The sequence below is a fragment of the Manihot esculenta genome, chromosome 16 (genome assembly GCF_001659605.2).
Source record: "Manihot esculenta cultivar AM560-2 chromosome 16, M.esculenta_v8, whole genome shotgun sequence".
In the NCBI taxonomy this organism is placed as follows: Eukaryota; Viridiplantae; Streptophyta; class Magnoliopsida; order Malpighiales; family Euphorbiaceae; genus Manihot; species Manihot esculenta.
Window position 1 is genome coordinate 18376277 of NC_035176.2, and position 144179 is coordinate 18520455.

A 144179-nucleotide genomic window follows, 5' to 3' on the forward strand; every position below is an offset into this window, starting at 1 on the left:
AGCAACACATTATTAACAAACACATCCGAATCATCACAGTCATTATTGCAATTATGAGTTCTTTGAGGTATTCTTGTAGAAGTGGACGCTGGTGAGACATTCTGCTCTTTACTCATCCTACCTTTAATCAACAAAGAACAAAGAGAACTAGCAAATATTGTGTTAGAAAAGAAAGAACTCAAGTGTTTGCACACTTACCACTCTTTTGCTGATTCTTCAATTGCACTTCAGAAACTAAGGTCAACCAACTAACCACAAGGTGCGTTTAATGAAACAAAAAAAGAAAACCTAAAGAAAGAACGAAGAGCGCAAAAACTAGAAAGAAGACACTGACAATTTGGAAAGTAACACACGAACTAGGTTTTGTGCTACTTGAAAATATCACCTAGAGTATAGACACAAGCAAATAATACTCCAGCAATGTCAAGGAAATAAAAACAAGCTTAAACCAAAAAGGAAACTTAGAATTCAAATAAAAACGAATCTGGAAAATTTTGAATTTAATTCACTTCAAAGTAAATTAAATATGGATCTATTAAAATCTACCCAAAAAGGCAAGTATCAAGACCCACAAATAGAGACAGAAAAAAAAATCAAATAAAATTCAATAGGCAGATTTCTTTTGTCTCTAATCTGGATTCAACCCAATTCAAATTTCAAATTTCCAAATTGATTCCCACAAACTACAGCAATCAATTGAGATAGGTACGGAAATATAGATACAATCACAATTTCTGCCAGAACAAGATAAGGCAAAGGGATTTTTTTTTTTTCGTTTTTTTTTTTTTTTTTTTTTTTTGTATTGCGATTTTTTTTTTTGTGATGCAAGAAGAAAAGGAAAACTCAGAAAAAAAAAACTCAGAAAAAAAGGAAAACTCAATAACGAAGGAAAGGAAACTCACAGAAATCAATAACGAAGAAAAGGAAAACTCAGAAAAAAAACTCTAGATCCTGAGATAAATAAGAATTTACCTCACTTTGGCTCTGATACCAACTGACGCGGAACCCTATGGCACAAGCCTCAAACCCACACGCACAAGTAGATATGGAATCCAAAGATTTGATAAACCCACCTCCTATGGCACCCCACACTTAGAGAAGCTGAAACACCAATGATTGAAGGATTTAGATGAGAATCTGACAAACGCCACAACAAATAGTTGATAAGTTAATCGAGATTCCTGGTGCAATTGATGAAAGCAAATCCTCACTCTCACTCAAAGCAATACACGCCAAAGGCATGAAAATAATTCTGATAATTTGATTTCAAAGCTGTCTCTTACAATTGTTTCTTATCCTTATATAGTAAGGAGAAGAACAATTAAAACCCTAAGACACTCTTCTTGGGCCTGACTTAAACACATAAGGCCCAAGCCCAATCTCATACTAAAATAACACATAAGTATTAAAACATAAGCCCACAACATGGCCCAACACTCTAAAACTTAAAAGATAAAATATGGCCAAAATACAAGCCCAAACAAAACTAAAATAAAACAAGTGTTTAAATAATAAAACTAGCAAGCCCATCATAACAAAGTTCAATCTTCACAAAAGCCTTACTTGATCTTCACTTTAGGCTTTCCTTTATGTAGTTTTAGCCCATAGGTTTGATTAGGCTCTCTCAACCTATGATTGCAAGTGTTGCACCAAATCTGTCCCATATGAATTAAAGCACGCCCCAAATATATATGGATTATATGAATATGATTTTGAACTACTCTTGGATCCATTGGAATGATATAAGTTTGCTCCACACCATTGTTAGAAATTTGTCCTATTGGATCCGTATCACTAACCCTACTGTTGAATTGCCTAGTTCTTTTTCTAAGTTATTGCAGGAGTTTGCAGATGTATTTCCTGAGGAGGTGCCATCTGGGTTGCCACCCATTAGGGGAATAGAACATCAAATCGATTTTGTTCCTGGAGCTCAGATTCCAAACCGTCCAGCTTACCGGAGTAATCCTGAGGAGACAAAGGAATTGCAAAGGCAAGTTGATGAGTTGCTAGCTAAGGGACATATTAGGGAAAGCCTTAGTCCATGCGCAGTACCTGTTTTGTTGGTTCCAAAAAAAGATGGAACAATGCGCATGTGTGTTGATTGTCGTGCGATCAACAAAATCACTGTAAAGTATCGCCATCCTATTCCTAGATTAGATGATATGCTTAAAGAATTATGTGGTGCTGTTTTCTTTACCAAAATTGATTTGAAAAGCGACTATCATCAAATTAGGATGAAGTTAGGTGATGAGTGGAAAACTGCCTTTAAGACAAAATATGGTTTATATGAATGGTTAGTAATGCCTTTTGGCTTAACTAATGCACCTAGCACATTTATGAGATTGATGAACCATGTTTTACATGATTACCTAGGTGAGTTTGTGGTTGTGTATTTTGATGACATATTGATTTATAGCCGAAACCTGGATGATCATATTAGGCATGTTGAACTCGTTCTACAGAAGTTGCGTGAACATGCATTGTATGCTAATATTAAGAAATGCACATTTTGTACTGATAGTGTCATATTCTTAGGATTTATTATTGGTTCACGTGGAGTGGAGGTAGATATTGAAAAGGTTAAGGCTATCCAAGAATGGCCTACACCTAAGAATGCTAATGAGGTGAGATCCTTTATGGATTAGCAAGCTTCTATAGGAGGTTTGTTAGAGATTTCAGCACTATTGCTGCACCTCTAAATGAGATTATTAAAAAGGCTGTTGGGTTTAAGTGGGGTAAAGAACAGGAACTTGCATTTAACACGTTAAAGGAAAAACTTACTACTGCTCCTGTTTTAAGGTTACCTGATTTTTCTAAAACCTTTGAAATTGAATGTGATGCTTCTGGGATTAGTATTGGTGCATTTCTTATGCAGGAAGGCCGACCCATAGCATATTTCATTGAGAAGCTAGGTGGCGCACATTTGAACTATTTCACCTATGACAAAGAGTTCTATGCACTGATTAGGGCTCTTGAAGTTTGGGAACACTACTTGCCGCCTAATGAGTTTGTGATTCCTACCGACAATCAGTCTCTCAAACACTTGAAGGGACAAGGAAAGTTGAACAAGCGGCATGGTAAGTGGGTTGAATATCTCGAAATGTTTCGTTATGTGATTAAATACAAGCTAGGTAAAGAGAACGTGGTTGCTGATGCATTAACAAGTTTTATTTGCATGATGGGTTTATTTTTAGGGGGAAACAAATATGCATACCCAAGTGTTCAGTGCGTGAGTTGCTTGTTAGAGAATCGCATTCAGCAGGGTTAATGGGACATTTTGGTGTGCAAAAGACTTTAGACATGTTGAACGAACACTTTTATTGGCCTAATATGCGAAAATATGTAGAGAAATTTTGTGCTCAATACTTTGCATGTAAACAGGCTAAATCTAAGTCCTTGCCACATAGGTTGTATACCCCTTTGCCTGTACCTACTGAACCTTGGACTGATATATCTATGGATTTTGTGATATGTTTACCTAGGACAAAAAGAGATAGAGATTCAGTGTTTGTTGTTGTAGATCGCTTTAGTAAGATGACACATTTTATTCCATGTCATAAAACTGATGATGCAACGAACATAGCTGATTTGTTTTTCAAGGAAGTAGTCCGTCTGCATGGTATACCTAGGACTATTGTTTCTGATAGAGATTCTAAGTTCCTTAGTCATTTCTGGCGTGTTTTGTGGGGGAAATTGGGTACTAAACTTTTATTTTCTACTACTTGTTATCCACAAACAGATGGCCAAACTGAAATTGTTAATAGGACTTTAGGAACTATGCTTCGTGCTATTGTGGGTAGGAACTTGAAAACTTGGGAAGAATGTTTGCCATATGTTGAATTTGCTTATAATCGCGCTGTCCATTCTTCTACTTATTATTCACCTTTTGAGATTGTGTATGGTTTTAATCCATCCACTGTATTAGATTTAATGCCTTTACATTTGAACGAGCTATCTAATTTAGATGGAAAAGCGAAGGCTGAAATGGTTAAATAAATACACTTGAAAGCGCATGAGCATATTGAGAAGCACAACAAAATGTATGAGAAACAGGCCAATAAGGGTCGCAAGAAAGTTGTATTTAGACCAGGTGATTGGGTTTGGATCCATATGCGAAAGGAGAGGTTTCCGAATCAAAGGAAATCAAAACTTGATGCACGAGGGGATGGACCATATCAAGTTGATACGAACCAGCAAACCCAATCACATGAGAATCAAGGAAGCAAGGATCCATTGGTGCTCCCTAGTGGTCCAGTGACAAGGAGCAAAGCTAAGAAGCTTGAAGCAGCTATGAACTTACGCATTCAAGAACAAGTAACACAAGAATTGACTGAGCTTGCCTTTGGCAAATGTCTCGTGAAGTTTGAAGACACACCTAAGCTACTCACCTTGCTTAAGGTGTGTAATGGAGATAGCGCTGTCTAATTTATTAAGCATTGATATGATGGGCTTGCTATATTTTTATGATTTAACACTTGTTTTATTTTATCTTTGTTTGGGCTTGTATTCTGGCCATATTTTATCTTTTAAGTTTTAGAGTGTTGGGCCATGTTTTGGGCTTATGTTTTAATACTTATGCGTTATTTTAGTGTGTGATTGGGCTTGGGCCTTAGGTATTTAAGTCAGACCCAAGAAGAGTGTTTAGGGATTTATTTGTTTTTCTCCTTACTATATAAGGATAAGAAACAATTGTAAGAGGCAGCTTTTAATCAAACTTTTCAGTATTTCTTTCATGCCTTTGGCGTGTATTGCTTTGAGTGAGAGTGCGGATTTGCTTTCATCAATTGCACCAGGAATCTTGGCTAACTTATCAACTATTCGTTGTGGCGTTTGTCGGATTCTCATCTAAATCCTTCGATCATTGGTGTTTCAGCTTCTCTAAGTTTGGGGTGCCATAGGAGGTGAGTTTATCAAATATTTGGATTCCGTATCTACTTGTGCGTGTGGGTTTGAGGCTTGTGCCATAGCGTTCCGCGTCAGTTGGTATCAGACCCAAAGTGAGGTAAATTCTTATTTATCTCAGGATCTAGAGTTATTTTTTTGAGTTTTCTTTTCTTCGTTATTGATTTCGGTGAAAGCTTTTGTATTCATGGCTGCACCTTCTTGATAAATTATCACATAATCTGTTTTGGAAGAAAATTCGACATCCAAAAAAAAAAAACGAAAAAAAAAATTGCCTTTGCCATATTAATCTTGATCTGGCCGAAATTGTGATATGCTTCCTTTTTCATCTATATTTCCTTACCTATCTCAATTGATTGCTGTAGTTTATGGGAATCAAGTTTGAATTTTGAATTGGGATGAATCCATATTAGGAGAAAAACAAATCTGCCTATTTTAGGCAACTGCATCTCAATCGATTTGGTTTCAAATCCATCTTTTAATGCCCATTTTCGTCCATGATGCAGCACTAAGTGAGATATATATATATATATATATATTTTAGTCTATTTGTGGGGTTTTGATACTTTCCTTTTTGGGTAGATTTAAATAGATCCGTATTTAAATAGATTCAAACTTTTGTCCAGATTCGTTTTTATTTACTTCCTTGACATTGCTGGAGTATTGTTTGCTTGTGTCTATACTCTAGGTGATATTTTTCAAGTAGCACAAAACCTAGTTCGTGTGTTACTTTCCAAATTGTCAGTGTCTTCTTTCTAGTTTTTGCCCGCTTCCTTCTTTCTTTAGGTTTTCTTCTTTGTTTCATTAAACGCACCTTGTGGTTGGTTGGTTGACCTTAGTTTCTGAAGTGCAATTGAAGAATCAGCAAAAGAGTGGTAAGTGTGCAGACACTTGAGTGCTTTCCTTTCTAACACAATAGTTGCTAGTTCTCTTTGTTCTTTGTTGATTTAAGGTAGAATGAGTAAAGACAAGAATGTGGTGGTTAGTACTGGTGAAAGTGAATCGGACATGGTGACGCGGAATCCTATGGCACAAGCCTCAAACTCACACGCACAAGTAGATACGGAATCCAAAGATCTGATAAACCCACCTCCTATGGCACTCCAAACTTAGAGAAGCTGAAACACCAATGATCGAAGGATTTAGATGAGAATCCGAGAAACGCCACAACGAATAGTTGATAAGTTAGCCAAGATTCCTGGTGCAATTGATGAAAGCAAATCCTCACTCTCACTCAAAGCAATACACGCCAAAGGCATGAAAGAAATTCTGAAAAGTTTGATTAAAAGCTGCCTCTTACAATTGTTTCTTATCCTTATATAGTAAGGAGAAAAACAAATAAAACCCTAAACACTCTTCTTGGGTCTAACTTAAACACCTAAGGCCCAAGCCCAATCACACACTAAAATAACGCTTCAAGCTTCTTAGCTTTGCTCCTTGTCACTGGTCCACTAGGGAGCACCAATGGATCCTTGCTTCCTTGATTCTCATGTGATTGGGTTTGCTGGTTCGTATCATTCCCTCCTTCCTCGAAAAGATTTGTCCTCAAATCTGGAACATAGTCAAAACGAGACAAGTCAGACACATTAAAGGTAGCACTAACCCCATACTCACCTGGCAAGTCTATTTTATAAGCATTGTCATTGATTCGCTCTAAGACTTAAAATGGACCATCACCACGAGCATCCAGCTTATTCTTCCTCTGATTTGGAAATCGTTCCTTTCGGAAGTGCACCCAAATCCAATCACCAGGAACAAACACCACTTTCTTCCGTCTCCTATTTGCCCTGTCAGCATACACCTTGTTCCTCTTTTCTATGTTAGACCTAGCCTTCTCATGTAAGGACTTCACCAATTCTGCCTTTTTAGCACCATCTAAACTAGCAAGCTCATGTAAAGGTAAAGGAACAAGATCAAGTACAGTTAGTGGGTTAAAACCATAAACAAGCTCAAATGGAGAAAACCCCGTAGAAGAATGTATGCTACTGTTATATGCAAACTCAATGAAAGGCAAGCAATATTCCCAAGTGTTCAAATTCTTACCCACTATAGCTCTGAGTAAGGTACCAAGAGTTCTATTCACCACCTCTGTTTGGCCATCTGTCTGTGGATGACAAGTAGTAGAATATAAGAGTTTAGTACCCAACTTACCCCACAATACTTTCCAAAAATGCGAAAGGTACTTTGTATCTCTATCTGACACAATTGTCCTTGGCACTCCATGAAGTTGAACCACTTCCCGGAAGAACAAGTCAGCGACATTGATGGCGTCATCAGTTTTATGGCAAGGAATGAAGTGAGCAATCTTGCTAAACCTGTCGACAACAACAAATATGCTATCTCTACCACGCCTAGTCCTAGGTAAGCCAAGCACAAAGTCCATAGAAATATCCATCCAAGGTGAACTAGGAATAGGTAAAGGCATATAAAGACCATGAGGCATAGACTTACACTTTGCCTGTCTACATGCAATACAAGAAGCACACACTTTCTCAACGTCTTTGCGTATTGAAGGCCAATAAAAATGCTCAAATAAGGTGTCATAAGTCTTATGTACTCCAAAATGCCCCATCAAACCACCGCAACAAGATTCAAGCACAAGCAAATCACGCATAGAGCATCTAGGTACACACAATTTCTTACCCTTAAACAAGTAACCATCATGCCTATAAAAAGAGTTAAAAGCTCCAATCTCACAAGCCACAAACACATTGTCGAAATCAACATCATTAATGTACAAGTCTTTAACATGCGCAAAACCAAGCAATTTAGAACTCACAGCATTAATTAAAGCATACCTCCTAGACAAAGCATCTGCAACCACATTGTCTTTCCCATGCTTATACTTAATCACATTTGGGAATTGTTCAATAAACTCAACCCACTTACCATGCCTCTTATTCAACTTGCCTTGTCCCTTCAAGTGTTTTAAGGACTCATGATCCGTATGTATCACGAACTCCTTGGGCAGGAGATAGTGTTGCCACACGTCCAGTGCTCTCACCAAGGCATACAACTCCTTTTCATAGGTTGAATAATTGAGATGTGCTCCGTTCAACTTCTCGCTGAAATAGGCTATTGGTTTCTTCTCTTGCATCAACACAGCCCCAATACCTACACCTGAAGCATGACACTCAATTTCAAAAGTTTTATCAAAGTTAGGTAAAGATAATATAGGAGCAGATATTAACTTCCCTTTTAAGCGGTCAAAAGCTTTCTATTGCTCCTCTCCCCATTTGAACCCAACTTCCTTCTTAATAATTCCTGTGAGTGGTGCTGCAATCGTAGAGAAATCGCGCACAAACCTCCTGTAAAAGCTTGCAAGGCCATGAAAGCTCCTCACATCTGAAATAGATTTAGGAATAGGCCACTCCTTTATAGCTTTCACCTTCTCTTCATCTACCTCAATGCCCTGTGCACTCACAACAAAACCAAGGAAAACAAGTCTATCTATACAAAATGTGCACTTCTTAAGTTTAGCATACAAGCTCTCTTGCCTCAAAACCTGCAGAACCAACCTAACATGCTCAATATGTTCGTCGAGAGACCTGCTATAGATCAAGATGTCATCAAAGTAAACAACTACAAATTTTCCTAAGTATGCACGCAACACATGATTCATTAGCCTCATAAACGTACTAGGTGCATTTGACTAACCAAAAGGCATAACTAACCATTCATACAAACCATACTTTGTCTTAAATTAAATGCAGTTTTCCATTCATCACCAGGTTTCATCCTAATCTGATGATATCCACTCATAAGATCAATTTTTGTAAAGTACCTGGCACCGTGAAGCTCATCCAACATGTCATCTAGCCGAGGTATAGGATGCCTATACTTCACTGTGATCTTGTTAACTGCTCTACAATCAACACACATTCGCCAAGTGCCATCCTTCTTTGGAACAAGCAGCACAGGAACAGCACATGGACTTAAACTTTCTCTCACCAATCCCTTCTCCATAAGCTCGTCAATTTGCCTTTGCATTTCCTTTGTTTCCATTGGATTGCTTCGGTAAGCTGGTCTATTTGGAATGCTAGAACCAGGTATGAAATCTATTTGATGCTCAATCCTCCTCAACGGTGGCAATCCACTAGGTAGCTCATCCGGAAAGACATCAGTGAACTCCTGCATCATAGACTTAAAACTAGAAGGCAAAGAAGAAAGGTTAATATCAGTGTCAGCAAATAAAATCTCCTTATATCTTATAAGCAACATGGGCTGCCATAAAGATATAGCATTCTTAGCCTCTCTCGCTCTCACATAAAATGTCTGTTTTGCCTTCCCCTCTTGCATCTTTTCTCTCACCAATGGGCCATTTATGGTCTTGATTCTTTTCCAGCCTCTTTACCCTCAGACTCACACTTTTCTCTCATTTTTACCGCAGAACACAAGCTCTCACTCCCCTTTGTAGCCAAGGCCGAAGCCTCCCTCTCCCTCTCTAGCATCTTTATTTGATCAGCATATACCTCTTGAGGTGATAAAGGAGCGAGTATAACCTTCTGTCCTTCATAAGTAAAGGAGTACTTGTTATTGAACCCATCATGTTGCACTTTTCTATCATATTGCCACGGCCTACCCAACAACATATGGCTTGCCTGCATAGGTACCACATCACACAAGATCTCATCCTTGTACCTACCAATAGAAAATGGTATAAGCACTTGGCGTGTAACCCTAACCTCACCACAGTCATTCAACCATTGCAATCTGTATGGCTTAGGGTGTTTAATAGAAGCCAAACCCAATTTCTCCACCATATACACACTAGCCACATTTGTGCAACTACCCCCATCAATAATGAGAGTACACACTTTTCCATTAAGCAAACACCTAGTGTGAAATATGTTTTCCCGTTGTTCTAGGCTTTCTTTCTTAACCTGGATATTCAAAGCACGCCTAGCAACAAGCATCTCACCACGTTCAGCAAGCAACACATTATCAACAAACACATCCGAATCATTTCAGTCATTATGAGCATCAATCAATTCAGTCATATTAGCATATATCTCATCATCACTATGGTCAGAATCAGACACTACACCCCCATTAGCAGTTGCTATCATAACTCTTTTATTAGGACATTGAGATGCAATATGTCCTTTTCCCAAACATTTAAAACATTTTATCTCTCTATTAGGGTTAGAAGAGTTAGAAGTACCTGACTGTTCCTTGTTATTCCCTTGAGAAGGTCCTTTGTTAGTGGGGACCGAATCTTTGCCCCCTTGGATTGGGCTTTTGTAATCTTTCTTTTCTCCACTTCTATAGCCTGGAAATCCACCACCACTATTTGAGGACTTGTATGTGAGTTTAAGATTATTTCTGCCCTTGTGTCGCCTTTCTATTTTCATTGCTTTATCTACCATATCCTCCATGGTATTGTATTGGTACATGTCAAGTTCTTCAGCAATGTAGTGGTTAAGACCACCTAGAAATCTGGACATCAACATTTGCTCATCCTCCTCAATATGAGCCCTAGCCATCATCATCTCCATCTCCTTGTGGTATTCTTCCACACTCTTTCCTCCTTGCACCAGTCTTGCCAACCTGGTGTACAAATCCCTATAATAGTGCGAAGGAATAAATCTTTGGCGCATCAACTCTTTCAAGTAGTCCCATGGTGGAACTGCCCTTAAGCCCTTATTCCTCCTAGTGGATTTCAATTGATCCCACCAGAAAGAGGCATAACCCGTGAACTCAACGGCGGCGATATGAGACTTCTTCTCCTCGGTATAGTTATGACACTCAAATATTTGCTCAGTTTTTCTCTCCCATTCAATGTATTCTTCAGCATTGTTATTCCCTTTAAATTCAGGAACTTTCATCTTTATGGAGCTCAAGTCACCATCAATTGTGTTGGTTTGGTATGTCTCGGTGTCATCATCATTTCTGCCAAGTCTAGCATCTCCACCTCTATTCCACCCTACGCTAGTTCTATTACCTCCATGAACTTCTCCTCTCCCCCTTCCTTGTCCGACAATATCTTCTGTATCATCAGCTTCACCTCGAACTTGAGGTTCTCGGACTTGTGGTCTATCGGGGTTAAGAATTCGATGGGCCATTCTTGTAGAAGTGGAAGCCTGTGAGACTTTCAAACTCTCCATACTTACGGTCATCCTCTCAAGAGCCCTACTGAGCCTTTGTAACTCACCACTGACTGATTTCTTAAAGATCTCAGAATCGTTACCCATGTCCGATTCACTTTCACCAGTACTATCCACCACATTCTTGTCTTTACTCATCCTACCTTAAATCAACAAAGAACAAAGAGAACTAGCAAATATTGTGTTAGAAAGGAAGGCACTCAAGTGTCTGCACACTTACCACTCTTTTGCTGATTCTTCAATTGCACTTCAGAAACTAAGGTCAACCAACCAACCACAATGTGCGTTTAATGAAACAAAGAAGAAAACCTAAAGAAAGAAGGAAGCGCACAAAAATTAGAAAGAAGACACTGACAATTTGGAAAGTAACACACAAACTAGATTTTGTGCTACTTGAAAAATATCTCCTAGAGTATAGACACAAGCAAAACAAACTCCAGCAATGTGAAGGAAATAAAGCAAGCTTAAACAAAAAACGAAACTTTGAATTCAAATAAAAACGAATCTGGACAAAAGTTTGAATTTAATTCGCTTCAACGCAAATTAAATACGGATCTATTTAAATTTACCCGAAAAGGCAAGTATCAAAACCCCACAAATAGACTAAAAAAATAAAAAAATCTCACTAAGTGCAGCATCATGGACGAAAATGGGCATTAAAAGATGGATTTGACACCAAATCGATTTAGATGCAGTTGCCTTAAATGTGCACCTTAAGAAATAGGCAGATTTCTTTTGTCTCCTAATCTGGATTCAACCCAATTCAAAATTCAAAATTGATTTCCATAAACTACATCAATCAATTGAGATAGGTAAGGAAATATGGATGAAAAGGAAGCATATCACAATTTCGGCCAGATCAAGGTAAATAAGGCAAAGGTGATTTTTTTTTTTTTGGATTTCGAATTTTCCTCCAAAAGAGATTATGTGACAATTTCTCAAGAAGGTGCAGCCATGAATACAAAAACTTTTACCGAAATCAATAGCGAAGAAAAGAAAACTCAAAAAAATAACTCTAGATCCTGAGATAAATAAGAATTTACCTCACTTTGGCTCTGATACCAACTGATGCGGAACCCTATGGCACAAGCCTCAAACTCACACGCACAAGTAGATACGGAATCCAAAGATCTGATCAACCCACCTCCTATGGCACCCCAAACTTAGAGAAGCTGAAACAACAATGATCGAAGGATTTAGATGAGAATCCGATAAACGCCACAACGAATAGTTGATAAGTTAGCCAAGATTCCTGGTGCAATTGATGAAAGCAAATCCTCACTCTCACTCAAAGCAATACACGCCAAAGGCATGAAAGAAATTCTGAAAAGTTTGATTAAAAGCTGCCTCTTACAATTGTTTCTTATCCTTATATAGTAAGGAGAAAAACAAATAAAACCCTAAACACTCTTCTTAGGTCTGACTTAAACACCTAAGGCCCAAGCCCAATCACACACTAAAATAACGCATAAGTATTAAAACATAAGCCCAAAACATGGCCCAACACTCTAAAACTTAAAAGATAAAATATGGCCAGAATACAAGCCCAAACAAAGCTAAAATAAAACAAGTGTTAAATCATAAAATATAGCAAGCCCATCATATCAATGCTGAATAAATTAGACAGCGCTATCTCCATTACACACCTTAAGCAAGGTGAGTAGCTTAGGTGTGTCTTCAAGCTTCACGAGACATTTGCCAAAGGCAAGCTCAGTCAATTCTTGTGTTACTTGTTCTTGAATGCGTAAGTTCATAGCTGCTTCAAGCTTCTTAGCTTTGCTCCTTGTCACTGGTCCACTAGGGAGCACCAATGGATCCTTGCTTCCTTGATTCTCATGTGATTGGGTTTGCTGGTTCGTATCATTCCCTCCTTCCTCGAAAAGATTTGTCCTCAAATCTGGAACATAGTCAAAACGAGACAAGTCAGACACATTAAAGGTAGCACTAACCCCATACTCACCTGGCAAGTCTATTTTATAAGCATTGTCATTGATTCGCTCTAAGACTTGAAATGGACCATCACCACGAGCATCTAGCTTATTCTTCCTCTGATTTGGAAATCGTTCCTTTCGGAAGTGCACCCAAACCCAATCACCAGGAACAAACACCACTTTCTTCCGTCTCCTATTTGCCCTGTCAGCATACACCTTGTTCCTCTTTCTGGTGGGATCAATTGAAATCCAATAGGAGGAATAAGGGCTTAAGGGCAGTTCCACCATGGGACTACTTGAAAGAGTTGATGCGCCAAAGATTTATTCCTTCGCACTATTATAGGGATTTGTACAACAGGTTGGCAAGACTGGTGCAACGAGGAAAGAGTGTGGAAGAATACCACAAGGAGATGGAGATGATGATGGCTAGGGCTTATATTGAGGAGGATGAGCAAATATTGATGTCCGGATTTCTAGGTGGTCTTAACCACTACATTGCTGAAGAACTTGACATGTACCAATACAATACCATGGAGGATATGGTAGATAAAGCAATGAAAATAGAAAGGCGACACAAGGGCAGAAATAATCTTAAACTCACATACAAGTCCTCAAATAGTGGTGGTGGATTTCCAGGCTATATAAGTGGAGAAAAGAAAGATTTCCAGTCCTCAAATAGTACTAGGTGCATTTGACAAACCAAAAGGCATAACTAACCATTCATACAAACCATACTTTGTCTTAAATGCAGTTTTCCATTCATCACCAGGTTTCATCCTAATCTGATGATATCCACTCATAAGATCAATTTTTGTAAAGTACCTGGCACCGTGAAGCTCATCCAACATGTCATGTAGTCGAGGTATAGGATGTCTATACTTCACTGTGATCTTGTTAACTGCTCTACAATCAACACACATTCGCCAAGTGCCATCCTTCTTTGGAACAAGCAGCACAGGAACGGCACATGGACTTAAACTTTCTCTCACCAATCCCTTCTCCTTATACTCGTCAATTTGCCTTTGCATTTCCTTTGTTTCCATTGGATTGCTTCGGTAAGCTGGTCTATTTGGAATGCTAGAACCAGGTGTGAAATCTATTTGATGCTCAATCCCCCTCAACGGTGGCAATCCACTAGGTAGCTCATCTGGAAAGACATCAGTGAATTCCTGCATCATAAACTTAAAACTAGAAGGCAAAGAAGAAAGGTTAATATCAGTGTCAGTAAATAAAATCTCCTTATATCTTATAAGCAACATGGGCTGCCCTAAAGATATAGCACTCTTAGCCTCTCTCGCTCTCACATAAAATGTCTGTTTTGCCTTCCCCTCTTGCATCTTTTCTCTCACCAATGGGCCATTTATTGGTCTTGATTCTTTTCCAGCCTCTTTACCCTCAGAGTCACACTTTTCTCTCATTTTTACCGTAGAACTCAAGCTCTCACTCCCCTTTGTAGCCAAGGCCGAAGCCTCCCTTTCCCTCTCCAGCATCTTTATTTGATCAGCATATACCTCTTGAGGTGATAAAGGAGCGAGTATAACCTTCTGTCCTTCATAAGTAAAGGAGTATTTGTTATTGAACCCATCATGTTGCACCTTTCTATCATATTGCCATGGCCTACCCAATAACATATGGCTTGCCTGCATAGGTACCACATCACACAAGATCTCATCCTTGTACCTACCAATAGAAAATGGTATAAGCACTTGGCGTGTAACCCTAACCTCTCCACAATCATTCAACCATTGCAATCTATATGGCTTAGGGTGTTTAATAGAGTACACACTTTTCCATTATCCAAACACCTAGTGTGAAATATGTTTTCCCGTTGTTCTAGGCTTTCTTCCTTAACCTGGATATTCAAAGCACGCCTAGCAACAAGCATCTCACCACGTTCAGCAAGCAACACATTATCAACAAACACATCCGAATCATCAGTCATTATGAGCATCAATCAATTCAGTCATATTAGCATATATCTCATCATCACTATGAATTGAATCAGACACTACACCCCCATCAGCAGTCGCTATCATAACTCTTTTATTAGGACATTGAGATGCAATATATCCTTTTCCCAAACATTTAAAACATTTTATCTCTCTATTGGGGTTAGAAGAGTTAGAAGTACCTGACTGTTCCTTGTTATTCCCTTGAGAAGGTCCTTTGTTAGTGGGGACCGAATCTTTGCCCCCTTGGATTGGGCTTTTGTAATCTTTCTTTTCTCCACTTCTATAGCCTGGAGATCCACCACCACTATTTGAGGACTTGTATGTGAGTTTAAGATTATTTCTGCCCTTGTGTCGCCTTTCTATTTTCATTGCTTTATCTACCATATCCTCCATGGTATTGTATTGGTACATGTCAAGTTCTTCAGCAATGTAGTGGTTAAGAACACCTAGAAATCTGGACATCAACATTTGCTCATCCTCCTCAATATGAGCCCTAGCCATCATCATCTCCATCTCCTTGTGGTATTCTTCCACACTCTTTCCTCCTTGCACCAGTCTTGCCAACCTGTTGTACAAATCCCTATAATAGTGCGAAGGAATAAATCTTTGGCGCATCAACTCTTTCAAGTAGTCCCATGGTGGAACTGCCCTTAAGCCCTTGTTCCTCCTAGTGGATTTCAATTGATCCCACCAGAAAGAGGCATAACCCGTGAACTCAACGGCGGCGATATGGGACTTCTTCTCCTCGGTATAGTTATGACACTCAAAGATTTGCTCAGTTTTCTCTCCCATTCAATGTATTCTTCAGCATTGTTATTCCCTTTAAATTCAGGAACTTTCATCTTTATGGAGCTCAAGTCACCATCAATTGTGTTGGTTTGGTATGTCTCGGTGTTTTGAGCTTCTTTCATGCCTTTGGCGTGTATTGCTTTGAGTGAGAGTGAGGATTTGCTTTCATCAATTGCACCAGGAATCTTGGCTAACTTATCAACTATTTGCTGTGGCGTTTGTCGGATTCTCATCTAAATCCTTCGATCATTGGTGTTTCAGCTTCTCTAAGTTTGGGGTGCCATAGGAGGTGCGTTTATCAAATCTTTGGATTCCGTATCTACTTGTGCGTGTGGGTTTGAGGCTTGTGCCATAGGGTTCTGACGCGGAACCCTATGGCACAAGCCTCAAACCCACACGCACAAGTAGATATGAAATCCAAAGATTTGATAAACCCACCTCCTATGGCACCCCAAACTTAGAGAAGCTGAAACACCAATGATCGAAGGATTTAGATGAGAATCCGACAAACGCCACAACGGATAGTTGATAAGTTAGCCAAGATTCTTGGTGCAATTGATGAAAGCAAATCCTCACTCTCACTCAAAGCAATACACGCCAAAGGCATGAAAAGAATTCTGAAACTTTGATTAAAAGCCGCCTCTTACAATTGTTTCTTATCCTTATATAGTAAGGAGAAAAACAAATAAAACCCTAAGACACTCTTCTTGGGCCTGACTTAAACACATAAGACCCAAGCCCAATCACACACTAAAATAACACATAAGTATTAAAATATAAGCCCACAACATGGCCCAACACTCTAAAACTTAAAAGATAAAATATGGCCAGAATACATGCCCAAACAAAACTAAAATAAAACAAGTGTTTAAATAATAAAACTAGCAAGTCCATCATAACAAAGTTGAATCTTCACAAAAGCCTTGCTTGATCTTCACTTTAGGCTCAATCAAACCTATGGGCTAAAACTACATAAAGGAAAGCCTAAAGTGAAGATCAAGCAAGACTTTTGTGAAGATTCAACTTTGTTATGATGGGCTTGCTAGTTTTATTATATAAACACTTGTTTTATTTTAGTTTTGTTTGGACTTGTATTCTGGCCATATTTTATCTTTTAAGTTTTAGAGTGTTGGGCCATGTTTTGGGCTTATGTTTTAATACTTATGCGTTATTTTAGTGTGTGATTGAGCTTGGGCCTTAGGTGTTTAAGTCAGACCCAAGAAGATTGTTTAGGGTTTTATTTGTTTTTCTCCTTACTATATAAGGATAAGAAACAATTGTAAGAGGCAGCTTCTAATCAAATTTTCAGAATTATTTTCATGCCTTTGGCGCGTATTGCTTTGAGTGAGAGTGAGGATTTGCTTTCATCAATTGCACCAGGAATCTTGGCTAACTTATCAACTATTCGTTGTGGCGTTTGTCGGATTCTCATCTAAATCCTTCAATCGTTGGTGTTTCAGCTTCTCTAAGTGTGGGGTGCCATAGGAGGTGGGTTTATCATATCTTTGGATTCCATATCTACTTGTGCGTGTGGGTTTGAGGCTTGTGCCATAGGGTTCCGCGTCAGTTGGTATCAGAGCCAAAGTGAGGTAAATTCTTATTTATCAGAGCCAATATGGAATCCAAAGATCTGATAAACCCACCTCCTATGGCACCCCAAACTTAGAGAAGCTGAAACACCAATGATCGAAGGATTTAGATGAGAATCCGACAAACGCCACAACGAATAGTTGATAAGTTAGCCAAGATTCCTGGTGCAATTGATGAAAGCAAATCCTCACTCTCACTCAAAGCAATACACGCCAAAGGCATGAAAGAAATTCTGAAAAGTTTGATTAAAAGCTCCCTCTTACAATTGTTTCTTATCCTTATATAGTAAGGAGAAAAACAAATAAAACCCTAAACACTCTTCTTGGGTCTGACTTAAACACCTAAGGCCCAAGCTCAATCACACACTAAAATAACGCATAAGTATTAAAACATAAGCCCAAAACATGGCCCAACACTCTAAAACTTAAAAGATAAAATATGGCCAGAATACAAGCCCAAACAAAACTAAAATAAAACAAGTGTTTAAATAATAAAACTAGCAAGCCCATCATAACAAAGTTGAATCTTCACAAAAGCCTTGCTTGATCTTCACTTTAGGCTTTCCTTTATGTAGTTTTAGCCCATAGGTTTGATTAGACTCCCTCAGCCTATGATTGCAAGTGTTGCACCAAATCTGTCTCATATGAGTTAAAGCATGCCCCAAATATATATGGATTATATGAATATGATTTTGAACTACTTCTGGATCCATTGGAATGATATAAGTTTGCTCCACACCATTGTTAGAAATTTGTCCTATTGGATCCGTAACAATAAGCTTCTGTCCTTCATGAGTGAAGGAGTACTTGTTATTGAGCCCATCATGTTGCACCTTTCTATCATTTTGCCACGGCCTACCCAACAATATATGGCTTGCCTGCATAGGTACCACATCGCACAAGATCTCATCCTTATACCTACCAATAGGAAATGGTATAACCACCTGGCGTGTAACTCTGACCTCACCACAATCGTTCAACCATTGCAATCTGTATGGCTTAGGGTGTTTAATCGAACCGAAGCCCAATTTCTCCACCATATACACACTAGCCACATTTGCACAACTACCTCCATCAATAATGACAGTACACACTTTTCCATTAACCAAACACCTAGTGTGAAATATGTTTTCCCGTTGTTCCAGGCTTTCTTCCTTAACCTGCATATTCAGAGCACGCCTAGCAACAAGCATCTCACAATGTGCAGTAAGCAACATATTATTAACAAACACATCCGAACCATCACAGTCATTATTGCAATTATGAGTTCTTTGATGTATTCTTGTAGAAGTGGACGCTGGTGAGACATTCTGATCTTTACTCATCCTACCTTAAATCAACAAAGAACAAAGAGAACTAGCAAATATTGTGTTAGAAAAGAAAGAACTCAAGTGTTTGCACACTTACCACTCTTTTGCTGATTCTTCAATTGCACTTCAGAAACTAAGGTCAACCAACTAACCACAAGGTGCGTTTAATGAAACAAAAAAAGAAAACCTAAAGAAAGAACGAAGCGCGCAAAAACTAGAAAGAAGACACTGACAATTTGGAAAGTAACACATGAACTAGGTTTTGTGCTACTTGAAAAATATTACCTAGAGTATAGACACAAGCAAACAATACTCCAGAAATGTCAAGGAAGTAAAAGCAAGCTTAAACCAAAAAGAAACTTTGAATTGAAATAAAGACGAATCTGGACAAAAGTTTGAATTTAATTCACTTCAATGCAAATTAAATATGGATCTACTTAAATCTACCCAAAAAGGCAAGTATCAAAACACCACAAATAGAATCAGAAAAAAAAAAATATATAAATTTCTCTCAGATCAGAAACATGGACGAAAATGGGCATTAAAAAAAAAGGATTTGACACCAAATCGATTTAGATCCAGTTGCCTTAAATGTGCACCTTAAGGAATTAGGCAGATTTCTTTTGTCTCCTAATTTGGGTTCAACCCAATTCAAAATTCAAAATTCAAAATTGATTCCCATAAAATACAGCAATCAATTGAGATAGGTAAGAAAATATAGATGAAAAAGGAAGGATATCACAATTTCGGCCAGATCAAGATAACTATAGCAAAGGCAATTCTTGTTCTTTTTGTTTTTGTTTTTGATTTTCGTTTTTTTTTATTTCAATTTTTTTTTATGACTAATAATCAAGATGGTGCAGCCATGGACACACAAGCTTTCACCGAAAATAACAAGAAAGACAAGAAAAACTCAAAAACCCCTAGATCCTAAGATAAATAAGAATTTACCTCACTTTGGCTCTGATACCAACTGAGGCGGAATCCTATGGCACAAGCCTCAAACCCACACGCACAAGTAGATATGGAATCCAAAGATCTGATAAACCCACCTCCTATGGCACCCCAAACTTAGAGAAGCTGAAACACCAATGATCGAAGGATTTAGATGAGAATCCGACAAACGCCACAACGGATAGTTGATAAGTTAGCCAAGATTCTTGGTGCAATTGATGAAAGCAAATCCTCACTCTCACTCAAAGCAATACACGCCAAAGGCATGAAAAGAATTCTGAAACTTTGATTAAAAGCCGCCTCTTACAATTGTTTCTTATCCTTATATAGTAAGGAGAAAAACAAATAAAACCCTAAGACACTCTTCTTGGGCCTGACTTAAACACATAAGACCCAAGCCCAATCACACACTAAAATAACACATAAGTATTAAAATATAAGCCCACAACATGGCCCAACACTCTAAAACTTAAAAGATAAAATATGGCCAGAATACAAGCCCAAACAAAACTAAAATAAAACAAGTGTTTAAATAATAAAACTAGCAAGTCCATCATAACAAAGTTGAATCTTCACAAAAGCCTTGCTTGATCTTCACTTTAGGCTTTCCTTTGTGTAGTTTTAGCCCATAGGTTTGATTAGACTCCCTCAGCCTATGATTGCAAGTGTTGCACCAAATCTGACCCATATGAGTTAAAGCTCGCCCCAAATATATATGGATTATATGAATATGATTTTGAACTACTCTTGGATCCATTGGAATGATATAAGTTTGCTCCACACCATTGTTAGAAATTTGTCCTATTGGATCCGTATCATTCCCTCTTTCTTTAGAAAAGATTCTTCCTCGAATCTTGTTGATATTTATGTCAAGAAGGAAAGCTTTAGGCACCCATGTATCTTCAAAGACCTCCTTTTGAATAGGTGGAAATAGTATAAAACTTTCATCATGGATGTTTTCATCAACAACCTGCACATCAAGAACAAATGAACTAGACATAAAAATATTAGTCATAGAAAGATCATGTGGATGTGACCCATTCTCCTCTATAACTTCCAAAACAGTCTTATTCACCTCCTCCACCTCATCAATCATGTGCTCCCCATGTCCACCATCATTCACAACCTCTTCTATAAGCTCATTAATGGAATTTTCAAGAACAACTACATTAGATGCATGCATTACAACTTCCTCTTCAATTTCAATCTCTATGGAAGTTGACATTGGAACTTTAGCCTCTTCTTTCTCCTTTTCTTTCTCCATCTTCCCTCCTTGAACTAGTCGTGATTCTTTTCCAGCCTCGTTACCCTCAAACTCACTCTTTTCTCTCATTTTTTCCACAGAACTCAAGCTCTCACTCTCCTTTGTAGCCAAGGCCGAAGCCTCCCTCTCCCTCTCCAGCATTTTTATGTGATCGGCATATACCTCTTGAGGTGATAAAGGAGCGAGTATAAGCTTCTGTCCTTCATGAGTGAAGGAGTACTTGTTATTGAGCCCATCATGTTGCACCTTTCTATCATTTTGCCACGGCCTACCCAACAATATATGGCTTGCCTGCATAGGTACCACATCGCACAAGATCTCATCCTTATACCTACCAATAGAAAATGGTATAACCACCTGGCGTGTAACTCTGACCTCACCACAATCGTTCAACCATTGCAATCTGTATGGCTTGGGGTGTTTAATCGAACCGAAGCCCAATTTCTCCACCATATACACACTAGCCACATTTGCACAACTACCTCCATCAATAATGACAGTACACACTTTTCCATTAACCAAACACCTAGTGTGACGCGGAACCCTATGGCACTTAGTCCTCAAACCCCGTCGCACCTCTGATATAGATTCCAAGAACGTGGATAAACCACCCTCTATAGCACCCTAAGCTTAGCGAAGCTAGAACACTAATAACGGAAGGATTTTGTAGAACGGATCAGAAGAACGCCACAATCGAAATTGATAAGTTGGTCTGATTCGTGATGCAATCAATGAAAGAAGCAAACTCTCACTCTCTCAAAGAAGTCCGAAATTTGCATAAAGCAAATCTGAATTAAATTTGTCAAAACAAAAAAAGTCCCTGATATAAGAATTTAAGGCCTTATTTATAGTGTAAGGCAAAAACCTAAACCTAGTTGGAAAAGGAAAACAAATACTAAGTCAGAATTCCTATCCCAACAGGGAAACAAGCTAAAATAACAAAAATAACTGCCAAGTCTTTAAAAACCAACCACATTCTCGTATGCCTCAATAGTTCCAGCAGAAACCACAACCTCAGGGACGAAACCACAACCTGCTTATGGTTCGGGCTGATTCTCCACTATCTTCCTCCATGATGTGCTCCAAAATTAACTTCCACAAAACACAAAAGTATCTTCGGCTAACTGAATGTCGCGAGCGCGACTTTGATAATGGTAGCGAGCGCTACAAATCTTCAATTTGCTTCTGCTTCATCCATGCATACACCCAGCAACGTAATCAGCTTCGAATGACCTTCAAGTTCCTTCTCGCACTTATCCCTAGCAATTTCAGTCATCTCTCTTGTAATAAATTCTTGAATATGCAATCCAAGAGTAACGCCGTACTTCCTTGCTTTATTCCTTGTCAATGGTCCTTGTTGTAGCTCCAAGGGATCCTTGCCTTGCTTCCCATGCTGGTTCACATCATTCTCCCCTTCTTTAAAAAGATTTGTCCTCAAATCTGCATCGTCATAAGGAGACAAATCAGAAACATTAAAAGTGGCACTAACACCATACTCACCAGGCAAGTCAATCTTATAAGCATTGTCATTGATCTTCTCCAAGACTTGAAATGGACCATCACCACGCGCATCCAGCTTATTCTTCCTTTGATTTGGAAACCTCTCCTTGCGAAAATGCACCCAAACCCACTCTCCAGGAGCAAACACCATCTTCTTGCGACCCCTATTCGCAATATCAGCATACGTCTTGGTCTTTTTCTCCATGTTAGCTCGTGCTTTCTCATGCAAAGCTTTCACCAAGTCAGCTTTCTTCTCTCCATCTAAACTTACAAGTTCATTAGAAGGTAATGGCAAAAGATCAAGAACAGTTAGTGGATTAAAGCCATAAACTAGCTCAAATGGCGAATAACCTGTAGAAGAATGAATAGAACGATTATAAGCAAATTCAATAAAAGGTAAACAATCTTCCCAAGTAGCCAAATTCTTACCCACTATAGATCGCAATAACGTACCAAGAGTACGATTCACAACTTCAGTTTGCCCATCTGTTTGTGGATGACAAGTAGTAGAGAATAAAAGCTTAGTTCCTAGTCTACTCCACAAAACACGCCAAAAATGGGACAAGAACTTTGTATCCCTATCAGAAACAATAGTCCGAGGCACTCCATGTAAGCGCACAACATTGCGAAAGAACAAATCAGCAACAACTTTCGCATCATCAGCTTTATGACATGCAATGAAATGTGCCATCTTACTAAACCTATCAACCACCACAAAAATACTATCTCTACCTCTCTTAGTTCTAGGCAAACCAAGCACAAAATCCATGCTAATATCAATCCAAGGAGAACTAGGTACAGGCAATGGCATATAAAGACCATGAGGCATAGACTTAGATTTCGCCTGTCTACATGCAATACAAGCAGAACATAACTTCCCAACATCCTTACGCATAGATGGCCAATAAAAATGCTCAAGCAGAATATCATAAGTCTTAGACACACCAAAATGCCCCATTAAACCACCACAATGAGATTCCAAAACAAGCAATTCACGCATGGAACATCTGGGCACACATAATTTATTTCCCTTAAATAAATATCCCTCATGCCTATAAAATGAATTAAAAGCTCCTTGTTCACATGCAACATAAACATTGCCAAAATCAACATCACCAACATACAAGTTATTAATATACTCAAATCCAAGCAACTTAGAACTCAAAACAGAAAGTAATGTATATCTCCTAGACAACGCATCAGCAACAACGTTATCTTTACCTTGCTTGTACTTAATCACATATGGAAATCTCTCAATTCGTTCGATCCACTTACCATGCCGTTTGTTCAACTTACCTTGGCCCTTCAAATGCTTGAGGGATTCATGGTCAGTATAAATCACGAACTCCTTTGGCAGCAAGTAATGCTCCCACACGTCCAACGCCCTCACCAAAGCATGTAACTCCTTGTCATATGTAGAATAACTCAGTTGTGCACCATTGAGTTTTTCACTAAAATATGCTATTGGCTTCTTCTCTTGCATCAGCACAGCCCCAATACCTACACCAGAAGCATCACATTCAATCTCAAAAATTGAATCAAAATTAGGCAAAGCTAAGACAGGTGCAGATGTCAACTTCCCTTTCAAATTCTCAAACGCCTTTTGCTGCTCTTCTCCCCACTGAAATCCAACCTCCTTTTTGATAATGCTAGTGAGTGGTGCTGCAATGGTAGAAAAATCCTTCACGAATCTTCTATAGAAACTTGCTAGCCCATGGAAGCTCCTCACTTCAGTCACGTTCTTAGGAACAGGCCATTCCTTTATAGCTTTCACTTTCTCTTCATCAACTTCTAATCCCTGTGCACTCACAACAAAGCCAAGAAAAACAAGCCTATCCATGCAAAATGTGCATTTCTTAAGCTTGGCATATAAGTTTTCTGTTCTCAAAGCTTCCAACACTATCCTAACATGCTCTAAATGCTCATCTAATGTCTTACTATAGATCAGAATGTCATCAAAATAAACAACAACAAATCTGCCCAAATAAGCTCTCAAAACATGGTTCATTAATCTCATAAATGTACTCGGTGCATTAGACAACCCAAAAGGCATTACTAACCACTCATATAGGCCATATTTTGTTTTAAAAGCTGTTTTCCACTCATCCCCAGGTTTCATACGAATTTGATGATATCCACTCATAAGATCAATTTTAGTAAAATACCTTGCACCATGTAACTCGTCCAACATGTCGTCAAGTCGTGGAATGGGATGTCGATACTTCACCGTGATCTTATTTACAGCCCTACAATCGACACACATCCTCCACGTGCCATCTTTCTTTGGTACCAGCAAAACAGGAACGGCACAAGGGCTTAAGCTCTCTCTAATCAAGCCTTTCTCCAACAGCTCCTCCACTTGTCGTTGCATCTCCTTGGTCTCCATTGGGTTACTTCGATATGCTGGTCTATTTGGAATCGTCGAACCAGGTATGAAGTCGATTTGGTGTTCAACTCCCCTTAATGGCGGTAAACCACTAGGCAGCTCCTCTGGAAACACATCTTGAAAATCCTGCAACATAGACACAAAACTAGAAGGCAAATGGTCAAGTGAAACATCAACATTAGTAAACAAAGTTTCTTTATATCTAATGAGCAATAACGGCTGCTCGTTAGATATTGCAAATTTAAGCTCTCTTGGTTTCGCATAAAAAGTTTGTTTCACCTTTCCTTGGTTTTCTCTCACCAATGGGCCATTTATTTGATTATTTTCTTTTCTGGCCTCCTTTCCCAATTTCTTCTCACATTCACTCTCCTTATCATGTTCTCTCGCACTTCCCTTAATTTTTAAAGTAGCACCCCTTTTGGTCGAATCTTGCTTTGCTTTTTCATGCATCTTCCGATGATCTTCATACACCTCCAACGGTGATAAGGGTACAAGAGTAACCAGCTTTCCTTCATAGGTAAATGTGTACCTATTTGAATACCCATCATGCTGCGCCTTCCTATCAAATTGCCATGGTCTTCCTAACAACATATGGCCAGCTTGCATAGGAACTACATCACACAACACTCCATCTTTATACCAGCCTATAGAGAATGGTATCTTCACTTGTTTAGTAACCTTCACCTCTCCACTATCATTAAACCATTGTAGTCTATATGGATGTGGATGTTTTAAACAAGTCAATTTCAGCTTCTCCACCATTGTCTCACTTGCAGCATTGGTGCAACTACCACTGTCAATGATGAGCATACAAACTTTACCTTCAACTAAACATCTAGTATAAAATATGTTATCTCGTTGCTCTAGACCTTCTTCTTTCACTTGCATATTCAAAGCACGCCTAGCAACTAACATATCACCACGTTCAGCAACCAACGCATTCTCAACTTCTTCTTCACACTCATCAACATCATCAAGCATATCATTCATATCATTATTATCACCATCACTATGGTCAGAATCAGAAACTAAACCCCCATCATCAGTAGCAATCATAACTCTCCTATTTGGACATTGAGATGCAATATGCCCATTTCCTAAACATTTGAAACACTTAATATTTCTACTAGGAGTAGTATTAGGAATACCTGACTGCTGCTTATTTGAACCTCCATTCATCCCTTTTCCACTTGTAGGTGGAGGATTGCTCCTTTGGAAGGAATTCTTGAAATCTCCACCTTTTGAGGGCAAATCATTTGAAGACCCCTTAAAGGTTGAACTACTTCCTCCCACATTCTGGAACTTCCCATATTTGGTGGAGCTCTTGTTCTTGATTTTCCTTTCAATCTTCATGGCTTTCTCAACTAACTCTTCCATGGAATTGTAATCATACATTTCCAGCTCACTTGCAATGTTGGAATTTAGACCTCCCAGAAATCTGGACATTAGCCTGTGTTCATCCTCCTCAATGTCAGCCCTGGCCATGGTCATCTCCATCTCCTTGTGGTATTCTTCAACACTCTTACCTCCTTGGACCAGTCTTGCCAACCTATTATACAAATCCCTATAGTAATGAGAAGGAACAAACCTTATTCTCATTAAGTCTTTCAAGGCCTCCCACTCCGGCACGGGTCGCAATCCTTTTCCTCTTCTACTAGACTTGAGTTGATCCCACCAGAATGTAGCATATCCCCTAAATTCCACGGCTGCGATATGGGACTTCTTTTCTTCTGAGTAATTATGACACTCAAAAATTTGTTCCACCTTTCGCTCCCATTCAATGTATTCTTCCGCATTGTTATTCCCTTTAAATTCGGGTACCTTCATCTTGATGGAACTAAGGTCATTGTCAGTCACAATTTGGTAGTTTTCAGCCACCTCTTCCTGATCACCTCGACCTCCTCTTGCTGCTCTCCTAATGACCTCCTCTTCGCCTCCCCTTGGTAAGATTCGTCGTGGTAATCTCACTGGAGGTGCGGGCTGTTGTACCCTCTCCCTCATCATTAGATTCATGTTCTCTTGTAGGGTGGCCATCATTCTTGCCATCTCTTCCATCTTCTCATTACTTTGCTGCATATATGTCTCAAAATTGCTAGAAATTGAAGCAACATCTTTACCATTCCCACTAGTCATGACCACAACAGAGAAACTCACAAGAAACAATTAGTAACTGAAAGAAAGAATTAACAAGTGTTTCGCTCTTACCTCACTATTGCCGATTCTTCGATTGCACTTCAGAACCAAGGTTCACTCACCAATCTGCCAAGTACGTTCAAAAAGGTAGGATCCTAATCCCTAGACACCTAGAAGACAACTTGACAAGTATCCGGAGGCGGCACAAGAACGTTTGCACTACACGATTGAAAACTAAGTATCGAAACAAACAAATGATACTCAGCAATGTAATGGAATTTCAACGCTAGCTCAAAAACAAAATAGAAACAAGAGGGCAATAAAATAGACAATTCTGGTCAGAATGTATCAAAACCAACTCGCTCTTGGTAAGCTGATTTATGGACCTAAATCTTCTACCCCAAACGCTGGTTTGAAGACACCCCAAGAATGCTACTATACTATGCAATTTGAAATAAAAGAACAGCAGCCCCTCAATGGTGGAAAAAAAAATCTGAAGCAAAATTTTCACTTAATTGTAACCCACCTAGAACTGATCCTTAATACTTAAATAGCAAGACTAAAAAGAAAAATTTTTTTGTTGGAGCAATTTTTTTTTTTTTTTTTTTTTTTTTTGTTATCCCCTTGCTTGGGTCTCAAACAACACCACACGAAATTCTTGAGTGTGTATCAAAAAAATTCACTAACAGATTCAGTTCGAAGGGAAATAATGGCTGCTAAAAGAAACCGAATTGCCAAATAACAAAATAGCAAGCAACACAATGATTTTGGATGGACAATCCAGGACCTAACAATTGGAATCGAATTGGACAGAAACGAATTGAAGACAATGAACCCTAACGAAATTCGAAACTAAGATACCAAAAAAACGAAAATATAACACAGCCCTAGAAAGACAGATAGATAAAGATTTACCTGTTGTTGGCTCTGATACCAAATGACGCGGAACCCTATGGCACTTAGTCCTCAAACCCCGTCGCACCTCTGATATAGATTCCAAGAACGTGGATAAACCACCCTCTATAGCACCCTAAGCTTAGCGAAGCTAGAACACTAATAACGGAAGGATTTTGTAGAACGGATCAGAAGAACGCCACAATCGAAATTGATAAGTTGGTCTGATTCGTGATGCAATCAATGAAAGAAGCAAACTCTCACTCTCTCAAAGAAGGCCGAAATTTGCATAAAGCAAATCTGAATTAAATTTGTCAAAACAAAAAAAGTCCCTGATATAAGAATTTAAGGCCTTATTTATAGTGTAAGGCAAAAACCTAAACCTAGTTGGAAAAGGAAAACAAATACTAAGTCAGAATTCCTATCCCAACAGGGAAACAAGCTAAAATAACAAAAATAACTGCCAAGTCTTTAAAAACCAACCACATTCTCGTATGCCTCAATAGTTCCAGCAGAAACCACAACCTCAGGGACGAAACCACAACCTGCTTATGGTTCGGGCTGATTCTCCACTATCTTCCTCCATGATGTGCTCCAAAAATTAACTTCCACAAAACACAAAAGTATCTTCGGCTAACTGAATGTCGCGAGCGCGACTTTGATAATGGTAGCGAGCGCTACAAATCTTCAATTTGCTTCTGCTTCATCCATGCATACACCCAGCAACGTAATCAGCTTCGAATGACCTTCAAGTTCCTTCTCGCACTTATCCCTAGCAATTTCAGTCATCTCTCTTGTAATAAATTCTTGAATATGCAATCCAAGAGTAACGCCGTACTTCCTTGCTTTATTCCTTGTCAATGGTCCTTGTTGTAGCTCCAAGGGATCCTTGCCTTGCTTCCCATGCTGGTTCACATCATAGTGTGAAATATGTTTTCCCGTTGTTCCAGGCTTTCTTCCTTAACCTGCATATTCAGAGCACGCCTTCAACAAGCATCTCACAATGTGCAGTAAGCAACATATTATTAACAAACACATCCGAACCATCACAGTCATTATTGCAATTATGAGTTCTTTGATGTATTCTTGTAGAAGTGGACGCTGGTGAGACATTCTGATCTTTACTCATCCTACCTTAAATCAACAAAGAACAAAGAGAACTAGCAAATATTGTGTTAGAAAAGAAAGAACTCAAGTGTTTGCATACTTACCACTCTTTTGCTGATTCTTCAATTGCACTTCAGAAACTAAGGTCAACCAACTAACCACAAGGTGCGTTTAATGAAACAAAAAAAGAAAACCTAAAGAAAGAACGAAGCGCGCAAAAACTAGAAAGAAGACACTGACAATTTGGAAAGTAACACATGAACTAGGTTTTGTGCTACTTGAAAAATATTACCTAGAGTATAGACACAAGCAAACAATACTCCAGAAATGTCAAGGAAGTAAAAGCAAGCTTAAACCAAAAAGAAACTTTGAATTGAAATAAAGACGAATCTGGACAAAAGTTTGAATTTAATTCACTTCAATGCAAATTAAATATGGATCTACTTAAATCTACCCAAAAAGGCAAGTATCAAAACACCACAAATAGAATCAGAAAAAAAAAATATAAATTTCTCTCAGATCAGAAACATGGACGAAAATGGGCATTAAAAAAAAAGGATTTGACACCAAATCGATTTAGATCCAGTTGCCTTAAATGTGCACCTTAAGGAATTAGGCAGATTTCTTTTGTCTCCTAATTTGGGTTCAACCCAATTCAAAATTCAAAATTCAAAATTGATTCCCATAAACTACAGCAATCAATTGAGATAGGTAAGAAAATATAGATGAAAAATGAAGGATATCACAATTTCGGCCAGATCAAGATAACTATAGCAAAGGCAATTCTTTTTCTTTTTGTTTTTGTTTTTGATTTTCGTTTTTTTTTTTATTTCGATTTTTTTTTTATGACTAATAATCAAGATGGTGCAGCCATGGACACACAAGCTTTCACCGAAAATAACAAGAAAGACAAGAAAAACTCAAAAACCCCTAGATCCTAAGATAAATAAGAATTTACCTCACTTTGGCTCTGATACCAACTGAGGCGGAATCCTATGGCACAAGCCTCAAACCCACACGCACAAGTAGATATGGAATCCAAAGATCTGATAAACCCACCTCCTATGGCACCCCAAACTTAGAGAAGCTGAAACACCAATGATCGAAGGATTTAGATGAGAATCTGACAAACGCCACAACGGATAGTTGATAAGTTAGCCAAGATTCTTGGTGCAATTGATGAAAGCAAATCCTCACTCTCACTCAAAGCAATACACGCCAAAGGCATGAAAAGAGTTCTGAAACTTTGATTAAAAGCCGCCTCTTACAATTGTTTCTTATTGACGCGGAACCCTATGGCACAAGCCTCAAACCCACACGCACAAGTAGATACGGAATCCAAAGATCTGATAAACCCACCTCCTATGGCACCCCAAACTTAGAGAAGCTGAAACACCAATGATCGAAGGATTTAGATGAGAATCCGACAAACGCCACAACGAATAGTTGATAAGTTAGCCAAGATTCCTGGTGCAATTGATGAAAGCAAATCCTCACTCTCACTCAAAGCAATACACGCCAAAGGCATGAAAGAAATTCTGAAAAGTTTGATTAAAAGCTGCCTCTTACAATTGTTTCTTATCCTTATATAGTAAGGAGAAAAACAAATAAAACCCTAAGACACTCTTCTTGGGCCTGACTTAAACACATAAGACCCAAGCCTAATCACACACTAAAATAACACATAGGTATTAAAATATAAGCCCACAACATGGCCCAACACTCTAAAACTTAAAAGATAAAATATGGCCAGAATACAAGCCCAAACAAAACTAAAATAAAACAAGTGTTTAAATAATAAAACTAGCAAGCCCATCCTAACAAAGTTGAATCTTCACAAAAGCCTTACTTGATCTTCACTTTAGGCTTTCCTTTATGTAGTTTTAGCCCATAGGTTTGATTAGGCTCCCTCAGCCTATGATTGCAAGTGTTGCACCAAATCTGTCCCATATGAATTAAAGCACGCCCCAAATATATATGGATTATATGAATATGATTTTGAACTACTCTTGGATCCATTGGAATGATATAAGTTTGCTCCACACCATTGTTAGAACTTTGTCCTATTGGATCCATATCATTCCCTCTTTCTTTAGAAAAGATTCGTCCTCGAATCTTGCTGATATTTATGTCAAGAAGGAAAGCGTTAGGCACCCATGTATCTTCAAACACCTCCTTTTGAATAGGTGGAAATAGTATAAAACTTTCATCATGGATGTTTTCATCAACAACCTGCACATCAAGAACAAATGAACTAGATATAAAAATATTAGTCATAGAAAGATCATGTGGATGTGACCCATTCTCCTCTACAACTTCCAAAACAGTCTTATTCACCTCCTCCACCTCATCAATCATGTGCTCCCCATGTCCACCATCATTCACAACCTCTTCTATAAGCTCATTAATGGAATTTTCAAGAACAACTACATTAGATGCATGCATTACAACTTCCTCTTCAAGTTGAATCTCTATGGAAGTTGACATTGGAACTTTAGCCTCTTCTTTCTCCTTTTCTTTCTCCATCTTCCCTCCTTGAACTAGTCTTGATTCTTTTCCAGCCTCGTTACCCTCAAACTCACTCTTTTCTCTCATTTTTCCCACAGAACTCAAGCTCTCACTCACCTTTGTAGCCAAGGCCGAAGCCTCCCTCTCCCTCTCCAGCATTTTTATGTGATCGGCATATACCTCTTGAGGTGATAAAGGAGCGAGTATAAGCTTCTGTCCTTCATGAGTGAAGGAGTACTTGTTATTGAGCCCATCATGTTGCACCTTTCTATCATATTGCCACGGCCTACCCAACAATATATGGCTTGCCTGCATAGGTACCACATCGCACAAGATCTCATCCTTATACCTACCAATAGAAAATGGTATAACCACCTGGCGTGTAACTCTGACCTCACCACAATCGTTCAACCATTGCAATCTGTATGGCTTAGGGTGTTTAATAGAAGCCAAGCCCAATTTCTCCACCATATACACACTAGCCACATTTGCACAACTACCTCCATCAATAATGACAGTACACACTTTTCCATTAACCAAACACCTAGTGTGAAATATGTTTTCCCGTTGTTCCAGGCTTTCTTCCTTAACCTGCATATTCAGAGCACGCCTAGCAACAAGCATCTCACAATGTGCAGCAAGCAACACATTATTAACAAACACATCCGAATCATCACAGTCATTATTGCAATTATGAGTTCTTTGAGGTATTCTTGTAGAAGTGGACGCTGGTGAGATATTCTGATCTTTACTCATCCTACCTTGAATCAACAAAGAACAAAGAGAACTAGCAAATATTGTGTTAGAAAAGAAAGAACTCAAGTGTTTGCACACTTACCACTCTTTTGCTGATTCTTCAATTGCACTTCAGAAACTAAGGTCAACCAACTAACCACAAGGTGCGTTTAATGAAACAAAAAGAAAGAAAACCTAAAGAAAGAACGAAGCGCGCAAAAACTAGAAAGAAGACACTGACAATTTGGAAAGTAACACATGAACTAGGTTTTGTGCTACTTGAAAAATATTACCTAGAGTATAGATATAAGCAAACAATACTCCAGCAATGTCAAGGAAGTAAAAGCAAGCTTAAACCAAAAAGAAACTTTGAATTGAAATAAAGACGAATCTGGACAAAAGTTTGAATTTAATTCACTTCAATGCAAATTAAATATGGATCTGCTTAAATCTACCCAAAAAGGCAAGTATCAAAACACCACAAATAGAATCAGAAAAAAAAATATAAATTTCTCTCAGATCAGAAACATGGACGAAAATTCTGGTGTTAAAAGAAGGATTTGACATCAAATCAATTTAGATGCACTTTCCTTAAATGTGCACTTTAGGAAATAGGCAGAATTTCTTTTATCTCATAATCTGGATTCAACCCAATTCAAAATTCAAAATTCAAAATTAATTCCTATAATTTACTGCAATCAATTGAAATAGGTAAGGCAATATGGACGAAAAAGGAAGTATATCACAATTTCGGCCAGATCAAGGTAAATAAGGCAAAGGCGATTTTTTTTTTTTTTTTTTTGGATTTCAATTTTTTTTTTTTTTAGATTAATAATCAAGAAGGTGCAGCCATTGATACACAAGCTTTCACCGGAAAGAACAAGGAAGAAAAGGAAAACTCAAAAAAAAAACTCTAGATCCTGAGATAAATAAGAATTTACCTCACTTTGGCTCTGATACCAACTGACGCGGAACCCTATGGCACAAGCCTCAAACCCACACGCACAAGTAGATACGGAATCCAAAGATCTGATAAACCCACCTCCTATGGCACCCCAAACTTAGAGAAGCTGAAACACCAATGATCGAAGGATTTAGATGAGAATCCGACAAACGCCACAACGAATAGTTGATAAGTTAGCCAAGATTCCTGGTGCAATTGATGAAAGCAAATCCTCACTCTCACTCAAAGCAATACACGCCAAAGGCATGAAAGAAATTCTGAAAAGTTTGATTAAAAGCTGCCTCTTACAATTGTTTCTTATCCTTATATAGTAAGGAGAAAAACAAATAAAACCCTAAGACACTCTTCTTGGGCCTGACTTAAACACATAAGACCCAAGCCTAATCACACACTAAAATAACACATAGGTATTAAAATATAAGCCCACAACATAGCCCAACACTCTAAAACTTAAAAGATAAAATATGGCCAGAATACAAGCCCAAACAAAACTAAAATAAAACAAGTGTTTAAATAATAAAACTAGCAAGCCCATCATAACAAAGTTGAATCTTCACAAAAGCCATTCTTGATCTTCACTTTAGGCTTTCCTTTATGTAGTTTTAGCCAATAGGTTTGATTAGGCTCCCTCAGCCTATGATTGCAAATGTTGCACCAAATCTGTCCCATATGAGTTAAAGCACGCCCTAAATATATATGGATTATATGAATATGATTTTGAACTACTCTTGGATCCATTGGAATGATATAAGTTTGCTCCACACCATTGTTAGAAATTTGTCCTATTGGATCCGTATCACTTATCCTTATATAGTAAGGAGAAAAACAAATAAAACCCTAAGACACTCTTCTTGGGCCTGACTTAAACACATAAGACCCAAGCCCAATCACACACTAAAATAACACATAAGTATTAAAATATAAGCCCACAACATGGCCCAACACTCTAAAACTTAAAAGATAAAATATGGCCAGAATACAAGCCCAAACAAAACTAAAATAAAACAAGTGTTTAAATAATAAAACTAGCAAGTCCATCATAACAAAGTTGAATCTTCACAAAAGCCTTGCTTGATCTTCACTTTAGGCTTTCCTTTGTGTAGTTTTAGCCCATAGGTTTGATTAGACTCCCTCAGCCTATGATTGCAAGTGTTGCACCAAATCTGTCCCATATGAGTTAAAGCTCGCCCCAAATATATATGGATTATATGAATATGATTTTGAACTACTCTTGGATCCATTGGAATGATATAAGTTTGCTCCACACCATTGTTAGAAATTTGTCCTATTGGATCCGTATCATTCCCTCTTTCTTTAGAAAAGATTCTTCCTCGAATCTTGTTGATATTTATGTCAAGAAGGAAAGCATTAGGCACCCATGTATCTTCAAAGACCTCCTTTTGAATAGGTGGAAATAGTATAAAACTTTCATCATGGATGTTTTCATCAACAACCTGCACATCAAGAACAAATGAACTAGACATAAAAATATTAGTCATAGAAAGATCATGTGGATGTGACCCATTCTCCTCTATAACTTCCAAAACAGTCTTATTCACCTCCTCCACCTCATCAATCATGTGCTCCCCATGTCCACCATCATTCACAACCTCTTCTATAAGCTCATTAATGGAATTTTCAAGAACAACTACATTAGATGCATGCATTACAACTTCCTCTTCAATTTCAATCTCTATGGAAGTTGACATTGGAACTTTAGCCTCTTCTTTCTCCTTTTCTTTCTCCATCTTCCCTCCTTGAACTAGTCGTGATTCTTTTCCAGCCTCGTTACCCTCAAACTCACTCTTTTCTCTCATTTTTTCCACAGAACTCAAGCTCTCACTCTCCTTTGTAGCCAAGGCCGAAGCCTCCCTCTCCCTCTCCAGCATTTTTATGTGATCGGCATATACCTCTTGAGGTGATAAAGGAGCGAGTATAAGCTTCTGTCCTTCATGAGTGAAGGAGTACTTGTTATTGAGCCCATCATGTTGCACCTTTCTATCATTTTGCCACGGCCTACCCAACAATATATGGCTTGCCTGCATAGGTACCACATCGCACAAGATCTCATCCTTATACCTACCAATAGAAAATGGTATAACCACCTGGCGTGTAACTCTGACCTCACCACAATCGTTCAACCATTGCAATCTGTATGGCTTGGGGTGTTTAATCGAACCGAAGCCCAATTTCTCCACCATATACACACTAGCCACATTTGCACAACTACCTCCATCAATAATGACAGTACACACTTTTCCATTAACCAAACACCTAGTGTGAAATATGTTTTCCCGTTGTTCCAGGCTTTCTTCCTTAACCTGCATATTCAGAGCACGCCTAGCAACAAGCATCTCACAATGTGCAGTAAGCAACATATTATTAACAAACACATCCGAACCATCACAGTCATTATTGCAATTATGAGTTCTTTGATGTATTCTTGTAGAAGTGGACGCTGGTGAGACATTCTGATCTTTACTCATCCTACCTTAAATCAACAAAGAACAAAGAGAACTAGCAAATATTGTGTTAGAAAAGAAAGAACTCAAGTGTTTGCACACTTACCACTCTTTTGCTGATTCTTCAATTGCACTTCAGAAACTAAGGTCAACCAACTAACCACAAGGTGCGTTTAATGAAACAAAAAAAGAAAACCTAAAGAAAGAACGAAGCGCGCAAAAACTAGAAAGAAGACACTGACAATTTGGAAAGTAACACATGAACTAGGTTTTGTGCTACTTGAAAAATATCACCTAGAGTATAGACACAAGCAAACAATACTCCAGAAATGTCAAGGAAGTAAAAGCAAGCTTAAACCAAAAAGAAACTTTGAATTGAAATAAAGACGAATCTGGACAAAAGTTTGAATTTAATTCACTTCAATGCAAATTAAATATGGATCTACTTAAATCTACCCAAAAAGGCAAGTATCAAAACACCACAAATAGAATCAGAAAAAAAAATATATATAAATTTCTCTCAGATCAGAAACATGGACGAAAATGGGCATTAAAAAAAAAGGATTTGACACCAAATCGATTTAGATCCAGTTGCCTTAAATGTGCACCTTAAGGAATTAGGCAGATTTCTTTTGTCTCCTAATTTGGGTTCAACCCAATTCAAAATTCAAAATTCAAAATTGATTCCCATAAAATACAGCAATCAATTGAGATAGGTAAGAAAATATAGATGAAAAAGGAAGGATATCACAATTTCGGCCAGATCAAGATAACTATAGAAAAGGCAATTCTTTTTCTTTTTGTTTTTGTTTTTGATTTTCGTTTTTTTTTTATTTCGATTTTTTTTTATGACTAATAATCAAGATGGTGCAGCCATGGACACACAAGCTTTCACCGAAAATAACAAGAAAGACAAGAAAAACTCAAAAACCCCTAGATCCTAAGATAAATAAGAATTTACCTCACTTTGGCTCTGATACCAACTGAGGCGGAATCCTATGGCACAAGCCTCAAACCCACACGCACAAGTAGATATGGAATCCAAAGATCTGATAAACCCACCTCCTATGGCACCCCAAACTTAGAGAAGCTGAAACACCAATGATCGAAGGATTTAGATGAGAATCCGACAAACGCCACAACGGATAGTTGATAAGTTAGCTAAGATTCTTGGTGCAATTGATGAAAGCAAATCCTCACTCTCACTCAAAGCAATACACGCCAAAGGCATGAAAAGAATTCTGAAACTTTGATTAAAAGCCGCCTCTTACAATTGTTTCTTATCCTTATATAGTAAGGAGAAAAACAAATAAAACCCTAAGACACTCTTCTTGGGCCTGACTTAAACACATAAGACCCAAGCCCAATCACACACTAAAATAACACATAAGTATTAAAATATAAGCCCACAACATGGCCCAACACTCTAAAACTTAAAAGATAAAATATGGCCAGAATACAAGCCCAAACAAAACTAAAATAAAACAAGTGTTTAAATAATAAAACTAGCAAGTCCATCATAACAAAGTTGAATCTTCACAAAAGCCTTGCTTGATCTTCACTTTAGGCTTTCCTTTGTGTAGTTTTAGCCCATAGGTTTGATTAGACTCCCTCAGCCTATGATTGCAAGTGTTGCACCAAATCTGTCCCATATGAGTTAAAGCTCGCCCCAAATATATATGGATTATATGAATATGATTTTGAACTACTCTTGGATCCATTGGAATGATATAAGTTTGCTCCACACCATTGTTAGAAATTTGTCCTATTGGATCCGTATCATTCCCTCTTTCTTTAGAAAAGATTCTTCTTCGAATCTTGTTGATATTTATGTCAAGAAGGAAAGCTTTAGGCACCCATGTATCTTCAAAGACCTCCTTTTGAATAGGTGGAAATAGTATAAAACTTTCATCATGGATGTTTTCATCAACAACCTGCACATCAAGAACAAATGAACTAGACATAAAAATATTAGTCATAGAAAGATCATGTGGATGTGACCCATTCTCCTCTATAACTTCCAAAACAGTCTTATTCACCTCCTCCACCATCATTCACAACCTCTTCTATAAGCTCATTAATGGAATTTTCAAGAACAACTACATTAGATGCATGCATTACAACTTCCTCTTCAATTTCAATCTCTATGGAAGTTGACATTGGAACTTTAGCCTCTTCTTTCTCCTTTTCTTTCTCCATCTTCCCTCCTTGAACTAGTCTTGATTCTTTTCCAGCCTCGTTACCCTCAAACTCACTCTTTTCTCTCATTTTTTCCACAGAACTCAAGCTCTCACTCTCCTTTGTAGCCAAGGCCGAAGCCTCCCTCTCCCTCTCCAGCATTTTTATGTGATCGGCATATACCTCTTGAGGTGATAAAGGAGCGAGTATAAGCTTCTGTCCTTATTGACAATTCAAATTTTGTATTTATAGTGGGTAGTTATTTAGTAGTTGGTAGTTATTTGGTAGTGGGTAGTTAAACAGTAGTGGGCAGTTATCTAGTAGTGGATAGTGGCATAGATCATGGGTCTATGCATAGTTGTGGGAAGTGGTAAAGATCATGGGTCCATGGATAGTAGTGAGAAGTGGCATAGATCATGGGTCCATATATAGTACTGGAAAGTGGCAAAGATCATGGGTCTTAATTTAGGTTATATAAAGCATCTCTTTTTCTATATTGTACACACATATTATCAATTATTCAATACAATTGCTTTATGCGATTCTTCTTTGAGAGCTTAAGAGAGATCTTGGTTCCTGACATTGCATCACGAATAAGGTTCGATACTAACTTGTATGTTTCTTATTCTTGCTGCTCTTAAAATCAATCCATTATAAGTGTTCTTAATTGCATATTAATTAAGGGTGCTTTAGATTGGGGAATTATTTTCTGAATTAAGTTCTTTTTACTAGGGTCTGTGTCGTTTCAGTCTCTAATAGGCTGGGGTTCCGCATCAGTGTGTCCTAGGGGGACTAGAAAAAGCATAGGGAGGCTCCTTATGTCCAAGGGGGAGAGACTAGATGTAAGCACGACCAACAACACCAAAAATGATGAGCTAGCATTGCCTCAAGGACCAATTACAAGGCTGAGATCCAAGACGTTGAAGGAAGCACTTCAAGAATTCATGAAGGAATATGTTGAAGCTTTGCAAGTTCATTTTGAAGTTGAAGAACAATCTGGCCATTCCAAGTAAATTAGGCCAAATGTATTCTTATTGACAATTCAAATTTTGTATTTATAGTGGGTAGATATTTAGTAGTTGGTAGTTAAACAGTAGTGGGTAGTTATCTAGTAGTGGATAGTGGCATAGATCATGGGTCCATGTATAGTTGTGGGAAGTGGCAAAGATCATGGGTCCATGTATAGTAGTGGGAAGTGGCAAAGATCATGGGTCTTAATTTAGGCTATATAAAGCATCTCTTTTTCTATATTGTACACACAAATTATCAATTATTCAATACAATTGCTTTATGCGATTCTTCTTTGAGAGCTTAAGAGAGATCTTGGTTCCTGACATTGCATCACGAATAAGGTTCGATACTAACTTGTATGTTTCTTATTCTTGCTGCTCTTAAAATCAATCCATTATAAGTGTTCTTAATTGCATATTAATTAAGGGTGCTTTAGATTGCGGAATTATTTTCTGAATTAAGTTCTTTTTACTAGGGTCTGTGTCGTTTCAGTCTCTAATAGGCTGGGGTTCCGCATCAGTGTGTCCTAGGGGGACTAGAAAAAGCATAGGGAGGCTCCTTATGTCCAAGGGGGAGAGACTAGATGTAAGCACGACCAACAACACCAAAAATGATGAGCTAGCATTGCCTCAAGGACCAATTACAAGACTGAGATCCAAGAGGTTGAAGGAAGCACTTCAAGGATTCATGAAGGAATATGTTGAAGCTTTGCAAGTTCATTTTGAAGTTGAAGAACAATCTGGCCATTCCAAGTCAATTAGGCCAAATGTATTCTTATTGACAATTCAAATTTTGTATTTATAGTGGGTAGATATTTAGTAGTTGGTAGTTAAACAGTAGTGGGTAGTTATCTAGTAGTGGATAGTGGCATAGATCATGGGTCCATGTATAGTTGTGGAAAGTGGCAAAGATCATGGGTCCGTGTATAGTAGTGGGAAGTGGCAAAGATCATGGGTCTTAATTTAGGCTATATAAAGCATCTCTTTTTCTATATTGTACACACAAATTATCAATTATTCAATACAATTGCTTTATGCGATTCTTCTTTGAGAGCTTAAGAGAGATCTTGGTTCCTGACATTGCATCACAAATAAGGTTCGATACTAACTTGTATGTTTCTTATTCTTGCTGCTCTTAAAATCAATCCATTATAAGTGTTCTTAATTGCATGTTAATTAAGGGTGCTTTAGATTGGGGAATTATTTTCTGAATTAAGTTCTTTTTACTAGGGTATGTGTCGTTTCAGTCTCTAATAGGCTGGGGTTCCGCATCATAACAGATGTAAATAAACATCAATAATATCTTGGGTTTATTTTTTAATACTTATGAGTTTGATGTGTTATTTTAGTGTATGATTCGGCTTGGGCCTTTTATGTGTTTCGGCCAGGCCTAAGAAGAGTGTTTTAGGGTTTTATTTGTTTTCTCCTTACTGTATAAGGATAAGAAGCACTTGTAAAACGAGCTTTAAATCTAAATTTTCAAAATTCTTTTCATGCCTTTGGCATGTATTGCGTTGAGTGTGAGTGAGGATTTGCTTTCATCAATTGCACCAAGAATCTTGGCTAACTTATCAACTACTCGTTGTGGCGTTTGTTGGATTCTCATCTAAATCCTTCGATCATTGGTGTTTCAGCTTCTCTAAGTGTGGGGTGCCATAGGAGGTGGGTTTATCAAATCTTTGGATTCCATATCTACTTGTGCGTGCGGATTTGAGACTTATGCCATAGGGTTTCACGTCACTCACAGAGAGCAATTGAAGAATTCACAATCCAAAGCCTTTAATGCTGATGCAAAGGTAATGATATGAATTAAACAGGGCAAATTCTCAACAATGATTGGAGCAATCTTATATCATTCAAATAGGTTTTAAAAGAGTTCAAAATCTTATTCATATGATCCAAATATATTTGGGGCATTCTTCAATTCATATGGGCAGATTTGGTGCAATACCAATTATAGGCTTAGGGAGTCTAATCAAATCTATGGATCAAAACTACACAAAGGAAAGTTTTTTTAAAAAATACATTAAGGGTAACTCGGTTTTAATATGAGAAGCTCCAAATCATGACAAATCAAGATATTATTGCTTAATTCAAGACTTACGAGATTATAACTATATTTGGAAAGTATGAGAAAATAAGAAAATAAGCGACATACTCTTCAACACATGTGAACGCGTAACACAATTTCAGATCGCATAAGGCATATACGACCGATTTGCACTTAGGCCAATTGTATTATTTTTAGTATTTTAGTATTTTATGAGATTTATTTTAAATTAATTTGACCCAAATTAGAAGTCAAATTCGTGCAGCCTATTTAGGAAACAGATTTCATTAAGACAATTTAGGAAAATGATGTTTAATGTAATTTAGATTTGACTATTTGACTAGATACTCTTCCTATATTGTAATTACACCTTCCTACAATAGAATTAGGGTTTGGAGGCTATAAAAACACCTTTAAACTGGCAGCTACAATTAGCCAATGAATAAAGATGATATTATGAACAATATGTAGTTATTCTCCATTATTTAGCCACTTATCAGGATTTAACCTTGTAGTGTTCTATTATGATATCCTCCATGCTTAGTTAACTTATCAAGAATTTCTTGTGGCGTTCTCAAAGTTGGAATCGTTTGATTATCTATGTTTCTAATCACATTGGTTAGTTAGGGGTATAGTAGAGCAATATTCGCTTGATTATCTATGTTTCCAATCAAATTGATTGATTAGAGTGTAGAAGAGCAACTTATGTTCAATTATCTATGTTTCTAATCACATTGGTTGATTAGAGGCATAGTAGAATAACACTCTGGAAAATATCTAAGCCTCGTTCTGTATCAAATTGTGTGCTCGGGGTTTTTGATCACGAGTTGATCATGGGTTCCGCATCAGTTGGTATCAGAGTCAAAGTGAGATAAATTCTGATTTATCTTAGATTCTAAATTTTTTGAGTTTTCTTCTTTCCTCTTCCTTATAGAATTTGGTTGAAATTTACTTTGTGGCCATTGCTACTTCTTTTAATTAATTTAAGTTTTACCTAAATCTATTTTGTTTTATTTCTTAGTTCGGTAGAAAATCTTTTCAATTGACATAATTTTCTGTTTGGCCGAAAATCATATTTGTTTGGCGCTCCTTTCCCAACTTGATTGGCCGAAATTTTCACTGCCTTAATTCTTGATGTTTGGCCAAAATTTATGCGATTTCTTCCTGATTTTTTCTTGGCCAAAATTTAAGATATTGATTAGCTGCCTTAAAATTTTCATTTATTGCTGGCTAAAATTATAGGAATTAAATTTGAAATTTGAATTGCTTTGAATTCAAATCGGGAAACAAAAGAAATTCTGCATATTTTCATAAATTGCTCAGTTAAGGCAATTGCACCTAAATTAATTTAATATTGGATCATTTTTTTAAGACCAGAAAATTCGTCCACAATGTTGAAGTTGAGTGAAATTTTTTTTTTTTTCTAATTCTATTTTTTGCGGTTTTGATACTTGCCCTTTAGAGTAGATTTAAATAGATCCATATTTAATTTACTTTAAAGTGAATTAAATTCAAACTTTTTGTCTAGATTCGTTTCCATTTGAATTCTAAGTTTCTGTTCTTGCTTTAACCTTGCTTTTGCTTCCTTGACATTGCTAGAGTATTGTTTGCTTGTAGCACAAAACCTTATCGTTACTTTCTAAATTGTCAAGTAGCACAAAACCTTATTCGTATGTTACTTTCTAAATTGTCAATGTCTCCTTTCTAATTTTTGTGTGCTTCCTTCTTTCTTTAGATTTTCTTCTTTATTTCTTTAATCGTACCTTATCGTTGGTTGGTTGACGTTAGTTTCTGAAGTGTGATTAAAGAATCAGCAAAAGTGTAGTAAGGGTGCAAACACTTGAGTGCTTTTATTTCTAATACCATATGTGCTAGTTCTCTTTTTTCTTTGTTGATTTGAGGTAGGATGAGTATAGACAATGACGCGGAACCCTATGGCACAAGCCTCAAACTCACACGCACAAGTAGATACGGAATCCAAAGATCTGATAAACTCACCTCCTATGGCACCCCAAACTTAGAGAAGCTGAAACACCAATGATCGAAGGATTTTAGATGAGAATCCGACAAACGCCACAACGAATAGTTGATAAGTTAGCCAAGATTCCTGGTGCAATTGATGAAAGCAAATCCTCACTCTCACTCAAAGCAATACACGCCAAAGGCATGAAAGAAATTCTGAAAAGTTTGATTAAAAGCTACCTCTTACAATTGTTTCTTATCCTTATATAGTAAGGAGAAAAACAAATAAAACCCTAAGACACTCTTCTTGGGCCTGACTTAAACACATAAGGCCCAAGCCCAATCACACACTAAAATAACACAAGTATTAAAACATAAGCCCAAAATATGGCCCAACACTCTAAAACTTAAAAGATAAAATATGGCCAGAATACAAGCCCAAACAAAGCTAAAATAAAATAAGTGTTCAAATAATAAAAATATATCAAGCCCATCATAACAAAGCTGAATCTTCACAAAAGCCTTGATCTTCACTTTAGGCTTCCCTCTATGTAGTTTTAGCCCATGGGTTTGATTAGGCTCCCTAAGCCTATGATTGCAAGTGTTGCACCAAATCTGTCCCATATGAGTTGAAGCATGCCCCAAATATATATGGATCATATGAATATGATTTTGAACTCCTTTTAGGTCCATTTGAATGACATAAGTTTGCTCCACACCATTGTCAGAAACTTGCCCTATTGGATCCGTATCAGACAAGAATGTAGTGGATAGTGATTATGAAAATTTAGATTCAAAGCTCCCTTTTACAAGTGTTTCTTATCCTTATATAGTAAGGAGAGAAAATAAAAGTCTAAGATACTCTTCTTAGGCCTGGCTAAACCACACACAAGACTCCCAATCACACACTAAAATAACACATCAAACACATAAGTTTTAAAACATAAGCCCAAAACATTCCCAACACTCTAAAACTTAAAAATTTAGATGAGAATCCCACACGAACAAGTAGATATGTAATCCAAAGATTTGATAAACCCACCTCCTAGGGCACCCCAAACATAGAGAAGCTAAAACCCAATGTTCGAAAAATTTAGATGAGAATCCGACCAATGCAACAATGAATAGTTGATAAGTTAGCCAAAATTCTTGGTGCAATTGATGTATCACAAACTCCTTGGGTAGGAGATAGTGTTGCCACACGTCCAGTGCTCTCACCAATGCATACAGCACCTTTTCAAAGGTTGAATAATTGAAATGTGCTCCGTTCCACTTCTCGCTGAAATATTTTATTGGTTTCTTCTCTTGCATCAACACAGCCGCAATACCTATGTCAGAAGCATCACACTCAATTTCAAAAGTTTTATCAAAGTTAGGTAAAGATAATATAGGAGCGAATGTTAACTTTCCTTTCAAGAAGTCAAAAGCTTTCTATTGCTCCTCTCCATACTTGAACCCAACTTCCTTATTAATAATTCTGCGAGTGGTGCTGCAATCGCAGAGAAATCCTGCACAAACCTCCAAACGTGGAACCCTATGACACAAGCCTCAAACCCACACGCACAAGTAGATATGGAATCCAAAGATTTGATAAACCAACCTCTTATGGCACCCCAAACTTAGAGAAGCTGAAACACCAATGATCAAAGGATTTAGATGAGAATCCGACAAACGCCACAATGAATAGTTGATAAGTTAGCCAAGATTTTTGGTGCAATTGATGAAAGAAAATCCTCACTCTCACTCAAAGCAATACACGCCAAAGGCATGAAAAGGATTCTGAAAATTTTGATTAAAAGATGTCTCTTACAATTGTTTCTTATCTTTATATAGTAAGGAGAAAAACAAATAAAACCCTAAGACAATCTTTTTTAGGTCTGGCCGAACTACACACAAGACCCAAGCCCAATCACACGCTAAAATAACACATCAAATACATAAGTATTAAAACATAGGCCCAATACTCTAAAACTTAACAGATAAAATATGGCCAGAATACAAGCCCAAACAAAGCTAAAATTAAACAAGTGTTTAAATAATAAAACATAGTAAGCCCATCATAACAAAACTGAATCTTCACAAAAGCCTTTCTTGATTTTCACTTTAGGGTTCCCTTTGTGTAGTTTTAGCCATATGTTTGATTAGGTTCCCTAAGCATTGCAAGTTTGCCACATATGAGTTGAAGCACGCCCCAAATATATATGGATCATATGAATATGATTTTGAACTCCTTTTAGATCGATTTGAATGATGATACGGATCCAATAGGGCAAATTTCTAACAATGGTGTGGAGCAAACTTATGTCATTCAAATGGATCTAAAAGGAGTTCAAAATCATATTCATATGATCCATATATATTTGGGGCGTGCTTCAACTCATATGGGACAGATTTGGTGCAACACTTGCAATCATAGACTTAGGGAGCCTAATCAAACCTATGGCCTAAAACTACACAAAGAGAAGCCTAAAGTGAAAATCAAGTAAGGCTTTTGTAAAGATTCAGCTTTGTTATGATGGGCTTGCTATATTTTTATTATTTAACACTTGTTTTATTTTAGCTTTGTTTGGACTTGTATTATGGCCATACTTTATCTTTTAAGTTTTAGAGTGTTGGGCCATGTTTTGGGCTCATGCTTTAATACTTATGTGTTATTTGAGTGTGTGATTGGGCTTGGGCCTTATGTGTTTAAGTCAGGTCCAAGAATAGCGTCTTAGGGTTTTATTTGTTTTTCTCCTTACTATATAAGGATAAGAAACAATTGTAAGACGCAGCTTTTAATCAAAATTTCAGAATTATTTTCATGCCTTTGGCGTGTATTGCTTTGAGTGAGAGTGATGATTTGCTTTCATCAATTGCACCAGGAATTTTGGCTAACTTATCAACTAATCGTTGTGGCGTTTGTCAGATTCTCATCTAAATCCTTCGATCATTGGTGTTTCAGCTTCTCTAAGTTTGGGGTGCCATAGGAGGTGGATTTATCAAATCTTTGGATTCCATATCTAATTGTGTGTGTGGATTTGAGGCTTGTGCCATAGGCTTGTGGCCCAGCCTATTAGAGACTGAAACGACACATACCCTAGTAAAAAGAACTTAATTCAGAAAATAATTCCCCAATCTAAAGCACCCTTAATTAACATGCAATTAAGGGTGCATGTTAAATGCAAGTTCCTGTTCTTTACCCCATTTAAATCCTACAGCCTTTTTAATGACCTCATTTAGAGGTGCAGCAATAGTGCTGAAATCTCTAACAAACCTCCTATAGAAGCTTGCTAATCAATGAAAGGATCTCACCTCATTAGCATTCTTAGGTGTAGGCAATTCTTGGATAGCCTTAACCTTTTCAGTATCTACCTCAACTCCACGTGAACTAATAATAAATCCTAGAAATATGATACTATCAGTACAAAATGTGCATTTCTTAAGATTAGCATATAGTTCATGTTCACGCAACTTCTGTAAAACAAGTTCAACATGCCTAATGTGGTCACCCATGTTTCGGCTATAAATCAATATATCATCAAAATACACAACCACAAACTTACCTAGGTAATCACACAAAACATGGTTCATCAATCTCATAAATGTGCTAGGTGCATTAGTTAAGCCAAAAGGCATGACTAACCATTCATATAAACCATATTTTGTCTTAAAGGCAGTTTTCCACTCATCACCTAACTTCATCCTAATTTGATGATAACCGCTTTTCAAATCAATTTTTGTAAAGAAAACAGCACCACATAATTCTTCAAGTAGATCATCTAATCTAGGACTAGGATGGCGATACTTTACAGTGATTTTGTTGATCGCACGACAATCAACACACATGCGCATTGTTCCATCTTTCTTTGGAACCAACAAAACAGGTACTGCGCATGGACTAAGGCTCTCCCTGATATGTCCCTTAGCTAGCAACTCATCAACTTGCTTTTGCAATTCCTTCGTCTCCTCAGGATTGCTACGGTAAGCTGGACGGTTTGGAATCTGAGCTCTAGGAACAAAATCGATTTGATGTTCTATTCCCCTGATGGGTGGCAACCCAAATGGCACCTCCTCAGGAAACACATCCGCAAACTCCTGCAATAACTTAGAAAAAGAACTAGGCAATTCAATAGTAGGGTTAGTCTCAATCATAAAATTGGAACTAAAACGCAATATAATCAAAGCTCTCTTCCCTAAGTATGCTTTCTTCAGCTCTCTCTCTTTACAATAAAAGGAAGACTTGCTGAATTCTTCACTCTTCTCACTCAGCTCTCCTTTTACCTCCACACTCACTAACGTTTTCTCTCCTGCACATCTCTCATTTTTATCCTTTCCTGTGCAGTCACTCTCCTTTGGGCCATTAGAAACTTTCTTTTTACTACTGGCCTCTTTTCCCTCATTCTTTTTACTTGTCTCACGCCCCAAAACACTGGAAATACTATTCTAAGAGTATTAGAATAGCAGCATATGAATTAGGGCAGAAAGCATAAACCAAATCACTAAATATAGTAATTCCGCCTAAACAAGAATTTAGGGTAAATTTTGATTTGAACAGCAACCAAACAATGTATTCGATTCTAATGTATCCCAAACCAGATTTCCAAAGTGATATATTCAGCCAATAATGGACAAAATTGAATGCAAAGACGCAAAGGATAGTTAAGAAATTATTACTAAGCGTAGCTCTGATACCAATTGATGCGGAACCCCAGCCTATTAGAGACTGAAACGACACATACCCTAGTAAAAAGAACTTAATTCAGAAAATAATTCCCCAATCTAAAGCACCCTTAATTAACATGCAATTAAGAACACTTATAATGGATTGATTTTAAGAGCAGCAAGAATAAGAAACATACAAGTTAGTATCGAACCTTATTCGTGATGCCATATCAAGAACCAAGATCTCTCTTAAGCTCTCAAAGAAGAATCGCATAAAGCAATTGTATTGAATAATTGATAATCTGTGTACAATATAGAAAAAGAGATGCTTTATATAGCCTAAATTAGGACCCATGATCTTTGCCACTTCCCACTACTATACATGGACCCATGATCTTTGCCACTTCCCACTACTATACATGGACCCATGATCTATGCCACTATCCACTACTAGATAACTACCCACTACTGTTTAACTACCCACTACCAAATAACTACCCACTACCGGTTAACTACCAACTACTAAATAACTACCCACTATAAAAACAAAATTTGAATTGTCAATAAGGACACATTTGGCCTAATTGACTTGGAATGGCAAGATTGTTCTTCAACTTCAAAATGAACTTGCAAAGCTTCAACGTATTCTTTCATGAATCCTTGAAGTGCTTCCTTCAACCTCTTGGATCTCAACCTTGTAATTGGTCCTTGAGGCAATGCTAGCTCATCATTTTTGGTGTTGTTGGTCGTGCTTACATCAAAGTGAGTGCTTGAAAATTAAACACGTGAGTTGAGAGAATTGTGAATTTTTTCTATAATGTCTGGGCATAATACTGGTGACACTTCTCACCCTACATTTGATCTTAAAGATATGTATAAAGCTTTTATGGATAGCTTTCAGAAGCTAAATTCGAGAATGGATAACCTTGAGGACAACCTTAGATCTTCAAAGGGCAAGTCCATTCAGAGGGATGATGATACACACGATCCATCCTATGATTAGGAAAATGAGGCACAATCAGCCCCTGTCCGAGCCAGAAGGTTCAATGATTGTATATCATATGTAGATAAACAGTATGAACTCCATAAAGATGAAGATTCCAAGCTTCAATCGTAAGGCTGATGTTGATGCCTATTTAGAGTGGAAGCGTAAAGTGGAGATGGTTTTTAACTGTCAAAACTATTCCGACGATAAAAAGGTAAAACTTGTTGCCCTTGAGTTTTCAGATTATGCACTAATATGGTGGGATGAGCTTGTGAAATCTAGGAGAAGGAATGGAGAGTTACCCATTGCTAATTGGGACGAGATGAAGCGAATCATGAGGAAGAAATATGTGCCTACTTATTACCATAGATGATACGGATCCAATAGGACAAATTTCTAACAATGGTGTGGAGCAAACTTATATCATTCCAATGGATCCAAGAGTAGTTCAAAATCATATTCATATAATCCATATATATTTGGGGCGTGCTTTAATTCATATGGGACAGATTTGGTGCAACACTTGCAATCATAGGTTGAGAGAGCCTAATCAAACCTATGGGCTAAAACTACATAAAGGAAAGCCTAAAGTGAAGATCAAGTAAGGCTTTTGTGAAGATTGAACTTTGTTATGATGGGCTTGCTAGTTTTATTATTTAAACACTTGTTTTATTTTAGTTTTGTTTGGGCTTGTATTTTGGCCATATTTTATCTTTTAAGTTTTAGAGTGTTGGGCCATGTTGTGGGCTTATGTTTTAATACTTATGTGTTATTTTAGTATGAGATTGGGCTTGGGCCTTATGTGTTTAAGTCAGGCCCAAGAAGAGTGTCTTAGGGTTTTAATTGTTCTTCTCCTTACTATATAAGGATAAGAAACAATTGTAAGAGACAGCTTTGAAATCAAATTATCAGAATTATTTTCATGCCTTTGGCGTGTATTGCTTTGAGTGAGAGTGAGGATTTGCTTTCATCAATTGCACCAGGAATCTCGATTAACTTATCAACTATTTGTTGTGGCGTTTGTCAGATTCTCATCTAAATCCTTCAATCATTGGTGTTTCAGCTTCTCTAAGTGTGGGGTGCCATAGGAGGTGGGTTTATCAGATCTTTGGATTCCATATCTACTTGTGCGTGTGGGTTTGAGGCTTGTGCCATAGGGTTCCGCGTTCAGTTGGTATCAGAGCCAAAGTGAGGTAAATTCTTATTTATCTCAGGATCTAGAGTTTTTTTTTCTGAGTTTTCCTTTTCTTCGTTATTGATTTCTGTGAGTTTCCTTTCCTTCGTTATTGAGTTTTCCTTTTTTTCTGAGTTTTTTTTTCTGAGTTTTCCTTTTCTTCTTGCATCACAAAAAAAAAAAAAATCGCAATACAAAAAAAAAAAAAAAAAAACGAAAAAAAAAAAAAAAAATCCCTTTGCCTTATCTTGTTCTGGCAGAAATTGTGATTGTATCTATATTTCCGTACCTATCTCAATTGATTGCTGTAGTTTGTGGGAATCAATTTGGAAATTTGAAATTTGAATTGGGTTGAATCCAGATTAGAGACAAAAGAAATCTGCCTATTGAATTTTATTTGATTTTTTTTTCTGTCTCTATTTGTGGGTCTTGATACTTGCCTTTTTGGGTAGATTTTAATAGATCCATATTTAATTTACTTTGAAGTGAATTAAATTCAAAATTTTCCAGATTCGTTTTTATTTGAATTCTAAGTTTCCTTTTTGGTTTAAGCTTGTTTTTATTTCCTTGACATTGCTGGAGTATTATTTGCTTGTGTCTATACTCTAGGTGATATTTTCAAGTAGCACAAAACCTAGTTCGTGTGTTACTTTCCAAATTGTCAGTGTCTTCTTTCTAGTTTTTGCGCTCTTCGTTCTTTCTTTAGGTTTTCTTTTTTTTGTTTCATTAAACGCACCTTGTGGTTAGTTGGTTGACCTTAGTTTCTGAAGTGCAATTGAAGAATCAGCAAAAGAGTGGTAGGATGAGTAAAGAGCAGAATGTCTCACCAGCGTCCACTTCTACAAGAATACCTCAAAGAACTCATAATTGCAATAATGACTGTGATGATTCGGATGTGTTTGTTAATAATGTGTTGCTTGCTGCACATTGTGAGATGCTTGTTGCTAGGCGTGCTCTGAATATGCAGGTTAAGGAAGAAAGCCTGAAACAGCGGGAAAACATATTTCACACTAGGTGTTTGGTTAATGGAAAAGTGTGTACTGTCATTATTGATGGAGGTAGTTGTGCAAATGTGGCTAGTGTGTATATGGTGGAGAAATTGGGCTTGGCTTCTATTAAACACCCTAAGCCATACAGATTGCAATGGTTGAACGATTGTGGTGAGGTCAGAGTTACACGCCAGGTGGTTATACCATTTTCTATTGGTAGGTATAAGGATGAGATCTTGTGCGATGTGGTACCTATGCAGGCAAGCCATATATTGTTGGGTAGGCCGTGGCAATATGATAGAAAGGTGCAACATGATGGGCTCAATAACAAGTACTCCTTCACTCATGAAGGACAGAAGCTTATACTCGCTCCTTTATCACCTCAAGAGGTATATGCCGATCACATAAAAATGCTGGAGAGGGAGAGGGAGGCTTCGGCCTTGGCTACAAAGGTGAGTGAGAGCTTGAGTTCTGTGGAAAAAATGAGAGAAAAGAGTGAGTTTGAGGGTAACGAGGCTGGAAAAGAATCAAGACTAGTTCAAGGAGGGAAGATGGAGAAAGAAAAGGAGAAAGAAGAGGCTAAAGTTGCAATGTCAACTTCCATACAGATTCAAATTGAAGAGGAAGTTGTAATGCAATCATCTAATGTAGTTGTTCTTGAAAATTCCATTAATGAGCTTATAGAAGAGGTTGTGAATGATGGTGGACATGGGGAGCACATGATTGATGAGGTGGAGGAGGTGAATAAGACTGTTTTGGAAGTTGTAGAGGAGAATGGGTCACATCCACATGATATTTCTATGACTAATATTTTTATGTCTAGTTCATTTGTTCTTGATGTGCAGGTTGTTGATGAAAACATCCATGATGAAAGTTTTATACTATTTCCACCTATTCAAAAGGAGGTCTTTGAAGATACATGGGTGCCTAAAGCTTTCCTTCTTGACATAAATATCAGCAAGATTCGAGGACGAATCTTTTCTAAAGAAAGAGGGAATGATACGGATCCAATAGGACAAATTTCTAACAATGGTGTGGAGCAAACTTATATCATTCCAATGGATCCAAGAGTAGTTCAAAATCATATTCATATAATCCATATATATTTGGGGCGTGCTTTAATTCATATGGGACAGATTTGGTGCAACACTTGCAATCATAGGTTGAGAGAGCCTAATCAAACCTATGGGCTAAAACTACATAAAGGAAAGCCTAAATATATATGGATTGTGCTAGTACTATTTTAGTAGGTGGTAAAGTCTGTAGCATGATAATAGATTCGGGTACTCAAGTTAATTGTGCTAGTACTATTTTAGTTGATAAATTAGGACTAGAAACTATTAAACACCCTAATCCTTAAAGACTTCAGTGGTTGAATGATAGTGGCGAAGCAAAGGTAACCAAGCAATGTAAAGTGTCATTTTCTATTGGCAAATATGTAGATGAGGTTACTTGTGATATTGTACCCATGCAGGCTGGACACATTTTGTTAGGTAGACCATGGCAATTTGATAGGCGTGTCATTCATGATGGGTATAGTAATAGGTTTTTTTTTACGTTCCTCGGTGTAAAACATATACTTGTACCATTATCTCCTAAAGATGTATATGCAGATCAAGTGAAATTACAACAATCTGCTAAATTGGGTAAGGGAGGTGAGACAAGTAAAAAGAATGAGGGAAAAGGGGCCAGTAGTAAAATGAAAGTTTCGAATGGCCCAAAGGAGAGTGACTGCACGGGAAAGGATAAAAATGAGAGATGTGCAGGAGAGAAAACGTTAGTGAGTGTGGAGGTAAAAGGAGAGCTGAGTGAGAAGAGTGAAGAATTCAGCAAGTCTTCCTTTTATTGTAAAGAGAGAGAGCTGAAGAAAGCATACTTAGGGAAGAGAGCTTTGATTATATTGCGTTTTAGTTCCAATTTTATGATTGAGACTAACCCTACTGTTGAATTGCCTAGTTCTTTTTCTAAGTTATTGCAGGAGTTTGCGGATGTATTTCCTGAGGAGGTGCCATCTGGGTTGCCACCCATTAGGGGAATAGAACATCAAATCGATTTTGTTCCTGGAGCTCAGATTCCAAACCGTCCAGCTTACCGTAGCAATCCTGAGGAGACGAAGGAATTGCAAAAGCAAGTTGATGAGTTGCTAGCTAAGGGACATATCAGGGAGAGCCTTAGTCCATGCGCAGTACCTGTTTTGTTGGTTCCAAAGAAAGATGGAACAATGCGCATGTGTGTTGATTGTCGTGCGATCAACAAAATCACTGTAAAGTATCGCCATCCTATTCCTAGATTAGATGATATGCTTGAAGAATTATGTGGTGCTGTTTTCTTTACAAAAATTGATTTGAAAAGCGGTTATCATCAAATTAGGATGAAGTTAGGTGATGAGTGGAAAACTGCCTTTAAGACAAAATATGGTTTATATGAATGGTTAGTCATGCCTTTTGGCTTAACTAATGCACCTAGCACATTTATGAGATTGATGAACCATGTTTTGCGTGATTACCTAGGTAAGTTTGTGGTTGTGTATTTTGATGATATATTGATTTATAGCCGAAACATGGATGACCACATTAGGCATGTTGAACTTGTTTTACAGAAGTTGCATGAACATGAACTGTATGCTAATCTTAAGAAATGCACATTTTGTACTGATAGTGTCATATTCCTAGGATTTATTATTAGTTCACGTGGAGTTGAGGTAGATACTGAAAAGGTTAAGGCTATCCAAGAATGGCCTACACCTAAGAATGCTAATGAGGTGAGATCCTTTCATGGATTAGCAAGCTTCTATAGGAGGTTTGTTAGAGATTTCAGCACTATTGCTGCACCTCTAAATGAGATTATTAAAAAGGCTGTTGGGTTTAAGTGGGGTAAAGAACAAGAACTTGCATTTAACACATTGAAAGAAAAACTTACTACCGCTCCTGTTTTAAGGTTACCTGATTTTTCTAAAACCTTTGAAATTGAATGTGATGCTTCTGGGATTGGTATTGGTGCTGTTCTTATGCAGGAAGGCCGACCCATAGCATATTTTAGTGAGAAGTTAGTTGGCGCACAATTGAACTATTCAACCTATGACAAAGAGTTCTATGCACTGATTAGGGCTTGATACGGATTCAATAGGGCAAATTTCTAACAATGGTGTGGAGCAAACTTATGTCATTCAAATGGATCTAAAAGGAGTTCAATATCATATTCATATGATCCATATATATTTGGGGCGTGCTTCAATTCATATGGGACAGGTTTGGTGCAACACTTGTAATCATAGGCTTAGGGAGCCTAATCAAACCTATGGGCTAAAACTACACAAAGGGAAGCCTAAAGTGAAGATCAACAATGATACGGATTCAATAAGGCAAATTTCTAACAATGGTGTGGAGCAAACTTATGTCATTCAAATGGATCTAAAAGGAGTTCAATATCATATTCATATGATCCATATATATTTGGGGCGTGCTTCAACTCATATGGGACAGGTTTGGTGCAACACTTGCAATCATAGGCTTAGAGAGCCTAATCAAACCTATGGGCTAAAACTACACAAAGAGAAGCCTAAAGTGAAGATCAAGTAAGGTTTTTGTGAAGATTCAGCTTTGTTATGATGGGCTTGCTATGTTTTATTATTTGAACACTTATTTTATTTTAGCTTTGTTTGGGCTTGTATTCTGGCCATATTTTATCTTTTAAGTTTTAGAGTGTTGGGCCATGTTTTGGGCTTATGTTTTAATACTTATGTGTTATTTTAGTGTGTGATTGGGCTTGGGCCTTATGTGTTTAAGTCAGGCCCAAGAAGAGTATCTTAGGGTTTTATTTGTTTTTCTCCTTACTATATAAGGATAAGAAACAATTGTAAGAGGTAGCTTTTAATCAAAATTTCAGAATTATTTTCATGCCTTTGGCGTGTATTGCTTTGAGTGAGAGTGAGGATTTGCTTTCATCAATTGCACCAGAAATCTTGGCTTACTTATCAACTATTCGTTGTGGCGTTTGTCAAATTCTCATCTAAATCCTTCGATCATTGGTGTTTCAGCTTCTCTAAGTTTGGGGTGCCATAGGAGGTGGGTTTATCAGATCTTTGGATTCCGTATCTACTTGAGCGTGTGGGTTTGAGGCTTGTGCCATAGGGTTCCGCGTCAGTTGGTATCAGAGCCAAAGTGAGGTAAATTCTTATTTATCTCAGGATCTAGCGTGTGGGTTTGAGTTTTCTTTTCTTCGTTATCTCAGGCTTGTGCCATAGAGATTCAGTGTTTATTGTTGTAGATCGCTTTAGCAAGATGGCACATTTTATTCCATGTCATAAAACTGATGATGCAACGAACATAGCTGATTTGTTTTTCAGGGAAGTAGTCCGTTTGCATGGTATACCTAGGACTATTGTTTCTGATAGAGATTCTAAGTTCCTTAGTCATTTCTGGCGTGTTTTGTGGGGGAAATTGGGTACTAAACTTTTATTTTCTACTACTTGTCATCCACAAACAGATGGCCAAACTGAAGTTGTTAATAGGACTTTAGGAACTATGCTTCGTGCTATTGTGGGTAGGAACTTGAAAACTTGGGAAGAATGTTTGCCATATGTTGAATTTGCTTATAATCGAGCAGTCCATTCTTCTACTGGTTATTCACCTTTTGAGGTTGTGTATGGTTTTAATCCATTAACTGTGCTATATTTAATGCCTTTACCTTTGAACGAGTTGTCTAATTTAGATGGAAAAGCGAAGGCTGAAATGGTTAAATCAATACACGTGAAAGCGCGTGAGCATATTGAGAAGCGTAACAGCATATATGAGAAACAGGCCAATAAGGGTCGCAAGAAAGTTGCATTCAAACCAGGTGATTGGGTTTGGATCCATATGCGAAAGGAAAGGTTTCCAACTCAAAGGAAATCAAAACTTGATGCACGAGGGGATGGACCATATCAAGTGCTGAAACGGATCAATGACAATGCATACATAATTGATCTGCCAGGTGAGTTTGGTGTAAGTGCTACCTTTAATGTTTCTGATTTGTCTCCTTTTGATTTTGGTACAGATTCGAGGACGAATCCTTTTCAAGAGGGAGGGGATGATGTAAGCACGACCAACAACACAAAAAATGATGAGCTAGCATTGCCTCAAGGACCAATTACAAGGCTGAGATCCAAGAGGTTGAAGGAAGCACTTCAAGGATTCATGAAGGAATATGTTGAAGCTTTGCAAGTTCATTTTGAAGTTGAAGAACAATCTGGTCATTCCAAGTCAATTAGGCCAAATGTGTCCTTATTGACAATTCAAATTCTGTATTTATAGTGGGTAGTCATTTAGTAGTTGGTAGTTAACCAGTAGTGGGTAGTTATTTGGTAGTGGGTAGTTAAACAGTAGTGGGTAGTTACCTAGTAGTGTGATACGGATCCAATAGGACAAATTTCTAACAATGGTGTGGAACAAACTTATATCATTCCAATGGATCCAAGAGTAGTTCAAAATCATATTCATATAATCCATATATATTTGGGGCGTGCTTTAACTCATATGGGACAGATTTGGTGCAACACTTGCAATCATAGGCTGAGGGAGCCTAATCAAACCTATGGGCTAAAACTACATAAAGGAAAGCCTAAAGTGAAGATCAAGTAAGGCTTTTGTGAAGATTCAACTTTGTTATGATGGGTTTGCTAGTTTTATTATTTAAACACTTGTTTTATTTTAGTTTTGTTTGGGCTTGTATTCTGGCCATATTTTATCTTTTAAGTTTTAGAGTGTTGGGCCATGTTGTGGGCTTATATTTTAATACTTATGTGTTATTTTAGTGTGTGATTGGGCTTGGGCCTTAGGTGTTTAAGTCAGACCCAAGAAGAGTGTTTAGGGTTTTATTTGTTTTTCTCCTTACTATATAAGGATAAGAAACGATTGTAAGAGGCAGCTTTTAATCAAACTTTCCAGAATTTCTTTCATGCCTTTGGCGTGTATTGCTTTGAGTGAGAGTGAGGATTTGCTTTCATCAATTGCACCAGGAATCTTGGCTAACTTATCAACTATTCGTTGTGGCGTTTGTCAGATTCTCATCTAAATCCTTCGATCATTGGTGTTTCAGCTTCTCTAAGTGTGGGGTGCCATAGGAGGTGGGTTTATCAAATCTTTGGATTCCATATCTACTTGTGCGTGTGGGTTTGAGGCTTATGCCATAGGGTTCCGCGTCAGTTGGTATCAGAGCCAAAGTGAGGTAAATTCTTATTTATCTCAGGATCTAGAGTTATTTTTTTGAGTTTTCCTTTTCTTTCCTGTTCTTTTCGGTGAAAGCTTGTGTGTCCTTGGCTGCACCTTCTTGATTATTAGTTATAAAAAAAAAAACCGAAATCCTTAAAAAAAAAAATCAAAAATCAAAAATCGCCTTTACCTTATTTATCTTGATCTGGCCGATATTGTGGTATATTTCCTTTTTCGTCCATATTGCCTTACCTATCTCAATTGATTGCTGTAATTTGTGGGAATCAATTTTGAATTTTGAATTTGGTTGAATCCAGATTAGGAGATAAAAGAATTTCTGCCTATTTCCTAAAGTGCACATTTAAGGCAATTGGATCTAAATCGATTTGGTGTCAAATCCTTTTTTTTAATGCCCATTTTCGTCCATATTTATGATCTGAGAGAAATTTATATATATATATTTTTTATTCTATTTGTGGTGTTTTGATACTTGCCTTTTTGGGTAGATTTAAATAGATCCATATTTAATTTGCATTGAAGTGAATTAAATTCAAACTTTTGTCCAGATTCGTCTTTATTTCAATTCAAAGTTTCTTTTTGGTTTAAGCTTGCTTTTACTTCCTTGACATTGCTGGAGTATTGTTTGCTTGTGGCTATACTCTAGGTAATATTTTTCAAGTAGCACAAAACCTAGTTCATGTGTTACTTTTCAAATTGTCAGTGTCTTCTTTCTAGTTTTTGCGCGCTTCATTCTTTCTTTAGGTTTTCTTTTTTTTGTTTCATTAAACGCACCTTGTGGTTGGTTGGTTGACCTTAGTTTCTGAAGTGCAATTGAAGAATCAGCAAAAGAGTGGTAAGTGTGCAGACACTTGAGTGCTTTCCTTTCTAACACAATATTTGCTAGTTCTCTTTGTTCTTTGTTGATTCAAGGTAGGATGAGTAAAGATCAGAATATCTCACCAGCGTCCGCTTCTACAAGAATACCTCAAAGAACTCATAATTGCGATAATGACTGTGATGATTCGGATGTGTCTGTTAATAATGTGTTGCTTGCTGCACATTGTGAGATGCTTGTTGAAGGCGTGCTCTGAATATGCAGGTTAAGGAAGAAAGCCTGGAACAACGGGAAAACATATTTCACACTAGGTGTTTGGTTAATGGAAAAGTGTGTACTGTCATTATTGATGGAGGTAGTTGTGCAAATGTGGCTAGTGTGTATATGGTGGAGAAATTGGGCTTGGCTTCTATTAAACACGCTAAGCCATACAGATTGCAATGGTTGAACGAATGTGGTGAGATCAGAGTTACACGCCAGGTGGTTATACCATTTTCTATTGGTAGGTATAAGGATGAGATCTTGTGCGATGTGGTACCTATGCAGGCAAGCCATATATTGTTGGGTAGGCCGTGGCAATATGATAGAAAGGTGCAACATGATGGGCTCAATAATAAGTACTCATTCACTCATGAAGGACAGAAGCTTATACTCGCTCCTTTATCACCTCAAGAGGTATATGCCGATCACATAAAAATGCTGGAGAGGGAGAGGGAGGCTTTGGCCTTGGCTACAAAGGAGAGTGAGAGCTTGAGTTCTGTGGAAAAAATGAGAGAAAAGAGTGAGTTTGAGGGTAACGAGGCTGGAAAAGAATCAATACTAGTTCAAGGAGGAAAGATGGAGAAAGAAAAGGAGAAAGAAGAGGCTAACGTTCCAATGTCAACTTCCATAGAGATTGAAATTGAAGAGGAAGTTGTAATGCATGCATCTAATGTAGTTGTTCTTGAAAATTCCATTAATGAGCTTATAGAAGAGGTTGTGAATGATGGTGGACATGGGGAGCACATGATTGATGAGGTGGAGGAGGTGAATAACACTGTTTTGGAAGTTGTAGAGGAGAATGGGTCACATCCACATGATCTCTCTATGACTAATATTTTTATGTCTAGTTCATTTGTTCTTGATGTGCAGGTTGTTGATGAAAACATCCATGATGAAAGTTTTATTCTATTTCCACCTATTCAAAAGGAGGTCTTTGAAGATACATGGGTGCCTAAAGCTTTCCTTCTTGACATAAATATCAGCAAGATTCGAGGACGAATCTTTTCTAAAGAAAGAGGGAATGATACGGATCCAATAGGACAAATTTCTAACAATGGTGTGGAACAAACTTATATCATTCCAATGGATCCAAGAGTAGTTCAAAATCATATTCATATAATCCATATATATTTGGGGCGTGCTTTAACTCATATGGGACAGATTTGGTGCAACACTTGCAATCATAGGCTGAGGGAGCCTAATCAAACCTATGGGCTAAAACTACATAAAGGAAAGCCTAAAGTGAAGATCAAGTAAGGCTTTTGTGAAGATTCAACTTTGTTATGATGGGTTTGCTAGTTTTATTATTTAAACACTTGTTTTATTTTAGTTTTGTTTGGGCTTGTATTCTGGCCATATTTTATCTTTTAAGTTTTAGAGTGTTGGGCCATGTTGTGGGCTTATATTTTAATACTTATGTGTTATTTTAGTGTGTGATTGGGCTTGGGCCTTAGGTGTTTAAGTCAGACCCAAGAAGAGTGTTTAGGGTTTTATTTGTTTTTCTCCTTACTATATAAGGATAAGAAACGATTGTAAGAGGCAGCTTTTAATCAAACTTTCCAGAATTTCTTTCATGCCTTTGGCGTGTATTGCTTTGAGTGAGAGTGAGGATTTGCTTTCATCAATTGCACCAGGAATCTTGGCTAACTTATCAACTATTCGTTGTGGCGTTTGTCAGATTCTCATCTAAATCCTTCGATCATTGGTGTTTCAGCTTCTCTAAGTGTGGGGTGCCATAGGAGGTGGGTTTATCAAATCTTTGGATTCCATATCTACTTGTGCGTGTGGGTTTGAGGCTTATGCCATAGGGTTCCGCGTCATAGTGGATAGTGGCATAGATCATGGGTCCATGAATAGTTGTGGGTAGTGGCAAAGATCATGGGTCCATGTATAGTAGTGCGAAGTGGCAAAGATCATGGGTCTTAATTTAGGCTATATAAAGCATCTCTTTTTCTATTGTAGACACAGATTATCAATTATTCAATACAATTGCTTTATGCGATTCTTCTTTGAGAGCTTAAGAGAGATCTTGGTTCTTGACATTGCATCACGAATAAGGTTTGATACTAACTTGTATGTTTCTTATTCTTGCTGCTCTTAAAATCAATCCATTATAAGTGTTCTTAATTGCATGTTAATTAAGGGTGCTTTAGATTGGGGAATTATTTTCTGAATTAAGTTCTTTTTACTAGGGTATGTGTCGTTTCAGTCTCTAATAGGCTGGGGTTCCGCATCAATACCTAATTTTTTCAGTGCGTGAGTTGCTTGTTAGAGAATCACATTCAGGAGGATTAATGGGACATTTTGGTGTGCAAAAGACTTTAGACATGTTGAATGAACACTTTTATTGGCCTAACATGCGAAAATATATAGAGAAAAATTGTGCTCAATGCTTTGCATGTAAACAGGCTAAATCTAATGACGCGGAACCCTATGGCACAAGCCTCAAACCCACACGCACAAGTAGATATGGAATCCAAAGATTTGATAAACCCACCTCCTATGGCACCCCAAACTTAGAGAAGCTGAAACACCAATGATCGAAGGATTTAGATGAGAATCCGACAAACGCCACAACGAATAGTTGATAAGTTAGCCAAGATTCTTGGTGCAATTGATGAAAGCAAATCCTCACTCTCACTCAAAGCATTACACGCTCAAGGCATGAAAGAAATTCTGAAAAGTTTGATTAAAAGCTTCCTCTTACAATTGTTTCTTATCCTTATATAGTAAGGAGAAAAAGAAATAAAACCCTAAGACACTCTTCTTGGGCCTGACTTAAACACATAAGACCCAAGCCCAATCACACACTAAAATAACATATAAGTATTAAAATATAAGCCCACAACATGACCCAACACTCTAAAACTTAAAAGATAAAATATGGCCAGAATACAAGCCCAAACAAAACTAAAATAAAACAAGTGTTTAAATAATAAAACTAGCAAGCCCATCATAACAAAGTTGAATCTTCACAAAAGCCTTACTTGATCTTCACTTTAGGCTTTCCTTTATGTAGTTTTAGCCCATAGGTTTGATTAGGCTCCCTCAGCCTATGATTGCAAATGTTGCACCAAATCTGTCCCATATGAGTTAAAGCACGCCCTAAATATATATGGATTATATGAATATGATTTTGAACTACTCTTGGATCCATTGGAATGATATAAGTTTGCTCCACACCATTGTTAGAAATTTGTCCTATTGGATCCGTATCATCTAAGTCCTTGCCACATGGGTTGTATACTCCTTTGCCTGTACCTACTGAACCTTGGACTGATATATCTATGGATTTTGTGATAGGTTTACCTAGGACAAAAAGAGGTAGAGATTCAGTGTTTGTTGTTGTAGATCGCTTTAGCAATATGGCACATTTTATTCCATGTCATAAAACTGATGATGCAACGAACATAGCTGATTTGTTTTTCAGGGAAGTAGTCTGTTTGCATGGTATACCTAGGACTATTGTTTCTGATAGAGATTCAAAGTTCCTTGGTCATTTCTGGCGTGTTTTGTGGGGGAAGTTGGGTACTAAACTTTTATTTTCTACTACTTGTCATCCACAAACAGATGGCCAAACTGAAGTTGTTAATAGGACTTTAGGTACTATGCTTCGTGCTATTGTGGGTGGGAACTTGAAAACTTGGGAAGAATGTTTGCCATATGTTGAATTTGCTTATAATCGAGCAGTCCATTCTTCTACTGGTTATTCACCTTTTGAACGAGTTGTCTAATTTAGATGGAAAAGCGAAGGCTGAAATGGTTAAATCAATACACGTGAAAGCGCGTGAGCATATTGAGAAGCGTAACAGCATATATGAGAAACAGGCCAATAAGGGTCGCAAGAAAGTTGTATTTAGACCAGGTGATTGGGTTTGCATCCATATGCGAAAGGAGAGGTTTCCGAATCAAAGGAAATCAAAACTTGATGCACGAGGGGATGGACCATATCAAGTGCTGAAACGGATCAATGATAACGCATACATAATTGATCTGCCAGGTGAGTTTGGTGTAAGTGCTAACTTTAATGTTTCTGATTTGTCTCCTTTTGATTTTAGTACAGATTCGAGGACGAATCCTTTTCAAGAGAGAGGGGATGATGTAAGCACGACCAACAACACCAAAAATGATGAGCTAGCATTGCCTCAAGGACCAATTACAAGGCTGAGATCCAAGAGGTTGAAGGAAGCACTTCAAGGATTCATGAAGGAATATGTTGAAGCTTTGCAAGTTCATTTTGAAGTTGAAGAACAATCTGGCCATTCCAAGTCACTTAGGCCAAATGTGTCCTTATTGACAATTCAAATTTTGTATTTATAGTGGGTAGTTGTTTAGTATTGGTAGTTAACCAGTAGTGGGTAGTTAAACAGTATTGGATAGTTATCTAGTAGTGGATAGTGGCATAGATCATGGGTCCATGCATAGTTGTGGGAAGTGGCAAAGATCATGGGTCCATGTATAGTAGTGGGAAGTGGCAAAGATCATGGGTCTTAATTTAGGCTATATAAAGCATCTCTTTTCCTATATTGTACACATCAATTATTCAATACAATTGCTTTATGTGATTCTTCTTTGAGAGCTTAAAAGAGATCTTGGTTCTTGGCATTGCATCACGTATAAGGTTTGATACTAACTTGTATGTTTCTTATTCTTGCTGCTCTTAAAATCAATCCATTATAAGTGTTCTTAATTGCATGTTAATTAAGGGTGCTTTAGATTGGGGAATTATTTTCTGAATTAAGTTCCTTTTACTAGGGTATGTGTCGTTTCAGTCTCTAATTGGCTGGGGTTCCGCATCAGAAGACCTAGGGCAACATCTTAAATCCTTTATAATCCTCCCAGAGGCTGCCGCACAAGCTTGGTCCATCCTTCTCCCAATTGGCGCACAAGGCTCCACCAATAGGGCAAATTTCAAACAATGGTGTGGAGCAAACTTATGTCATTCAAATGGATCTAAAAGGAGTTCAAAATCATATTCATATGATTGGGCTTGGGCCTTAGGGTTTTATTCGTTTTTCTCCTTACTATATAAGGATAAGAAACAATTGTAAGAGGCAGCTTTTAATCAAAATTTCAGAATTCTTCTCATGCCTTTGGCGTGTATTGCTTTGAGTGAGAGTGAGGATTTGCTTTCATCAATTGCACCAGAAATCTTGACTTACTTATCAACTATTCGTTGTGGCGTTTGTCAGATTCTCATCTAAATCCTTCGATTATTGGTGTTTCAGCTTCTCTAAGTTTGGGGTGCCATAGGAGGTGGGTTTATCAAATCTTTGAATTCCATATCTACTTGTGCGTGTGGGTTTGAGACTTGTGCCATAGGGTTCTGCGTCACACTTGGGCAGCACTTTGGGCAGCAGCTAGGGCATCACAAGAACCTTATTTAAAGGCTCCTTAACCTGCCGTACAGTGCCAGGAACTTCAACCCCCATTCGGCCAAGAAGGGCCAATCAGCCGGCGCTCTCTAAGGCTCCACAATTCGGTTTTTCTTCATCTTCTTCTCTTCTTTTCTTTTATTTTCTGTTTTGGTTCAGCCATGAGAGGCTGAAACCTTTTATTCTAGTTGAAGTTTGGTTGAAACTTTGGTTGTTTTATGGATTGTGAGATCTGAACATAAGTTGTTTGTCTTTGGTTTATTCAATATTCATACAATTTCATGCTTGATTCCATTATTGCTTTGTTAATTTGATCAATGTGGCCAATTGATTCTTGATTGCAAGGTAATATATTGTTAGTTTGGATAATTTTAAGTTCGTAATTGCTTGGATTGTTCAAACATAAGAACACTTGGTGTAAAAACTAAGGAAATTGTATGATCTAGCAACATCTCATGTGTTTGGGTAACTAGGATTGGAGATCTCTTTTCCTTAATGCAATTGATAGTTGTTTGTTGCCTGAGGTCCAAGGACGTTCCTTGGCAACTTGTTGATTAATGATTAATTAGAGGACGTTCCCTAATTGGTTTAATCTTAAGGAGAGACAAGGTGGTGAGAAGCATCTTCCATCTCCATAAATGATCTATTGAAACAATCAAAGAAACATAGTGTCAATGATCAATCCTAACAACTGAAGTGAATCTGATTCTTCAAACATAGTCTTCTCATTATTAATTTTTTTATTTTAATTATTTGTCTTCTTTTATTGCCTTCAGTTTTAGATCTCTTGAATCAATCTCAAACCCCCCTTTTTACTTTTATTGCCAGTTTATTTTTCTTTCAGATTATTTGCTTTCAGTTTATCTCGTTTCAGTTTATTTCTCTTTTAGTTTATTTTTGTTTCAGTTAATTCTCTTGGTCTTGATAAGAAATATAGGTAAGTTTCCAATTCTCTGTAGATTCGATCCTTTACCACTATCTGCAGTAGTAATATTGTTGATAACCGGAAAGGTTATTTTTGACCGGTTTCGACAACCGCGAGTCATCTACCATTTTCTATTAGTAGGTACAAAGATGAGATATTGTGTGATGTGATAGAAAAGTGTAACATAATGGGTTAAATAACAAACACTCTTTCACTTATGAAGGAAAGAAAGTTATACTTGCTCCTTTATTACCTCACGAGATATATGCTGATCAAATAAAGATATTGAAGAGGGAGAGGGAGGCTGCGGCCTTTGCTACAAAAGGGACTGAGAGTTCAAGTTGTGTACGAAAAAATGAGAAAAAAGATCAATTCTGAGATTAAAGAGGTCGGAAAAGAATCAAAATAAATAAATGGCCCATTGGTGAGAGAAAAGACGCAAGAGAGGAGGGAAAACAGACATTTTATGTGATAGCGAGAGAGGTTAAGTGTGCTATTTTCTTAGGGCAGCCTGCGTTGCTCATTATAAGGTATAAGGAGATCTTACTTGTTGACACCGATATTAACCTTTCATCTTTTCCTTCTAGCTTTGTGTCTATGTTATAGGAATTCACTGATGTCTTTCCAGATAAGCTACCTAGTGGATTGCCATCATTGAGAGGAATTGAGCCTCAAATAGTTTTCTTGCTTGGTTCTACCATGTCAAATGGACCAGCTTACTGAAACAATACAATGTAAACAAAGGAGATGCAAAGGCAAGTTGATGAGCTTATGGAGAAGGGCAACTGTGAGACAGAGTTTAAGTCCATGTGTTGTTCCCAATAAGGATGGCACTTGACCAATGTGTGTTGATTGCAGAGCAGTTAACAAGATCACAGTGAAGTACAAACATCCTATACCTTGGCTGCATGACATGTTGGATGAGCTTCATGGTTTCAGGTACTTAACTAAAATTGATCTGATGAGTAGATATCATCAGATTAGAATGAATTGAAAACTGCATTTAAGACTAAGTATGATTTGTATGAATAGTTAGATATGCCTTTTGGTTTGTCGAATGCACGTAGTACGTTTATGAGGCTGATGAACCATGTGTTGTTGATGCGGAACCCTAGCCTATTAAAGACTGAAACGACACATACCCTAGTAAAAAGAACTTAGTTCAGAAAAATAATTCCCCAATCTAGAGCACCTTTAATTAACATGCAATTACGAAAACTTATAACTGATTGATTTTAAGAGCAGCAAGAATAAGAACCATACTAGTATCAAACCTTATTTGTGATGCAATGTCAAGAACCAAGATCTCTCTTAAGCTCTCAAAGAAGAATCGTGTAAAGAAATTGTACTGAATAATTGATAATCTATGTGTATAATATGGAAAAAGAGATGCTTTATATACCCTAGGGCAGCCTAGCTTAATTAAAAAAATAATAATCATAAGTAAAAACCTAAATAAAGACCCATGGTCTTTGCTACTTCCCACTACTATGCATGGACCCATGATCTATGCCACTACCCACTACTATGCATGGACCCATGATCTATGCCACTACCCACTACTATGCATGGACCCATGATCTATGCCACTACCCACTACTATGCATGAACCCATGATCTATGCTACTATCCACTTCTAGATAACTACCCACTACTGGTTAACTACCAACTGCTGAATAACTACCCATTACTGAATTAGTGATGGGGAATGTGTTAATGCAAATACAAAATTTGAATCGTCAATAAGGACACATTCGGCCTAATGGACTTGAAATGACCAAATTGTTCTTCAACTTCAAAATGAACTTGCAAAGCTTCAACAAATCCCTTCATGAATCCTTGAAGTGCTTCCTTCAACCTCTTGGATCTAAACCTTGTAATTGGTTTCTTGAGGCAATGCCATATCATCATTTTTGGTGTTGTTGGTTGTGCTTAAATCAATCCCTCGTTCTTGAAAAGGATTCGTTCTTGAAAAGGATTCGTCCTCGAATCTGTACCAAAATCAAACGGAGACAAATCAGAAACATTAAAGGTAGCACTTACACCAAACTCACCTGGCAGATCAATTATGTACGCGTTGTCATTGATTTGTTTCAGCACTTTATATGGTCTATCCCCTCGTGCATTTTGATTTCCTCTTATTTGGAAACCTCTCCTTTCGCATATGGATCCAAACCCCATCACCTGGTCTGAATACAACTTTCTTGCAACCCTTATTGACTTGTTTCTCATACATTTTGTTATGCTTCTCAATAAGCTCACGCGCTTTCATGTGTATTGATTTAACCATTTCAGCCTTCAATTTTCCATCTAAATTAAATCTAATACAGTTAATGGATTAAAACCATATACAATATCAAAAGGTATATAACCATTAGAAGAATTGACAGCGCAATTATAAGCAAATTCAACATATGATAAACATTCTTCCCAAGTTTTTAAGTTCGTTCCCACAATACCTGAAACATAGTTCCTAAAGTCCTATTAACAACTTCAGTTTGGCCATCTGTTTGTAGGTGACAAGTAGTAGAAAATAAAAATTTAGTACCCAATTTTCCCCACAAAACACGCCAGAAATGACTAACGAACTTAGAATCTCTATCAGAAACAATAGTCCTAGGTATACCATGCAAACGAACTACTTCTCTGAAAAAAAAATCAGCTATGTTCGTTGCATCATCAGTTTTATGACATGGAATAAAATATGCCATCTTACTAAAGCGATCTACAACAACAAACACTGAATCTCTATCCTTTTTTTGTCTTAGGTAAACCTATCACTAAATCCATAAATATATCAGTCCAAGGTTCAGTAAGTACAGGCAAAGGAGTATACAACCCATGTGGCAAGGACTTAGATTTAGCCTGTTTACATGCAAAGCATTGAACACAAATTTTTCTCTACATATTTTCGCATATTAGAATAATCAAAGTGTTCATTGAACATGTCTAAAGTCTTTTGCACACTAAAATATCCCATTAACCCTCCTGAATGCGATTCTCTAACAAGCAACTCACGCACTGAACAATTGGATATGCATATTTATTTCCCCCTGAAAAGAAACCCATCATGCAAATAAAACTTGTTAAACGCCCCATGTTCACATGCATTAAATACATCAGAAAAATCAGTATCATTCTCATACATATCTTTCAAATGCTCAAACTCTAACAACTTAGAACTAAGCAGGGAAGTCAATGCGTAACGTCTAGATAATGCATCAGCAACCACATTCTCTTTACCTTGCTTGTATTTTAATCATATAAGGAAAAATTTCGAGATACTCAACCAACTTACCATGCCGCTTGTTCAACTTACCTTGTCCCTTCAAGTGGTTGAGAGACTGATGGTCGGTATGAATCACGAACTTATTAGGCAGCAAGTAGTGTTCCCAAACTTCAAGAGCCCTAATTAGTGGGTAGAACTCTTTGTCATAGGTGGAATAGTTCAAATGTGCGCACCTAACTTCTCACTGAAATATGCTATGGGTCGTCCTTCTTGCAAAAAAACAGCACCAATACCAATCCCAGAAGCATCATATTCGATTTTAAAGGTTTTAGAAAAATCAGGTAACCTCAAAACAGGAGCAGTAGTAAGTTTTTCTTTTCATGTGTTAAATGCAAGTTCCTGTTTTTTATCCCATTTAAACCCTACAGCCTTTTTAATGATCTCATTTAGAGGTGCAGCAATAGTGCTGAAATCTCTAACAAACCTCCATAGAAGCTTGCTAATCCATGAAAGGATCTCACCTCATTAGCATTCTTAGGTGTAGGCTATTCTTGGATAGTCATAACCTTTTCAGTATCTACCTCAACTCCACGTGAACTAATAATAAATCCTAGGAATATGATACTATCAGTACAAAGTGTACATTTCTTAATATTAGCATACAATTCATGTTCACGCAACTTCTGTAGAACAAGTTCAACATGCCTAATATGATCATCCAAGTTTCGGCTATGAATCAATATATCATCAAAATACACAACCACAAACTTACCTAGGTAATCACGCAAAACATGGTTCATTATTCTCATAAATGTGCTATGTGCATTAGTTAAGCCAAAAGGCATCACTAACCATTCATATAAACCATATTTAGTCTTAAAAGCACTTTACCACTCATCACCTAACTTCATCCTAATTTGATGATAACCGGTTTTCAAATCAATTTTGGTAAAGAAAAAAGCACCACATAATTCTTCAAGCATATCATCTAATCTAGGAATAGGATGACGATACTTTGCAGTGATTTTATTGATCGCACGACAGTCAACACACATGCGCATTGTTCTATCTTTCTTTGGAACCAACAAAACAGGTACTGCGCATGGACTAATGCTCTCCCTGATATTCCCCTTAGCTAGCAACTTATCAACTTCCTTTTGCAATTCCTTCGTCTCCTCAAGATTACTCTGGTAAGCTGGACGGTTTGGAATATGAGCTCCATGAACAAAGTCGATCTGATATTCTATTCCCCTAATGGGTGGCAACCCAAATGGCATCTCCTCAGGAAATACATCCGCCAAATCCTGCAGTAACTTAGAAAATGAACTAGGGAATTAATCAATAGGGTTAGTGTCACTCACATGTTTAACTTTCAAGCACTCACTTGGTATCTCAAAAGTGTACTTCAAAATAAAGACTTGATGCGGAACCCCAGCCTATTAGAGACTGAAACGACACATAATTAACATGCAATTAAGAACACTTATAATGGATTGATTTTAAGAGCAGCAAGAATAAGAAACATACAAGTTAGTATCGAACCTTATTCGTGATGCAATGTCAAGAACCAAGATCTCTCTTAAGCTCTCAAAGAAGAATCGCATAAAGCAATTGTATTGAATAATTGATAATCTGTGTGTACAATATTGAAAAAGAGATGCTTTATATGGCCTAAATTAAGACCCATGATCTTTGCCACTTCCCACTACTATACATGGACCTATGATCTTTGCCACTTCCCACAACTATGCATGGACCCATGATCTATGCCACTATCCACTACTAGATAACTACCCACTACTGTTTAACTATCCACTACCAAATAACTAGCCACTACTGGTTAACTACCAACTACTAAACAACTACCCACTATAAATACAAAATTTGAATTGTCAATAAGGACACATTTGGCCTAATTGACTTGGAATGGCCAGATTGTTCTTCAACTTCAAAATGAACTTGCAAAGCTTCAACATATTCCTTCATGAATCCTTGAAGTGCTTCCTTCAACCTCTTGGATTTCAGCCTTGTAATTGGTCCTTGAGGCAATGCTAGCTCATCATTTTTGGTGTTGTTGGTCGTGCTTACATCAAGACTCAATAAGCCAAACTTGTATGATTCAAATAATAAGGAAAGCAAGGAAAAACCTAACAAGAAAAGATAGGAAACAACACTAGATGCAAACTGATCAAAATGAACAAACGGATTGATTTAGCACACAAAAGTGAAATTTTGCGTACTAAGTGTAATTAGATGTTCAACAATATGCAATTTGTCAAACTAAGTGTAAGGAACCAACAGACAGAAAGACACCAAATTGACAAATTAAGAATAAAAAATTAACAAGACGAATGTGCTTAACACGATGTTTTTCATAAGCATGCGATCCTAGGTTAATTGATGTTAATATTGACTCAACAAAAACAATCCAAAGCAAGCAAACAAAATAGACACTTAAAACAGCAAGTATTAAGTACAACTATTTTGTGAAAATACTATCCAACTTTGCCCTAAAACTACCCCAAACATGTATTTTGAATCCCAAGCCCAGAAGTATGTTCAAGGTATATGAAATATGATTTATATCAGTAGGTATCAATAGCAAAATGATGTTTGAACAATTGACCACAAGTTGCAGAAATTCTTTTTCTTTTTTTTATCTTCTTTTTGGCATTTTTTTTATACGCACAGAAGTAAAACACTAGAAATACTATTTTAAGAGTATTAGAATAGGAGCATACGAATTAGAGAAGAAAGCACAAACCAACTCACTAAAGATAGTAATTCCGCCTAAACAAGTATTCAGGGTAAAATTCGATTTGAACAGCAACTAAACAATGGATTCGACTCTAATAGGTATCCCAAATGGAAAGATCAGGAAAAATGAAAGAAAATACACCAAATAACCAAAGTGATATTTTCAACCAATAATGAACAAAATTGAATACAAAGAAATAAAGAATAGTTAAAAAATTATTACTAAGTCTAGCTCTGATACAAATTGATGCGGAACCCCAGCCTATTAGAGACTGAAACGACACATACCCTAGTAAAAAGAACTTAGTTCAGAAAAATAATTCCCCAATCAAAAGCACCCTTAATTAACATGCAATTAAGAACATTTATAACTGATTGATTTCAAGAGCAGCAAAAATAAGAACCATAGTGTTAGTATCAAACCTTATTTGTGATGCAATGTCAATAACCAAGATCCCTCTTAAACTCTCAAAGAAGAATCGCGTAAAGAAATTGATGCAGAACCTAGGATCAACATGTGATCAAAAACCTCGTCACACAACTTGACAAAGAACAAGAAAATGATATCTTCCAGAAGGTTGCTCTACTACACCCCTAATCAATGAATGTGATTAGAAACATAGATAATGAAGCGAAGGTTGCTCCACCACACCCCTAACCAACCAATGTGATTAGATACATAGATAATCAAGCGAAGGTTGCTCTACTATACCCCTAATGATACGGATCCAATAGGGCAAATTTCTAACAATGGTGTGGAGCAAACTTATATCATTCAAATGGATCTAAAAGGAGTTCAAAATCATATTCATATGATCCATATATATTTGGGGCGTGCTTCAACTCATATGGGACAGATTTGGTGCAACACTTGCAATCATAGGCTTAGGGAGCCTAATCAAACCTATGGGCTAAAACTACACAAAGGGAAGCCTAAAGTGAAGATCAAGTAAGGGTTTTGTGAAGATTCAGCTTTGTTATGATGGGCTTGCTATATTTTTATTATTTAACATTTGTTTTATTTTAGTTTTGTTTGGGCTTGTATTCTGGCCATGCTTTATCTTTTAAGTTTTAGAGTGTTGAGCCATGTTTTGGCCTTATGTTTTAATACTTATGTGTTATTTTAGTGTGTGATTGGGCTTGGGCCTTAGGTGTTTAAGTCAGACCCAAGAAGAGTGTCTTAGGGTTTTATTTGTTTTTCTCCTTGCTATATAAGGATAAGAAACAATTGTAAGAGGCAGCTTTTAATCAAAATTTCAGAATTCTTTTCATGCCTTTGGCGTGTATTGCTTTGAGTGAGAGTGAGGATTTGTTTTCATCAATTGCACCAGGAATCTTGGCTAACTTATCAACTATTCGTTGTGGCGTTTGTCAGATTCTCATCTAAATCCTTCGATCATTGGTGTTTCAGCTTCTCTAAGTGTGGGGTGCCATAGGAGGTGGGTTTATCAAATCTTTGGATTCCATATCTACTTGTGCGTGTGGGTTTGAGGCTTGTGCCATAGGGTTCCGCGTCAGTTGGTATCAAAGCCAAAGTGAGGTAAATTCTGATTTATCTTAGGATCTAGGGTTTTTGAGTTTTCATTTTCTTCCTTGTTGTTTTCGGTGAAAGCTTGTGTGTCCATGGCTGCATCTTCTTGATTATTAATCATAAAAAAAAAAATTCGAAATCCAAAAAAAAAAAATCGCCTTTGCCTTATTTATCTTGATCTGGCCGAAATTGTGATATGCTTCCTTTTTCATCTATATTGCCTTACCTATCTCAATTAATTACAGTAATTTATGGGAATCAATTTGAATTTTGAATTTTGAATTTGGTCGAATCCAGATTAGGAGATAAAAGAAATTCTGCCTATTTCCTAAAGTGCACATTTAGGGCAATTACATCTAAATTGATTTGATGTCAAATCCTTCTTTTAACACCAGAATTTTCGTCTATGTTTCTGATCTGAGAGAAATTTACATTTTTCTTTTCTGATTCTATTTGTGGGGTTTTGATATTTTCCTTTTTGGGTAGATTTAAGTAGATCCAAATTTAATTTGCGTTGAAGTGAATTAAATGCAATATTTTTTGTTCAGGTTCGTTTTTATTTGATTTCTAAGTTTCTTTTTTGGTTTAAGCTTGCTTTTGCTTCCTTTACATTGCTGGAGTATTGTTTGCTTGTGTCTATACTCTAGGTGATATTTTTCAAGTAGCACAAAACCTAGTTCATGTGTTACTTTCCAAATTGTCAGTGTCTTCTTTCTAGTTTTTGCGCGCTTCCTTCTTTCTTTAGGATTTCTTCTTTGTTTCATTAAACGCACCTTGTGGTTAGTTGGTTGACCTTAGTTTCTGAAGTGCAATTGAAGAATCAGAAAAAGAATGGTAAGGGTGCAAACACTTGAGTACTTTCTTTTTTAACACAATATTTGCTAGTCCTTTTTGTTCTTTGTTGATTTAAGGTAGGATGATTAAAGACAAGAATGTGGTGTATCGTACTGATGGAAGTGAATCGAATATGGGTAACGATTATAAGCTCTTTAAGAAGTCAGTCAGTGGTGAGTTACAAAGGCTCAATAAGACTCTTGAGAGGTTAACTGAAACTATGGAGAGTTTGAATGTCTCACAAGCTTCCACTTGTACAAGAATACCTCAAAGAACTCTTAATTGCAATAATAACTGTGATGATCCGAATGTGTTGGTTAATAATGTGTTGCTTGCTGCACATTTATGTTTGTTGCTAACCGTGCTCTGAATATGCAGGTTAAGAAAGAAAGCCTAGAACAACGGAAAAACATATTTCACACTAGGTGTTTGGTTAATGGAAAAGTGTGTACTCTCATTATTGATGGAGGTAGTTGCACAAATGTGGCTAGTGTGTATATGATGGAAAAATTGGGCTTGACTTCTATTAAACACCCTAAGCCATATAGATTGCAATTGTTGAATGATTGTGGTGAGGTTAGGGTTACACGCCAGGTGGTTATACCATTTTCTATTGGTAGGTACAAGATGAGATCTTGTGTGATGTGGTACCTATGCAGACAAGCCATATGTTGTTGGGTAGCCCGTGGCAACATGATAGAAAGGTGCAGCATGATGGGTTCAATAACAAGTACTCCTTCACTCATGAATGACAGAAGCTTAGTCTCGCTCCTTTATCACCTCAAGAGGTATATGTTGATCAAATAAAGATGCTAGAGAGGGAGAGGGAGGCTTCGGCCTTGGCCACAAAGGGGAGTGAGAGCTTAAATTCTGTGGAAAAGATGAGAGAAAAGAGTGAGTTTGAGGGTAAAGAGGCTGGAAAAGAATTAAGACTAGTTCAAGGAGGAAAGGTGGAGAAAGAAAAGGAGAAAGAAGAGGCTAAAGTTCCAATCTCAACTTCCATAGAGATTGAAATTGAAGAGGTAGTTGTAATGCATGAATCTAACATGATATGCAGGTTGTTAATGAAAACATTCATGACGAAAGTTTTATCCTATTTCCACCTATTCTAAAGGAGGTCTTTGAAGATACATGGGTTCCTAAAGCTTCCCATTTTGATATAAATATCAGCAAGATTCGAGGACGAATCTTTTCTAAAGAAGGAGAGAATGATACGGATCCAATAGGGTAAATTTCTAACAATGGTGTGGAGCAAACTTATGTCATTCAAATGGATCTAAAAGGAGTTCAAAATCATATTCATAGGATCCATTTGGGGCGTGCTTCAACTCATAAGGGACAGATTTGGTGCAACACTTGCAATCGTAGACTTTTGCTTTCAGTTTTGACTCTTTTTGGCTTCCTTCATCTATTTGGCTAGCCTCCCTGCAAAAATCATTGTTTAGCATATCATCTTGATTCATATAAAAAAACTTCTTGCCTCAAACAATCATTGATATCTAAACCATCAACAGGTTCTGTTTGACCAGTTTGTTTGGACAAATAGTTTTCTGGTTGTTTTTTTTCAGCAGCCTGTTCTTGTACTTGTGAACTTCCATCATCAGCCTTTACATCTTGAAGCTCTTCCTCACTTCTTCACATGATTGCACTTACTGAGGTGGTTATTTTATCCATCTGCTGTTGGAGGCTTTGCATAGAATTTGCCAATGATTTCACCATCTCCTCAAGGTGCATATTGGAACTTGGAGGTGCTGCTTGAGCTTGATTTCTTTGATAATTTTGGTAGTTGTTAGCCCTTGCATAACTGAAGTTCAGATGGTCTCCCCAACCTAGATTGTATGTGTTAGAGTATGGATCATGTCTAGGCTGGCTATTGAATCCTCCAAATGCATGTACTTGCTGGTCATCCTGATGAAGTATAGGACATTGATTAGTAGGGTGTCCTATATGTGCGCAAATCCGACATAGCCGAGATTGCTGAAGTTGTTGAGCTTGACCTATGACATAACTTTTTCTAGCAAAGGTTAGTTCAAAAATTTGAGCAGTCAGAATAGATGTACTTATCTTAGCCTTGAATCAATTCTGCGATGGCAGGCTCTTCAGAGGCAGATTTGGTGGTGACTTGCTTCCCAAGTCGTCGGATTGTGCGCTCAATTTCTGGATCGTAAGGCAGAGTTTCCTTGCATCCATATCTGGTCATTAAAGAAAAATAAATTAGTTAAATCAATTCCACGACAACGGCGCCAATTTTTGACCGTGCGATTGTCGAAACCAGTTAAAAATAAATTTTTCAGTTATCAACAATCTTACAACTGCAGATAGTGGTGAAAGAATCGAATCCACAGGTAATTGATACTTAGGTTCCTTTGTTTGATTCAATAAATTAGTTATGGAAATGGAAGACGATTCTCACCACCATATCTCTCCTTGAGCATAAATTAATTAGGGAACGTCCTCTAACCAATCACTAATCAACAAGTTGCCAAGGAACGTCCATGGGCCTTAAGCATCTAACAATTGCCAATTGCATTAAGAAATAGAGAGACCTAATTCTAGCAACAATGGAATTAAGAATAGTGATATCGCAAGATCATGCAATTTCCTTAGTTTTTACACCAAGAGTTACTTATATTTGAGCAATCCAAGCAATTATGGACTTAAAACTATCCAAACTAACAATTTATTACCTTGCAATCAAGAATCAATTGGCCATATTGATCAAAATAACAAAGCAACAATGAAATTAAGCATGAGATTGCATGAATATTGAAAAACAAAAGTTAAACAATGTGTGTTCAAATCTCCCAATCCATAAAACAACTAAAGCATCAAGCAATCTTCAACTAGAAAAAAGGTTTCAGTCACTCATGGCTGAAATAAACTCAAAAAGAAAAGAAAGAAGAAGAGAAGAAGGCGGCCGAATTGAAGAGAAGGGAGAGAGTGGTGCGGCTGGCTTTAGTGCTCTTTATATAGTCTTTATGTGCTGCCCTAGGTCTTTTACTTGCTGCCCAAGTTGGTCTTCCTTGCTGCCCAAGTACATTGATGAGGTGGAGCTTCTTTTTTGAATTTTGAATGTGCAAGACTTGGGGGGCAAGTATGTCTTGTTTGGCTTCCTTAACAAGCTGAGTTTTGAATTTTGAATGCTCTTGGAGATTTCAAATTTGAATTTCAAATTACTTTCATTATTTATCTCCTCTTCTGTTGCAACTTGGCATGCTTGCTCTCCTTTGTTCCATTTTAGGCAGTTTTAAGGGCATTTTCTCCAAATTACCTTTTTATACCATTTTCTGTAGAATAAAATCAAAATCACAAAATTAGGCAGACAAAGTGTAAAGTAACATCAATAACATAATGATAAAATGGTCTAAATTTGGACTGATCAGTATCAAAATCTGTTGATGAGTATCATAAGGAGATGGAGTTGCTCCTGATCAAAGCAAACATAGTGGAGGAGGAAGACCAGACTATGGCTCGTTTCTTTGATGGAGTATCATACGGATCCAATAGGGCAAATTTCTAACAATGGTGTGGAGCAAACTTATGTCATTAAAATGGATGTAAAAGGAGTTCAAAATCATATTCATATTATCCTTATATATTTGGGGCGTCCTTCAACTCATATGGGACTGATTTGGTGCAATACTTGCAATCATAGGCTTAGGAAGACTAATCGAACCTATAGGCTAAAACTACACAAAGGGAAGCCTAAAGTGAAGATCAAGTAAGGCTTTTGTGAAGATTCAGTCATTAATGCAATTAGGAGTTTTTTGAGGTATTCTTGTAGAAGTGGAAGCTTGTGAGATATTCAAACTCTCCATAGTTTCAGTCAACCTCTCAAGAGTCTTATTGAGCCTTTGTAACTCACCACTGACTGACTTCTTAAAGAGCTTATAATCGTTACCCATGTCCGATTCACTTTCAAAAATACTATCCACCACATTCTTGTCTTTACTCATCCTACCTTAAATCAACAAAGAACAAAGAGAACTAGCAAATATTGTGTTAGAAAGGAAAGCACTCAAGTGTCTGCACACTTACCACTCTTTTGCTGATTCTTCAATTGCACTTCAGAAACTAAGGTCAACCAACCAACCACAAGGTGCGTTTAATGAAACAAAGAAGAAAACCTAAAGAAAGAAGGAAGCGCGCAAAAACTAGAAAGAAGACACTGACAATTTGGAAAGTAACACACAAACTAGATTTTGTGCTACTTGAAAAATATCACCTAGAGTATAGACACAAGCAAACAATACTCCAGCAATGTGAAGGAAATAAAGCAAGCTTACCAAAAACGAAACTTTGAATTCAAATAAAAACGAATCTGGACAAAAGTTTGAATTTAATTCGCTACAACGCAAATTAAATACGGATCTATTTAAATTTACCCAAAAAGGCAAGTATCAAAACCCCACAAATAGACTAAAAAAAAAATCTCACTAAGTGCAGCATCATGGTCGAAAATGGGCATTAAAAGATGGATTTGACACCAAATCGATTTAGATGCAGTTGCCTTAAATGTGCACCTTAAGAAATAGGCAGATTTCTTTTGTCTCCTAATCTGGATTCAACCCAATTCAAAATTCAAAATTGATTTCCATAAACTACAGCAATCAATTGACATAGGTAAGGAAATATGGATGAAAAGGAAGCATATCACAATTTCGGCCAGATCAAGGTAAATAAGGCAAAGGTGAATTTTTTTTTTTCGTTTTTTTTTTTTTTTTTGGATTTCGAATTTTCTTCCAAAAGAGATTATGTGCCAATTTATCAAGAAGGTGCAGCCATGAATACAAAAGCTTTCACCGAAATCAATAACGAAGAAAAGAAAACTCAAAAAAATAACTCTAGATCCTGAGATAAATAAGAATTTACCTCACTTTGGCTCTGATACCAACTGACGCGGAACCCTATGGCACAAGCCTCAAACCCACACGCACAAGTAGATACGGAATCCAAAGATCTGATAAACCCACCTCCTATGGCACCCCAAACTTAGAGAAGCTGAAACACCAATGATCGAAGGATTTAGATGAGAATCCGACAAACGCCACAACGAATAGTTGATAAGTTAGCCAAGATTCCTGGTGCAATTGATGAAAGCAAATCCTCACTCTCACTCAAAGCAATACACGCCAAAGGCATGAAAGAAATTCTGAAAAGTTTGATTAAAAGCTACCTCTTACAATTGTTTCTTATCCTTATATAGTAAGGAGAAAAACAAATAAAACCCTAAGACACTCTTCTTGGGCCTGACTTAAACACATAAGGCCCAAGCCCAATCACACACTAAAATAACACAAGTATTAAAACATAAGCCCAAAATATGGCCCAACACTCTAAAACTTAAAAGATAAAATATGGCCAGAATACAAGCCCAAACAAAGCTAAAATAAAATAAGTGTTCAAATAATAAAAATATATCAAGCCCATCATAACAAAGCTGAATCTTCACAAAAGCCTTGATCTTCACTTTAGGCTTCCCTCTGTGTAGTTTTAGCCCATGGGTTTGATTAGGCTCCCTAAGCCTATGATTGCAAGTGTTGCACCAAATCTGTCCCATATGAGTTGAAGCATGCCCCAAATATATATGGATCATATGAATATGATTTTGAACTCCTTTTAGGTCCATTTGAATGACATAAGTTTGCTCCACACCATTGTCAGAAACTTGCCCTATTGGATCCGTATCATTCTCTCCTTCTTTAGAAAAGATTCGTCCTCGAATCTTGCTGATATTTATGTCAAAAAGGAAAGCTTTAGGAACCCATGTATCTTCAAAGACCTCCTTTTGAATAGGTGGAAATAGGATAAAACTTTCGTCATGAATGTTTTCATTAACAACCTGCACATCAAGAACAAATGAACTAGGCATACAAATATTAGTCATAGAAACATCCTGTGGATGTGACCCATTCTCCTCTACAACTTCCAAAACAGTCTCATTCGCCTCCTCCACCTCATCAATCACGTGCTCCCCATGTCCCTCATCATTCGCAATCTCTTCTATAAGTTCATTGATGGAATTCTCAACAACAACTACATTAGATTCATGCATTAGAACTTCCTCTTCAATTTCAATCTCTATGGAAGTTGAGATTGGAATTTTAGCCTCTTCTTTCTCCTTTTCTTTCTCCACCTTCCCTCCTTGAACTAGTCTTGATTCTTTTCCAGCCTCTTTACCCTCAGACTCACACTTTTCTCTCATTTTTACCGCAGAACTCAAGCTCTCACTCCCCATTGTAGCCAAGGCCGAAGCCTCCCTCTCCCTCTCCAGCATCTTTATTTGATCAGCATATACCTCTTGAGGTGATAAAGGAGCGAGTATAACCTTCTGTCCTTCATAAGTAAAGAAATACTTGTTATCGAACCCATCATGTTGCACCTTTCTATCATGTTGCCACGGCCTACCCAACAACATATGGCTTGCCTGCATAGGTACCACATCACACAATATCTCATCCTTGTACCTACCAATAGAAAATGGTATAACCACCTGGCGTGTAACCCTAACCTCACCACAATCATTCAACCATTGCAATCTGTATGGCTTAGGGTGTTCAATAGAAGCCAAGCCCAATTTCTCCACCATATACACACTAGCCACATTTGTGCAACTACCTCCATCAATAATGAGAGTACACACTTTTCCATTAACCAAACACCTAGTGTGAAATATGTTTTCCCGTTGTTCTAGGCTTTCTTTCTTAACCTGCATATTCAGAGCACGCCTAGCAACAAGCATCTCACAATGTGCAGCAAGCAACACATTATTAACCAACACATCCGAATCATCACAGTCATTAATGCAATTAGGAGTTTTTTGAGGTATTCTTGTAGATGTGGAAGCTTGTGAGATATTCAAACTCTCCATAGTTTCAGTCAACCTCTCAAGAGTCTTATTGAGCCTTTGTAACTCACCACTGACTGACTTCTTAAAAAGCTTATAATCGTTACCCATGTCCGATTCACTTTCAAAAATACTATCCACCACATTCTTGTCTTTACTCATCCTACCTTAAATCAACAAAGAACAAAGAGAACTAGCAAATATTGTGTTAGAAAGGAAAGCACTCAAGTGTCTGCACACTTACCACTCTTTTGCTGATTCTTCAATTGCACTTCAGAAACTAAGGTCAACCAACCAACCACAAGGTGCGTTTAATGAAACAAAGAAGAAAACCTAAAGAAAGAAGGAAGCGCGCAAAAACTAGAAAGAAGACACTGACAATTTGGAAAGTAACACACAAACTAGATTTTGTGCTACTTGAAAAATATCACCTAGAGTATAGACACAAGCAAACAATACTCCAGCAATGTGAAGGAAATAAAGCAAGCTTACCAAAAACGAAACTTTGAATTCAAATAAAAACGAATCTGGACAAAAGTTTGAATTTAATTCGCTTCAACGCAAATTAAATACGGATCTAATCAAACCTATGGGCTAAAACTACATAAAGGAAAGCCTAAGTTTGGGGTTTCAGCTTGCAACACTTGGTGTTTCAGCTTGGTGTTTCAGCTTCTCTAAGTTTGGGGTGCCATAGGAGGTGGGTTTATCAGATCTTTGGATTCCGTATCTACTTGTGCGTGTGAGTTTGAGGCTTGTGCCATAGGGTTCCGCGTCAGTTGGTATCAGAGCCAAAGTGAGGTAAATTCTTATTTATCTCAGGATCTAGAGTTATTTTTTTTTTAGTTTTCCTTTTCTTTCCTGTTCTTTTCGGTGAAAGCTTGTGTGTCCATGGCTGCACCTTCTTGATTATTAGTTATAAAAAAAAAAAAAAAAACCGAAATCCTTAAAAAAAAATCAAAAATCAATTGATTGCTGTAATTTGTGGGAATCAATTTTGAATTTTGAATTTGGTTGAATCCAGATTAGGAGATAAAAGAATTTCTGCCTATTTCCTAAAGTGCACATTTAAGGCAATTGGATCTAAATCGATTTGGTGTCAAATCCTTTTTTTTTAATGCCCATTTTCGTCCATATTTATGATCTGAGAGAAATTTGTATATATATATTTTTATTCTATTTGTGGTGTTTTGATACTTGCCTTTTTTGGGTAGATTTAAATAGATCCATATTTAATTTGCATTGAAGTGAATTAAATTCAAACTTTTGTCCAGATTCGTCTTTATTTCAATTCAAAGTTTCTTTTTGGTTTAAGCTTGCTTTTACTTCCTTGACATTGCTGGAGTATTGTTTGCTTGTGGCTATACTCTAGGTAATATTTTTCAAGTAGCACAAAACCTAGTTCATGTGTTACTTTTCAAATTGTCAGTGTCTTCTTTCTAGTTTTTGCGCGCTTCATTCTTTGTTTAGGTTTTCTTTTTTTTTGTTTCATTAAACGCACCTTGTGGTTGGTTGGTTGACCTTAGTTTCTGAAGTGCAATTGAAGAATCAGCAAAAGAGTGGTAAGTGTGCCACACATCCAGTGGTCTCACCAAGGCATACAGCTCCTTTTCATAGGTTGAATAATTGAGATGTGCTCCGTTCAACTTCTCACTGAAATAGGCTATTGGTTTCTTCTCTTGCATAGCATCACACTCAATTTCAAAAATTTTATCAAAGTTAGGTAAAAATAATATAGGAGCGGATGTTAACTTCCCTTTTAAGCAGTCAAAAGCTTTCTGTTGCTCCTCTCCCCACTTGAACCCAACTTCCTTCTTAATAATTCATGAGAGTGGTGCTGCAATTGTAGAGAAATAGCGCACAAACCTCCTGTAAAAGCTTGCAAGGCCATGAAAGCTCCTCACATCTGAAATAGATTTAGGAATAGGCCACTCCTTTATAGCTTTCACCTTCTTTTCATCTACCTCAATTCCCTGTGCACTCAACAACAAAACCAAGGAAAACAAGTCTATCTATACAAAATGTGCACTTCTTAAGCTTAGCATACAAGCTCTCTTGCCTCAAAATTTGCAGGACCAACCTAACATGCTCAATATGTTCGTCGAAAGACCTGCTATAGATCAATATATCATCAAAATAAACAACTATAAATTTTCTCAAGTATGCACACAACACATGGTTCATCAGCCTCATAAACGTATTAGGTGTATTTGACAAACCAAAAGGCATAACTAACCATTCATACAAACCATACTTTGTCTTAAATGCAGTTTTCCATTCATCACCAGGTTTCATCCTAATCTGATGATATCTACTCATAAGATCAATTTTTGTAAAGTACCTGGCACCATGAAGCTCATCCAACATGTCATCTAGCCGAGGTATAGGATGTCTGTACTTCACTATGATCTTGTTAACTGCTCTACAATCAACACATATTCGCCAAGTGTCATCCTTCTTTGGAACAAGCAGCACAGGAACAGCACATGGACTTAAACTCTCCTTCACCAATCCCTTTGGTAAGCTGGTCTATTTGGGATGCTAGAACCAGGTATGAAATCTATCTGATATTCAATCCCTCTCAACGGTGGCAATCCACTAGGTAGCTCATCTGGAAAGACATCAGTGAATTCCTGCATCATAGACTTAAAACTAGAAGGCAAAGAAGAAAGGTTAATATCAGTGTCAGCAAATAAAATCTCCTTATATCTCATAAGCAACACGGGCTGGCCTAAAGAAATAGCACTCTTAACCTCTCTCGCTCTCACATAAAATGTCTGTTTTGCCCTCCCCTCTTGCATCTTTTCTCTCACCAATGGCCCATTTATTGGTCTTGATTCTTTTCCAGCCTCTTTACCCTCAAACTCACTCTTTTATCTCATTTTTTCCGCAGAACTCAAGCTCTCACTCCCCTTTGTAGCCAAGGCCAAAGCCTCCCTCTCCCTATCTGATACGGATCCAATAGGGCAAATTTCTAACAATGGTGTGGAGCAAACTTATGTCATTCAAATGGATCTAAAAGGAGTTCAAAATCATATTCATATGATCCATAAATATTTGGGGCGTGCTTCAACTCAAATGGGACAGATTTGGTGTAACACTTGCAATCATAGGCTTAGGGCGCCTAATCAAACCTATGGGCTAAAACTACACAAAGGGAAGCCTAAATAAGCTCTTTAAGAAGTCAGTAAGTGGTGAGTTACAAAGGCTGAAACTATGGAGAGTTTGACTGAAACTATGGAGAGTTTGAATGTCTCACAAGCTTCCACTTCTACAAGAATACCTCAAAAAACTCCTAATTGCAATAATGACTGTGATGATTCGGATGTGTTGGTTAATAATGTGTTGCTTGCTGCACATTGTGAGATGCTTGTTGCTAGGCGTACTCTGAATATGCAGGTTAAGGAAGAAAGCCTAGAACAACGGGAAAACATATTTCACACTAGGTGTTTGGTTAATGGAAAAGTGTGTACTCTCATTATTGATGGAGGTAGTTGCACAAATGTGGCTAGTGTGTATATGGTGGAAAAACTGGGCTTGACTTCTATTAAACACCCTAAGCCATATAGATTGCAATGGTTGAATGATTGTGGAGAGGTTAGGGTTACACGCCAGGTGGTTATACCATTTTCTATTGGTAGGTACAAGGATGAGATCTCATGTGATGTGGTACCTATGCAGGCAAGCCATATGTTGTTGGGTAGACCGTGGCAACATGATAGAAAGGTGCAACATGATGGGTTCAATAACAAGTACTCCTTCACTCATGAAGGACAGAAGGTTATACTCGCTCCTTTATCACCTCAAGAGGTATATGTTGATCAAATAAAGATGCTGGAGAGGGAGAGGGAGGCTTCGGCCTTGGCCACAAATGAGGGTGAGAGCTTGAATTCTGCGGAAAAGATGAGAGAAAAGAGTGAGTTTGAGGGTAAAGAGGTTGGAAAAGAATCAAGACTAGTTCAAGGAGGGAAGGTGGAGAAAGAAAAGGAGAAAGAAGAGGCTAAAGTTCCAATCTCAACTTCTATAGAGATTGAAATTGAAGAGGAAGTTGTAATGTATGAATCTAATGTAGTTGTTGTTGAGAATTCCATCAATGAACTTATAGAAGAGGTTGTGAATGATGAGGGACATGGGGAGCACGTGATTGATGAGGTGGAGGAGGTGAATGAGAGTGTTTTGGAAGTTGTAGAGGAGAATGGGTCATATCCACAGGATCTTTCTATGACTAATATTTATATGCCTAGTTCATTTGTTCTTGATGTGCAGATTGTTGATGAAAACATTCATGACGAAAGTTTTATCCTATTTCCACTTATTCAAAAGGAGGTCTTTGAAGATACATGAGTTCCTAAAGCTTCCCTTTTTGACATAAATATCAGCAAGATTCGAGGACGAATCTTTTCTAAAGAAAGAGAGAATGATACGGATCCAATATGGCAAATTTCTAACAATGGTGTGGAGCAAACTTATGATGCGGAACCCCAGCCTATTAGAGACTGAAACGACACATACCCTAGTAAAAAGAACTTAATTCAGAAAATAATTCCCCAATCTAAAGCACCCTTAATTAACATGCAATTAAGAACACTTATAATGGATTGATTTCAAGAGCAGCAAGAATAAGAAACATACAAGTTAGTATCAAACCTTATTCGTGATGCAATGTCAAGAACCAAGATCTCTCTTAAGCTCTCAAAGAAGAATCGCATAAAGCAATTGTATTGAATAATTGATAATCTGTCTCTACAATAGAAAAATGGATGCTTTATATAGCCTAAATTAAGACCCATGATCTTTGCCACTTCCCACTACTATACATGGACCCATGATCTTTGCCACTACCCACAACTATGCATGGACCCATGATCTATGCCACTATCCACTACTAGGTAACCACCCACTACTGTTTAACTACCCACTACCAAATAACTACCCACTACTGGTTAACTACCAACTACTAAATGACTACCCACTATAAATACAGAATTTGAATTGTCAATAAGGACACATTTGGCCTAATTGACTTGGAATGGCCAGATTGTTCTTCAACTTCAAAATGAACTTGCAAAGCTTCAACATATTCCTTCATGAATCCTTGAAGTGCTTCCTTCAACCTCTTGGATCTCAGCCTTGTAATTGGTCCTTGAGGCAATGCTAGCTCATCATTTTTGGTGTTGTTGGTCGTGCTTACATCATCCCCTCCCTCTTGAAAAGGATTCGTCCTCGAATCTGTACCAAAATCAAAAGGAGACAAATCAGAAACATTAAAGGTAGCACTTACACCAAACTCACCTGGCAGATCAATTATGTATGCATTGTCATTGATCCGTTTCAGCACTTGATATGGTCCATCCCCTCGTGCATCGAGTTTTGATTTCCTTTGAGTTGGAAACCTTTCCTTTCGCATATGGATCCAAACCCAATCACCTGGTTTGAATACAACTTTCTTGCGACCCTTATTGGCCTGTTTCTCATATATGCTGTTACGCTTCTCAATATGCTCACGCGCTTTCACGTGTATTGATTTAACCATTTCAGCCTTCGCTTTTCCATCTAAATTAGACAACTCATTCAAAGGTAAAGGCATTAAATCTAGTACAGTTAATGGATTAAAACCATACACAACCTCAAAAGGTGAATAACCAGTAGAAGAATGGACTGCTCGATTATAAGCAAATTCAACATATGGCAAACATTCTTCCCAAGTTTTCAAGTTCCTACCCACAATAGCACGAAGCATAGTTCCTAAAGTCCTATTAACAACTTCAGTTTGGCCATCTGTTTGTGGATGACAAGTAGTAGAAAATAAAAGTTTAGTACCCAATTTCCCCCACAAAACACGCCAGAAATGACTAAGGAACTTAAAATCTCTATCAGAAACAATAGTCCTAGGTATACCATGCAAACGGACTACTTCCCTGAAAAACAAATCAGCTATGTTCGTTGCATCATCAGTTTTATGACATGGAATAAAATGTGCCATCTTGCTAAAGCGATCTACAACAACAAACACTGAATCTCTACCTCTTTTTGTCCTAGGTAAACCTATCATAAAATCCATAGATATATCAGTCCAAGGTTCAGTAGGTACAGGCAAAGGGGTATACAACCCATGTGGCAAGGACTTAGATTTAGCCTGTTTACATGCAAAGCATTGAGCACAAATTTTCTCTACATATTTTCGCATGTTAGGCCAATAAAAGTGTTCATTCAACATGTCTAAAGTCTTTTGCACACCAAAATGTCCCATTAATCCTCCTGAATGTGATTCTCTAACAAGCAACTCACGCACTGAACAATTAGGTATGCATATTTGTTTCCCCCTAAAAAGAAACCCATCATGCAAATAAAACGTTTTAAATGCCCCATGTTCACATGCCTTAAATACATCAGAAAAATCAGTATCATTCTCATACATATCTTTCAAATGCTCAAATCCTAACAACTTAGAACTAAGCATGGAAGTCAATGCATAACGTCTAGATAATGCATCGGCAATCACATTCTCTTTACCTTGCTTGTATTTAATCACATAAGGAAAGATTTCGAGATATTCAACCCACTTACCATGCCGCTTGTTCAACTTCCCTTGTCCCTTCAAGTGTTTGAGAGACTGATGGTCGGTATGAATCACAAACTCATTAGGCAGCAAGTAGTGTTCCCAAACTTCAAGAGCCCTAATCAGTGCATAGAACTCTTTGTCATAGGTGGAATAGTTCAATTGTGCGCCACCTAACTTCTCACTAAAATATGCTATGGGTCGGCCTTCCTGCATAAGAACAGCACCAATACCAATCCCAGAAGCATCACATTCAATTTCAAAGGTTTTAGAAAAATCAGGTAACCTTAAAACAGGAGCGGTAGTAAGTTTTTCTTTCAATGTGTTAAATGCAAGTTCCTGTTCTTTACCCCACTTAAACCCAACAGCCTTTTTAATAATCTCATTTAGAGGTGCAGCAATAGTGCTGAAATCTCTAACAAACCTCCTATAGAAGCTTGCCAATCCATGAAAGGATCTCACCTCATTAGCATTCTTAGGTGTAGGCCATTCTTGGATAGCCTTAACCTTTTCAGTATCTACCTCAACTCCACGTGAACTAATAATAAATCCTAGGAATATGACACTATCAGTACAAAATGTGCATTTCTTAAGATTAGCATACAGTTCATGTTCACGCAACTTCTGTAAAACAAGTTCAACATGCCTAATGTGGTCATCCATGTTTCGGCTATAAATCAATATATCATCAAAATACACAACCACAAACTTACCTAGGTAATCACGCAAAACATGGTTCATCAATCTCATAAATGTGCTAGGTGCATTAGTTAAGCCAAAAGGCATGACTAACCATTCATATAAACCATATTTTGTCTTAAAGGCAGTTTTCCACTCATCATCTAACTTCATCCTAATTTGATGATAACCGCTTTTCAAATCAATTTTTGTAAAGAAAACAGCACCACATAATTCTTCAAGCATATCATCTAATCTAGGAATAGGATGGCGATACTTTACAGTGATTTTGTTGATCGCACGACAATCAACACACATGCGCATTGTTCCATCTTTCTTTGGAACCAACAAAACAGGTACTGCGCATGGACTAAGGCTCTCCCTGATATGTCCCTTAGCCAGCAACTCATCAACTTGCTTTTGCAATTCCTTCGTGTCCTCAGGATTGCTACGGTAAGCTGGACGGTTTGGAATCTGAGCTCCAGGAACAAAATCGATTTGATGTTCTATTCCCCTAATGGGTGGCAACCCAGATGGCACCTCCTCAGGAAATACATCCGCAAACTCCTGCAATAACTTAGAAAAAGAACTAGGCAATTCAACAGTAGGGTTAGTCTCAATCATAAAATTGGAACTAAAACGCAATATAATCAAAGCTCTCTTCCCTAAGTATGCTTTCTTCAGCTCTCTCTCTTTACAATAAAAGGAAGACTTGCTGAATTCTTCACTCTTCTCACTCAGCTCTCCTTTTACCTCCACACTCACTAACGTTTTCTCTCCTGCACATCTCTCATTTTTATCCTTTCCCGTGCAGTCACTCTCCTTTGGGCCATTCGAAACTTTCATTTTACTGCTGGTCTCTTTTCCCTCATTCTTTTTACTTGTCTCACCTCCCTTACCCAATTTAGCAGATTGTTGTAATTTCACTTGATCTGCATATACATCTTTAGGAGATAATGGTACAAGTATATGTTTTACACCGAGGAACGTAAAAGAAAACCTATTACTATACCCATCATGAATGACACGCCTATCAAATTGCCATGGTCTACCTAACAAAATGTGTCCAGCCTGCATGGGTACAATATCACAAGTAACCTCATCTACATATTTGCCAATAGAAAATGACACTTTACATTGCTTGGTTACCTTTGCCTCGCCGCTATCATTCAACCACTGAAGTCTGTAAGGATTAGGGTGTTTAATAGTTTCTAGTCCTAATTTATCAACTAAAATAGTACTAGCACAATTAACTTGACTACCCGAATCTATTATCATGCTACAGACTTTACCACCAACCAAACAACGAGTGTGAAAGATGTTTTCACGCTGTTCAAGTCCCTCTTCTTTAATAGAAACATTTAAAGTACGCAATATCACTAAGGACTCTCCTTGAACAGGATACTCTTCTATCTCTACATCAGAACAATCTTCTAAAGGTGGTACTTCATCAGAATCAGAATTACTTTCGGAGACTATCTCATCTCCCCTCACTACCATAGCACGTTTATTAGCACACTCATTGGCATAATGCCCACGCCCTTTACATTTAAAGCACTGAATATCTCTAGTTCTATTTGATTTAGGGGCTGATTCATTTTTACCATGAGAGTTGGATGTTTCTTTGGAAGGTAACATGCCTTTTTGAGTTGAAGACTTTTCAAACCTTTTAGGATCAGGCTTGGTGTTCCATTTGGAAACCCATTTGCTGTTGGAGTTTTGAGCAGCCCTGTTGCTCCCCCATCTATTTCGGCCTCTTTGTCTTTCCACCTTAATTGCAATGTTCACCAAGTCTTCCAAATCAACATATGGTTGCAAATCAACCACATCAGCAATCTCCTTGTTTAGACCACGAAAGAAACGAGCCATAGTCTGGTCTTCCTCCTCCACTATGTTTGCTTTGATCAGGAGCAACTCCATCTCCTTATGATACTCATCAACAGACTTTGATCCCTGAGTTAATCTTTGCAATTGATGATGGAGATCTCCATGGTAATAAGTAGGCACATATTTCTTCCTCATGATTCGCTTCATCTCATCCCAACTAGCAATGGGTAACTCTCCATTCCTTCTCCTAGATTTCACAAGCTCATCCCACCATATTAGTGCATAATCTGAAAACTCAAGGGCAGCAAGTTTTACCTTTTTATCATCGGAATAGTTTTGACAGTTAAAAACCATCTCCACTTTACGCTCCCACTCTAAATAGGCATCAACATCAGCCTTACCATTGAAGCTTGGAATCTTCATCTTTATGGAGTTCATACTGTTATCTACATATGGTACACGATCATTGAACCTTCTGGCTCGGACAGGGGCTGATTGTGCCTCATTTTCCTCATCATAGGATGGATCGTGTGTATCATCATCCCTCTGAATGGACTTGCCCTTTGAAGATCTAAGGTTGTCCTCAAGGTTATCCATTCTCGAATTTAGCTTCTGAAAGCTATCCATGAATGCTTTATATATATCTTTAAGATCAAATGTAGGGTCAGAAGTATCACCAGTATTATGCCCAGACATTATAGAAAAAAAATTCACAATTCTCTCAACTCACGTGTTTAATTTTCAAGCACTCACTTGGTATCTCAAAAGTGCACTTCAGAATAAGGACTCAATAAGCCAAGCTTGTATGATTCAAATAATAAGGAAAGCAAGGAAAGACCTAAGAAGAAAAGATAGGAAACAACACTAGATGCAAACTGACCAAAATGAACAAATAGATTGATTTAGCACACAAAAGTTAAATTTCATGTACTAAGTGTAATTAGATGTTCAACAATGTGCAATTTGTCAAACTAAATGTAAGGAACCAACAGACAGGAAGACACCAAATTGACAAACTAAGAATCAAAAATTGACAAGACGGATGTGCTTAACACGAAGTTTTCCCTAAGCATGCAATCCTAGATTAACTGATATTAATATTGACTCAACAAAATTAATTCAAAGCAAGCAAACAAAATAGACACTTAAAACAGCAAGTATTAAGTACAACTGTTTTGTGAAAATACTACCCAAATTTGTCCTAAACCTACCCCAAATATGTATTTCGAATTCCAAGCCCAGAAATATGTTCAAGGTATATGAAATATGATTTATATCAGTAGATATCAATCAGGATGAAGTTTGAACAAATGAACCAAAGTGGCAGAAATTCTTTTTTTTTTCCTTTTTTTTTTCTTCTTGTTTTGATTTTTTTTTTTTATGGACAGAAGTAAAACACTGGAAATACTATTCTAAGAGTATTAGAATGACAGCATATGAATTAGGGCAGAAAGCATAAACCAAATCAGTAAAGATAGTAATTCAGCCTAAACAAGAATTTAGGGTAAAATTTGATTTGAACAACAACCAAACAATGTATTCGGCTCTAATAGGTATCCCAAACCAGATTTCCAAAGTGATATATTCAGCCAATAATGGACAAAATTGAATGCAAAGACGCAAAGGATAGTTAAGAAATTATTACTAAGCCTAGCTCTGATACCAATTGATGCGGAACCCCAGCCTATTAGAGACTGAAACGACACATACCCTAGTAAAAAGAACTTAATTCAGAAAATAATTCCCCAATCTAAAGCACCCTTAATTAACATGCAATTAAGAACACTTATAATGGATTGATTTCAAGAGCAGCAAGAATAAGAAACATACAAGTTAGTATCAAACCTTATTCGTGATGCAATGTCAAGAACCAAGATCTCTCTTAAGCTCTCAAAGAAGAATCGCATAAAGCAATTGTATTGAATAATTGATAATCTGTCTCTACAATAGAAAAATGGATGCTTTATATAGCCTAAATTAAGACCCATGATCTTTGCCACTTCCCACTACTATACATGGACCCATGATCTTTGCCACTACCCACAACTATGCATGGACCCATGATCTATGCCACTATCCACTACTAGGTAACCACCCACTACTGTTTAACTACCCACTACCAAATAACTACCCACTACTGGTTAACTACCAACTACTAAATGACTACCCACTATAAATACAGAATTTGAATTGTCAATAAGGACACATTTGGCCTAATTGACTTGGAATGGCCAGATTGTTCTTCAACTTCAAAATGAACTTGCAAAGCTTCAACATATTCCTTCATGAATCCTTGAAGTGCTTCCTTCAACCTCTTGGATCTCAGCCTTGTAATTGGTCCTTGAGGCAATGCTAGCTCATCATTTTTGGTGTTGTTGGTCGTGCTTACATCAACTTATGTCATTCAAATGGATCTAAAAGGAGTTCAAAATCATATTCATATGATCCATAAATATTTGGGGCGTGCTTCAACTCATATGGGACAGATTTGGTGTAACACTTGCAATCATAGGCTTAGGGCGCCTAATCAAACCTATGGGCTAAAACTACACAAAGGGAAGCCTAAAGTGAAGATCAAGTAAGGCTTTTGTGAAGATTCAGCTTTGTCATGGTGGGCTTGCTATATTGTTATTATTTAAACACTTGTTTTATTTTAGCTTTGTTTGGGCTTGTATTCTGGCCATATTTTATCTTTTAAGTTTTAGAGTGTTTGGCCATGTTTTGGGCTTATGTTTTAATACTTATGTGTTATGTTAGTGTGTGATTGGGCTTGGGCCTTATGTGTTTAAGTCAGGTCCAAGAAGAGTGTTTTAGGGTTTTATTTGTTTTCTCCTTACTATATAAGGATAAGAAATAATTGTAAGAGGCAACTTTTAACCAAAAATTCAGAATTCTTCTCATGCCTTTGGCGTGTATTGCTTTGAGTGAGAGTGAGGATTTGCTTTCATCAATTGCACCAGGAATCTTGGCTTACTTATCAACTATTCGTTGTGGCGTTTGTCACATTCTCATCTAAATCCTTCGATCATTGGTGTTTCAACTTCTCTAAGTGTGGGGTGCCATAGGAGGTGGGTTTATCAAATCTTTGGATTCCATATCTACTTGTGCGTGTGGGTTTGAGGCTTGTGCCATAGGGTTCCGCGTCACTATCCAGCATCTTTATTTTATCAGTATATACCTCTTGAGGTGACAAAGGAGTGAGTATAACCTTTTGTCCTTCATGAGTGAAGGAGTACTTGTTATTGAACCCATCATATTGCCACGGCCTACCAAACAATATATGGCTTGCCTGCATAGGTACCACATCACACAAGAACTCATCTTTGTACCTACCAATAGAAAATGGTATAACCACCTGGCGTGTAACCCTAATTTCACCACAATCGTTCAGCCATTACAATCTATATGGCTTAGGGTGTTTAATAGAAGCCAAGCCCAATTTCTCCACCATATACACACTAGCTACATTTGTGCAACTACCTTCATCAATAATAAGAGTACACACTTTTCCATTAACCAAACACCTAATGTGAAATATATTTTCCCGTTGTTCTAGGCTTTCTTCCTTAACATGGATATTCAGAGCATGCCTAGCAACAAGCATCTCACCATGTTCAGCAAGCAACACTGACTCGCGGGTGTCGAGGCCGGTAAAAAATAACCTTTCTGGTAATCAACAATCTTACAACTGTAGATAGTGGTGAAAGGATCGAATCCACAGGGAATTGATAACTTACCTATCTTCCTTATCAAGACCAAGAAAATAAACTGAAAGCGAAATAAACTGACAATAAAAGTAAAAGGGGGGTTTTGAGATTGATTCAATTAAACTACTACTGAAAGCAATAAAGTAAAGCAAACAATAAAATAAAGGGATTCAAATATGAGAAAAGATCTAGTTGAAGAATTGGATTCACTTCAGTTGTTGGGATTGATCATTGATACTTAGGCTCCTTTGTTTGATTCAATAAATTAGTTATGGAGATGGAAGACGCTTCTCACCACCATGTCTCTCCTTAAGCATAAATTAATTAGGGAACGTCCTCTAACAAATCACTAATCAACAAGTTGTCAAGAAACGTCCTTGGACCTTAGGCATCAAAACAACTGTCAATTGCATTAAGAAATAGAGATATCTAATTCTAGCTACCCAAACACATAGAGGTATCGCTAGATCATGCAATTTCCTTAGTTTTTACACCAAGTGTCCTTGTGTTTGAATAATCCAAGCAATTACGGACTTAAAACTATTCAAACTAATAATATATCACCTTCCAATCAAGAATGAACTGGCCCCATTGCTCAAAATAACAAAGCAATAATGGAATCAAGCATGAAATTGCATAAATATTGAATAAGCAAAAGTTAAACAAGGTATGTTCAGATCTCCCAATCCATAAAACAACTAAAGTTTCAACCAATCTTCAACTAGAAAAAAAAGGTTTCAGCCACTCATGGCTGAAACAAAACCAAAAATAAAGAAAGAGATGAAGAAGAGATGTGGCCACTTGCAATCCCGTATGTATGTCCAAGGGGGTGTAGAAAAAGCATGGGGAGGCTCCTTATGTGTCTTTTTATAGTTGAAAGTGTTGCCCTAGGTCTCTTTGCTGTCCAAGTTGGTCTTCCTTGCTACCCAAGTTGCTGCCCAAGTGTACATTAATGAGGTGGAGCCTCCTTTTGAATTTTGAATTTTGAATGTGCATCTTCTTGAGATTTGGCTTCCTCAATAAGGAAAGGGATTATTGAAGATTTGAAATTTGAATTTCAAATTGTTCTACTGACTGCACTTTCCTTATTTGCCACTTTCCTTATTTAGCACTTTCCTTAATAGGCTGAATCTTGAATTTGAATTTTGAATTCTCTTAAGACTTTGAAATTTGAATTTCAAATTACTTTCCTTATTTGGCTCCTTTTCAAGCTGCACTTGGCATGCTTGCTCTACTTTACTCCATTTTAGGCAGTTTTAGGGGCATTTTCACCAAATTATCTCTTGACACCATTTTCTGCACACAAAATTAGGCAGAAAAAGTGTAAATTAACATCAATATCATCATGATAAAGTGGTCTAAATTATGCTCTATCAAACACATTATCAACAAACACATCCGAATCATCACAGTCATTATGAGCATCAATCAATTTAGTCATATTAGGATATATCTCATCATCACTATGATCAGAATCTGACGCTATACCCTCATCAGCAGTTGCTATCATAACTCTCTTATTAGGACATTGAGATTCATTATGTCCTTTCCCCAAGCATTTAAAACATTGTATATCTCTACTAGGGTTAGAAGATTTTGAATTACCTGACTGTTGCTTGTCATTCCCTTGAGAAGGTCCTTTAATAGTGGAGACCAAATCTTTGCCCCCTTGGATTGGGCTTTCGTAATCTGTCTTTTCTCCACTTCTATAGCCTGGACATCAACATTTGCTCATCCTCCTCAATATGAGCCCGAGCCATCATGACGCGGAACCCTATGGCACAAGCCTCAAACCCACACGCACAAGTAGATACGGAATCCAAAGATCTGATAAACCCACCTCCTATGGCACCCCAAACTTAGAGAAGCTGAAACACTAATGATCGAAGGATTTAGATGAGAATCCGACAAACGCCACAACGAATAGTTGATAAGTTAGCCAAGATTCCTGGTGCAATTGATGAAAGCAAATCCTCACTCTCACTCAAAGCAATACACGCCAAAGGCATGAAAGAAATTCTGAAAAGTTTGTTTAAATGCTGCCTCTTACAATTGTTTCCTATCCTTATATAGTAAGGAGAAAAAAAATAAAACCCTAAGACACTCTTCTTGGACTTGACTTAAACACATAAAGCCCAAACTCAATCACACACTAAAATAACATATATGTATTAAAACATAAGCCCAAAACATGGCCCAACACTCTAAAACTTAAAAGATAAAGTATGGCCAGAATACAAGCCCAAATAAAACTAAACTAAAACAAGTGTTGAATAATAAAAATATAGCAAGCCCATCATAACAAAGCTGAATCTTCACAAAAGTCTTACTTGATCTTCACTCTAGGCTTCCCTTTGTGTAGTTTTAGCCGATAGGTTTGATTAGGCTCCCTAAGCCTATGATTGCAAGTGTTGCACCAAATCTGTCCCATATGAGTTGAAGCACGCCCCAAATATATATAGATCATATGAATATGATTTTGAACTCCTTTTAGATCCATTTGAATGACATAAGTTTGCTCCACACTATTGTTAGAAATTTGCCCTATTAGATCCGTATCATTCTCTCTTTCTTTAGAAAAGATTCGTCCTCGAATCTTGCTGATATTTATGTCAAAAAGAGAAGATTTAGGAACCCATGTATCTTCAAAGACCTCCTTTTGAATAGGTGGAAATAGAATAAATTTTTGTCATGAATGTTTTCATCAACAACCTGCACATCAAGAAGAAATGAACTAGGCATAAAAATATTAGTCACAGAAAGATCCAGTGGATGTGACCCATTCTCTCTACAACTTCCAAAACAGTCTCATTCGCCTCCTCCACCTCATCAATCACGTGCTTCCCATGTCCCTCATCATTCAAAACCTCTTCTATAAGTTCATTGATGGAATTCTCAACAACAACAATATAAGATTCATGTATTACAACTTCCTCTTCAATTTCAATCTCTATGGAAGTTGAGATTGGAACTTTAGCCTCTTCTTTCTCCTTTTCTTTCTCTACCTTCCCTCCTTGAACTAGTCTTGATTCTTTTCCAGCCTCTTTACCCTCAAACTGACGCGGAACCCTATGGCACAAGCCTCAAACCCACACGCACAAGTAGATATGGAATCCAAAGATCTGATAAACCCACCTCCTATGGCACCCCACACTTAGAGAAGCTGAAACACCAATGATTGAAGGATTTAGATGAGAATCTGACAAACGCCACAACAAATAGTTGATAAGTTAATCGAGATTCCTGGTGCAATTGATGAAAGCAAATCCTCACTCTCACTCAAAGCAATACACGCCAAAGGCATGAAAATAATTCTGATAATTTGATTTCAAAGTTGTCTCTTACAATTGTTTCTTATCCTTATATAGTAAGGAGAAAAACAATTAAAACCCTAAGACACTCTTCTTGGGCCTGACTTAAACACATAAGGCCCAAGCCCAATCATATACTAAAATAACACATAAGTATTAAAACATAAGCCCAAAACATGGCCCAACACTCTAAAACTTAAAAGATAAAATATGGGCAGAATACAAGCCCAAACAAAACTAAAATAAAACAAGTGTTTAAATAATAAAACTAGCAAGCCCATCCTAACAAAGTTGAATCTTCACAAAAGCCTTACTTGATCTTCACTTTAGGCTTTCCTTTATGTAGTTTTAGCCCATAGGTTTCATTAGGCTCCCTCAGCCTATGATTGCAAGTGTTGCACCAAATCTGTCCCATATGAATTAAAGCACGCCCCAAATATATATGGATTATATGAATATGATTTTGAACTACTCTTGGATCCATTGGAATGATATAAGTTTGCTCCACACCATAGTTAGAAATTTGTCCTATTGGATCCGTATCATTTGAGATAGGTACGGAAATATAGATACAATCACAATTTCTGCCAGAACAAGATAAGGCAAAGGGAATTTATTTTTTTTCGTTTTTTTTTTTTTATTTTTTTTTATTGCGATTTTTTTTTTTTGTGATGCAAGAAGAAAAGGAAAACTCAGAAAAAAAAAAACTCAGAAAAAAAGGAAAACTCAGTAACGAAGGAAAGGAAACTCACAGAAATCAATAACGAAGAAAAGGAAAACCCAGAAAAAAAAACTCTAGATCCTGAGATAAATAAGAATTTACCTCACTTTGGCTCTGATACCAACTGACGCGGAACCCTATGGCACAAGCCTCAAACCCACACGCACAAGTAGATATGGAATCCAAAGATCTGATAAACCCACCTCCTATGGCACCCCACACTTAGAGAAGCTGAAACACCAATGATTGAAGGATTTAGATGAGAATCTGACAAACGCCACAACAAATAGTTGATAAGTTAATCGAGATTCCTGGTGCAATTGATGAAAGCAAATCCTCACTCTCACTCAAAGCAATACACGCCAAAGGCATGAAAATAATTCTGATAATTTGATTTCAAAGTTGTCTCTTACAATTGTTTCTTATCCTTATATAGTAAGGAGAAAAACAATTAAAACCCTAAGACACTCTTCTTGGGCCTGACTTAAACACATAAGGCCCAAGCCCAATCATATACTAAAATAACACATAAGTATTAAAACATAAGCCCAAAACATGGCCCAACACTCTAAAACTTAAAAGATAAAATATGGGCAGAATACAAGCCCAAACAAAACTAAAATAAAACAAGTGTTTAAATAATAAAACTAGCAAGCCCATCCTAACAAAGTTGAATCTTCACAAAAGCCTTACTTGATCTTCACTTTAGGCTTTCCTTTATGTAGTTTTAGCCCATAGGTTTGATTAGGCTCCCTCAGCCTATGATTGCAAGTGTTGCACCAAATCTGTCCCATATGAATTAAAGCACGCCCCAAATATATATGGATTATATGAATATGATTTTGAACTACTCTTGGATCCATTGGAATGATATAAGTTTGCTCCACACCATAGTTAGAAATTTGTCCTATTGGATCCGTATCACAAACTCACTCTTTTCTCTCATCTTTTCCGCAGAATTCAAGCTCTCACTCCCCTTTGTGGCCAAGGCCGAAGCCTCCCTCTCCCTCTCCAGCATCTTTATTTGATCAACATATACCTCTTGAGGTGATAAAGGAGCGAGTATAAGCTTCTGTCCTTCATGAGTGAAGGAGTACTTGTTATTGAACCCATCATGTTGCACCTTTCTATCATGTTGCCACGGCCTACCCAACAACATATGGCTTGCCTGCATAGGTACCACATCACACAAGATCTCATCCTTGTACCTACCAATAGAAAATGGTATAATCACCTGGCGTGTAACCCTAAGCTCACCACAATCATTCAACCATTGCAATCTATATGGCTTAGGGTGTTTAATAGAAGTCAAGCCCAATTTTTCCACCATACACACTGACGCGGAACCCTATGGCACTTAGTCCTCAAACCCCGTCGCACCTCTGATATAGATTCCAAGAACGTGGATAAACCACCCTCTATAGCACCCTAAGCTTAGCGAAGCTAGAACACTAATAACGGAAGGATTTTGTAGAACGGATCAGAAGAACGCCACAATCGAAATTGATAAGTTGGTCTGATTCGTGATGCAATCAATGAAAGAAGCAAACTCTCACTCTCTCAAAGAAGGCCGAAATTTGCATAAAGCAAATCTGAATTAAATTTGTCAAAACAAAAAAAAGTGTCTGATATAAGAATTTAAGGCCTTATTTATAGTGTAAGGCAAAAACCTAAACCTAGTTGGAAAAGGAAAACAAATACTAAGTCAGAATTCCTATCCCAACAGGGAAACAAGCTAAAATAACAAAAATAACTGCCAAGTCTTTAAAAACCAACCACATTCTCGTATGCCTCAATAGTTCCAGCAGAAACCACAACCTCAGGGACGAAACCACAACCTGCTTATGGTTCGGGCTGATTCTCCACTATCTTCCTCCATGATGTGCTCCAAAATTAACTTCCACAAAACACAAAAGTATCTTCGGCTAACTGAATGTCGCGAGCGCGACTTTGATAATGGTAGCGAGCGCTACAAATCTTCAATTTGCTTCTGCTTCATCCATGCATACACCCAGCAACGTAATCAGCTTCGAATGACCTTCAAGTTCCTTCTCGCACTTATCCCTAGCAATTTCAGTCATCTCTCTTGTAATAAATTCTTGAATATGCAATCCAAGAGTAACGTCGTACTTCCTTGCTTTATTCCTTGTCAATGGTCCTTGTTGTAGCTCCAAGGGATCCTTGCCTTGCTTCCCATGCTGGTTCACATCACACACACTAGCCACATTTGTGCAACTACCTCCATCAATAATGAGAGTACACACTTTTCCATTAACCAAACACCTAGTGTGAAATATGTTTTCCCGTTGTTCTAGGCTTTCTTCCTTAACTTGCATATTCAGAGTACGCCTAGCAACAAGCATCTCACAATGTGCAGCAAGCAACACATTATTAACCAACACATCCGAATCATCACAGTCATTATTGCAATTAAGGGTTTTTTTGAGGTATTTTTGTAGAAGTGGAAGCTTGTAAGACATTCAAACTCTCCATAGTTTCAGTCAACCTCTCAAGAGTCTTATTGAGCATTTGTAACTCACCACTGACTGACTTCTTAAAGAGCTTATAATCGTTACCCATATTCGATTCACTTCCATCAGTACGATCCACCACATTCTTGTATTTACTCATCCTACCTTAAATCAACAAAGAACAAAAAGAACTAGCAAATATTGTGTTAAAAGAAATACTCAAGTGTTTGCACTCTTACCATTCTTTTGCTGATTCTTCAATTGCACTTCAGAAACTAATGTCAACCAACCAACCATAAGGTGCGTTTAATGAAACAAAGAATAAAACCTAAAGAAAGAAGGAAGCGCGCAAAAACTAGAAAGAAGACACTGACAATTTGGAATGTAACACATGAACTAGGTTTTGTGCTACTTAAAAAATATCACCTAGAGTATAGACACAAGCAAACAATACTCCAGCAATGTAAAGGAAGCAAAAGCAAGCTTAAACCAAAAAAAGAAACTTAGAAATCAAATAAAAACGAACCTGGACAAAAAAATTAGCATTTAATTCACTTCAACGCAAATTAAATATGGATCTACTTAAATCTACCCAAAAAGAAAAGTATCAAAAACCCACAAATAGAATCAGAAAGGAAAAATGTAAATTTCACTCAGATCAGAAACATGGACGAAAATTCTGGTGTTAAAAGAAGGATTTGACATCAAATCAATTTAGATGCAATTGCCCTAAATGTGCACTTTAGGAAATAGGCATAATTTCTTTTATTTCCTAATCTGGATTCGACCCAATTCAAAATACAAAATTCAAATTGATTCCCATAAATTACTGTAATTAAACGAGATAGGTAAGGCAATATAGATGAAAAAGGAAGCATATCACAATTTCGGCCAGATCAAGGTAAATAAGGCAAAGGCGAATTTTTTTTTTTGAATTTCGATTTTTTTTTATGATTAATAATCAAGAAGGTGAAGCCATGAACACACAAGCTTTCACTGAAAACAACAAGGAAGAAAATGAAAGCTCAAAAACCCTAGATCCTAAGATAAATCAGAATTTACCTCACTTTGGCTCTGATACCAACTAATGCGGAACCCAGGACCAACTTATGATCAAAAACCCCGTCACACAACTTGATAAAGAACAAGACAAAGATATCTTCCAGAAGGTTGCTCTACCACACCCCTAACCAACGAATGTGATTAGAAACATGGATAATCAAGCGAATATTGCTCTACCACACCCCTAACCAACCATGTGATTAGAAACATAGATAATCAAGCAATTCCAGCTTCGAGAACGCCACAAGAAATTCTTGATAAGTTAACTAAGCATGGAGGAAATCCATATTAGAACGCCACAAGGTTAAACCTTGATAAGTTACCAAATAATGGAGAAGAACCAAATATTGTTCAAAAAATCATTTTTGTGCCATAGGGCTCTGATACCAACTGACGCGGAACCCTATGGCACAAGCCTCAAACCCACACGCACAAATAGATACGGAATCTAAAGATCTGATAAACCCACCTCCTATGGCACCCCAAACTTAGAGAAGCTGAAACACCAATGATCAAAGGATTTAGATGAGAATCCGACAAACGCCACAACGAATAGTTGATAAGTTAGCCAAGATTCCTGGTGCAATTGATGAAAGCAAATCCTCACTCTCACTCAAAGCAATACACGCCAAAGGCATGAAAGAAATTCTGAAAAGTTTGTTTAAAAGCTGCCTCTTACAATTGTTTCCTATCCTTATATAGTAAGGAGAAAAACAAATAAAACCCTAAGACACTCTTCTTGGACTTGACTTAAACACATAAGGCCCAAACTCAATCACACACTAAAATAACATATAAGTATTAAAACATAAGCCCAAAACATGGCCCAACACACTAAAACTTAAAAGATAAAGTATGGCCAGAATACAAGCCCAAATAAAACTAAACTAAAACAAGTGTTGAATAATAAAAATATAGCAAGCCCATCATAACAAAGCTGAATCTTCACAAAAGTCTTACTTGATCTTCACTTTAGGCTTCCCTTTGTGTAGTTTTAGCCGATAGGTTTGATTAGGCTCCCTAAGCCTATGATTGCAAGTGTTGCACCAAATTTGTCCCATATGAGTTGAAGCACGCCCCAAATATATATGGATCATATGAATGTGATTTTGAACTCCTTTTAGATCCATTTGAATGACATAAGTTTGCTCCACACCATTGTTAGAAATTTGCCCTATTGGATCCGTATCACATCATCTCCATCTCCTTGTGGTATTCTTCCACACTCCTTCCTCCTTGCACCAGTCTTGTCAACCTGTTGTACAAATCCCTATAATAGTGGGAAGGAATAAATCTTTGGTGCATCAACTCTTTCAAGTATTCCCAAGGTAGAACTACCCTTAAGCCCTTATTCCTCCTAGTGGATTTCGATTGATCCCACCAGAAAGAGGCATAACCCGTGAACTCAACGGCAGCAATATGAGACTTCTTCTCCTCAGTATAGTTATGACACTCAAATATCTGCTCAGTTTTTCTCTCCCATTCAATATATTCTTCAGCATTGTTATTCCCTTTAAATTCAGGAACTTTCATCTTTATGGAGCTCAAGTCACCGTCAATGGTGTTGATTTGGTATGTCTCGATGTCATCATCATTTCTGCCAAGTCTAGCATCTCCACCTCTATTCCACCGAATGCCAGTTCTATTACCTCCATGAACTTCAACTCTTCCGTGTCCTTGTCCGACATTATCTTCTGTATCATCAACTTCACTGCGGACTTGAGGTTCTCGGACATGTGGTCTATTAGGGTTAAGAATTCGATGAGCCATTCTGGTAGAAGTAGAAGCCTGTGAGACTTTCAAACTCTCCATAGTTTCGGTCATCTCTCAAGAGCCCTATTGAGCCTTTGTAGCTCACCACTGACTGACTTCTTAAAGTGCTTATAATCATTACCCATGTCTGATTCACTTTCATCAGTAGTATCCACCACATTCTTGTCTTTACTCATCCTACCTTAAATCAACAAAGAACAAGGAGAACTAGCAAATATTGTGCTAGAAAAGAAAGCACTCAAGTGTTTGCACACTTACCCCTCTTTTGCTGATTCTTCAATTGCACTTCAGAAACTAAGGTCAACCAACTAACCACAAGGTGCGTTTAAAGAAACAAATAAGAAAACTTAAAGAAAGAAGGAAGCGCGCAAAAATTAGAAAGAAGAAACTGACAATTTGGAAAGTAATACACGAACTAGGTTTTGTGCTACTTGAAAAATATCACCTGGAGTATAGACACAAGCAAACAATAACTCCAGCAATGTCAAGAAAACAAAAGCAAGCTTAAACCAAAAAGGAAATTTAGAATTCAAATAAAAACGAACCTGGACAAAAGTTAGAATTTAATTCACTTCAACGTAAATTAAATATGGATCTATTTAAATATGTATCAAAACACCACAAATAAAATTAGAAAAAAAAATTTTAATTTCACTCAGTTCAAGAAATGGGCATAATATCTTTTGTCTCCTAATCTGGATTCAACCCAATTCAAAATTCAAAATTCAAAATTGATTCGCATAAATTACAACAATCAATTGAGATAGGTAAGGCAATATGGACGAAAAAGGAAGCATATCACAATTTCGGCCTGATCAAGATAAATAAGGCAAAGGCGATTTTGATTTCTTTTTTAAGGATTTCGATTTTTTTTTATGATTAATAATCAAGAAGGAGCAGTATGGACACACAAGCTTTCACCGAAATCAACAACGAAGAAAAGAAAAACTCAAAAATCTCTAGATCCTAAGATAAATATGAATTTACCTCACTTTGGCTCTGATACTAACTGACGCGGAACCCTATGGTACAAGCCTCAAACCCACACGACACGCCAAAGGCATGAAGAAATTCTGATAATTTAGATTCAAAGCTGCCTCTTACAGGTGTTTCTTATCCTTATATAATAAGGAGATAAAATAAAACCCTAAGACACTCTTTTTTGGGCTGGCCGAACCACACACAAGACTCAAGCCCAATAACACATCAAACACATAAGTATTAAAACATAAGCTCAAAACGTGACCCAACACTCTAAAACTTAAAAGATAAAATATGGACAGAATACAAGCCCAAACAAAACTAAAATAAAAACAAGTGTTTAAATAATAAAATATAGCAAGCCCATCATAATAATGCCAAATAAATTAGACAGCGCTATCTCCATTACACACCTTAAGCAAGGTGAGTAGCTTAGGTGTATCTTCAAGCTTCGTGAGACATTTGCCAATGGCAAGCTCAGTCAATTCTTGTGTTACTTGTTGTTGAATGTGTAAGTTCATAGCTGCTTCAAGTTTCTTAGCTTCGCTCCTTGTCACCGGTCCACTAGGGAGCACCAATGGATCCTTGATTCTCATCTGATTGTGCTTGCTGGTTCGTATGAAAGAGTGTAGTAGAGCAACCTTCTGGAAGATATCTTTGTCTTGTTCTTGGTCAAGTTGTGTGATGGGGTTTTTTTCATCATATGTTGATCCTGGGTTTTGCATCACTCCTAACTAACTAATGTGATTAGAAATGAAGATTATGAAGCAAAGGTTGCTCTACCACACCCCTAACCAACCAATGTGATTAGAAACAAATATTATGGAGTGAAGGTTGCTTCACTACACCGCTAATCAATCAATGTGATTAGAAACATAGAAAATCATGTGATTTCAGCTTCGAGAATGCCACATGAAATTATTAATAAGTTAACTAAGTATGGGGGAGATGTATATTAGAATGCCACAAGGATGAACCTTGATAAGCTGCTAAATAATGGAGAAGAACTAAATATTGTTCATAACATCATCATTTTTTCATTGGCTCTAGTGGCTGCCACCTTAAAGGTATTTTTATAGCCTCCAAAATCTAATTCTGGAAGATTCCGATACGATCAAGGAAATAATACGATGCTTCAAATATTTAAAATGGGAAACTCCAAATCATGACAAATTAAGTTACCATCGCTTAATTCAATGCTTACGAGATAAGAATTATATTTGGGAAGCATGGGAGAATAAGGAAACAAGCCACACTCTCTTCAACACATCCGGACACACAACACAATTTTAGATCGCGTAATGCATGTATGTCCAAATTGTATTTTGGCCAGTTTTATTATTTTGGTATTTTAGTATTTTGTGGGATTTGTTTTAAATTAATTTGGCCTATATTAGAAGTCAAATTCTTGTAACCCATTTAGGAAGGATATTTCTCCAAGATAATTTAGGAAAATGATCTTTAATGTAATCTAGGTTTGACTATTTAACTAGATACCCTTCCTATATTGTAATTACACCTTCCTATAATAGAATTAGAGTTTAAAGGCTATAAAAACAATCTTAATGTGGCAGCCTGACACGGAACCCTATGGTACAAGCCTCAAACCCATACACACAAGTAGATATGGAATCCAAAGATTTGATAAACCCACCTCCTATGGCACCCCAAACTTAGAGAAGCTGAAACACCAATGCTCGAAGGATTTAGATGAGAATCTGACAAACGCCACAACGAATAATTGATAAGTTAGCCAAGATTCCTGGTGCAATTGATGAAAGCAAATCCTCACTCTCACTCAAAGCAATACACGCTAAAGGCATGAAAAGAATTCTGAACTTTTGATTAAAAGCTACCTCTTACAATTGTTTTTTATCCTTATAGAGTAAGGAGAAAAACAAATAAAACCCTAAGAAACTCTTCTTGGACCTGACTTAAACACATAAGGCCCAAGCCCAATCACACACTAAAATAACACATAAGTATTAAAACATAAGCCCAAAACATGGCCCAACACTCTAAAACTTAAAAGATAAAGTATGGCCAGAATACAAGCCCAAACAAAACTAAAATAAAACAAGTGTTAAATAATAAAAATATAGCAAGCCCATCATAACAAAGCTGAATCTTCACTTTAGGCTTCCCTTTGTGTAGTTTTAGCCCATAGGTTTGATTAGGCTCCCTAAGCCTATGATTGCAAGTGTTGCACCAAATCTGTCCCATATGAGTTGAAGCACGCCCCAAATATATATGGATCATATGAATATGATTTTGAACTCCTTTTAGATCCATTTAAATGATGTAAGTTTGCTCCACACCATTGTTAGAAATTTGCCCTATTGGATCCGTATCATTGCCTCTTACAATTGTTTCTTATCCTTATATAGTAAGGAGAAAAACAAATAAAACCCTAAGATACTCTTCTTGGACCTGACTTAAACACATAAGGCTCAAGCCCAATCACACACTAAAATAACACATAAGTATTAAAACATAAGCCCATAACATGGCCCAACACTCTAAAACTTAAAAGATAAAGTATGGCCAGAATACAAGCCCAAACAAAGCTAAAATAAAACAAGTGTTAAATAATAAAAATATGGCAAGCCCATTATAACAAAGCTGAATCTTCACAAACGCCTTACTTGATCTTCACTTTAGGCTTCCCTTTGTGTAGTGACGCGGAACCCTATGGCACAAGCCTCAAACCCATACGCACAAGTAGATATGGAATCCAAAGATTTGATAAACCCACCTCCTATGGCACCCCACACTTAGAAAAGCTGAAACACCAATGATCGAAGGATTTAGATGAGAATCCGACAAACGCCACAACGAATAGTTGATAAGTAAGCCAAGATTCCTAGTGCAATTGATGAAAACAAATCCTCACTTTCACTCAAAGCAATACACGCCAAAGGCATGAATAGAATTCTAAAATTTTGATTAAAAGCTCCTCTTACAATTGTTTCTTATGTAAAGAGAAAAACAAATAAAACCCTAAGACATTCTTCTTGGGTCTGACTTAAACACCTAAGGCTCAAGCCCAATCACACACTAAAATAACGCATAAGTATTAAAACATAAGCCCAAAACATGGCCCAACACTCTAAAACTTAAAAGATAAAATATGGGCAGAATACAAGCCCAAACAAAGCTAAAATAAAACAAGTGTTAAATCATAAAAATATAGCAAGCCCATCATATCAATGCTGAATAAATTAGACAGCACTATCTCCATTACACACCTTAAGTAAGGTGAGTAGCTTAGGTGTGTCTTCAAGCATCACGAGACATTTGCCAAAGGCAAGCTCAGTCAATTTTTGTGTTACTTGTTCTTGAATGTGTAAGTTCATAGCTGCTTCAAGCTTCTTAGCTTTGCTCTTTGTCACTGGTCCACTAGGGAGCACCAATGGATCCTTGCTTCCTTGATTCTCATGTGATTGGGTTTGCTGGTTCGTATCATATAGTTTTAGCCCATAGGTTTGATTAGGCTCCCTAAGCCTATGATTGCAAGTGTTGCACCAAATCTGTCCCATATGAGTTGAAGCACGCTCCAAATATATATGAATCATATGAATATGATTTTGAACTCCTTTTAGATCCATTTGAATGACATAAGTTTGCTCCACACCATTGTTAGAAATTTGCCCTATTGGATCAAGAAGCTAATGAATAAAGATGATGTTTTAAATAAAATTTTGGTTCTTCTCCACTATTTGACAACTTATCAAGGTTTAGCCTTATGGCGTTCTAATATGAATCTTCTCCATACTCAGTTAACTTATCAAGAATTTCTTGTGGCATTTTCAAAACTGGAATCGCTTGATTATCTATGTTTGTAATAACATTGGTTGGTTAAGGGTGTGGTAGAGCAAGCTGCACTCCATTATCTATGTTTCTAATCATATTCGTTGGTTAGGGGTGTAGTAGAGCAACCTTTCAGAACATATCTTTGCTTTCTTTTTTATCAAGTTGTGTGACACGGTTTTTGATCTTATGTTGATCTTGGATTCCACATCAGTTGATAATACGATTAAGGAAATAATTCGTTGCTTCAAAGATTTAAAATGAAAAACTCCAAATCATGACAAATCAAGTTATCATCGCTTAATTCAAGGCTTATGAGATGAGAATTATATTTGGGAAGTATGGGAGAATAAGAAATCAAGCCACACTCTCTTCAACACATGTGGACACACAACACAATTTTAGATCGCGTAATGCATGTATGGCCAAATTGCATTTAGGCCAGTTTTATTATTTTGGTGTTTTAGTATTTTGTAGGATTTATTTTAAATTAATTTGGCGTATATTAGAAGCCAAATTCGTGTAGCCCATTTAGGATGAAAATTTCTCTAAGATAGTTTAGAAAAATGATCTTTAATGTAATACAGGTTTGACTATTTGACTATATATCCTTCCAATATTGTAATTACACCTTCTTACAATAGAATTAGAGTTTGAAGACTATAAAAATATCCTTAAGATGGCAGTCACAAAAAGCCAGTGAATAAAAGATAGCGTTATGAACAATATTTAGTTCTTCTCCATTATTTAGCAACTTATTAAGGTTTAACCTTGTGGCGTTCTAATATGGATCTTCTCCATGCTTAATTAACTTATCAAGAATTTCTTGTAGCGTTCTCGAAACTGGAATCACTTGATTATCTATATTTCTAATCACATTGGTTGGTTAGGGATGTAGTGGAGCAACCTTCATTTGATTATCTATGTTTCTAATCACATTCGTTGTTTAGGAGTATAGTATAGCAATCTTTTGGAATATATCTTTGCTTTGTTCTTTATCAAGTTGTGTGTTTTTTATCATATATTGATTCTGGGTTTCGCATCAGTTGGTATCAGAGCGCAGTGATAGATTAATTTCTATTTATCTATATTTCTTTGTTTCATAAGTTTTTTTTATTCTTTTCAGTCTGTCTTATTGTTTTTTTATTTTAGTTTATCTTATAGTTTCTCTAAAAAAAAAAGGAAAAAATTTCAGTTATATTTATATAAAAAAAAGAAAAAATTTTTTTATTTCAGTAGTGTGAGTTTTTCTTTTTTTAAAAGTGAGATAATTAAAAAAAAGAGTGAAGAAAAAAAAATCATTTCAGTTGTTTGATTTAAAAAAAAAAAGGAAAAAGATGAGAGATATTGGTAGAGCATATTTTAGCCCATTTTATCATGATATTATTAATGTTATTTTACACCATTTCTACCTAATTTTGTGGTTTTAATAATATTTTGCAGATATTAGGTGTAAAGAGACAATCTGGTAAAAATGCTCTTAAAACTGCCAAAAAATGCCAAATATCGAAAATGCCAAAAAATGAAAGTTTTCAAATAAGGAAAGTTTTCAAGAAATGAAAGTTTTCAAATAAGGAAAGTGCAGAAGCAAAAGCAAATAAGGAAAGTTCAGTCAGAAGATTATTTGAAATTCAAATCGCAGATCTTTCTTTTCTTGTTCAAAGATGTGCACACACTGCAGCAGTCAGATCTTCCTATTTAGGCAGCTATATTTCAAGAAGACGCACTTGCCTTTTCTGCATTCAGCATTCAAAATTCAAACGAAGGCTCCATCTAAAAAGGAAAGACTGTACATAATATCTTTCCCTTCTGCACATCCATCCGCGCGCACACCTTCCTTTTGAAGAGCCTTCCGCGCGCCACCTTCCTTCTGAAGAGCTTGCAACGCAATTCTTTCCTTTTCAGATACAACTTGGGCAGCAAGCACCTCTTGGGCAGCAACTTGGGCAGCAAGGAGACCTAGGACAACACTTTGAACTATAAAAAGACACATAAGGAGCCTCCCCATACCTTTTCAACTCCCCCTTGGACACACCTACGGGATTGCAATTGGCACCATCTCTTCTTCTTTCTTTCTTTTATTTTCTGTTTTGTTTCAGCCATGAGTGGCTGAAACCTTTTATTCTAGTTGAAGATTAGGTGATACTTTGGTTGTTTTATGGATTGGGAGACTTGATCATATATTGTTCATCTTTTGGTTATTCAATATTTGTGCAATTTCATGCTTGATTCCATTATTACTTTGTTATTTTGATCAATGTGGCCAGTTGATTCTTGATTGCAAGGTAATATATTGTTAGTTTGAATAATTTTGAGTCCGTAATTGCTTGAATTATTCAAACACAAGAACACTTAGTGTAAAAAACTAAGGAAATTGTATGATCTAGCAACATCTCATGCGTTTGGGTAGCTAGGATTGGCTCTCTCTATTTCTTAATGCAATTGACAGTTGTTTTGATGCCTAAGCCCCAATAATGTTCCTTGGCAACTTGTTGATTAGTGATTAATTAGAGGACGTTCCCTAATTGGTTTATGACTAAGGAGAGACATGGTGGTGAGAAGCGTTTTCCATCTCTATAACTAATCTATTGAATCAATCAAAAGAACATAAGTTTCAATGATCAATCCCAACAACTGAAGTGGATCCAATTGTTTAACTAGAACTTTCTCATTATTGATTTCTTTTATTTTAATTATTTGCCTTATTTTATTGCTTTCAGTCTTAGTTCAATTAAATCAATCTCAAAACCCTCCATTTTACTTTCAGTTTATTTGCTTTCAGTTTATCTCGTTTCAGTTTACTTCTCTTTCAGTTTATTTTTATTTCAGTTAATTCTCTTGGTCTTGATAAGAAAAATAGGTAAGTTTTCAATTCTCTGTGGATTCGATCATTTACCACTATCACAGTAGTAATATTGTTGATAACCGAAAAGATTATTTTTGACCAGTTTCGACAACCGCGAGTCAGATATCAAAATTTAATACTTTATTCGCGAAATGTCATACAGAATTCAAAGAGGATCCCATGTATATCGATTCTTTTCTTGTCATTATGGTTGAAGATTCAATGACGAATCTTTTCGAAGGAGAGAATGATACGATCAAGGAAATAATACACTACTTCAAAGATTTAAAATGGAAAACTCCAAATCATGACAAATCAAGTTACCATTGCTTAATTTAAGGCCTACGAAATGATAATTATATTTGGAAAGCATGGGAGAATAAGGAAACAAGCCACGCTCTCTTTAGTACATGTGGACACACAACACAATTTTAGATCGCATAATGTATGTGATACGGATCTAATAGGGTAAATTTCTAACAATGGTGTGGAGCAAACTTATGCCATTCAAATGGATCTAAAAGGAGTTCAAAATCATATTCATATGATCCATATATATTTGGGGCGTGCTTCAACTCATATGGGACAAATTTGGTGCAACACTTGCAATCATAGGCTTAGAGAGCCTAATCAAACCTATGGGCTAAAACTACACAAAGGGAAGCCTAAAGTGAAGATCAAGTAAGGTTTTTGTGAAGATTCAGCTTTGTTATGATGGGCTTGCTATGTTTTATTATTTGAACACTTATTTTATTTTAGCTTTGTTTGGGCTTGTATTCTGACCATATTTTATCTTTTAAGTTTTAGAGTGTTGGGCCATGTTTTGGGCTTATGTTTTAATACTTATGTGTTATTTTAGTGTGTGATTGGGCTTGGGCCTTATGTGTTTAAGTCAGGCCCAAGAAGAGTATCTTAGGGTTTTATTTGTTTTTCTCCTTACTATATAAGGATAAGAAACAATTGTAAGAGGTAGCTTTGAATCAAATTATCAGAATTATTTTCATGCCTTTGGCGTGTATTGCTTTGAGTGAGAGTGAGGATTTGCTTTCATCAATTGCACCATGAATCTCGATTAACTTATCAACTATTTGTTGTGGCGTTTGTCAGATTCTCATCTAAATCCTTCGATCATTGGTGTTTCAGCTTCTCTAAGTGTGGGGTGCCATGGGAGGTGGGTTTATCAGATCTTTGGATTCCATATCTACTTGTGCGTGTGGGTTTGAGGCTTGTGCCATAGGGTTCCGCGTCAGTATGTATGGCCAAATTGCATTTAGGTCAATTTTGTTATTTTGGTATTTTAGTATTTTGTGGGATTTGTTTTAAATTAATTTGGCCTATATTAGAAGCCAAATTTGTGCAGCCCATTTAGGAAAGAGATTTCTCCAAGATAATTTAGGAAAATGATCTTTAATGCAATCTAGGTTTGACTATTTGACTAGATGCACTTTCTATATTGTAATTACACATTCCTACAATAGAATTAGGGTTTGGAGGCTATAAAAACATACTTAAGGTGGCAGCCATAATAAGCTAATGAATAAAGATGATTTTATGAACAATATTTGGTTCTTCTCCATTATTTAGCAACTTATCAAAGTTTAAACTTGTGGTGTTCTAATATGGATATCCTCTATGCTTAGCTAACTTATTAAGAATTTCTTGTAGTGTTCTCAAAGCTGGAATCGCTTGATTATTTATGTTTCTAATCACATTAGTTAGTTAGGGGCGTAGTAGAGCAACCTTCACTCCATTATCTATGTTTCTAATCACATTGGTTGGTTAGGAGTGTCGTAGAGCAACCTTCGCTCCATTATCTATGTTTCTAATCACATTCATTGGTTAGGAGTGTAGTAGAGTAACCTTCTGAAAGATATCTTTCTCTTGTTCTTTGTCAAGTTGTGTGACAGGATTTTTTATCACATGTTGATCCTGGGTTCCGCATCACACCTCTTATGACACCCCACACTTAAAGAAGTTGAAACACCAATGATAGAAGAATTTAGATGAGAATATAATAAACGCGACAACAAATAGTTGATAAGTTAGCCAAGATTCTTGATGCAATTAATGAAAGCAAATATTTACTCTCACTCAAAGCAACACACGCCAAAGGAAGGAGAAATCAAATAAAACTCTAAGACACTCTTCTTAGGTCTAGCCAAACCACATACAAAGCTAAGCTCAATCACACACTAAAAACTCATAAGTATTTAAACATAAGCCCAAGATATGGCCTAACACTCTAAAACTTAAAAGATAAAATATGCCTAGAATACAAGCCAAAATAAAATAAGTGTTAAATAATAAAACACAGTAAGCTCATCATAACAATACTGAATAAATTAGACAGCGCCATCTCCATTACACACCTCAAGCAAGGTGAGTAGTTTAGGTGTGTCTTTAAGCTCCTGGAGACATCTGCCAATGGCAAGCTTAGTCAATTCTTGTGTTACTTGTTCTTGAATGTGTAAGTTCATAGCTGCTTCAAGCTCTTTAGCTTTGCTCCTTGTCACTGGTCCACTAGGAAGTACCAATGGATCATTGCTCCCTTAATTCTCATGTAATTGTGCATGCTGTTTCATATCACTTTGCTCCTTTTTTCTTACCTTTCATGCTTGTGCTCACATCATTAACTCCTATTGAAGTTTATGAAGACCAACTCAAGATGATAAAACTTCAATCTTGGATTTCGAGATATGGGGAGAAAAGAAAAAAGAGTAAAGAGGTCGTGATCGAAAAAAATAAATAAAAAGGTTTAAAAGTGAGTAATTGTACAAAAAAAAGAATTGAGTACAAAAGAGAGTACTCTAGAGAGTGAAAATAAGGCGAGTTTCTTTGCAAAAGAAAGAGAGTTGAAGAGAGTTTATGTTGGTTATAAATCACTAGTATTAATTATGATGCAGAATTCATGATCAACTCGTGATCAAGAACCTCAAACACACACTTGACAAAGAATGATGTAAAGATAACTTCCGTGAGATTACTCTACCACATCCCTAATTAACCAATGTGATTAGAAACGATGGTAATTAAACGATTTCAGATAGAGAACATCACTGGAAATTCTTGATAAATTAACTAAGTATGGAGGAAATCGATATTAAAATGCCATAAGGTTGAACCTTACAAATTTCTAAACATGAAGAAAAACCAAAGTTCTAAAAATAAATTCTCATGGAGAAAAATATTAAATCTTTACTTAATTTTGATTATTATGCTTTATTATATTTATTTAGAATAAAAATATATTGTTAATTTATATTTTTTATTTTAAAAATTTTAATAACCTAATAATATGTAATATTATATAATACTTGTAAAAAATAAAACGAGTAGATTAATATGCATGGCACGTTAATGAAAAAACTAGTATATAAAAGTGGAAAAGAGGGGAAATTGGTATTTCTAAAAATACCCTGTTACTTATAAGAATTACAATTTTTTATTTTTATTTAAAAATTTTTACTTTAATTATATAATTATGTTAGTATTTTATTTAACTAAAATTGTTAAAAATAATATTAAAAAATTAACTAAAATAAAAAAATGTATCTAAAAAATCATAAATTTTTTTTAGTGATGTATATTTGAAGTTGTTGCTAATAATAAAGGTAGTGACAATAATGTGTCGCTAAAACATTGATAAATAAAATTTTTTTATTGCTATAAGTAAATTATATTTTAAAATATTTAATGATAAAATTCCTGTTGCTAATTTTTAGAGATTAACAATGATTTCTTAAATCAATAATTTTAATTGGTTAAAATGAATTTTATTTATGATTTCTTATTATACTAAAATTTTATCATTTTTATGGGTACGTCCATAGTTGATATCATAATTATATTATAGTATTATAATTCTTCTCAAACTCTAATTTTTAATTATTCAAATTTTGTAGTCTTTAAAATTAGATTTTTTTTTCAATATTTTATTAAAGATTTTTAATACTTTTTATTAGAAATTGCTTTATAACGTTAATCCGTATATTATTATGATTTTTTTAAAAAAAAAAATTGATAAGGAAGAAAAAAAGAGATTATAGAGTTTGTTATTGGAGTTTGGCTTTTAGAGTGAAGCAAACTTCATACAAAATTTGAAATTATCTTTTTTATTCTGTTACTAAAAAATCACTTAAACATCTCACATGATTTAGTTCACATAATTTTTATATTTAAATTGAAATTACACTTAATTTATTTTAATTTAACAATTATGCTTTATTAAACTTTTAATAACATAATAATATGTAATATTACATAATATTATAAATAAAAAATAAAGAGTATAATATTATGCATTGCACACTAATAAAAAAAATTAGTAACTGAAAAACATGCTAATAAGATTAGAAAGATAAGCTTACTCTAAAAAAAAAAGTAAAGTTGGCCTAAAATATATAAATAATATATTAATTCATTTATAAATAAGTCCTATGAATTGGCGATGGTAATCCCACATAAGAAAATTGTAAAAATCGAATTTTTTTTAAATAAATATTTTTTAACATTTGCAGTCCTTAGTAAATTAACATAAAAAATATTTTTTTTAAAAAAAAATTAAGACATTTAAATCTTTTTTTAAAAAAAAGAAAAGTCTGTTTTTACCCTTTACATATAAATTTATTAAATTAAAATTAAATAATAGAAAGACAAATTATTTTTTAAAACATACTTTTCAAACGCCATAAAAATTTTCCTTCAAGCAAAATACCAATCGCTTTCGTGTAGCTGTGGGTCTTCGGCCTTCCTTCAGACAAAAATAAAGAGAAAAAAGGATTGAAAGGGCTTGATCAAAATTCTTCTTCCATTTCCTTTTTCCTTCACTCCCTCCTACCTTCTCCTCAACGCGATTCGTGTAATTTCAGGAGGAAGGTCGTGTCTCATAATATATTGATCTGATCTTAACTGATATTCGCGCTCATGGCCACCGCCGGAAACAAGAACATCAATGCTAAATTGGTGAGTTTCTGCTTAATTTTTCGTTTTTGTTTTGAGGTGTTTATATGCTTTTACGCGTTATTATGATGAACAATCTTTTAGTTGTATTATTACGGAGTTCTGATGTTGGTTTTGCGTCCTTTTGTACAATTTGATCTCAACCTATGTTTTTGTTCAAATCCAGATTGGTTTTTCTTGTTAAGTTTTTTTAATTATCACCTATTCTTTTTTTTTTTTTGGTATATAAATTATTTCAATTCTTATATATGTTTTCAATTTCCATTACTATTACTTGGTTTGTCTTCAAAAGGATATATTTTACTGATGGTGCTAATATTGGTATTCATTTTCTGGGATTATATATGTTTTTACTATTTATTATGTAAATTCTGGAGTGGATTTACATTAACTTTTAGGGGTATTATATGAATTGTGCATAAGAAAATAAATGAAAGTGTAGGAAATTTCTATGTTTGGAAGTTTGAAGGATAAGAACAGAGTTGAAGTGTTAAGAGCATAATAGTGATGTTCAAACAATAATCAGGAGGGTTACTCTTTATCTCTTAAATTTGATGGGAAGGTAAAGTCAGGTTTGAGGAAGAGATTTATCCTTGTCCTTTCTTTTCTCACATAAAACTCCCAAACAAAGGATACCCATTTTCCAAACTAAGTGTGAATGTCTTAGGGCAACTCAACTCAGTTGAACTAGGTCTTAAAGCTAAATTACGTATGGAATCTTCAAACTTCTTTTGCATATTTATGAGTGGCCGTATCTTAAGGATGAATGAAATCGGGTGCTTAAAATGGATGACAAAGCAGCTGTCTGCAATTTTTCCCTTTACCCACCAATAGATTGCTTCTTCAAGTTCTGGTACTTGATTATTTCTTTTCAAATGCCATTATTTTGATTATTGTATGGTATTGTCTTGTCTAACGAGAAATTACATAATTTCATATTCGTTATTTACTCTTATGAAGATTGTGGTTTGTATCCTAGCATCAGATCATCTTAAGGATAGCATTTAGATTTTCCTTTTCTCTTTCTTCTTTCTTTCTCTTTCCATTCATTTTGAATTTGAGAATGGTGTTGAAGGGTCTCTTTGTATGTTTTACTCTTTTTGGGACGTTTGTTTGTTCCAAAAGCACCAAAAAGCAGGTCTTAATTTGCTGGAAAGCTGGCTGTAAGCATGATCATTTCTTTTTACAGCATCTTGTTGGAAATACATCCTTTAATCTTTCCATTTACCTCTATTAGTACATTGTGGGCACTGCCACTGTCATTTTTTAAGTTGTTTTAAAGAGGTCCTTGATTTGTCAGCGGCTAGACATGATAAATAAAGGCCCTCAAGTTGATTACACTGTGGATTTGCAAAATCTGTGTTTCCATTGAAAACGATGATGAAAAAAGAAGAGGGAAGCAGAAGCTTTGAGAGAAAAATGCTTGATGATTCCCCTTAAGCCAATTGGGGTATATATTCTACTTATAAGAATACATACTTGTAATACACATTAGGTAAGTAAATAAATTGATTCCCTATTATAGCCTAATCATATCCCAATTATATCACACAATCATATCCGTAATTATATATACAATCACTACAAATCTAGGCTATTTACAGAAAGTATCTCAACACTCCCTCTCATGCTGGAGCGTACATGTCGTATGCTCCAAACTTGTTACAAATATCATATGCTCCAAACTTGTTACAAATATACTCGATTCGTGAACCCTGAAGAGATTTTGTGAAACCATCAGCTAGTTAATCATTTGAGTTGACAAAGCTAGTAGAAATGCATTCCGACTCAATCTTTTGCCTAATAAAATGGCAATCCACCTCTATATGCTTCATTCTCTCATGAAAAATTGGATTTAATACAATATGGAGAGCAGCTTGATTATCACATATCAGTTTCATTTGGCTTGTATCGTTATATTTCAATTCTTGAAGGAGTTGCTTCAACCAAATGAGTTCGTATGTTGCCAAAGCTATAGCTCGATTTTCTACTTCTGCACTTGATCTTGCAACTACACCCTATTTTTTACTTTTCCCGGATATAAGATTTCCTCCAATCATAATACAATATCCTGAAATAGATCATCTATCTGAAGGAGAATCTGCTCAATCTGTATCAGAATAGCCAATAATTTGTGAGTGACCCTTGTCCTCATAGATTAGACCCTGTCATGGAGCCCCTTTGATATATCTAAGAATGCGAATGACTGCATTCCAGTGACTACTGTATGGAGTTCGAAGAAATTGACTAACCACACCTTACAGCAAAGGAAATATATGGTCGAGTGATTGTGAGATAATTGAGCTTGCCGACTAATCTTTTGTATCTAGCAGGATTTTTAAGTGGCTCCCACTGTTCAGGAACCAATTTGACATTTGGATCCATAGGAGTGTCCATATGTCTATAGTCTAACATGTCTGTTTCTTCTAATATATCCAAAGTATATTTTGGTTGAGAACTTGTAATACCTGTTTTAGACTGTGCCACTTCAATCCCCAGGAAATACTTCAATTTTTCTAGGTCTTTAGTTTGGAAATGACTGAACAAATATTGCTTAAGCTGAGAGATTCTATCATGATCATTTCTTGTAATGACAATATCATCAACATAGACCACTAAGTAGATGCATCTATCGTTATTATGACGAAAAAATACGGAATGATCAGAATTACTTCGAGACATTCCAAACTGTTGAACTACAGTGCTCAATCGTCTAAACCATGCTCTTGGAGACTGTTTTAGACCATACAAGGAGCATCGAAGACAACATATTAAGTCTGATTCCCCTGAGCAACAAACTCTGGAGGTTGCTCCATATAGACTTTTTCAGTGAGCTCACCACGAAGAAAGGCATTTTTAATGTCCAGATGATGAAGGGCCTAATGATTAATGAGATAAAGAGGCGAACAAAAACTATTTTGGTTACTGGAGAGAAAGTATCACTGTAATCAAATCCAAAAATCTGTGTGTAACTTTAGCTACAAGGCGAGCTTTAAGACGATCAATTTTTCTATCAGGTCCCACCTTAACTATGTAAACCCAGCAACAACTAATAGTAGACTTGCCAGGTGGTAAAGATACGAGTTCCCAAGTTCCATTATTATGAAGAGCAGTCATCTATTCCACCATTGCATTACACCAACCGAGATGATCCAATGCTTCTCTAACTGTCTTGGGAATAGAAACAGTTGACACGGTGGAAATAAAAGTATAATAGGAAGGAGACAAACGATAGTAACTCACAAAATTATAAATGAGATAAGGATTCAAGAAGAGCGAATACCTTTTTGGAGAGCAAAAGGAGTAGCTGCTGCTACTGAAAGCATGACCGAAGTAGGTGATGATGAAACTGGAGGTGAGTCATTAGAAGTACCTGCATCAGGGAGGGAGGTATCATTGTTATTAGCAGATGGGTCAGGCCGATGTGTGTAGACTTGAAGAGGTGTAGGAGTGGGAGATGGAACTATGGAGAGCAGCAACATGAATTTATAAATGGAACTATGGAGAGCAGCAACATGAATTTTTTTAAAAAAAGCAATTGGCAGCATTCCAGCACCATTCTGGCCATGGGAGAGAAGTGGAAAAGGAGAAAGAGAAGGGGAAAAGGAGAAAGTGAAGAGGAAAAGGAGAAAGAGAAGGCAGAATGAGAAGATAATAAAAAAATAGAAAAGAAAGGAGAATAATAAACTCAAAAGAAAAAGAAGAAAAATTATTTATTTGGTATTTGTTGATCATTGATTCTTGAAAATTTTGATCTTTTCTTCATCTTCTTCTTTGATTTTTCTTCCTCTTTTCCTTTTCTTTTTTGCTCTTTTTCTTTCTCTTGCCTCTGCTACTTTAGATACTCTTTGCTGGAGATTTGTGTGTAATCTTTGTTTCAGCAAGTATTTAATACTTTCATAATTAGTTTTGATGAAGAACTAACCTTGCTTCAAATAGCGCCTCCATTTGTTGACAACAAATGTGATTGCTAACAAGTTTTTTTCATAAAATGACGTGGCCTTGCTTCTAGGTCCAAAGACTTTAGAGATGAAGGCTTTTGTGAATCTGGCTTTAGCATTCTGATAAGTAAGGAATAAAGAAGTATTGGATTAGTTTATGCAATCAGTTGTAATTGTAGCTTTTAGTAGTGGCACCCAAAGTAGTATAAATAGTAACTTGTAAGCAATTAAAAATAAACTCTTTGTCTCTATTTTTTCTCTCTCCTCTTCTCTAATTCTCTCTATTACTTCTCTCATTTTTATTTCTTTTCTCAAACCAATCTACTTCTCTCTCTCACTCTCTCTCCCTATTTCTCTGTTTCAAAGGGAATTACAAGTTTGTAACATAACAATTGGTATTAGAGCCGTTAGATTAGTGGGCAACTACAGGAAATTGTTTCAGGGGAGTTGCATCTATGGCAGATCAGTGGTAGTCTTCCCAAATACCAAGTTATTTTTGTTATTTTCTCTTCCTCTCTTCTTTCCTCCTTTTCTGAGATTTCTTCCTTCTTTCTTACTTTTCTGATCTACACTCTTCCTCCCTTCTTCCATCTCTCCTTTATTCACATTCTTTTCTTGGAATTCTTCTTCTTCCCACTTTCTTGATTTTCCCTGAAAATTTCCTCCTCGAGTTTCCATTTTACTTCCTGAAAATCAGATTACTCTTTCTTGATTTTCTTTGTTTTCTTGAAATTCTTGAATCATGGAAGTGCAGTATTTGACACAAATTTTTCTTGAGTTCAAGAAATTCTAGATAGAAGATTGGAAGAACAAAAGAAATTCTAGATAGAAGATTGGAAGAACAAAAGGAGCAGTTGGAACAGAAATTCGAAAAAGTGATTCAGAAAATAGGAAGTTTAGATGAGAAAATGGAAAGATTTGAGTAATCAATTCAAGTGACGGGAAAAAATTGCAGTCTTGATGAATGAAGTTCAAATTTTTTAGAAGCCTAGTGAAGAGCAAGATGTCTCATGTCAAACTTCTAATAAGAAAGACAAAGCTATTGAGGAGGAGCAGGAGCTTTTTGTTGACATGTCTATTGTAAGTGAGATCAATGAGGAGAAGAATGATGAAGATGTTGATGATGGGCAACTAGAGTCTGAAATGAGGACAATATTAGTTGAATATGAAATGTTAGCACAATTCAGTCCCAAAACTGAGATTTTTGCTACTGAAATATTGGAAATGTTCTTGGAGAAAAGAAAGATAAAGGTGTTACAAAAGGTGTGGGTGTTGGAAACATGTGGCATAGTTTTTGGAGCCAAGATGATGAGTACAGCGGTTGCCATCCTGGGATGCTTATGGAAGATAAATGGGAAATAGAAAGAAGAGAAAGGAAGAAGGTTATGACATCAAATTTTCTTCAAGGAGCAAGCATGGGAAATTTGGAGAAGGAAAAGGAAGAAAGTTTAGCATCTCCAGCCAAACTTTATGGGTCATTTCAGCTGAAGAAGAAAAAGGGAAAAAAAAAAATTCCTTGTCAATAAGAGTTCATAAAAACACCCACAACTTTAGCCCAACTTTCTAGAACATTTCAGCTGAAGCACATGTTGGAAGTTAACATTTGGGGTTCTAAATTCAGGGGATTAACTGACTAGCAAAAGCCACTGTGTGGGACTTTCACATCCTTCTGACCAAGTCTGAGGAAAGTAACAACAGAAACTCATTTCAGTTTTCAGCATTTTCTTCATTCTTGAGGACAAGAATGATTTCAAGGGGTGGGGAATGTTATGAGTAAGGAATAAAGAAGTATTGGATTAGTCTTTGTAGTCAGTTGTAATGGTAGAAAGTAGTTGTGGCGCCCAAAGTAGTATAAATAGGAACTTACTTGTAAAGATAAAGATGTCCATGATCATTAGAAATCAAAGATAAACTCTTTCTCTCTATTTTTTTCTCTCCTCTTCTCTAATTCTCTCTATTACTTCTCCCATTTCTATTTCTTTTCTCAACCCAATCTACTTCTCTCTCTTTCTTCTCCTATTTCTCTGTTTCAAATGGAATTACAAGTCTGTCAGACTGTCACATAACACATTCTTACCATCAATCTAATTTCATCCTTCAATCCTCCTACAAAACTGGATAAGAAATAACCCTCCTTCAATTTGGGTATATGTCTCTCCATTCTCACGCTTAGTTCCTTAAATGCAATATTCCTCCACAGTCCACAGTCCCTTCTTACCTTAACCTATTGAATTCTTCTATAACCTCTTCTAAACCCTGTTCTCCGAATCCATTACAGATTGCTCTTTCAAATTCTTCCCAAGAATGACCTTCCCCCTTATTCCAATCATGAAACCAAGCATCAGCCTTGTCCATCAGTAATCGACAGGCTACATTAATTTTTTGATCATTAGGAATCTTGTAAATCTCAAACTACTTCACATATTTTCTTAGCCATGCTCTGGGTTCTTCACCAATGAAATTATACAATTCAAGTTTGGGTAAAAGGGATTGCATACCTTCTGTGATCAACATAATGTTTGGGTTAGGTACGAGACCTCTGTTATCCCTTGAATTAGTTTGGAGATTAACACGATTTCCCGCTGATAGGGGACTCTGTTGTCCTCGTGATTGACTTAGGGATTTCCAGGATTTCCCGCTACTGGCTTCTTTGTTCTTCTTCTTGGCTAATTTCTCAGCCATCATCTTCACCATGTAGGATCGCAATTCTTCCAAGATCATATTGTTCTCTTTATTGGTCTTTCTTACTTCTTCCTTGAAATCTTTCAATTCTTCACCATTTTTCTATGTTGCCTCCTGCAAGTTTCGCAATTGTTCTTCCATTTTGGCAATTCTCACCATTTCTTGACTTACTATAAGGGATCTGGTCATTTTGCCCTAGAAAAGATTCTTCCACTGCCGTCGGAAAGCAAGCCCTAATACCAATTGTTAGGTTTCGTCCTAACAGTACCGAACTTTATGAGAGTTAGAGTAGAAATTAGAAGTAGAGGAAGGGAGTTGAGGGAAAGAGAGAAGAAAAAGGATGCGGGAAGAGAGTGTGGAAGGATAATATTTGTTGTATATAACAATAGAGATTACAATCTATTTATACATGAGAGTCGGTATCTAAACAGGAAGGAAAACTAAGCCTATGATTATACAATCCCTAAGATTAAGCAACTGACCCATCTATCAATATTTACTTCCTATATTAACATATTTACTTTCTATAACCTATAACACTCCCCTCAAGTTGGAGCATAAATGTTAATTATGCCCAACTTGTTACATATATAATCAACTCGAGTCCCATTTAGAGCTTTAATGAAGATATCTCCTAATTGTTCTTCAGTTCGGATATGTCCTGTTGATATTATCTTTTGTTGGACTTTTTCACGAACAAAATGACAATCAATCTCGATGTGTTTAGTCCTCTCGTGAAATACTGGATTGGAGGCAATGTAGATAGCTGCTTGATTATCACACCACAACTTAGTAGGTACCGAATTTGTGAACCCAACTTCTTCCAATAGTTGACGTACCCACAAGACTTCACAAACGGCTTGTGCCATGGCTCGATATTCAGATTCAACACTAGAATGAGAGACTATATTTTACTTCTTACTTTTCCATGAGACCAAGTTACCTTCCACAAATACACAATACCCAGTAGTTGACCTCCTATTAACTTTCGAGCCTGTCCAATCAGCATCAGAAAAGCATTCAATATTTGAGTGCTCATGGTTATCATAGAATAGGCCTCGCCTTGGAGCCCTTTTAAGGTAACAAAGAATCTGTCCCAAAGTGACGCGGAACCTTATGGCACAAGCCTCAAACCCACATGCACAAATAGATATGGAATCCAAAGATTTGATAAACCCACCTCCTATGGCATCCCACACTTAGATAAGCTGAAACACCAATGATTGAAGGATTTAGATAAGAATCCGACAAACGCCACAACGAATAGTTGATAAGTTTGCCAAGATTCTTGGTGCAATTGATGAAAGTAAATCCTCACTCTCACTCAAAACAATACACGCCAAAGGCATGAAAATAATTCTGAAAATTTAGATTCAAAGCTGCCTCTTACAAGTGTTTCTTATCCTTATATACTAAGGAGAGAAAATAAAACTCTAAGACACTCTTTTTAGATTTGACCAAACTACACACAAGACCTAAGTCCAATCACACGCTAAAATAACACATCAAATACATAAGTGTAAAAACATAAGCCCAAAACATGGCCTAATACTCTAAAACTTAAAAGATAAAATATGGTCAGAATACAAGTCCAAACAAAGCTAAAATAAAACAAGTGTTTAAATAATAAAACAAAGTAAGCCCATCATAACAAAACTGAATTTTCACAAAAGCCTTTCTTGATCTTCACTTTAGGCTTCCCTTTGTGTAGTTTTAGCCCATAGGTTTGATTAGGCTCCCTAAGCCTATGCTTGCAAGGGTTGCACCAAATCTGCTCCATATGAGTTGAAGCACGCCCCAAATATATATGGATCATATGAATATGATTTTGAACTCCTTTTAGATCCATTTGAATGACATAAGTTTGCCCTACACCATTGTTAGAAATTTGTCCTATTAGATCCGTATCATTCTTCTTTAGAAAAGATTCGTCCTCGAATCTTGCTGATATTTATGTCAAGAAGGGAAGTTTTAGGAACCCATGTATATTCAAAGACCTCCTCTTGAATAGGTGGAAATCGCATAAAACTTTCCTTATAGATGTTTTCATCAACAACCTGCACATCAAGAACAAATGAACCAGTCATAGAAAGATCCTGTGGATGTGACACATTCTCCTCTACAACTTCCAAAACAGTCTCATTCGCCTCCTCCACCTCATCAATCACGTGCTCCCTATGTCCACCATCATTCACAACCTCTTCTATAAGCTCATTGATGGAATTTTCAACAACTACATTAGATTCATGCATTACAAATTCCTCTTCAATTTCAATCTCTATGGAAGTTGAGATTGGAACTTTAGCCTCTTCTTTCTCCTTTTCTTTCTCCATCTTCCCTCCTTGATCTAGTGTTGATTCCTTTCCAGCCTCTTTACCTTCAGACTCACTCTTTTCTCTCATTTTTTCTGCAGAACTCAAGCTCTCACTCTCCTTTGTAGCCAAGGCCGAAGCCTCCCTCTCCCTCTCCAGCATCTTTATTTGATCAGCATATACCTCTTGAGGTGATAAAGGAGCGAGTATAACCTTCTGTCCTTCATGAGTGAAGGAGTACACTTTATTGAACCCATCATGTTGCACCTTTCTATCATATTGCCACGGCCTACCCAACAACATATGACTTGCCTGCATAGGTACCACATCACACAAGATCTCATCCTTGTACCTACCAATAGAAAATGGTATAGCCACCTGGCTTGTAACCCTAACCTCACCACAATCGTTCAACCATTGCAATCTGTATGGCTTAGGTATTTAATAGAAGCCAAGCTCAATTTCTCCACCATATACACACTAGCCACATTTGTGCAACTACCTCCATCAATAATGAGAGTACAAACTTTTCCATTAACCAAACACCTAGTGTGAAATATGTTTTCTCGTTGTTCAAAGCTTTCTTCCTTAACCTGCATATTCAGAGCACGCCTAGCAACAAGCATCTCACCATGTTCAGCAAGCAACGTATTATCAACAAACACATCCGAATCATCACAGTTATTATTGCAATTAAGAGTTCTTTGAGATATTCTTGTAGAAGAGGAAGCTTGTGAGACATTCAAACTCTCCATAGTTTCAGTCAACCTCTCAAGAGTCTTATAAAATCTTCTAAACTCACCACTAACTGACTTTTTGAAGAGCTTATAATCACTAGCTATGTCGCATTCACTTTCATCATCTCGATCCACCACATTTTTATATTTACTCATCCTGCCTTAAATCAATAAAGAACAAAGAGAACTAGCAAATATGGTGTTAGAAATAAAAGCACTCAAGTGTTTGCACTCTTACCAATTTTTTGCTGATTCTTCAATTGCACTTCAGAAACTAAGGTCAACCAACCAATCACAAGGTGTGATTAATGAAACAAAGAAGAAAACCTAAAAAAAGCAGGAAGCGCGTAAAAACTAAAAAGAAGACACTGACAATTTGGAAAGTAACACAAGAACTATGTTTTGTGCTACGTGAAAAATATCACCTAGAGTATAGACACAAGCAAACAATACGCCAGCAATGTCAAGGAAGTAAAAGCAAGCTTAAACCAAAAAAAGAAACTTAGAATTCAAATAAAAACGAATCTGGACAAAAGTTTAAATTTAATTCACTTCAATGCAAATTAAATATGGATCTATTTAAATCTATCCAAAAAGGCAAGTATCAAAACCTCACAAATAGAATTAGAAAAAAAAAATTTAGATTTCACTCAATTCAACATCATGGACGAAAATGCTGGTGTTAAAAGAAGGATTTGACATCAAATCAATTTAGATGCAATTGCCTTAAATGTGACTTTAGGAAATAGGCAGAATTTCTTTTGTCTCCTAATCTGGATTCAACCCAATTCAAAATTGATTCCCATAAATTACAGCAATCAATTGAGATAGGTAAGGCAATATAGATGAAAAAGGAAGCATATCACAATTTCGGCCAGATCAAGATAAGTAAGGCAAAGGCGATTTTTTATTTATTTATTTTTTTATGGATTTCGATTTTTTTTGTGATGATTAATAATCAAGAAGGTGCAGCCATGGACACTCAAGCTTTCACTGAAATCAACAACGAAGAAAAGGAAAACTAAAAAAAAAAATCCTAGATCCTAAGATAAATAAGAATTTACCTCACTTTGGCTCTGATACCAACTGACGCGGAACCCTATGGCACAAGCCTCAAACCCACACGCACAAGTAGATATGGAATCCAAAGATTTGATAAACCCACCTCCTATGGCTTGCCAACTAATCTTCTATACCTTTCAGGATCTGCAAATGGCTCACTGTCTTCTGTGGTAAGTTGAAGGTTAGGGGTCATTGGGGCACTACAAGGCTTAGCACCCAATTTTCCTGTTTCTGCTAACAAATTAAGAACATATTTTCTTTGAGATAAGAAGATGTCTTTCTTACACTGCATAACTTAGATTCCCAAGAAATATTTCAATGAACCTAAAGCCTTTGTATGAAACTATGTTTTAAGAAATTCTTTTAGGGATGTGATGCCAGCAATGTCACTTCCTGTGATAACGATATCATCCACATATACTACAAGCAGAATTACTCGACTATCAGAGTTTCTATAAAGAGTGATCACACTTACTCATCTTCATTCCAAACTGTTGGACCACCTCTCTAAACCTGCCAAACCATGCTCGAGGACTCTGTTTCAAGCCATAAAGGGATTTTTGAAGTCTACAAACCTTGCCTGACTCCCCTGAGCAACAAAACCAGGTGGTTGCTCAATATAAACCTCCTTCTGAGGATCACCATGAAGAAAAGCATTTTTAATATCCAGTTGTTGTAAAGGCCAATCATGTGTAGCTGCCAAGGAAATAAACAATCGAACAGATGCGAGCTTGGCAACTGGGGAAAATGTATCAGAATAGTCAACTCCATAAGTTTGTGCATAACCTTTGGCCACTAAATGGGCCTTGAGGCGAGCAACAGATCCATCAGAATTTACTTTAACTGCAAACACCCATTTGTACCTAATATTCCGCTTTCCTGGGGACAAGGACATTAACTCCCAAGTACCATTAGTGTCAAGGGCCATCATTTCCTCTTCCATTGCAGCACGACAACCAGTATGGGACAAAGCCTCAATAGCAGTTTTGGGAACTGAAATAGAATCTAAAGCAGTAGCAAAACAACGAGAAGAAGGGGATAATTGATCATAAGAGACACAAGCTGAAATAGGATAAGTGCAAGTATGTTTACCTTTGCGAAGAGCAATGGGCAAATCCAAATCAGACAGTGAAGGATCAGTGGGAGTAGGATTTGTCGACGAAGAAGCGGGTAGCGGAGCGAAGTCAAAGTCCTCTAAGCGACTGGAATATTTATGAAAGATGGGAGGGCGACCTGACACATGAGCGAAAGGTGTAGGAGTAGTATGAGGAGACAGAGAGCGAACAATGTATAACAAGAGGTCATCTTCCTCCCTCTGGGTGTTATAAACAGATGATGGCGGGAAAAACGGAGTGGACTCAAAGAATGTTACATCCGTAGACACAAGATACCGATTCAGATCAGGAAAAAAAAAGATACTCTTTCTGACGTCGAGAGTAGCTAAGGAAGACACATTTGAGTGATTTGGGATCCAATTTAGTAACCTGTGAACGAATATCACGAACAAAACAAGTACACCCAAAGATACGTGGCTCAATAGGAAACAAAGATTTAGTGGGAAACAAAATGTTATAAGGGATATCACCATGAAGGATGGAGGAAGGCATGCGATTGATCAAAAAACAAGCAGTGATACAGCATCAGTCCAAAAACATTTAGGTACTTTCATTTGGAATAAGAGGGCTCTAGCTACTTTAAGAAGATGTCGATTTTTTCTTTCGGCAACTCCATTTTGTGAAGGAGTGTCAACACAAGAGGACTGATGAAGAATCCCTTTTTGTAACAAATAAGATTGAAATTCCCCAGAGAGATACTTTTTAGCATTATCACTTTGCAATATACGAATGAGAATATTGAATTGGGTTTGGATTTCAGCATAAAATGCACAAAAGATGGAAAATAATTTTGAACGACTCTTCATTAAAAATAACTAAGTAGTACGAGAGTAATCATCAACAAAAGTAACAAAGTACTTAAAGCCAGATTTAGGCACAGTAGGACAAGGACCCCAAACATCTGAATGTACTAACTCAAAGGGGACGAAGCCCGTTTATTGACTCGAGACACTGAAGGTAAACGATGATGTTTGGCAAATTGACAAGACTCACAATCTAAAACAGACAAAGAATGAAACTGTGGATATAACATCTTCAAAGCCGAGAGAGAAGGATGCTCCAAACGACAATGAACATCAAAAGGTGTTAAACGCGTGGAACATGCAAGAGATCTAGGTAGTTGCTAATCCAAGACATAGAGACCCTCTGACTCACGCCCTCTACCAATAATTTGCTTCATCAAAAGATCCTGAAAAATACAGTGATCAGGAAAGAATGAGACGCAACAATTCAATGTATGAGTGAGTTTACTAACAGAAAGCAAATTAAACACGAACTTAGGGAGACATAACACAGAGGATACAGAAAGAGAAGGGGTTAAGTTGACATGACCAGAACCCATAACAAAAGATTTAGTACATCAGCAAGAGTAACATAAGAAGCCGATGTATGAGACTCAAGATTGGACAAAAGGGTAGAATTACCTGACATATGATCGGTAGCACCAGAATCAATAACCTTAGAGGATGAAGACACAAGACATGCAGTAGAGTTACTTGACTCCGCAATTGCAGTTGTTGAGATTATTTCTGTATATTGAGATTATTTTTGTAAATAGCCTACATTTGTAGTCATAATTAGGGATATGATTGTGTGATATGATTGGAATATGATTAGGCTATAATTAGGGAATTAATTTATTTTCTTACCTAGTATGTACTCTTGTAAGTCAAGTAGTATATATACCCCAATTGGCTTGATGTGAATAATCAAGTATTTTCTCTCAAATCTTCTACTCTCTTTTTCTTCTTTTCATCAAAGTTTCATGGTATCGAGCCAAGAAATTTGGTTCACCTTTGAGTGGCAGATCTGCCACCTTACTTTGGTAACTTTCTGGAAATCAGTTAGTCTCACCACTCAGCCGATTCCCTAAGCCAGTCTCCGATCTATTTTTCGGCGAAGCACCGCCTCCAGACGCGCCTCCACGCGCCACCCTGCACAGCTTTCTTCCGGCCACGCACCGACGCTTGCACCATTTTCTGGCGAGTTTTTCACGCCGGCGATTCTTCTCCTAGCTTCGCCCAGCGCCGGCGACCACAGCCCAGTAGGTCCGGTCGTCAGATCAGCTTGCCTTCACATGTCCGTCATCCACGCGCGGACGCATGCACATCCTCCGGCGACCGTTTCACACCGGCGACTCTTCCTCCAGCATTGCCCGACGTCGGCGACCCCAGCCCAGTAGGTCCGGTCGTCAAATTTACTGTTCACAGGCGTTTTTTTTGTGCATATTCGGCTCCTTTGTGCAGATTCGGGTCCCTACTTGGTCCCTTGTTGTTTCAGAATCTCTCTCGACATGTCTGAGAAGCAAAACACCCTCAATACAGGTTCCGAGTCTTTTAAACCTGTCGTTTCAATTGCTACGATTAAGTTGCAAGGGAATAATAATTATGTGTCTTGGGCTGCATCCGTAGAATTATGGTTTGTAGGACAGGGGTATGATGATCATTTAACAAAAAATGTCACTGATATCACTGTCACTGATAGACCCAACTGGGTTAAGATTGATGCTCAACTATGTAGTCTTTTATGGCATTCGTTAGATCCAAAATTGCTTGCTTTGTTTCAATCTTGCAAAACTTGTTGTAAGGATTGGACTGAGGCCAAAACATTGTATACTAATGATATACAACGCATCTATAAGGTTGTGTCAGATATGGTTCACTTACAACAAAATCATCAGGATATGGCTAGTTACTTGGGTCAAGTAGAAACTCTGAAAGATGAATTTAATTCTCTTATGCCCCTTACTAATGATGTTGATGCGCAAGAAGGACAACGTGATAAATTTTTTATGGTTTTGGCATTAATTGGATTGCAATCTGACCTTTGCTCTGTGAAAGATCAAATTTTGACTGGTTTAGTTATTCCAACTTTAGAAGATGTGTCAGCTAGGCTCTTACATATTTCCCTTAGTAAGAGTGATGCTACAGATATGGAATCCTCAGTTTTGGCTGTACAAGGAAATCAAGGACAAGGAGGCAATCGCAAAGGTAAAGGAAATAAATTTCATTGCTCCTATTGTGATAAAAAAGGTCACACACGGGATGCATGTTGGGCACTACATGGCCGACCACCACTATCCAATCAATCTGATAATACTGGCAAGCCGGCAGCCCATCTTGCCCAATCTAATGAAAAAGGTCTGCTTCCACAACCTACCAATAAATCTCAGGACCTAAATTCAATTACTTTAATTGGAGAGGACTATAAAGAATACTTGCAGTTCCAAGCAGCTAAGCAACATCCTCCATCTACCAGCATTGCTCACTCCGGTGATTCCTTTGCTTGTCTAATTAAGTCTTCACCTGTTGGTCCATGGATCTTAGACTCTGGCGCTTCTGATCGCATCTCTGATAATCACAATCTTTTATCTACTCTTGTTTCACCTTCTACACCATCTAAAGTCACCTTAGTTAATGGTTCACAAACTCAAGTTAAAGGAATAGGAGATGTATAACTTCTTTCTTCTATTTCCTTAACTATTGTCTTGTTCACTCCTGAATGTCCATATAATTTAATCTCCATTAGCAAATTGATGAAAAATCTTAATTGTTCAGTAACATTTACTGCTGATTCTGTTGTTGTGCAGGACCGGAGTACTGGGAGAATGATTGGAACAGGATCTGAGTCACAAGGATTGTACCACCTTTCCACCTCTTCAGTTGCTTTTGTTTCTACCACGTCCGCTGAGCTTATTCATAACCGTTTGGGACATCCTAGTCTTCTCAAATTGCAGAAAATTGTCCACAGTCTTTCTTCTTTGTCTTCTTTATCATGTGAGTCATGTCAACTTGGGAAACAAACTCGGGCTTCATTTCCCAAGCGAGTCAATAACAGGGGCACTTCGATGTTTGATATTGTTCATTCAGATATTTGGGGTCCAAGTCGTGTCAGTACAACTTTGGGATTTCAGTATTTTATTACTTTTATTGATGATTATTCTCGTTGCACTTCGTTGTTTTTAATGAAGAATCGCTCTAATTTATTCTCCATTTTTCAAAAATTTTGTGCTGAGATACATAATCAATTTGGTGTTCGCATTAAGGTTTTGCGTAGTGATAATGCACGAGAATATCTTTTCTCCTCTTTTTCTCATTTCTTGTCTACTCAGGGTATTACTCACCAGACTTCTTGTGCCCATACTCAACAAAATGGTGTTGCCGAGCGCAAAAATCGGCATTTGATTGAAACCACCCGCACCTTACTCATGCATCATAATGTTCCGCTGCGTTTTTGGAGCGAGGTGGTCCTTACTTCCTACTACTTGATCAACTGTATGCCTTCCTCTGTTTGCAGCATCAGAGTCCTTATTCGGTTCTCTTTCCTAACCAGACCTCCAACCAGTTGTCACTGCGAGTTTTTGGATGTATATGTTTTGTTCATGATCATACCCCTGGTAAAGACAAACTCCAGCCCAAATCAGTTAAATGCATCTTTCTTGGCTATTCTCTGCTTTAAAAAGGTTACAAATGCTATGATCCCACTACTAACAGATATTTTGTCTCTGCAGATGTCACCTTTTTTGAAACCTCCCCTTACTTTTCTTCTAGTCCAATGCATAAAACCTTTGTTCCTAGCGCTTTGCCTGTACCTACACCTCTTATATCTCCTTGGCCTCATGTCAGTCCACCCCTTCAGGTCTACACCCGTCGACCCTATCCATCTGCTACTGATGCAGGTACTTCTAGTGACTCACCTCCAGTTCCATCATCACCTCCTTCGGTCATGTCTTCAGTAGCAACAGCTACTCCTCTTGCTCTCCGAAAATGTATTCGCTCTTCTTGCAATCCTCATCCCATTTATAATTTTGTGAGTTATCATCGTTTGTCTCCTTTCTATTATACTTTTGTTTCCACTATGTCTGCTATTTCTATATCCAAGACAGTTAGAGAAGTATTGGATCATCCTGGTTGGTGTAATGCAATAGTTGAAGAGATGACTACTCTTCATAATAATGGAACTTGGGAACTGGTCTCTTTACCACTTGGCAAGTCTACTGTTGGTTGTCGATGGGTTTACACAGTTAAGGTGGGACCTGATGGCAAAATTGATCGCCTTAAAGCTCACTTTGTAGCTAAGGGTTACACACATATTTATGGGCTTGATTACAGTGATACTTTCTTTCCAGTAGCCAAAATTGCTTCTATTCGCCTCCTTATCTCACTGGCTGCAATTAATCACTGGGCCCTTCATCAACTGGACATTAAAAATGCATTTCTTCATGGAGAACTCGCCGAAGAAGTCTGTATGGAGCAACCTCCGGGGTTTGTTGCTCAGGGGAAGTCAGGCTTAGTATGTCGTTTTCGACGCTCATTGTATGGTCTAAAACAGTCTCCAAGAGCATGGTTCAGATGATTCAACAATGTAGTTCAATAGTTTGGAATGTCTCGAAGTGATTCTGATCATCCCGTATTTTTTCGACATAATGGCAATAGATGCATCTACTTGGTGGTCTATGTTGATGATATTGTCATTACAGGAAATGATCATGATGAAATCTTTTAGCTTAAGCAACATTTGTTCAGTCATTTCCAAACTAAAGACCTTAGAAAACTGAAGTATTTCTTAGGGATTGAAGTGGCACAGTCTAAAATAGGTATCGCAATTTCTCAACGAAAATATGCTTTGGACATATTGGAAGAAACAGGCATGTTAGACTGTAGACTAGATTTCTCAAGCTGCCCTCCATTTTTTCTATATATGAGATTATTTCTGTAAATAGCCTAGATTTGTAGTGATAATTAGGGATATGATTGTGTGATATGATTGGGATATGATTAGGCTATAATTAGGGAATTAATTTATTTTCTTAACTAGTATGTACTCTTGTAAGTAGTATACCCCAATTGGCTTGATAGGAATAATCAAGTATTTTCTCTCAAATCTTCTACACTCTTTTTCTTCTTTTCATCAAGTTTCAGCAGTGATAGAGGAAGAATTAGAGGATTTCAGAGATGCCTGGTATTGGGTGAATTGTGCATACTCATCTGCAAATATCAAAATCCCTTGATCTGAAGGGGCCTCAACTGCCATATACGCCATTTGTGTGCACTGATTCTTATTCTGTAGTTTTTTGACATGTCTTCTTGGTATGTCCAGGTTCGCGGCAGTAATAACAAATGATTCCTCCTGAGTCAGAAGTAGAACCTATTTCCCCAGAACGCTGAGATCCTTTACCACCATTAAAACCTCCATTTTGCCCCCCTCTGTTATTCTGTCTGCCACTGTCATTGCGGCTAACAAGGGCACTAGTGGGGTGTGAAGGAATTAGAGATTTTGTACGCAATACCCTAGTGAACACATCATGTAATAATGATATTTCAGAGTCAAAAAGAATCTGAGATTTAGCTGTCTCAAACTCTGGAGGGAGACCTACAAGAAAGCTCATAATAGCCATTTGCTCTCGTTGAACTTGTTGAGTTTTCACATCTGTACTAAAGGGCATCAATACATTAAGTTCTTCATAAATTCTTTTAAAATCCATGAAATAGGATGTCAAAGTTCTATCATTTTTCTCGACTCAGTAAAACGCCTTACACACATCATAAATACGGAAAATATTCCCTTTGCCAGAATATAGAAATTCCAAATACTCCATTAATTCTTTAACAAATTCATAGTGATTAATAAGACTAATCACCTCACTATGAATAGAATTTCGAATCTGCAGAAACAAACGAGCATCATCCCTCATCCAATCTCTATGAGTTTCATCAGTTGGAGGATCCTTGGTAAGATGATCATCCCTTTCAATACTTCATAAATAAATACGGATAGTCTTACTCCAATCTAAAAAACTAGATCCATTTAATTTGTGTTCCTTGATTTTAGTCATCACACGAATCACATCAGTTAAGGTGGTTTTAACTTCAGCCATAAGGACAACCAACCCAAAAAATCAAAATAAACAAAGGATTAGAAGAATAGTACCCGTGAACAGTACCAGATGAACAGTACCCGATAAACAGTACCAAAAACACTTCCACCCAACACCCGAATGGCATACAAACCTCAGATATGACAAGGGGACGGTGTGGTGACTCCGGCGATGGTAAGATCCAAATGTTACCCTTTATGGATAACTCAAATTAACAGAGCCCTAAGTCTCCAAAAAAAATTTTAAAAGTTGACGAGAGAGACAAAAAAAAATCTCTACGAGAATGACTCTGATACTATGTTGAAGGATAATATTTGTTGTATTTCACAATAGATATTACAACCTATTTATACATGAGAGACGATATCTAAACAGGAAGGAAAATTAAGCCTATGATTATACAATCCTAAGATTAAGCAACTGACCATCTATCAATATTTACTTTCTATATTAACATATGAGAAAAAGAGAGAGAGAGAGAGAGAGACAGATTTGAGAGAAGAGTTTGTGATTGATTATTCTTGAATGAATCTGTAGCTGATCTCTAGCTGGCATTTATACATCTCTAACTGCTTCAGTAACAGAGTAGTTACTGGTAGTTACAACTGCTTACAACAGAATTATTCCTTCTATTCCTGCCTATACCAACTTCTAGAACTGAGGATCTCTATTCTTCTTCTCTCTGCGTAGTATGTGTCATACTGCTGCAAGGGCTTGCTAACATTGTCTCAACTTCTTGCTGCAGAATAAGTACCTTCTCCTTGTGAATGTTCATACTTTGTTGACAAGTTATTTTCTTTTGTACAGTAAACTTACTTGTACATGCTATAGATGATTCTTTTTCTTGTACTACTGGGGGTTTTCATTTATAAAATCTAGCAGTTCCTTCGGAAATTTAGATGTTATATGAATTGTATGTTCATCATAGTCATGTTCATGTGTAGTTTATTATGCTTCGTTCTTATTACTCAGAACTTGTGCAAGTTTAATTATGTTCAAATTTCAGCACCTTATTTGGCATGTTTTAACATTTTTTTTTGGGTTTCAGTTTTGGATTAAGCTAGTTCTTTCTTACAAATGATGCATATTTTGCGCTTCAGGTGCTTCTTGGGGATGTTGGTGCTGGAAAGTCTAGTCTTGTGTTGCGTTTTGTGAAAGGACAGTTTGTTGAATTTCAGGTTGGTGCAATTATCGACTTGGCAGAGGGTGGTTGTTGGTGGCAGGGTGGATGGGTTACAATATTGTTAATGAAGATTATTTAGAACTTGACTATTGTTTTGTGATATTAGGAATCAACCATAGGTGCTGCCTTTTTTTCACAAACATTAGCAGTGAATGATGCAACTGTAAAATTTGAGATTTGGGACACAGCAGGTCAGGAGAGGTATCATAGCTTGGCTCCAATGTACTATAGGGGAGCTGCTGCAGCAATTATTGTGTATGATATGTCAAATCAGGTAAGATATTCCTTCTTTGCAACAGAGGTTTATAAAATGGTGGTTATAATTAACTTTTTATAAATGTAAATGAGCCAAGCATGAGCTCATTAGGACACAAAATTAATGATATGAAAATTTTAAATTCTAAATAATCCAATGTCCTAATATTGAACACGCTTGGAATTATAGACCAAGAGAAGCCTGTGTGGTGTAGGGGAAGGTGCATCTTCTTTATAGAGAAGCCAACTCCTCCCCTACTCATCACTCCCTTGCTCATCATTATTCAGTGTGGAGTTCCGGTTCTTCCACCATACGTACCACGTGATAAAGCCTTTTTCTTTCAACAAATAAACATGAAGGCTAATGGCTCAATAGTATAAATGCATGTTTGTGCTTTTAATGGGCCATCTTCAATTCCATTAAGCTCAATTTTCTTATTTTTCCTTTTTATTTTCTTCTTTTTTTATCCTTCTTGTTTCTTCCTCTTCTTTTATTCTTTTTCCAACTTTCTTTTTTAATTCAATGGAGGTGTATTAGATAGATAATAACTTATAGGCTACAGAAAAAAAATATTCATCTCCCTTTCTCACCATAAATATGAATAATTTTAGAATAGGTAGATAAGGAGATTTCAAGTCGAGGCCTTATTTGCTTTCTATAACTTGAAAATGAAGGAAGACTGACTAGGCTACCGTTTGATTAGCTTTTCTGCTCCTATCTTTTATCCTTTTATATTTTCTTTTGGTTTCTTTATTACATATATCATCTACAAATCCTATGCTTTAATTAAGATGCAGAAAAGGGAATCCAACCTCAAGACAATTGAGAGTATATTGCATAAAAGAAAGTAGAGAATTAAAAGGGAATAGAAAAAGAAGATTCTAGTAACATACAAGGACATTAGCTGGTAGAGTAGTTTTTCTGTTAGAGTGATTTAAGGAGGCCTTGCCATATGAAGATGCTAACAAAATAGAGCTAGAGACTTTTATAAAGGGGAGCATGCTTAACAAAGGAGGTGTAGAATATTTCATTTTAATTTGCAGCTGCGTAGCTGGGGCTAGCTTGCTAGTTCGGGAGACCATTCTCCTGGGATTTATTGCTCTTATGTCTTGTATTTCTTTTAGAAATTTGGGGAGAAATCAAAATCTATAGGTTCCCATTATCTTGCAAGGCATTTCTGCCATTGTTTACTCAATACAACATTATATTTCTCCAATATTCTTTTCAATTCATCTTTCTCTTGTTCCTAACTCCATCAAATGGTCAGATCTGCCGAATCCCCAAATTCACAATACAACTTTTGGGATGAAGATGGAGAGGAACATGGAAACGCGGCAAGAGTACTGGGTTAACTTCCATCAAGAGCAGGAAGAAAATTTTAATAGGATTGAAGAATTACTCATCGAGTTGTTAAGGAAAGAGGTGACGGCTGGGACCGATGAAGATCTAAAATTTCTTTATCAACATAAATGTGAGTCTGGAATTTTTCACATAGACATTCCTAGTCAATTCCTAAAAGATGTCCCAAGAATGGTGGAAATACCCATTTTACTAGAGATGACCCGCAACATTGGATTGAGCAAGCCGAGCGATACTGATATAGTAAAGAATGACAGAGAACAAAAACACTATAAAACGAGATAGAAAACTCAGTTGTATTAGATCAACAAGAGAAACTACGCAAACATTCTCTCACAATAATCTCATTACTGTAAGAATTAGTTCCAGCTAAGTATTAGTTACTAAAGGGAAATAAGAAAAACTAGAAGAGAATTTGGTAAAGAAATGACTGAATACTCAGCCCCAAGGAGCAAGTTCTCCAGTGCAGAAAAGATCACTCTGCCCTCTATATTTTGGAGAAACCACCATCACTAGCAAAAGGTGTCCTTTTCTCTGTCCCTTTCCTCCCTTAAATGTTGGGCAAGAATCTTCCACCATAACTAATTCCTGCCATGTGTCATATTCCCATTTTGTTAGAGTATTCTTCTTGGGATTCCTCTTGAAATTCAGCCAGTTGTGATTCTCCCTGCATAGCAGCCAACTGTTATTTTTGTTTCTTCTTTTTTCTATAATACACCTTATACCCTCTTGAGACTAGACCTTCTCTCTTATCATTACTCTCCTGTTGGAGTTCAGCCTTGTCCTCAAGGCTGAAGTAAGGAAATTGGCCCCGAAAATCTAAAAGGTTCATCCATGTAGTGACGTGGAACCCTATGGCACAAGCCTCAAACCCACACGCACAAGTAGATATGGAATCCAAAGATTTGATAAATCCACCTCCTATGGCACCCCACACTTAGAGAAGTTGAAACACCAATGATCGAAGGATTTATATGAGAATCCGACAAACGCCACAATGAATAGTTGATAAGTTAGCCAAGATTCTTGGTGCAATTGATGAAAGCAAATCCTCACTCTCATTCAAAGCAATACAAGCCAAAGGCATGAAAAGAATTCTGAAAATTTTGATTCAAAGTTGTTCTTACAAGCGTTTTTTATCCTTATATAATAAGGAGAGAAAATAAAACCCTAAGACATTCCTTTTAGGGCTGGTCGAACCACACACAAGACCCAAGCCCAATCATACACTAAAATAACACATCAAACACATAAGTATTAAAATATAAGCCCAAAACATAACCCAACACTCTAAAAACTTAAAAGATAAAATATGGCTAGAATACAAGCCCAAACAAAACTAAAATAAAACAAATGTTTAAATAATAAAATATAACAAGCCCATCATAACAATGCCGAATAAATTAGACAGCGCTATCTCCATTACACACCTTAAGCAAGGTGAGTAGCTTAGGTGTACCTTCAAGTTTCGCGAGACATTTGCCAATGGCAAACTCAGTCAATTCTTGGGTTACTTGTTCTTGAATGTGTAAGTTCATAGCTGCTTCAAGCTTCTTAGCTTGGCTCCTTGTCACTGGTCTACTAGGGAGCACCAATGGATCCTTGCTTCCTTGATTCTCATGTGATTGTGCTTGTTGGTTCGTATCATTCCCTCCTTCCTCAAAAAGATTTATCCTCAAATCTGCAACATGGTCAAAAGGAGACAAGTCAGACACATTAAAGGTAGCACTAACCCCATACTCACTTGGTAAGTCTATTTTATAAGCATTGTCATTGATTCGCTCTAAGACTTGAAATGGACCATGACCACGAGCATCCAGCTTATTCTTCCTCTGATTTGGAAACTGTTCCTTTCGGAAGTGCACCCAAACCCAATCACCAGGAACAAACACCACTTTCTTCCATCCCCTATTTGCCCTGTCAGCATACACCTTGTTTCTCTTCTTTATGTTAGACCGAGCCTTCTTATGTAAGGACTTCACCAATTCTGCCTTTTTAGCACCATCTAAACTAGCAAGCTCATGTAAAGGTAAAGGAATGAGATCAAGTACAGTAAGTGGGTTGACGCGGAACCCTATGGCACAAGCCTCAAACCCACACGCACAAGTAGATACGGAATCCAAAGATTTGATAAACCCACCTCCTATGGCACCCCAAACTTAGAGAAGCTGAAACACCAATGATCGAAGGATTTGGATGAGAATCCGACAAACGCCACAACGAATAGTTGATAAGTTAGCCAAGATTTCTGGTGCAATTGATGAAAGCAAATCCTCACTCTCACTCAAAGCAATACACGCCAAAGGCATGAAAGAAATTCTGAAAAGTTTGATTAAAAGCTGCCTCTTACAATTGTTTCTTATCCTTATATAGTAAGGAGAAAAACAAATAAAACCCTAAACACTCTTCTTGGGTCTGACTTAAACACCTAAGGCCCAAGCCCAATCACACACTAAAATAACGCATAAGTATTAAAACATAAGCCCAAAACATGGCCCAACACTCTAAAACTTAAAAGATAAAATATGGCCAGAATACAAGCCCAAACAAAGCTAAAATAAAACAAGTGTTAAATCATAAAAATATAGCAAGCCCATCATATCAATGCTGAATAAATTAGACAGCGCTATCTCCATTACACACCTTAAGCAAGGCGAGTAGCTTAGGTGTGTCTTCAAGCTTCACGAGACATTTGCCAAAGGCAAGCTCAGTCAATTCTTGTATTACTTGTTCTTGAATGTGTAAGTTCATAGCTGCTTCAAGCTTCTTAGCTTTACTCCTTGTCACTGGTCCACTAGGGAGCACCAATGGATCCTTGCTTCCTTGATTCTTATGTGATTGGGTTTGCTGGTTCGTATCATGGGTTAAAACCATAAACAAGCTCAAATGGAGAAAACCCCGTGGAAGAATGTATGCTACGGTTATATGCAAATTCAATGAAAGGCAAAAAATCTTCCCAAGTGTTCAAATTCTTACCCACTATAGCTCTGAGTAAGGTACCAAGAGTTCTATTCACCACCTCTGTCTGGCCATCTGTTTGTGGATGACAAATAGTAGAATATAAGAGTTTAGTACCCAACTTACCCCACAATACTTTCCAAAAATGCGAAAGGTACTTTGCATCTCTATCTGACACGATTGTCCTTGGCACTCCATGAAGTCGAACCACTTCCCTGAAGAACAATTCAGCTACATTGATGGCGTCATCAGTTTTATGGCAAGGAATAAAGTGAGCCATCTTGCTAAACCTGTCGACAACAACAAATATGCTATCTCTACCACGCCTAGTCCTAAGTAAGCCAAGCACAAAGTCCATAGAAATATCCATCCAAGGTGAACTAGGAACAAGTAAAGGCATATAAAGACCATGAGGCATAGACTTAGACTTTGCCTGTCTACATGCAATACAAGAAACGCACACTTTCTCAACATCTTTGCGCATAGAAGGCCAATAAAAATGCTCAAGTAAGGTGTCATAAGTCTTATGTACTCCAAAATGCCCCATCAAACCCTCTCAATAAGATTCAAGCACAAGCAAATCACGCATAGAGCATCTAGGTGCACACAATTTCTTACCCTTAAACAAGTAACCATCATGCCTATAAAAAGAGTTAAAAGCTCCACGCTCACAAGCCACAAACATATTGCCGAAATCAGTATCATTAATGTACAAGTCCTTAACATGCTCAAAACCAAGTAATTTAGAACTCACAGCATTAATTAAAGCAGACCTCCTAGACAAAGCATCTGCAACCACATTGTCTTTCCCATGCTTATACTTAATCACATATGGAAATTGTTCAATAAACTCAACCCACTCACCATGCCTCTTATTCAACTTGCCTTGTCCTTTCAAGTGTTTTAAGGATTCATGATCCGTATGTATCACAAACTCCTTGGGCAGGAGATAGTGTTGTCACCCGTCCAGTGCTCTCACCAAGGCATACAGCTCCTTTTCATAGGTTGAATAATTGAGATGTGCTCCATTCAACTTCTCGCTGAAATAGGCTATTGGTTTCTTTTCTTGCATCAACACAGCCTCAATACCTATGCCAGAAGCATCACACTCAATTTCAAAAGTTTTATCAAAGTTAGGTAAAGATAATATAGGAGCGGATGTTAACTTCCCTTTTGAGCAGTCAAAAGCTTTCTGTTGCTCCTCTCCCCACTTGAACCCAACTTCCTTCTTAATAATTCCTGTGAGTGGTGCTGCAATCGTAGAGAAATCGAGCACAAACCTCCTGTAAAAGCTTGCAAGGCCATGAAAGCTCCTCACATCTGAAATAGATTTAGGAATAGGCCACTCCTTTATAGCTTTCACCTTCTCTTCATCTACCTCAATTCTCTGTGCATTCACAACAAAACCAAGGAAAAATGTCTATCTATACAAAATGTGCACTTCTTAAGTTTAGCATACAAGCTCTCTTGCCTCAAAACCTGCGGAACCAACCTAACATGCTCAATATCAATGAATTCCTGCATCATAGACTTAAAACTAGAAGGCAAAGAAGAAAGGTTAATATCAATGTCAGCAAATAAAATCTCCTTATATCTTATAAGCAACACGGGCTGCCCTAAAGAAATAGCACCCTTAACCTCTCTCGCTCTCACATAAAATGTTTGTTTTGCCCTCCCCTCTTACATCTTTTCTCTCACTAATGGGCCATTTATAGGTCTTGATTCTTTTCGAGCCTCTTTACCCTTAGACTCACTCTTTTCTCTCATCTTTTCCGCAGAACTCAAGCTCTCACTCCCCTTTGTAGCCAAGGCCTAAGCCTCCCTCTCCCTCTCCAGCATCTTTATTTGATCAGCATATACCTCTTGAGGTGATAAAGGAGCGAGTATAACCTTATGTCCTTCATGAGTAAAGGAGTACCTGTTATTGAACCCATCATGCTGCACCTTTCTCTCATATTGCCACGGTCTACCCAACAACATATGGCTTGCCTGCATAGGTACGACATCACACAAGTTCTCATCCTTGTACCTACTAATAGAAAATGGTATAACCACCTGGCATGTAACCCTAACCTCACCACAATCATTCAACTATTGTAATCTGTATGGCTTAGGGTGTTTGATAGAAGCCAAGCCCAATTTCTCCACCATATACACACTAGCCACATTTGTGCAACTACCTCCATCAATAATGAGAGTACACACTTTTCCATTAACTAAACACCTAGTGTGAAATATGTTTTCCCGTTGTTCTAGGCTTTCTTCCTTAACCTGGATATTTAGAGCACGCCTAGCAACAAGCATCTCACCATGTTCAGCAAGCAACACATTATCAACAAACACATTCGAATCATCATAGTCGTTATGAGCATCAATCAATTCAGTCATATTAGCATATATCTCATCATCACTATGATCAGAATCAGACACTACACCCCCATCAACAGTTGCTATCATAACTCTCTTATTAGGACATTCAGATGCAATATGTCCTTTCCCCAAGCATTTAAAACATTTTATCTCTCTACTATGGTTAGAAGAGTTAGAATTTCCTGACTGTTGCTTGTTATTACCTTGAGAAGGTCCTTTGTTAGTGGAGACCAAATCTTTGCCCCCTTGGATTGGGCTTTTGTAATCTTTCTTTTCTCCACTTCTATAGCCTGGAAATCCACCACCACTATTTGAGAACTTGTATGTGATTTTAAGGTTATTTCTGCCCTTGTGACGCCTTTCTATTTTCATTGTTTTATCAACCATATCCTCCATGGTATTGTATTGGTACATGTCAAGTTCTTCAGCAATGTAGTGGTTAAGACCACCTAGAAACCTGGACATCAACATTTGCTCATCCTCCTCAATATGAGCCCGAGCCATCATCATCTCCATCTTCTTGTGGTATTCTTCCACACTCTTTCCTCCTTGCACCAGTCTTGCCAACCTTTTGTACAAATCCCTATAATAGTGCGAGGAATAAATCTTTGGCGCATCAACTCTTTCAAGTATTCCTATGGTGGAACTGCCCTTAAGCCCTTATTCCTCCTAGTGGATTTCAATTGATCCCACTAGAAAGAGGCATAACCCGTGAACTCAACGGCAGGGATATGAGACTTCTTCTCCTCAGTATAGTTATGACACTCAAATATTTGCTCAGTTTTTCTCTCCCATTCAATGTATTCTTCAGCATTGTTATTCCCTTTAAATTCAGGAACTTTCATCTTTATTAAGGGTTACCGTCAATTGTGTTGGTTTGGTATGTCTCGGTGTCATCATCATTTCTGCCAAGTCTAGCATCTCCACCTCTAGTCCACCCAACGCCAGTTCTATTACCTCCATGAACTTCTCCTCTTCCCCTTCCTTGTCCGACATTATCTTCTGTATCATCAACTTCACCTCGGACTTGAGGTTCTCGAACTTGTGGTCTATCGGGGTTAAGAATTTGATGAGCCATTCTTGTAGAAGTGGAAGCCTGTGAGACTTTCAAACTCTCCAGAGTTTCGGTCATCCTCTCAAGAGCCTTATTGAGTCTTTGGAACTCACCACTGACTGACTTCATAAAGAGTTTATAAGCGAGACCCATGTCCGATTCACTTTCATCAGTACTATCCACCACATTCTTGTCTTTACTCATCCTACCTTAAATCAACAAAGAACAAAGAACTAGCAAATATTGTGTTAGAAAAGAAAGCACTCAAGTGTTTGCACTCTTACCACTCTTTTGCTGATTCTTCAATTGCACTTCAGAAACTAAGGTCAATCAACCAACCACAAGGTGCATTTAATGAAACAAAGAAGAAAATCTAAAGAAAGTAGGAAACGTGCAAAACTAGAAAGAAGACACTGACAATTTGGAAAGTAACACAAGAACTAGGTTTTGTGCTACTTGAAAAATATCACCTAGAGTATAGACACAAGTAAACAATACTCCAGCAATGTCAAGGAAGTAAAAGCAAGCTTAAACCAAAAAAGGAAACTTAGAATTCAAATAAAAACGAACCTTGACAAAAGTTTGAATTTAATTCACTTCAAAGTAAATTAAATATAGATCTATTTAAATCTACCCAAAAAGGCAAGTATCAAGACCGCACAAATAGAATCAGAAAAAAAAATTTTAATTTCACTCAGATCAGCATCATGGACGAAAATTCTAGCATTAAAAGAAGGATTTGACATCAAATCAATTTAGATGCAATTACCTTAAATGTGCACTTTAGGAAATAGGCAGAATTTCTTTTATCTCCTAATCTGGATTCAATGCAATTCAAAATTCAAAATTGATTCTCATAAATTACAGCCATCAATTGAAATAGTTAAGGCAATATAGATGAAATAAAAAGTATATCACAATTTCGGCCAGATCAAGATAAATAAGGCAAAGGCGATTTTTTTGTTTTTTTTTCTCTTTTTTTTTTATGGATTTCGAATTTTTCTTCCAAAAGAGATTATGTGATGATTGATAATCAAGAAGGTACAGCCATGGACACACAAGTTTTCACCGAAATCAACAAGAAAGAAAAGGAAAACTCAAAACCCTTAGATCCTAAGACGAATTAGAATTTACCTCACTTTGGCTCTGACACCGACGCGGAACCCTATGGCACAAGCCTCAAACCCACAAGCAGATATGAAATCCAAAGATTTGATAAACCCACCTCCTATGGCACCCCACACTTAGAGAAGCTGAAACACCAATGATCGAAGGATTTAGATGAGAATTCGACAAACGGCACAACGAATAGTTGATAAGTTAGCCAAGATTCTTGGTGCAATTGATGAAAGCAAATCCTCACTCTCACTCAAAGCAACACACGCCAAAGGCATGAAAAGAATTCTGAAAATTTTGATTCAAAGCTGCTCTAACAAGTGTTTCTTATCCTTATATAGTAAGGAGAGAAAATAGAACCCTAAGACACTCCTTTTAGGGTTGGTCGAACCACACACAAAACTCAAGCCCAATCACACACTAAAATAACACATCAAACACATAAGTATTGTGACAATAAAGCTGCTATAAGTATAGCACAAAATCCAGTCCAACATGACCGAACCAAGCACATTGAAATTGATCGGCACTTCATTAAAGAAAAATCAACAGACGGTGTCTTGAGCCTAGTTCATGTGACTTCTACGGGGCAACTTGCGGATGTGTTTACTAAAGGGCTTAACAACAAGATCTACCATAATCTGATTTGCAAGTTGGGCATGTGTGACATCTTTGCACCAACTTGAGGGGGAGTGTTGACTTATTTAACTAATCCTAGCTGATTCTAGAGATTTGATTTGATCTGATTAGGATCCTTAATTATCTCTGTAATTATTATTTGATTATTTACTTCCTGTTTAGATATGATTCTTTGTGTATAAATAGTCATGTAGACCAATTGTAAAGATTAAGAGTGAAATATAAAAATACTCAAAATTTTCCTAAAATTCTTCATGGTATCAAAGCTTTTTCCTGATTTTTTGGGTCCAAATTCAATTTTTCATTTTTAGGGTTTCAAAACCCTAGATCTACCAATTTTGGTACTAACCCATCTAGGAGCCTCTTTTTCTCTCACCGCCGGCACCAGGAGAACCGCCAGACTGCCGCCGGCCGATCGACCAGCTCCGACGTCGGAAAAGCCTGCGCGTGAGGCTCACGCGCCACCCCTTCCCGGCGCGTGACCCGTCGCTTCCCTGCGCGTGACCCGTCGCTTCCCTGCGCGTGACCCGTCGCTTCCCTGCGCGTGATCCATCGT

General features: G+C 37.0%; 1 protein-coding gene and 1 pseudogene across 1 annotated transcript; both read right to left on the reverse strand.

The window, feature by feature from the left end:
- Window positions 1-6447: 6447 nt before the first annotated feature.
- Window positions 6448-9611, reverse strand: LOC122722083 (annotated as a pseudogene).
- Window positions 9612-16324: 6713 nt separating this feature from the next.
- LOC122722084 lies at window positions 16325-101406 on the reverse strand. Its single transcript, XM_043951737.1, has 10 exons — window positions 101122-101406; window positions 87522-88649; window positions 86816-87062; window positions 85735-86368; window positions 84830-85602; window positions 84542-84676; window positions 84363-84487; window positions 68379-68596; window positions 26506-26809; window positions 16325-16342 (listed from the first exon to the last, which is right to left on the reverse strand). The coding sequence occupies exons 1-10, from the start codon at window positions 101404-101406 to the stop codon at window positions 16325-16327; spliced, it is 3867 nt and encodes a 1288-aa protein (XP_043807672.1).
- Between the last annotated feature and the right edge of the window lie 42773 nt (window positions 101407-144179).

Excerpts from the sequence above, each read along its gene's own strand:
- LOC122722084 (XM_043951737.1), bottom strand. The coding sequence starts at position 101,406 with ATGGAGAGTTTGAAAGTCTCACAGGCTTCTACTTCTACCAGAATGGCT. Across the intron at positions 87,063-87,521 it reads CATGGCAATTTGATAGGCGT|GAGTTTGCGGATGTATTTCC; the intron begins GTCATTCATGAT and ends AAGTTATTGCAG. Across the intron at positions 26,810-68,378 it reads CCATGCGCAGTACCTGTTTT|TGGGAATGGTAAAGATGTTG; the intron begins GTTGGTTCCAAA and ends GGTCATGACTAG.